At 45.1% G+C, this 144179-nt stretch overlaps 8 protein-coding genes and 2 long non-coding RNA genes across 12 annotated transcripts; 5 read left to right on the forward strand and 5 right to left on the reverse strand.

Moving 5' to 3' along the window:
- The first annotated feature begins 2229 nt into the window (after positions 1 to 2229).
- Positions 2230 to 4437, forward strand: LOC109766861 (uncharacterized). Its single transcript, XM_020325622.4, has one exon. The coding sequence runs from the start codon at positions 2599 to 2601 to the stop codon at positions 4129 to 4131; it is 1533 nt and encodes a 510-aa protein (XP_020181211.1). The 5' UTR covers positions 2230 to 2598; the 3' UTR covers positions 4132 to 4437.
- A 33995-nt stretch (positions 4438 to 38432) lies between these two features.
- LOC109766863 (uncharacterized) lies at positions 38433 to 42399 on the forward strand. The gene is made up of 14 exons (XM_020325625.4): positions 38433 to 38619; positions 39219 to 39352; positions 39446 to 39563; positions 39665 to 39808; positions 39925 to 40029; positions 40560 to 40643; positions 40835 to 40950; positions 41033 to 41134; positions 41216 to 41329; positions 41431 to 41487; positions 41577 to 41643; positions 41719 to 41772; positions 41902 to 41976; positions 42083 to 42399. The coding sequence occupies exons 2-14, from the start codon at positions 39324 to 39326 to the stop codon at positions 42233 to 42235; spliced, it is 1218 nt and encodes a 405-aa protein (XP_020181214.1). The 5' UTR covers positions 38433 to 38619; positions 39219 to 39323; the 3' UTR covers positions 42236 to 42399.
- A 228-nt stretch (positions 42400 to 42627) lies between these two features.
- On the reverse strand, positions 42628 to 44747 carry LOC109766864 (protein DEHYDRATION-INDUCED 19 homolog 5). 2 transcript variants are annotated; one of them, XM_020325628.4, is made up of 5 exons: positions 44441 to 44747; positions 43714 to 43823; positions 43272 to 43349; positions 42925 to 43163; positions 42628 to 42843 (listed from the first exon to the last, which is right to left on the reverse strand). In XM_020325628.4, exons 1-5 carry the CDS (start codon positions 44616 to 44618, stop codon positions 42762 to 42764), a joined length of 687 nt encoding a protein of 228 aa, XP_020181217.1. In that variant the 5' UTR covers positions 44619 to 44747; the 3' UTR covers positions 42628 to 42761. The 2 variants fall into 2 exon arrangements, with proteins under 2 accessions (XP_020181217.1, XP_020181216.1); XM_020325627.4 differs by having other exon boundaries at positions 43714 to 43826; positions 44441 to 44737.
- A 286-nt stretch (positions 44748 to 45033) lies between these two features.
- LOC141042574 (uncharacterized) lies at positions 45034 to 45636 on the reverse strand. Its single transcript, XR_012205807.1, has 3 exons — positions 45533 to 45636; positions 45304 to 45393; positions 45034 to 45162 (listed from the first exon to the last, which is right to left on the reverse strand). It is a non-coding gene; the product is annotated as an uncharacterized lncRNA (long non-coding RNA).
- A 236-nt stretch (positions 45637 to 45872) lies between these two features.
- On the reverse strand, positions 45873 to 48061 carry LOC109766862 (protein PIN-LIKES 2). The gene is made up of 2 exons (XM_020325624.4): positions 47862 to 48061; positions 45873 to 47683 (listed from the first exon to the last, which is right to left on the reverse strand). Exon 2 carries the CDS (start codon positions 47542 to 47544, stop codon positions 46198 to 46200), a length of 1347 nt encoding a protein of 448 aa, XP_020181213.1. The 5' UTR covers positions 47545 to 47683; positions 47862 to 48061; the 3' UTR covers positions 45873 to 46197.
- Positions 48062 to 55923: 7862 nt separating this feature from the next.
- LOC120962127 (uncharacterized) lies at positions 55924 to 59536 on the forward strand. Its single transcript, XR_012205806.1, has 3 exons — positions 55924 to 56395; positions 56950 to 59117; positions 59159 to 59536. It is a non-coding gene; the product is annotated as an uncharacterized lncRNA (long non-coding RNA).
- A 12875-nt stretch (positions 59537 to 72411) lies between these two features.
- Positions 72412 to 81965, forward strand: LOC109766866 (pentatricopeptide repeat-containing protein At3g48250, chloroplastic). Of its 2 annotated transcripts, none has more exons than XM_040386066.3 (2): positions 72412 to 74246; positions 75039 to 76261. In XM_040386066.3, exon 1 carries the CDS (start codon positions 72459 to 72461, stop codon positions 74223 to 74225), a length of 1767 nt encoding a protein of 588 aa, XP_040242000.2. In that variant the 5' UTR covers positions 72412 to 72458; the 3' UTR covers positions 74226 to 74246; positions 75039 to 76261. The 2 variants fall into 2 exon arrangements, with proteins under 2 accessions (XP_040242000.2, XP_020181218.3); XM_020325629.4 differs by lacking the exon at positions 75039 to 76261 and adding an exon at positions 81636 to 81965 and having other exon boundaries at positions 72413 to 74246.
- Positions 81966 to 86862: 4897 nt separating this feature from the next.
- On the forward strand, positions 86863 to 90055 carry LOC109766867 (DEAD-box ATP-dependent RNA helicase 58, chloroplastic). The gene is made up of 10 exons (XM_073511385.1): positions 86863 to 87161; positions 87265 to 87358; positions 87454 to 87567; positions 87663 to 87762; positions 87994 to 88094; positions 88222 to 88380; positions 88536 to 88604; positions 88908 to 88997; positions 89400 to 89540; positions 89633 to 90055. The coding sequence occupies exons 1-10, from the start codon at positions 86965 to 86967 to the stop codon at positions 89915 to 89917; spliced, it is 1350 nt and encodes a 449-aa protein (XP_073367486.1). The 5' UTR covers positions 86863 to 86964; the 3' UTR covers positions 89918 to 90055.
- A 31-nt stretch (positions 90056 to 90086) lies between these two features.
- On the reverse strand, positions 90087 to 93614 carry LOC109766868 (transcription initiation factor IIA subunit 2). Its single transcript, XM_020325632.2, has 4 exons — positions 93447 to 93614; positions 93001 to 93154; positions 92805 to 92855; positions 90087 to 90526 (listed from the first exon to the last, which is right to left on the reverse strand). The coding sequence occupies exons 2-4, from the start codon at positions 93130 to 93132 to the stop codon at positions 90350 to 90352; spliced, it is 360 nt and encodes a 119-aa protein (XP_020181221.1). The 5' UTR covers positions 93133 to 93154; positions 93447 to 93614; the 3' UTR covers positions 90087 to 90349.
- Positions 93615 to 137843: 44229 nt separating this feature from the next.
- On the reverse strand, positions 137844 to 138772 carry LOC109766876 (pathogenesis-related protein 1-like). Its single transcript, XM_040386067.2, has one exon. The coding sequence runs from the start codon at positions 138705 to 138707 to the stop codon at positions 138210 to 138212; it is 498 nt and encodes a 165-aa protein (XP_040242001.1). The 5' UTR covers positions 138708 to 138772; the 3' UTR covers positions 137844 to 138209.
- Positions 138773 to 144179: the final 5407 nt, after the last annotated feature.

The following is a 144179-nucleotide window of genomic DNA, read 5'->3' on the forward strand; positions in this document are numbered from 1 at the left end:
TTGCTGCTCCCATCGTGGTGAGCTTCTCTCCGGTCCTCTTGGCCTCGTGGTGGTGTTCGTAGCGAGGCGGCGTGGGTGGCGGCGCTACTGCGTTGGCGCATGGTGATGGGCTACGGTTTTGGCGGGTCGGTTCCGTTCGGTTGGGCGGTTGGGGTTGGAATGCGGGAGAACCCCCTGCCGGCTTTGGCCCCGACGCGGTGACACCTGCGGGTGCCACCATTCCTCCCTGGAGGGTGTCGGTGGTATCCACCCCCCACCTCCCTCCGCATGCCCGGGGAAACCTGAGGACTCGTCCGGGCAGCAGCGTCGTCGGCGTCGCATCCCTTCTTGGAGGTGCTGCTTGGTACGCGGCGGATCGGAGCGTCGGTTGGTGGTGTTTTGTTTCCGGTGGGCGCCGCGGTGGCGGGTCATCCGCGCTTTGCCAAGCTGCCGTGGTTGGCATTTGTTTCTTCTTCTTTTTCTTTTGGTGTGTTGTGATGCTCGCCACAGCGTTATCTGTACTCGGTGTTGGTTGCTTTGGAATACAAAGCGGGGGAAACCCTTTTTCGGTAAAGGAATTGAATAAAAATTATTACAACTCCCTCCGATCCATATTACTTATCGCTCAAATGTGCTCCCACCGTTGCTAAACGTAAGTATTTGTAGAGATTCCACTACAATCTATATACGGATGTATATAGATATATTTTAGAGTGTATGTTCACTCATTTTACTTCGTATGCACTAGTCCATAGTGAAATCTCTTGAAAGACTTGTATTTAGGAATGGAGGAAGTATGTATCTGGACATGTTCCAGTGTTAGGTACATCTGTTTAAGCGACCAGTGATATGAACTGGAGGCAACTCTAGCAGACCCCGCATCCGGCGCAAACCCGCATAATTCCGGCGATTATACGGGCTCGGACCATTTTTCTGGCCAGACCAGAGCCCGCATCGGTGTCCGACCCGTAAAATTTTTTGCCGCAGCCCGCAAACGCAACCCCCGAGCCACTATAACTGCGGGTTTGCGGGGCAGATGCGGGTCGAAACCCTATCCTCCCGCCGCCGCGTTCCCCTCCAATTCCCCACCGCGCCGCTTGATTTCTCGCCGCCGGCGAGCCTTGAACCACCATGGCCGACTCGGGGGATGAGGTGGAGCGCCGCCGCCGCGCCAGATCTGACGCCGCGCGCAAGGGGGGCGGGCGTCGGTGGCTCAACCACGGTGCCCGGCCGCCGCCGGCATTCAACCGGCGCGAGCTCGACGAGTTCGAGCTCGAGCGCGCCCGTCGCCGCCGCGCCTCCTTCGGCAACTGGTCCACGGGAAGCTCATCCGGCCACTGGTCCGCGGGGAGCTCATCCGCGGGCGCATTGAGCTCGCGGCTCATTCCGGTGAAGAGGGAGCCGGAGGAGGCCGTGCCCGATGCGCCGCCGCGCCGAGGCGTCATCGGACCCGAGGACTACCTCCCACCGGGGCAGGAGGAGCTCCTCGAGCGCGTCGTCCTCGAGCGGTCGGCGAGGGAGCAGGAGGAGATGGAAGAGCGCATCCGGCGCGAGCTCGAGTACGAGCGGCTCTTCCTCGATTCGGGCCTCACGGCATCGCAGGCGCAGGCATCGAAGGAGGCCGACCTGCGCGTGATGAAGGAGGAGCAGGCGAAGCTCTTCGTCGACCTCAGCTCCGACTCCTCGGACTCCGACTGATCGCCGCCGGTGGGCAGCTACCGCAGGAGCTCCGGTGAGCTCAATTTTGTTGCAGTGATGCGGTAGCGTAGGCCCTGTCTAGCATATCTAACCTCTATGTATGTATGTGGCGTGTATGAACTTATTTATGCGAAGAAGAACCATGTATGCTCGCGAGCTCCGGCGAGCTGTTGTTTAAATTTCTCGCGTGAAACAACTTTTTTTAAATTTTAGGGGTCCGTACGCGGTTTCTAGTCTGCCGCCGCAATTTTCGGCCTGCATAATTGCCCCCGTGCGACCTGCAAACACATTTTACGGGTTGGCAAAATGCGGGGTCCGCTAGAGTTGCTCTAAGATAGATAGAGCATTGACATATGATGATCTCACTCTCCTTCCAGCACATGCAAGCCCCTGTGTTGCCATGAAGATGCCGTCACACTGGCCGTGCATCCTCCATAGACAGATGCCAGCTTCGTCGTCCCCACTTGTACCCTCTGGTTTTAGCTGATTCTACATCTATCTATCCCTTTGGCGTAGTAATGGCGGCATGTGCGCCAACAGTCGAGTTAACGGCGTGCCCATGATGGCCGGCATCGCAACGTCCGATCGGTCGGCCGGCTCGCGCATTCAATTGCTAATCTACTTATCCATCTCTTCTGTAGCCGCCGCTAGTTAAATTGATTGATTGAGATTGATTTGGTTGCCTCTGCGGCTCTACTCTACGCGTGATGCATGGATCCTATCCGTACGCGAATGTCGAGCTGTTCATTGATCGATCTGTTGCGTGTTGAGTAATTGTTCATTGATGGAATGGTGGATCGTCCATGGATCGCTCGCTCGCTTGTCGACTCATGGCTATATACACACGCTCGCCATGGCTGCTGCTCCCTCACTTCACTTGTAGTTGTTGCAGAAGCTCAGCGGGTAGATAGATAGGTGGAGATGGGCGCCATGGAAGGAGGAGGTGGAGGGAGGCTGCTGCTCCGCGTTCTCATCGTCTGCGCTGGGGCGCTGATGATGGCGGTCGCTGAGGCGGACGCTGGCGGCGGGGACTCGTCGGTCGTCGTCGTCGTCGGCATGGCCCAGTGCGCCGGCTGCGGGAGGAAGAGCTTGCGCGCCGAGGCGGCGTTCAAGGGCCTCATGGTCGCCATCACGTGCAAGAAGGGCAACGACAGCGGCGGCGGTGAATACGAGAGCAAGGCCGTCGCGAACCTCGACGGCACGGGCGCCTTCGCCGTGCCCCTCCCGGCCGACGCCGGCCTCGGCGTGCGCGGCGCTTCCGATTCCGAGTGCTTCGCGCAGCTCCAGAGCGCGGCGAGCGGCGAGCCGTGCCCCGGGCAGGAGCCGTCGAGGATCGAGCCGCTGCTGGCCGAGGGCGAGGGCACCTTCGTCGCCGTCGCCGGCAAGGCGACGCGAGGTCGGACTTCGGCCGCGGCGCCCGAGTGCGCGGCGGCCAACATCTGCTTCCCGTGCCACGGGTTCGGCAGGAAGCCCTTGTTCGCGCACCGGCGCATGAAGCCCATGCCGGTGTACGCTCCGCCCGTGTACGGGACGCCGGTGCCGGCGTGCCTGTGCACCCCTACCCCGGCCCCCGGGTGCCAATGCCCTTCTGCCGTGCCGGTTTACGGGACGCCCGTGCCTGAATACTTCCCGCCTCCAGCCCCGGAGTGCGGAACGCCGGATTGCCCTCCGGAGTCGCCGGAGTACGGGACGCCCACGCCGGTGTACGCTCCGCCAGTGTACGGGACGCCCACGCCGGTGTACGCCCCGCCCGTGTACGGGACGCCCACGCCGGTGTACGCCCCGCCCGTGTACGGGACGCCCACGCCGGTGTATGCTCCGCCCACGGCGCCAGTGTACGGGACGCCCACGCCGGTGTATGCTCCGCCCGTGTACGGGACGCCGACGCCGGTATACGCTCCGCCCACGGCGCCTGTGTACGGGACGCCGACGCCGGACTGCCCTCCCGATCAGGCGCCGGAGTACGGGACGCCGTCGCCGGTGTACGCTCCCCCCACGGCGCCCGTGTACGGGACTCCGGCGCCGAGATGCATGTGCACCCCTACTCCGGAGCCGGGATGCCAATGTCCTTCCCCGACGCCGGTGTACGGAACTCCATCGCCGAGCTGCCTGTGCACCCCGACCCCGGAGCCCGGATGCCAGTGCCCAACTCCAACCCCCACGCCGGTCTACGTGGCGCCGCCGACGCCGGAGCTCCCTCCTCCCACGCCGGTGTACGCTCCACCGACGGCGCCCGTGTACGGTACTCCATCGCCGAGATGCTTGTGCACGCCGACCCCGGCACCGGGGTGCGAGTGCCCTGCTCCCACCCCCACGCCGGTCTACGGGACGCCAACACCAACGCCTGCTGCTCCGGCGTACCCACGGCCGGCGCCGGAATACGGAGCGCCGCCGGCGCCAGAGTGCCCGCCAGAGTACGGCACGCCCATCTACACTCCCCCGGGCCACCACTAGCTCCATCAATGCATGGTAGCTCTCTGACATTACTAGTATGGTACATTCTGAGGGGAATAAAAGGTTGTGAGACTGATTAATGGCGGCCAGCTTTGATGACGATGGAGCATGCTCGTGTGTGTTGTACGTACTACTACTTTGCAAATTGTTTGCATTTGGCAATGGCACAGGAAGGTGTATGTTTGATGATGTGACGTTCTCCCTAGGAAGAACTCACTCGTCACTAGATCATGATGATGACACGTGTTGCCGCGCCCCGAAGATTTGTCTTCAAGATACTACTAGTATAAATTATTGGGTTTTAAATTTTGGAGGAAACATGGAAATTCCAAACCTCGTTGAAATCTGTGAAATTTCAAGAATTCTTTCAGATTTCGATCTATCGAAAATTGCTTACTGCAAATGGATTTTGATTCAATGCATGTGCGTTAAACTTATTTCGAATCCGGCTTCAAGTTTCCGGGTACAAATTTTTTGATATCCATCAAAATAATTAACCTAATTTCATCTGATATTTTGAACAACATATTTGAAAATTTCAAGGTCATACAATAAGAAAAAAAACCTTTTGTAAGTAATAATTCATATTTTCATTATCTTTTAATCACCCCTTAAACAAATACCTCGCCCCAGGAAAAAACGTATTACCAAGAAATTTCACGACTCGTCAGCACTCCACATAAGCTTAAATGTTTGGCTCGACCGTGTTGACCACTTACATGATCTAGTGGGATCAAAGGAATCACCCAGCTTGTTGGTCGAGTTGGGCCAACTTGTCCTAGTTGCTGGACATACAAGTGGAAACTTTGCCCATTGAACTCTATGGTGCCTTCGAACCGACTATGTCGGTGCCTTTGGGTCCTTGAAAATCTTGAACATCAAGTAAGCATAACTCAGTATACCTCTAAATTTCGTAAGTTGTGGACGGTCCAAAAGAATGTTGTAGGCCATCTTAAAGTTTACCACCTCGAAGGTGCAACACTCCTTACATGATTGCTCTCCCGCTGAAGACCACAGGGAGTGTGATCTAGCCCATGGGCTTGTGAGCCACTGTCTGTCCTGAAAAACACCATCAAAATCGGCTTGATCTAGGAGTATGGGACCTGCACCAGCTCTAGTGTCTTTGTAGTAAGTACATTGAATGATCTTCTCTCATCAATAAGGATAAAATTAACTCAATTTAAAAAAAAAGATATGATAAACTCGAGTATTGTTGATTTTAGGGGACGGCAAGAAATGGTAGTGTCCTTTCGATTTGTAAGCCCATGTGTTCATCATCCGTTGTTTTATTTGTATACGATTAAACCACATAGGACCCCACCCCCCCTACAAATCGCTTTCCACTACAATTTGTAGTAACTTCATTCGTTAAAAGCTCTTTGAAAGAACCATTTGCTTTGCTTTTCATGTGGCACGATGAAACAAGGACATAATTTACATACAACTGAAATGATACAAAAAGGCCCCTCATTGGTTTAAACTGATGAACAAAGGGTAGACACATTTCTACCATGTAAATCCCAGAAGAGAAGGAATACAAAGTAAGCAATGCCATGGCACCAGCAATACAAAGTGCACGTGTTAGTCGGGATTTGCTCTAAAACAATCCTAGCAATCGATGATATGTGCAACCCTCAATGTTCAACTCCAAGAATCGATTGTTGTAGCTACACCTTCACGATATCTCCTTCAATAACCGTGTAAGTAATTCCCCATGTGAAATGAGTGCCGTGTTATTTAGTTGCATAAGACTGAGTTTATGTTTGTGTCTATGAGCTTGTGCGTCGCAAAAAAGAAGAAAGATCAATGTCCAAATCTAGTAACTTATTGCTTGATATCTCCTCTAATAGCCGTTACGCGGTTATTTAATTGCATATCCCCGACATTATCAAACATATATATGCCACTAATTTAGTGCATATCTTTGTCTTTGATTTTTTTTCATTATTTTTTTGACAATGATTTTAACCTTAATCAATTTTTTTCATTATAAAACAATGAGAAACATGCATCACACATGTACATGGACGAGGTACTATAAATTACGCACAAGCAAATCGTCAGTCGTCGACGCTTGCTCCGACGCTCCTAGGGCACTTCAGATATAAAACCATAGCGTCCGATCAAATACACATGTTAGTAGGATGTGATCGAATGTTTCCTTCTCCTGGATGTGGAGTGGACAGGCCGGTTGGTATGGTAGCCCTCTACGCGCAAGCCTATCCGATGTCTAAGCGATTCCGCATTGCCAGCCACGACCTTTGCCCCCCCCCCCCCCTTCTGACGAATTTGGCCGTGTAGGCTGATTGCACCGAGAATGATCCTGTCGGCTCCCAGGATCACTTCATGGAGTCAATGGCTTCCTCGTCGAGCTCGGCACCCCTCAACGTTCAACTCTAATAATCGATTGTTGTAGCTACAACCTTTACACCTTCACGGCATCTCCTCTAATAAATAACCGTTTATGTAATTCCCCATACGAAACAAGTGTAGTGTCATTTACTTGTGTAAGATTGAGTTTATGTCTGTGTTTATGAGTGTGTGCGGCTGTGCTGTGTTTCACAAAAGAAAAAAAAAGGAGAAAATAATAATTATAATGTCCAAATCCAGTAATTTATTGCTCGATAGCTCCTCTAATAACCGTTACGTGATTATTTAATTCCATCTGTCAGACATCAATAAGCATATATATATGCCACTAGTTTAGTGCATATCTCTGTCACTGTTTTTTTTCTTAAAAAATAATGAGAAACATGCATTGCACGTGTACATGGACGAGGTATAAATTAGGCGCAAGCAAAACGGCAGAACCCTAATTGAATTGCTTGGCGTTTAGCAGGCAGCAGGAGTTAGTAAGTTCTTGTTTGGTAACAACAAAAAACAAACAATTAAACCACATAGGACCCCCTCCCCCCCCCCCCCCCACTCACCCCCCAACACACACACACAAAATCTCTTCCCACTACAATCCATAGTAACTTCATTCGTTAAAATCTCTTTGAAAGAACCATTTGCTTTTCTTTTCTCGTGAGACAGTCAAACAAGGAAGCGAAAATCACATACATGTCAAATGATACAAAAAGGCCTCTCGCTGGTTTAAACTAATGAACACAAAAATAATAGACACAATTCTGCCTTATAAAACCCGGAAGAGAAGGAATACAAAGAAAGCAATGGCACGACACCAGCAATACCAAATGCACGTGTTAGTCGGGACCTGCTCTAAAACAATCCTAGCAATCGATGATATGTGCAACCCTCAATGTTCAACTCTAAGAATCGATTATGCACGTGTTAGTCGGGACCTGCTCTAAAACAATCCTAGCAATCGATGATATGTGCAACCCTCAATGTTCAACTCTAAGAATCGATTGTTGTAGCTACACCTTCACGATATCCCCCGTAGTAAATACGTGTATGTAATTCCCCGTGTGAAACAAGTGGTGTCATTTAATTTAGTTGCGTAAGATTGAGTTTATGTTTGCGTTTATGAGTGTGTGCGTCTGTGTTGTGTTTCCCAAAAAGAAAAAAGAAAAAGCAATGTCCAAATCCGGTAATTTATTGCTCCATATCTCCTCTAAAAGTCGTTACGGGGTTATTTAATTGCATGTCTCTGACATCAATAAGCATATATATATGCCACTAATTTAGTGCATATCTTTGTCACTATTTTTTTCTTAAAAAACAAATGAAGAAACATGCATCACACGTGTGGCATATATCCTTTTTTCACGTGGCATGATGAAACAAGGAAAAAATTACATACAACTGAAATGATACAAAAAGGCCCCTCATTGGTTTAAATTGATGAACAAAGGATACACAAATTCTACCATGCCAAAACCGGAAGAGAAGGAATACAAACTAAGCAATGCCATGACGCCACCAATAAAAAGTGCACGTGTTAGTCAGGATTTGCTCTAAAACAATCTTAGCAATCGGTGATATGTGCAACCCTCAATGTTCAACTCTAAGAATTGATTGTTGTAGCTACACCTTCACGATATCCTCCGTAGTAAATACCGTGTATGTAATTCCCCGTGTGAAACGAGTGGTGTCATTTAATTTAGTTGCGTAAGATTGAGTTTATGTCTGCTGATACGTCTCCATCGTATCTACTTTTCTAAACACTTTTGCCCTTGTTTTGGACTCTAACTTGCATGATTTGAATGGAACTAACCCGGACTGACGCTGTTTTCAGCAGAATTGCCATGGTGTTATTTTTGTGTAGAAATAAAAGTTCTTGGAATGACCTGAAACTTCACGGAGAATATTTTTGGAATTAATAAAAAATATTGGCGAAAGAATCAACACCAGGGGGCCCACACCCTGTCCACGAGGGTGCAGGGCGCGCCCCCTATCTCGTGGGCCCCCTGAAGCTCCACCGACCTCAACTCCAACTCTATATATTCACGTTCGGGGAGAAAAGAATCAGAGAGAAGGATTCATCGCGTTTTACGATACGGAGCCGCCGCCAAGCCCTAATCTCTCTCGGGAGGGCTGATCTTGAGTCCGTTCGGGGCTCCGGAGAGGGGAATCCGTCGCCATCGTCATCATCAACCTTCCTCCATCACCAATTTCATGATGCTCACCGCCGTGCGTGAGTAATTCCATCGTAGGCTTGCTGGACGGTGATGGGTTGGATGAGATTTACCATGTAATCGAGTTAGTTTTGTTAGGGTTTGATCCCTAGTATCGATTATGTTCTAAGATTGATGTTGCTATGACTTTGCTATGCTTAATGCTTGTCACTAGGGCCCGAGTGCCATGATTTTAGATCTGAACTATTATGTTTTCTTGAATATATGTGAGTTCTTGATCCTATCTTGCAAGTCAATAGTCACCTACTATGTGTTATGATCCAGCAACCCCGAAGTGACAATAATCGGGACCACTCCCGGTGATGACCGTAGTTTGAGGAGTTCATGTATTCACTAAGTGTTAATGCTTTGGTCCGTTACTCTATTAAAAGGAGGCCTTAATATCCCTTAGTTTCCAATAGGACCCCGCTGCCACGAGTGTTGGAAATATGCCCTAGAGGCAATAATAAAGCGTTTGGGTTTACACAGACTTATGGAGAAGCTTGTGTTTACAAGAAAGTGAGTGGGAGCTCTGTAGCATTTCTCTTATTATATGTGGATGACATACTATTGATGGGAAATGATATAGAATTCTTGGAAAGTATAAAGGCCTACTTGAATAAGTGTTTTTCAATGAAGGACCTTGGAGAAGCTGCTTATATATTAGGCATCAAGATCTATAGAGATAGATCAAGACGCCTCATTGGTCTTTCATAGAGTACGTACCTTGACAAGATATTGAAGAAGTTCAATATGGATCAGTCCAAGAAGGGGTTCTTGCCTGTATTGCAAGGTGTGCAATTGAGCACGGCTCAATGCCCGACCACGGCAGAAGATAGAGAAAAGATGAGTGTCATCCCCTATGCCTCGGCCACAGGGTCTATTATGTATGCCATGCTGTGTACCAGACCTGATGTAAACCTTGCCGTAAGTTTCGTAGGAAGGTACCAAAGTAATCCCGGCATGGAACACTGGACAGCGGTCAAGAATATCCTGAAGTACCTGAAAAGGACTAAGGATATGTTTATCGTATATGGAGGTGACGAAGAGCTCGTCGTAAAGGGTTACGTCGACGCTAGCTTCGACACAGATCTGGATGACTCTAAGTCACAAACCGGATACATGTATATTTTGAATGGAGGGGCAGTAAGCTGGTGCAGTTGCAAGCAAAGCGTCGTGGCGGGATCTACATGTGAAGCGGAGTACATGGCGGCCTCAGAGGCAGCACAAGAAGCAATCTGGATGAAGGAGTTCATTACCCACCTAGGGGTGATTCCCAATGCGTCGGGCCCGATGACTCTCTTCTATGACAACACTGGAGCTATTGCCCTTGCCAAGGAGCCCAGGATTCATAGGAAGACCAGGCATATCAAGCGTCGCTTCAACTCCATTCGTGAAAGTGTTCAAAATGGAGACATAGATATTTGTAAAGTACATACGGACCTGAATGTAGCAGATCCGTTGACTAAACCTCTCCCTAGAGCAAAACATGATCAACACCAGAACTCTATGGGTGTTCGATTCATCACAATGTAACTAGATTATTGACTCTAGTGCAAGTGGGAGACTGTTGGAAATATGCCCTAGAGGCAATAATAAAATGGTTATTATTATATTTCCTTGTTCATGATAATTGTCTATTGTTCATGCTATAATTGTGTTATCCGGAAATCGTAATACATGTGTGAATACATAGACCACAACATGTCCCTAGTAAGCCTCTAGTTGACTAGCTCGTTGATCAACAGATAGTCATGGTTTCCTGACTATGGGCATTGGATGTCATTGATAACGGGATCACACCATTAGGAGAATGATGTGATGGACAAGACCCAATCCTAAGCATAGCACAAAGATCGTGTAGTTCGTTTGCTAGAGCTTTTCCAATGTCAAGTATCATTTCCTTAGACCATGAGATCGTGTAACTCCCGGATGCCGTAGGAGTGCTTTGGGTGTGCCAAACGTCACAACGTAACTGGGTGACTATAAAGGTACACTACAGGTATCTCTGAAAGTGTCTGTTGGGTTGACACGGATCGAGACTGGGATTTGTCACTCCGTATGACGGAGAGGTATCTCTGGGCCCACTCGGTAATGCATCATCATAATGAGCTCAAAGTGACCAAGTAGTTGGTCACGGGATCATGCATTACGGTACGAGTAAAGTGACTTGCCGGTAACGAGATTGAACGTGGTATTGGGATACCCACGATCGAATCTCGGGCAAGTAACGTACCGATTTGACAAAGGGAATTGTATACGGGATTGATTGAATCCTCGACATCGTGGTTCATCCGATGAGATCATCATGGAACATGTGGGAGCCAACATGGGTATCCAGATCCCGCTGTTGGTTATTGACCGGAGAGTCGTCTCGGTCATGTCTGCATGTCTCCCGAACCTGTAGGGTCTACACACTTAAGGTTCGGAGTACCGATTTGACAAAGGGAATGGTCCGGAGGTGAAGAATTATATATAGGAAGTCCAGTTTCGGCCACCGGGAAAGTTTCGGGGGTTATCGGTATTGTACCGGGACCACCGGAAGGGTCCCGGGGGTCCACCGGGTGGGGCCACCTATCCCGGAGGGCCCCATGGGCTGAAGTGGGGAGGGGAACCAGCCACTGGTGGGCTGGTGCGCCCCCCTTGGGCCTCCCCTGCGCCCGGGGTTGGAAACCCTGGGGGTGGGGGGGCGCCCCACTTGGCTTGGGGGGCAAGCCACCCCCTTGGCCGCCGCCCCCCCTCAGATGGGATCTCCAGGGGGGCGGCGCCCCCCCAGGACCCCTATATATAGTGGGGGGAAGGGAGGGCGGCAGTACCCTAGCCCCTGGCGCCTCCCTCTCCGTACCGTGACACCTCTCCCTCCCGCTTGCGCTTGGCGAAGCCCTGCCGGGATCCCCGCTACTTCCACCACCACACCGTCGTGCTGCTGGATCTCCATCAACCTCTCCTTCCCCCTTGCTGGATCAAGAAGGAGGAGACGTCACTGCTCCATACGTGTGTTGAACGCGGAGGTGCCGTCCGTTCGGCGCTCGGTCATCGGTGATTTGGATCACGACGAGTACGACTCCATCAACCCCGTTCACTTGAACGCTTCCGCTCGCGATCTATCAGGGTATGTAGATGCACTCCTTCCTTCTCGTTGCTAGTAAACTCCATAGATGGATCTTGGTGATGCGTAGAAAAATTTAAAATTCTGCTACGATCCCCAACAGTGGCATCATGAGCCAGGCCTATGCGTAGTTTCTATGCACGAGTAGAACACAAAGCAGTTGTGGGCGTAGATGTTGTCAATTTTTCTTGCCACTACTAGTCTTATCTTGTTTCGGCGGTATTGTGGGATGAAGCGGCCCGGACCGACCTTACACGTACGCTTACGTGAGACAGGTTCCACCGACTGACATGCACTAGTTGCATAAGGTGGCTAGCGGGTGTCTGTCTCTCCCACTTTAGTCGGAACGGATTCGATGAAAAGGGTCCTTATGAAGGGTAAATAGAAATTGGCATATCACGTTGTGGTTTTACGTAGGTAAGAAACGTTCTTGCTAGAAACCTATAGAAGCCACGTAAAAACTTGCAACAACAATTAGAGGACGTCTAACTTGTTTTTGCAGCATGTGCCTTGTGATGTGATATGGCCAGAAGATGTGATGAATGATATATGTGATGTATGAGATTGATCATGTTCTTGTAATAGGAATCACGACTTGCATGTCGATGAGTATGACAACCGGCAGGAGCCATAGGAGTTGTCTTTCTTTTTTTATGACCTGCGTGTCATTGAATAACGCCATGTAAATTACTTTACTTTATTGCTAAACACGTTAGCCATAGAAGTAGAAGTAATCGTTGGCGTGACAACTTCATGAAGACACGATGATGGAGATCATGGTGTCATGCCGGTGACGAAGATGATCATGGCGCCCCGAAGATGGAGATCAAAGGAGCAAAATGATATTGGCCATATCATGTCACTATTTGATTGCATGTGATGTTTATCATGTTTTACATCTTATTTGCTTAGTACGACGGTAGTAAGTAAGATGATCCCTTATAATAATTTCAAGAAAGTGTTCCCCCTAACTGTGCACCGTTGCGAAGGTTCGTTGTTTCGAAGCACCACGTGATGATCGGGTGTGATAGATTCTAATGTTCGCATACAACGGGTGTTGACGAGCCTAGCATGTACAGACATGGCCTCGGAACACACGCAATACACTTAGGTTGACTTGACGAGCCTAGCATGTACAGACATGGCCTCGGAACACACGCAATACACTTAGGTTGACTTGACGAGCCTAGCATGTACAGACATGGCCTCGGAACACGGAAGACCGAAAGGTCGAGCATGAGTCGTATAGAAGATACGATCAACATGAAGATGTTCACCGATCTTGACTAGTCCGTCTCACGTGATGATCGGACACGGCCTAGTTGACTCGGATCATGTTTCACTTAGATGACTAGAGGGATGTCTATCTGAGTGGGAGTTCATTGAATAATTTGATTAGATGAACTTAATTATCATGAACTTAGTCTAAAATCTTTACAATATGTCTTGTAGATCAAATGGCCCATGTTGCCCTCAACTTCAACGCGTTCCTAGAGAAAACCAAGCTGAAAGATGATGGCAGCAACTATACGGACTGGGTCCGGAACCTGAGGATCATCCTCATAGCTGCCAAGAAAGATTATGTCCTAGAAGCACCGCTAGGTGAAGCACCCATCCCAGAGAACCAAGACGTTATGAACGCTTGGCAATCACGTGCTGATGATTACTCCCTCGTTCAGTGCGGCATGCTTTACAGCTTAGAACCGGCGCTCCAAAAGCGTTTTGAGAAACATGGAGCATATGAGATGTTCGAAGAGCTGAAAATGGTTTTCCAAGCTCATGCCCGGGTCGAGAGATATGAAGTCTCCGACAAGTTCTTCAGTTGTAAAATGGACGAAAATAGTTCTGTCAGTGAGCACATACTCAAAATGTCTGGGTTACATAACCGCTTGTCTCAGCTGGGAGTTAATCTCCCGGATGACGCGGTCATTGACAGAATCCTTCAGTCGCTTCCACCAAGCTACAAGAGCTTTGTGATGAACTTCAATATGCAGGGGATGGAAAAGACCATTCCTGAGGTATATTCAATGCTGAAATCAGCGGAGGTGGAGATCAAAAAGGAACATCAAGTGTTGATGGTGAATAAAACCACTAAGTTCAAGAAAGGCGAGGGTAAGAAGAACTTCAAGAAGGACGGCAAGGGAGTTGCCGCGCCCGGTAAGCCAGTTGCCGGGAAGAAGTCAAAGAATGGACCCCAAGCCTGAGACTGAGTGCTTTTATTACAAGGGAAGTGGTCACTGAAGCGGAACTGCCCCAAATACTTAGCGGACAAGAAGGCCGGCAACACCAAAGGTATATGTGATATACATGTAATGATGTGTACCTTACCAGTACTCGTAGTAGCTCCTGGGTATTTGATACCGGTGCGGTTGCTCATATTTGTAACTCAAAACAGGAGCTGCGGAATAAGCGGAGATTGGCGAAGGACGAGGTGACGATGCGCGTCGGGAATGGTTCCAAGGTCGATGTGATCGCCGTCGGCACGCTGCCTCTACATTTACCTACGGGATTAGTTTTAAACCTCAATAATTGTTATTTAGTGCCAGCTTTGAGCATGAACATTGTATCAGGATCTCGTTTAATTCGAGATGGCTACTCATTTAAATCCGAGAATAATGGTTGTTCTATTTATATGAGAGATATGTTTTATGGTCATGCCCCGCTGGTCAATGGTTTATTCTTAATGAATCTCGAACGTGATGTTACACATATTCATAGTGTGAATACCAAAAGATGTAAAGTTGATAACGATAGTCCCACATACTTGTGGCACTGCCGCCTTGGTCACATTGGTGTCAAACGCATGAAGAAGCTCCATGCAGATGGACTTTTGGAGTCTCTTGATTACGAATCATTTGACACGTGCGAACCATGCCTCATGGGTAAGATGACCAAGACTCCGTTCTCTGGAACAATGGAGCGAGCAACCAACTTATTGGAAATCATACATACTGATGTGTGCGGTCCAATGAGTGTTGAGGCTCGCGGTGGCTATCGTTATGTTCTCACTCTCACTGATGACTTAAGTAGATATGGGTATGTCTACCTAATGAAACACAAGTCTGAAACCTTTGAAAAGTTCAAGGAATTTCAGAGTGAGGTTGAGAATCAACGTGACAGGAAAATAAAGTTCTTACGATCAGATCGTGGGGGAGAATATTTAAGTCACGAATTTGGTACGCACTTAAGGAAATGTGGAATCGTTTCACAACTCACGCCGCCTGGAACACCTCAGCGAAATGGTGTGTCCGAACGTCGTAATCGCACTCTATTGGATATGGTGCGATCTATGATGTCTCTTACCGATCTACCGCTCTCATTTTGGGGCTATGCTTTAGAGACTGCCGCATTCACTTTAAATAGGGCTCCGTCGAAATCCGTTGAGACGACACCGTAAGAATTATGGTTTGGGAAGAAACCTAAGCTGTCGTTTCTAAAAGTTTGGGGATGCAATGCTTATGTCAAGAAACTTCAACCTGAAAAGCTCGAACCCAAGTCGGAAAAATGTGTCTTCATAGGATACCCTAAGGAAACCATTGGTATACCTTCTACCTCAGATCCGAAGGCAAAATCTTTGTTGCCAAGAACGGGTCCTTTCTGGAGAAAGAGTTTCTCTCAAAAGAAGTGAGTGGGAGGAAGTGGAACTTGATGAGGTGATAGTCACCCCTTCCGAACCGGAAAGTAGCGCAGCGCGGGAAGATGTTCCTGTGGTGCCTACACCGACTGGGGAGGAAGTTAATGATGATGATCATGAAGCTTCGGATCAAGTTACTGATGAACTTTGTAGGTCCACGAGGACACCTTCCGCACCAGAGTGGTACGGCAACCCTGTCCTGGAAATCATGTTGTTAGACAACGGTGAACCTTCGAACTATGAAGAAGCGATGGCGGGCCCGGATTCCAACAAATGGCTTGAAGCCATGCAATCCGAGATAGGATCCATGTATGAAAATGAAGTATGGACTTTGACTGACTTGCCCGATGATCGGCGAGCCATAGAAAATAAATGGATCTTTAAGAAGAAGACAGACGCGGATGGTAACGTGACCATCTATAAGGCTCGACTTGTCGCTAAGGGTTATCGACAAGTTCAAGGGGTTGACTACGATGAGACTTTCTCACCCGTAGCGAAGCTGAAGTCCGTCCGAATCATGCTGGCAATTGCCGCATTCTATGATTATGAGATATGGCAAATGGACGTCAAAACGGCATTCCTTAACGGCTTTCTTAAGGAAGAATTGTATATGATGCAGCCGGAAGGTTTTGTCGATCCTAAGAATGCTAACAAGGTATGCAAGCTCCAGCGCTCCATCTATGGGCTGGTGCAAGCATGTCGGAGTTGGAACATTCGATTTGATGAGATGATCAAAGCGTTTGGGTTTACACAAACTTATGGAGAAGCATGTGTTTACAAGAAAGTGAGTGGGAGCTCTGTAGCATTTCTCTTATTATATGTGGATGACATACTATTGATGGGAAATGATATAGAATTCCTGGAAAGTATAAAGGCCTACTTGAATAAGTGTTTTTTCAATGAAAGACCTTGGAGAAGCTGCTTATATATTAGGCATCAAGATCTATAGAGATAGATCAAGACGCCTCATTGGTCTTTCACAGAGTACGTACCTTGACAAGATATTGAAGAAGTTCAATATGGATCAGTCCAAGAAGGGGTTCTTGCCTGTATTGCAAGGTGTGCAATTGAGCACGGCTCAATGCCCGACCACGGCAGAAGATAGAGAAAAGATGAGTGTCATCCCCTATGCCTCGGCCATAGGGTCTATTATGTATGCCATGCTGTGTACTAGACCTGATGTAAACCTTGCCGTAAGTTCGGTAGGAAGGTACCAAAGTAATCCCGACATGGAACATTGGACAGCGGTCAAGAATATCTTGAAGTACCTGAAAAGGACTAAGGATATGTTTCTTGTATATGGAGGTGACGAAGAGCTCGTCGTAAAGGGTTACGTCGACGCTAGCTTCGACACAGATCTGGATGACTCTAAGTCACAAACCGGATACGTGTATATTTTGAATGGAGGGGCAGTAAGCTGGTGCAGTTGCAAGCAAAGCGTCGTGGCGGGATCTACATGTGAAGCGGAGTACATGGCGGCCTCAGAGGCAGCACAAGAAGCAATCTGGATGAAGGAGTTTATTACCCACCTAGGGGTGATCCGATGACTCTCTTCGATGACAACATTGGAGCTATTGCCCTTGCCAAGGAGCCCAGGTTTCACAGGAAGACCAGGCATATCAAGCGTCGCTTCAACTCCATTCGTGAAAGTGTTCAAAATGGAGACATAGATATTTGTAAAGTACATACGGACCTGAATGTAGCAGATCCGTTGACTAAACCTCTCCCTAGAGCAAAACATGATCAACACCAGAACTCTATGGGTGTTCGATTCATCACAATGTAACTAGATTATTGACTCTAGTGCAAGTGGGAGACTGTTGGAAATATGCCCTAGAGGCAATAATAAAATGGTTATTATTATATTTCCTTTGATCGTGTAGTCATGGTTTCCTGACTATGGGCATTGGATGTCATTGATAACGGGATCACATCATTAGGAGAATAATGTGATGGACAAGACCCAATCCTAAGCATAGCACAAAGATCGTGTAGTTCGTTTGCTAGAGCTTTTCCAATGTCAAGTATCATTTCCTTAGACCATGAGATCGTGTAACTCCCGGATGCCGTAGGAGTGCTTTGGGTGTGCCAGACGTCACAACGTAACTGGGTGACTATAAAGGTACACTACAGGTATCTCTGAAAGTGTCTGTTGGGTTGACACGGATCGAGATTGGGATTTGTCACTCCGTATGACGGAGAGGTATCTCTGGGCCCACTCGGTAATGCATCATCATAATGAGCTCAAAGTGACCAAGTAGTTGGTCACGGGATCATGCATTACGGTACGAGTAAAGTGACTTGCCGGTAACGAGATTGAACGAGGTATTGGGATACCGACGATTGAATCTCGGGCAAGTAACGTACCAATTTGACAAAGGGAATTGTATACGGGATTGATTGAATCCTCGACATCGTGGTTCATCCGATGAGATCATCGTGGAACATGTGGGAGCCAACATGGGTATCCAGATCCCGCTGTTGGTTATTGACCGGAGAGTCGTCTCGGTCATGTCTGCATGTCTCCCGAACCCGTAGGGTGTACACACTTAAGGTTCGGTGACGCTAGGGTTGTAGAGATATTAGTATGCGGAAACCCGAAAGTTGTTCGGAGTCCCGGATGAGATCCCAGACGTCACGAGGAGTTCCGGAATGGTCCAGAGGTGAAGAATTATATATAGGAAGTCCAGTTTCGGCCACCGGGAAAGTTTCAGGGGTTATCGGTATTGTACCGGGACCACCGGAAGGGTCCCGGGGGTCCACCGGGTGGGGCCATCTGTCTCGGAGGGCCCCATGGGCTGAAGTGGGGAGGGGAACCAGCCACTGGTGGGCTGGTGCGCCCCCATTGGGCCTCCCCTGCGCCTGGGGTTGGAAACCCTGGGGGTGGGGGGGGCCCACTTGGCTTGGGGGGCAAGCACTAGTAGAAAAGGGGGCTTTTGTCCCGGTTGGTAAGGGCCTTTAGTCCCGGTTCTTACACGAACCGGGACTAAAGGCCGTCCACGTGGACACAGACTGGAGCTCCACCTTTAGTCCCGGTTGGTGTTATCAACCGGGACTAAAGGAAATTTTATGATATTTTTTTTGAAATTTTTTTTGCGAATTTTTTTTATTTTTTTTATTTTCAAATTTCTGAATTATTTTAACCTCTAATCTCTAATCACCACCCCTCATCACTGCTCAATTTATCCTCTAATCTCTAATCACCCCTCATCATTCCAAATCATCTAACTTCCCGGACGGTCACCCATCCTCTCACTACTCCAGCCTGAGCACGCTTAACTTCCGGGTTCTATTCTCCCTCGTTTCCAAGTTTGCACATGTTGTTTTCCTGACAATAGTAAGATGTCAATCCTATTAACCCTCAGGAATTTAGCTTGAGCATGAAGTGACACATTTCACTGTTTGAGTTTGAAACTATTGTTTTAAAAAACAATAATTATTTAGTAACACTAATATTTCTGGAATAATTAGTTTGACCATTGTTTGACCACAGTTTGACCAGATTTGACCATAGTTTGACCAGATTTGACCAAAATTCAAAAAACTGAAATAATTATTTAGTAACACTAATATTCTAGAATAATTAGTTTGACCATTATTTGACCACAATTTGAAATTTTTTGAATTTTTTTGCCTCTCCAGATCTTAAAAGCCCCGTATCTTTTTTCTGTTAGGTTTTTGAGGATTTTGAAAATGTTTAACGAGGATCCCATTAACTTTTCGAGTAACTTTTCGAGTAGATGATTTTTCATATAAAAAACTTTTTCATCCGAGTTCGTATGCAAAAGTTATGCCCATTTTAAGAAATTCCAGAGAGATTTTGCAAATAAAGTCGAAATTCATATTTGTTAATTTTACCAACAACTAGACCACATATCACATGGGAAACTTATTTTATTTTATTTTTTTGACACTTCCATCATTTTCTTTTGTTTTTTCTGAAACTGAAAAGGCGGTCCAGGGGGGGTAGAGTTTGAAAGTGGGACCTTTAGTACCGGTTCGTGCCATGAACCGGTACTAATGCCTCAAAGCCCATTAGTACCGGTTGGTGGCACCAACCGGGACTAAAGGTCTAACCTTTAGTCCTGGTTGGTGCCACCAACCGGGACTAATGGGCATCGCACCCTTTAGTCCCGGTTCGTGGCACCAACCGGGACTAAAGTGCCCAAGTGAATCGGGACTAATGCCTTAGCCGCACGAACCGGGATGAATGCTCACATTAGTCCCGGTTCGTGACTGAACCGGGACTAATGTGAAAACTGCCCTGTGACCAAAGCCCTGTTTTCTACTAGTGAAGCCACCCCCTTGGCCGCCGCCCCCCCCCCCCTCAGATGGGATCTCCAGGGGGCCGGCGCCCCCCCAGGACCCCTATATATAGTGGGGGAGGGAGGGCAGCAGTACCCTAGCCCATGGCGCCTCCCTCTCCCTCCCGTGACACCTCTCCCTCCCGCTTGCGCTTGGCGAAGCCCTGCCGGGATCCCCGCTACTTCCACCACCACGCCGTCGTGCTGCTGGATCTCCGTCAACCTCTCCTTCCCCCTTGCTGGATCAAGAAGGAGGAGACGTCGCTGCTCCATACGTGTGTTGAACGCGGAGGTGCCCTGCGTTCGGCGCTCGGTCATCGGTGATTTGGATCACGACGAGTACGACTCCATCAACCCCGTTCACTTGAACGCTTCTGCTCGCGATCTACAAGGGTATGTAGATGCACTCCTTCCTTCTCGTTGCTAGTAAACTCCATAGATGGATCTTGGTGATGCGTAGAAAATTTTAAAATTCTGCTACGATCCCCAACAACGAGAGGGTAGGACAAAAGATGTCATGCAAGTTCTTTTCCATAAGCACGTATGACTATATTCGGAATACATGCCTACATTACATTGATGAACTGGAGCTAGTTCTGTGTCACCCTATGTTATAACTGTTGCATGAGGAATCGCATCCGACATAATTCTCCATCACTGATCCAATGCCTACGAGCTTTTCACATATTGATCTTTGCTTAGTTACTTTACCGTTGCCACTGTTACAATTACTACAAAAATACTACTGTTACTTTTGCCACTATTACCGTTACTTCCATACTACTTTGCTACTAAATACTTTGCTACAGATATTAAGTTTTCCAGGTGTGGTTGAATTGACAACTCAACTGGTAATTGATAGGTCTCCAACGTATCTATAATTTTTGATTGTTCCATGCTATTATATATTCTGTTTTGGATGTTTATTGGGCTTTATTATACACTTTTATATTATTTTTAGGACTAACCTACTAACCCAAGGCCCAGTGCAAATTGCTGTTTTTTTTGCCTATTTCAGTGTTTCGCAGAAAAGGAATATCAAACAGAATCCAAACGGAATGAAACCTTGGGGAACGTGATTTTTGGAACAAACGTGATCCAGAGGACTTGGAGTGGACGTCAAGAAACAACCGAGGAGGCCACGAGGCAGGGAGGCGCGCCCCCACCCTCGTGGGCCCCTCGTGGCTCCACCGACCTACTTCTTCCTCCTATAGATACCTACGTACCCCGAAACCATCCGAGAGCACCACGAAACCCTATTTCCACCGCTACAACCTTCTGTACCCATGAGATCCGATCTTGGGGCCTTTTCCGGCGTTCCGTCGCAGGGGGCATCGATCACGGAGGGCTTCTACATCAACACCATAGCCTCTCCGATGATGTGTGAGTAGTTTACCACAGACCTTCGGGTCCATAGTTATTAGCTAGATGGCTTCTTCTCTCTCTTTGGATCTCAATACAAAGTTCTCCTCGATCTTCTTGGAGATCTATTCGATGTAACTCTTTTTGCGGTGTGTTTGTCGAGATCTGATGAATTGTGGGTTTATGATCAAGATTATCTATGAACAATATTTGAATCTTCTCTAAATTCTTTTATGTATGATTGGTTATCTTTGCAAGTCTCTTCGAATTATCAGTTTGGTTTGGCCTACTAGATTGATCTTTCTTGCAATGGGAGAAGTGCTTAGCTTTGGGTTCAATCTTGCGTTGCTCGATCCCAGTGACAGAAAGGGAAACGACACGTATTGTATTGTTGCCATCGAGGGTAAAAAGAAGGGGTTTATATCATATTGCTTGAGTTTATCCCTCTACATCATGTCATCTTGCCTAATGCGTTACTCTGTTCTTATGAACTTAATACTCTAGATGCATGCTGGATAGCGGTCGATGTGTGGAGTAATAGTAGTAGATGCAGGCAGGAGTCGGTCTACTTGTTGCGGACGTGATGCCTATATACATGATCATGCCTAGCTGCTCAATTCTATCAATTGCTCGACAGTAATTTGTTCACCGACCGTAATACTTATGCTATCTTGAGAGAAGCCACTAGTGAAACCTATGGCCCCGGGGTCTATTTTCCGTCATATTAATCTCCCGTCAACTAGCTATTTCTAGCGTCGTTTATTTTGCAATCTTTAATTTTTAATCTTTATCATAAAAATACCAAAAATATTATCATCTCTATCAGATCTCACTTTTGCAAGTGGCCGTGAAGGGATTGACAACCCCTTTATCGCGTTGGTTGCAAGGTTCTTATTTGTTTGTGTAGGTACGAGGGACTTGCGTGTGGCCTCCTACTGGATTGATACCTTGGTTCTCAAAAACTGAGGGAAATACTTACGCTACTTTGCTGCATGACCCTTTCCTCTTCAAGGGAAAACCAACGCATGCTCAAGAGGTAGAAAGAAGGATTTCTGGCTCCGTTGCCGGGGAGTCTACGCACAAGTCAAGACATACCAAGTACCCATCACAAACTCTTGTCCCTCGCATTACATTATTTGCGATTTGCCTCTCGTTATCCTCTCCCCCACTTCACCCTTGCCGTTTTATTCGCCCTCTTTTCCGTTCGCCTCTTTTTCGCTTGCTTCGTCGTTATGGCTAGTCCTTTATCTACTCCTTTGTCACCCGATTTTGAAGTCATCCACTTCAAACAAAGACAAGGAGAAAACTTAAAAGATGCTTGGTATAGGATGATAGAATCCTATCGTGGTTGCACTATAGAGGGAGACTTCAAGATTTTACTTCGCAATTTTTATATTGGGCTAACCATATCCCATAGACAACTCCTTGATTTTGCCGCCAAAGGGAATTTTATTGATATTGATCCTAGTGTTGCTTATGAAATTATAGAGGGGATAGTAGGAGTACTTCCCCCACAAAAGGGACCACCTCCTACTCAATAGGGAACCCAAATCTTAGAGAAATTATGCCAATTGCAAAAGTCTATTGAGCCTCTTAAAAATGTTGGAGGGAACCTTCACCGCATGAATACGTTGATTACACTTTGCAATAAGCGGTTGGATGCTTTAGATCTAAAAGTCTCCGAGTATGAAGGGAAATGTAAGGAACCTCCCGGATCCGAGCATAACTCCACTAAAAAGATAAATACCAAAGATGGCAACACCTAGATCTATCCTTGCCTTTATGCCTAGCTAGGGGCGTTAAACGATATCGCTTGTTGGGAGGCAGCCCAATGTTATTTTTGTTTCTTGCTTTTTGGTTCTGTTTAGGAATAAATCTTTCATCTAGCCTCTGGTTAGATGTGTTTTTGTGTTTTAATTAGTGTTTGTGCCAAGTAGAACCTTTGGGAAGACTTGGGTGAAGTCTTTTTATCTTGCTGTAAAAAACAGAAACTTTAGCGCTCACGAGATTAGCTACAACTTTTTGCTGGAGAGTGCTATTTAGTTGATTCTTTTTGCAGATGATTAATAGATAAATTCCTCAAGTCCAGAAATTTATTTTAGAATTTTTGGAGTTCCAGAAGTTTGCGTTAGATACAGATTACTACAGACTGTTCTTTTTTTTACAGATTCTATTTTTCGTGTGTTGTTTGCTTATTTCGATGAATCTATGGCTAGTAATGGAGTTTATGAACCATAGAGAAGTTGGAATACAGTAGGTTTAACACCAATATAAATAAAGAATGAGTTTATTACAGTACCTTAAAGTGGTGTTTTGTTTTCTTTCGCTAACGGAGCTCACGAGATTTTCTGTTAAGTTTTGTGTTGTGAAGTTTTCAAGTTTTGGGTAAAGATTTGATGGATTATGGAACAAGGAGTGGCAAGAGCCTAAGCTTGGGATGCCCAAGTCACCCCAAGGTAAAATCTAAGGACAACCAAAAATCCTAAGCTTGGGGATGCCCCGGAAGGCATCCCCTCTTTTGTCTTCGTCCATCGGTAATTTTACTTGGAGCTATATTTTTATTCACCACATGATATGTGTTTTGCTTGGAGCGTCTTGTATGATTTGAGTCTTTGATTTTTAGTTTACCACAATCATCCTTTCTGTACACACCTTTTTAGAGAGACACACATGAATCGGAATTCATTAGAATACTCTATGTGCTTCACTTATATCTTTTGAGTTAGACAATTTTGCTCTAGTGCTTCGCTTATATCTTTTTAGAGCACGGCGGTGGTTTTATTTTATGGAAATAATTGATCTCTCATGCTTCACTTATATTATTTTGAGAGTCCTTTAGAACAGCATGGTAATTTGCTTTGGTTATAAAATTAGTCCTAATATGATAGGCATCCAAGATAAAAACTTTAAAGTGCATTGAATACTAAGAGAAGTTTGATACTTGATAGTTGTTTTGAGATATAAAGGTGGTAATATTAGAGGTGTGCTAGTTGAGTAATTGTGAAATTGAGAAATACTTGTGTTGAAGTTTGCAAGTCCCGTAGCATGCACGTATGGTAAACGTTGTGTGACAAATTTGAAGCATGAGGTGTTCTTTGATTGCTTTCCTTATGAGTGGCGGTCGGGGACGAGCGATGGTCTTTTCCTACCAATCTATCCCCCTAGGAGCATGCGCGTAGTGCTTGGTTTTGATGACTTGTAGATTTTTGCAATAAGTATGTGAGTTCCTTATGACTAATGTTGAGTCCATGGATTATACGCACTCTCACCCTTCCATCATTGCTAGCCTCTTCGGTACCGTGCATTGCCCTTTCTCACCTCGAGAGTTGGTGCAAACTTCGCTGGTGCATCCAAACCCGTGATATGATACGCTCTATCACATATAAGCCTCCTTATTTCTTCCTCAAAACAGCCACCATACCTACCTATTATGGCATTTCCATAGCCATTCCGAGATATATTGCCATGCAACTTTCCACCATTCCGTTTATTATGACACACATCATCATTGTCATATTGCCTTGCATGATCATGTAGTTGACATCGTATTTGTGGCAAAGCCACCATGCTTAATTTTTCATACATGTCACTCTTGATTCATTGCATATCCCGGTACACCGCCGGAGGCATTCACATAGAGTCATACTTTGTTCTAAGTATCGAGTTGTAATTCTTGAGTTGTAAGTAAATAAAAGTGTGATGATCATCATTAGAGCATTGTCCCATGTGAGGAAAGGATGATGGAGACTATGATTCCCCCATAAGTCGGGATGAGACTCCGGACGAAAGAAAAAAAAAGAGGCAAAAAAAAGAGAAGGCCCAAATAAAAAAAGGGAAAAAATGAGAGAAAAAGAGAGAAGGGACAATGTTACTATCCTTTTTCCACACTTGTGCTTCAAAGTAGCACCATGATCTTCATGGTAGAGAGTCTCTTATTTTGTCACTTTCATATACTAGTGGGAATTTTTCATTATAGACCTTGGCTTGTATATTCCAATGATGGGCTTCCTCAAATTCCCTAGGTCTTCGTGAGCAAGCAAGTTGGATGCACACCCACTTAGTTTCTTTTGTTGAGCTTTCATATATTTATAGCTCTAGTGCATCCGTTGCATGGCAATCCCTACTCCTTCCATTGACATCAATCGGTGGGCATCTCCATAGCCCGTTGATTAGCCGCGTCAATGTGAGACTTTCTCCTTTTTTGTCTTCTCACACAACCTCAATCATTATATTCTATTCCACCCATAGTGCTATGTCCATGGCTCACACTCATATATTGCGTAAAAGTTGAAAGAGTTTGAAAAGGCTAAGTATGAAACAATTGCTTGGCTTGTCATCGGGATTGTGCATGATGAGAGCATTTTGTGTGACGAAAATGAAGCATGGCCAAACTATATGATTTTGTAGGGATAAGCTTTCTTTGGCTATGTTATTTTGATAAAACATAACTTCTTGGTTAGCATGCTTGAAGTATTATTATTTTTATTCAACATTAAACTTTTATCTTGAATCTTTCGGATCTGAACATTCATGCCACAATAAAGAAAATTATGTTGAAGAATATGCTAGAAAGCATTCCACATCATTCTGTTTTTATCATTTACCTACTCGAGGACGAGCAGGAATTAAGCTTGGGGATGCTTGATACGTCTCTAACGTATCTATAAGTTTTGATTGTTCCATGCTATTATGTATTCTGTTTCAGATGTTTAATGGGCTTTATTATACACTTTTATATTATTTTTGGGACTAACCTACTAACCCAAGGCCCAGTGCAAATTGCTGTTTTTTTGCCTATTTCAGTGTTTCACAGAAAAAGAATATCAAACGGAATCCAAACGGAATGAAACCTTCGGGAACGTGATTTTTTGAACAAACGTGATCCAGAGGACTTGGAGTGGACGTCAAGAAACAACCGAGGAGGCCACGAGGCAGGGAGGCGCGCCCCCACCCTCGTGGGCCCCTCGTGGCTCCACCGACCTACTTCTTCCTCCTATATATACCTACGTACCCCGAAACCATCCGAGAGCACCACGAAACCCTATTTCCACTGCCGCAACCTTTTGTACCCGTGAGATCCCATCTTGGGGCCTTTTCCGGCGCTCCGCCGGAGGGGGCATCGATCACGGGGGCTTCTACAAACACCATAGCCTCTCCGATGATGTGTGAGTAGTTCACCACAGACCTTCGGGTCCATAGTTATTAGCAAGATGGCTTCTTCTCTCTCTTTGGATCTCAATACAAAGTTCTCCTCTATCTTCTTGGAGATCTACTCTATGTAACTCTTTTTGCGGTGTGTTTGTCGAGATCCGATGAATTGTGGGTTTATGATCAAGATTATCTATGAACAATATTTGAATCTTCTCTGAATTCTTTTATGTATGATTGGTTATCTTTGCAAGTCTCTTCGAATTATCAGTTTGGTTTGGCCTACTAGATTGATCTTTCTTGCAATGGGAGAAGTGCTTAGCTTTGGGTTCAATCTTGCATTGCTCGATCCCAGTGACAGAAAGGGAAACGACACGTATTGTATTGTTGCCATCGAGGATAAAAAGATGGGGTTTATATCATATTGCTTGAGTTTATCCCTCTACATCATGTCATCTTGCCTAATGCGTTACTCTGTTCTTATTAACTTAATACTCTAGATGCATAATGGATAGCGGTCGATGTGTGGAGTAATAGTAGTAGATGCAGGCAGGAGTCGGTCTACTTGTTGCGGACGTGATGCCTATATACATGATCATGCCTAGCTGCTCAATTCTATCAATTGCTCGACAGTAATTTGTTCACCGACCGTAATACTTATGCTATCTTGAGAGAAGCCACTAGTGAAACCTATGGCCCCCAGGTCTATTTTCCATCATATTAATCTCCCGTCAACTAGCTATTTCTGGCGCCGTTTATTTTGCAATCTTTACTTTTAATATTTATCATAAAAATACCAAAAATATTATCATCTCTATCAGATCTCACTTTTGCAAGTGGCCGTGAAGGGATTGACAACCCCTTTATCGCGTTGGTTGCAAGGTTCTTATTTGTTTGTGTAGGTACGAGGGACTTGCGTGTGGCCTCCTACTGGATTGATACCTTGGTTCTGAAAAACTGAGGAAAATACTTACGCTACTTTGCTGCATCACCATTTCCTCTTCAAGGGAAAACCAACGCATGCTCAAGAGGTAGCACTAATACTTGAGAATATTCTTTGGCTCCCCTTGTGTCGAACCAATAAATTTGAGTTGAATACTCTACCCTCGAAAACTGTTGCAATCCCCTATACTTGTGGGTTATCAAGACTACTTTCTGGCGCCGTTGCCGCGGAGCACAGCTCTATTCTTTGAGTCACTTGGGATTTATATCTTTTGATCACTATGAGGAACTTGAAAGACGAAAGAACTAAGATTTTTCCCTCAACTACGAGGGGAGGTAAGGAACTGCCATCTAGCTCTGCACTTGATTCACCTTCTATTATGAGTAAATTTGCGACACCTACACCTGCTATTGATTCCGATAGATCACATGTTATTGATGATGCCACTTCTGCTTTGCATGATACTTATGACGAGACTACTTCTATGCTTGATATTACTGTGCCATTAGGTGAATTTCTTGATGAACAATTTGCTAGGGCTAGAGAGAATGAAATTATTGAGACTGATAATATTGATGAAAGTGATGATGAAGATTCTCCCCCTAGATATGAATTGCCTGTTGTGCCTGAGGGTTATGTTATGGATGAATAAACTGTTAGAGATTTTCTTGCTTGCAATGATAGATATGATCTTAAGAAATTATTAGCTAAGGTGAAAGAAAAATCTGTGAATGCTACCCTGCTTTTGCTACTTCACCTATCTGTATTTCTGATAAGGATTATGATTTCTCTGTCGATCCTGAGTTAATTACTTTGGTTGAATCTAATCCTTTTTATGGCTATGAATCTAAAACTGTTGTGGCACATCTTACTAAATTAAATGATATAGCCACCCTGTTCACTAATGAGGAAAAATTCGTTACTACTATATCCCTAAGTTATTTCCGTTCTCATTAAAGGGTGATGCTAAAACATGGTTTAATTCCCTTACTCCTGGTTGTGTGTGTAGTCCCCAGGATATGATTTATTACTTCTCTGCTAAATATTCCTCCACTCATAAAAAACAAGCTGCCTTAAGGGAAATATATAATTTTGTGCAAATTGAAGAAGAGAGTCTCCCAAAAGCTTGGGGGAGGCTTCTCCGATTACTTAATGCTTTGCCTAATCATCCTCTCAAGAAAAATGAAATACTTGATATCTTTTATAATGGACTAACCGATGCTTCCAGAGACCACCTGGATAGTTGTGCTGGTTGTGTTTTTAGGGAAAAAGAACTGTTGATCAAGCTGAATTGCTATTGAATAATATGTTGAGTAATGATAATAATTGGACACTTCCTGAACCAACTCCTAAGCCAACTCCGAAGAAAAGGGGTATTCTATTTCTCAGTCCTGAAGATATGCAAGAGGCAAAGAAATCTATGAAAGAAAAGGGTATTAAAGCTGAAGATGTTAAGAATTTACCACCTATTGAAGAAATACATGGTCTTCATAACCCGACACAGGTAGTAAAGGTAAATTCTCTCTATAGATTTGATGAAGGTGATATTCCTTGTTATAAGTCTGCTAGCCAATGCTTGGATGAGTTTGATAATTTTATTGTTAAACAAGAAAACTTCAATGCTTATGTTGGTAGACATTTGAAACGAAGTGCTTATATGATTGAACACTTGAGTGATTATATGTCTAGCGTTAAAAGTGAACTTAAACTTATTAGTAAACATGCTTCTATGGTTAGCACTCAAGTAGAACAAGTGCTTAAAGCTCAAAATGATTTGCTCAATGAATTAAATAATAAGAAAAATGATAATGCCGTTAGAGTTATGACTAGAGGAGGTAAAATGACTCAGGAACCTTTGTATCCCGAGGGCCACCCTAAGAGAATTGAGCAAGATTCTCAGATAATTAATGTTGATGCACATAACCCTTCTAAGAAGAAGAAAAAGAAAAATGATAGGACTTTGCATACTTCTAGTGAACCTGTTGTTGACACACCTGAGAATCCTAATGATATTTCTATTTCTGATGCTGAAACACAATCTGGTAATGAACATGAACCTAATGATAATGTTAATGATGATGTTCATGTTGATGCTCAACCTAGCAATAACAATGGTGTAGAGACTGAACCTACTGTTGATCTTGATAACCCACAATCAAAGAATCAACATTATGATAAGAGAGACTTCGTTGCTAGGAAGCACAGTAAAGAAAGAGAACCATGGGTTCAGAAACCCATGCCTTTTCCTCCTAAACCATCCAAGAAAAAGGATGATGAGGATTTTGAGCGCTTTGCTGAAATGATTAGACCTATCTTTTTTGCGTATGCGTTTGACTGATAGGCATAAAATGAATCCTTATGCTAAGTATATGAAAGATATTGTTACAAATAAAAGAAAGATACCAAAAGCTGAAATTTCCACCATGCTTGCTAATTACACTTTTAAGGGTGGAATACCAAAGAAACTTGGAGATCCAGGAGTACCAACTATACCATGCTCCATTAAAAGAAACTATGTTAAAACTACTTTATGTGATCTTGGAGCCGGTTTTAGTGTCATGCCTCTCTCTTTATATCGTAGTCTTGATTTGAATAAGTTGACACCTACTGAAATATCTTTGCAAATGACCAATAAATCAACTGCTATACATGTCGGTATTTGTGAGGATGGGCCTGTTGTGGTTGCAAACGTTACTATTTTAACGAACTTTGTTATTCTTGATATTCCCGAGGACGATAGTATGTCGATTATCCTTGGTAGACCCTTTTTGAATACTGCAGGGGCTGTTATTGATTGCACAAAGGCAATGTCACTTTTCATGTTAATGGTAATGAGCATACGGTACACTTTCCGAGGAAACAACCTCAAGTCCACAGTATAAATTCTATTGGAAAAATTCCAACAATTACTATTGGAGGTTTTGAATTTCCTCTTCCTACTGTCAAGAAGAAATATGATATTCTTATTATTGGGGATGTGCATATCCCCGTTGAGGTAACTTAGTGTTATTCGAAAATTCTCCGGTTTCATGCGATTCAGAATGAGTTTGTTAACAAGACTTGATCAACCTTGTTAGTGGATTCCTTTTGATGAGCATGAGATGGATGAAGTTAGAAAGCACAACTCTTTGTGCCCTCCTTTTACTTTCTGTTATTTAGAATAAATAAAGCAAAAATAGTATCTTCTGTCTGTTTTCTGAATTATCCATGCAATAAAAAAATACCCCGAAAATAAAAGTTCTCCAAATGTCCCGAAAATGAAATATGATTTTTTGTAGAATATTTAAGAATATCTGGCACCGAGAACACACCAGAGGGGCAACCACCTGACCACGAGGGTGCAGGGCGCGCCCTACCCCCTGGGCGCGCCCCCTGCCTCGTGGGTCCCACATGGCCCCCCTCCACTTATTCCTGCACCCACACACTTCGTCTTCCTCCAGAAAAAATCACCACACAGCTCAAACACGAGTTCTAGCTCATCTTGCTGCCATTTTCGATCTCCTTGCTCAAAGCTACATTCGCAAAACTGCTTTGGGGGATTGTTCTTCGGTATGTGACTCCTCCAATGGTCCAATTAGTTTTTGTTCTAGTGCTTTATTCATTGCAAATTTTTGCTGCTTAGGTGACCCTATTCTTGAGCTTGCATGTCAAATTTATATGGTCCTAAGTAGTTCTAATGCATGATATAGTCTCTAGGCACTTGTGGGAGTAGTTGCTATCAAATTTGTTGAGTTTGATTCACTTTTATTTTGAGTCACTAAAAATTTCAAAAAAAAATCCGAGGAAGAAATATGTTTAGGAAAATGTACCAAGGTGGTTCCTCAAAGAAGCAAGAACCCAAGCTCGCGATACGTGAGCCGGACTATGAACTACCAAGAGAAGCTGAAGTGCGGCCTTGTGAATGGCCGTCAGAAGATTTTATGGTCCAAGCAGGCATTAAGGAGGAATTTGACGCGTATGTGCGTAATGCTGAACTTGAGGGCTTCGTGTCAGATAAGTGCCCCCAATATTACTACCTAACTGATTCCTTTGTGAGAAGGTTTAAGTTTACATCTTCACGCAATTCTCACACTGTCCTATTTGATCTTTATGATAAATCTTATACCATGGACTTAGAAGATTTTAATACTGCTTGTAAACTCCCGCAGTGAGGTAATGCTAGTGAACCTCGCAAATCTGAATATAAAGACTTTCTTGCTAGTATAACTGTGGGGGAATCTAGAGAAATCACGCAAGCTGCCATAGGGAGCATCCATTTCCCTGCCATACATTATTTTGCTCTCTTTATAGGTAGATGTATTAACGGTAAAGATGAAACTTGTCACATGTGCGTTCCAGACCTTAGTGTTCTCAAGAGTGCTGTATTAGGAGATAAACAATATAACTTAGGGGCTATCGTTGCACGAAGGTTGCATCATAACAGTATAAGTGGAGATTTGTTTGGTGGCATTTATGCAACCCGTGTAGCTAATTATCTTGAGATACCCATACATGAAAATGATATGGAATTGCCTCCTGCTTATTTAGATTATAATGCTATGGTTCGTCATCGGTTTGTTGAGAGGAATGAACAGTCCCTCCAGTACCGACTAATCTTTGACAGACGTCGCACTGTCCATATTGCTCTCCCTGCTCCTACTTTCTTTGACTTTCAGGCAAAAAGGAGATATGTTATAACTAGGGAGGAGGCGAACGAGTATGAGAGGAGGACGGAGGTAGCTCGCCTCCAAGCCGCAGCTCATCAGGCAGTAGCTGCTGCATCTCAGTACGACCCCAGTTACAACTTTGGATATCCACCAGGCCAGCCGTGGCCATAGACCAACTTAGGCCAAAAGCCTAAGCTTGGGGGAGTACGTATTTCTCACTGACGTTACATTCATGTTCACACACTCATTCTAGTTGTCGGTGCTCATACTTTTCATTGTACTATCCATGCTAGTTTATTTTCTTTTCTAAGCTTCTTCTTGTGTGTTTGAATAACCTTAAGAAAAAAAACAAAAAAAAACTAGTTGTAGCTTTTAGCAAGTTTATTTTCCATGCCTGTAGTAGTAGTAATTAAAAAGAAAACCCAAAAAGATTTCTCATTCTTCTTTTGTTTGTTGGGAGCTTTCCCGTGTAAATAGTTTTATTTCTTTTCTTTTCTTTAGGGGTCGAGAGGAGAAGACCATAATGAAAATGTTGAAGTGGCTCTTATATGCATTATTGTTGATTTAATCAAGAGCCCATGTTACCCTGTCTTCTCCCTTGTATTAAATGCTTGCAGATTCCAGCTTAGTCCAATGCACGTGCACTATTATTATTATCCACACCGTTCGGTCGTGCAAGTGAAAGGCAATAATGACGATATATGATGGACTGATTGAGATGAGAGAAGCTGGTATGAACTCGACCTATCTTGTTTTTGTAAATATGATTAGTTCATCGTTCCTGATTCAGCCTATTATGAATGAAACATGTTTGCAATGACAATTAGAGATTATAGTTGCTCATGCCATGCTTAATTAGCTAGGAGTTTATAATGGTTTACCTTGCGTGCCAACATGCTATTAAAATGGTTGTGATGTGGTATGATAGGGTGGTATCCTCCTTTGAACGATTCGAGTGGCTTGACTTGGCACATGTTCACGCATGTAGTTGAAACAAAATCAACATAGCCTATTTATGTTCATGGTGGATTATATCCTACTCATGCTTGCACTCAGTGTTGATTAATTTTAATGCATGTTCATGACTGTTGTCGCTCTCTAGTTGGTCGCTTCCCAGTCTCTTTCTAGCCTTCACTTGTACTAAGCGGGAATATTGCTTGTGCATCCACTTCCATAAACCCCAAAGTTATTCCATATGAGTCCACCATACCTTCCTATATGCGGTACCTACCTGCCATCCCAAGTAAATTTGTATGTGCCAAACTCTAAACCTTCAAATGAAATTCTGTTTTGTATGCTCGAATAGCTCATGTATCAACTAGGGATGTTTGTATCTTCCATGCTAGGTGGGTTATTCTCAAGAGGAGTGGACTCCGCTCCTCACTCACGAGAAAATGGATGGTAACCGGGATGCCCAGTCCCATGCTCAAACCAAATCTAAATAATTGCAAACAAAACTCCCCCGGGATTGTTGTTAGTTGGAGGCACCCGTTGTTTCGGGCTAGCCATGGATTGATGCTTGTTGGTGGTGGGGAGTATAAACTTTACCATTCTGCTTGGGAACCACCTATAATGTGTGTATCATGGAAGATATCGAGATCTCTCGGTTGTTATGTTGACAATGAAAGTATGCCGCTCAAAATATTATTTATCTCTATTTCAAAACTTGAGCTCTGGCACCTCTACAAATCCCTCCTTCCCTCTGCGAAGGGCCTATTTATTTACTTTTATGTTGAGTCATCACCCTCTTATTAAAAAGCACCAGCTGGAGAGCACCGCTGTCATTTGTATGCATTACTATTAGTTTACATTGAGTATGACTGTGACTGGATCTCTTTTACCATGAATTACAATGTTTAGTCAGTCCTTGATCTTCAAGGGTGCTCTGCATCTATGTTTTGTGGTCTCAGAAAGGGCTAGCGAGATACCATCTTGTTATATCATATTATGATTGCTTTGAGACAGTGTTGTCATCCGAGATTTATTATTATTGCTCGCTAGTTGATTATGCAATTGATATGAGTAAATATGAGACCTAAGCATTATTGTGAATATGGTTAGTTCATAATCTTTGCTGAAAACTTGAATGTTGGCTTTACATATTTACAACAACAAGAGCAAACAGAGTTTGTAAAAGTTTTTCTTTATCACTTTCAGTTTATCAACTGAATTTCTTGAGGACAAGCAAAGGTTTAAGCTTGGGGGAGTTAATACGTCTCCATCGTATCTACTTTTCCAAACACTTTTGCCCTTGTTTTGGACTCTAACTTGCATGATTTGAATGGAACTAACCCGGACTGACGCAGTTTTCAGCAGAATTGCCATGGTGTTATTTTTGTGCAGAAATAAAAGTTCTCGGAATGACATGAAATTCACGGAGAATATTTTTGGAATTAATAAAAAATACTGGCGAAAGAATCAACACCAGGGGGCCCACACCCTGTCCACGAGGGTGGAGGGCGCGCCCACCCCCCTGGGGCGTGCCCCCTGTCTCGTGGGCCCCCTGAGGCTCCACCGACCTCAACTCCAACTCTATATATTCACGTTCAGGAAGAAAAAAAATCAGAGAGAAGGATTCATCGCGTTTTACGATACGGAGCCGCCGCCAAGCCCTAATCTCTCTCGGGAGGGCTGATCTGGAGTCCGTTCGGGGCTCCGGAGAGGGGAATCCGTCGCCATCGTCATCATGAACCTTCCTCCATCACCAATTTCATGATGCTCACCGCCATGCGTGAGTAATTCCATCGTAGTCTTGCTAGACGGTGATGGGTTGGATGAGATTTACCATGTAATCGAGTTAGTTTTGTTAGGGTTTGATCCCTAGCATCCATTATGTTCTAAGATTATGTTGCTATGATTTTGATATGCTTAATTCTTGTCACTACGGCCCGAGTGCCATGATTTTAGATCTGAACCTATTATGTTTTCATGAATATATGTGAGTTCTTGATCCTATATTGCAAGTCAATAGTCACCTACTATGTGTTATGATCCGGCAACCCCGAAGTGACAATAATCGGGACCACTCCCGGTGATGACCGTAGTTTGAGGAGTTCATGTATTCTAAGTGTTAATGCTTTGGTTCGATACTCTATTAAAAGGAGGCATTAATATCCCTTAGTTTTCAATAGGACCCCGCTGCCACGGGAGGGTAGGACAAAAGATGTCATGCAAGTTCTTTTCCATAAGCACGTATGACTATATTCGGAATACATGCCTACATTACATTGATGAACTGGAGCTAATTCCGTGTCACCCTATGTTGTAAATGTTGCATGAGGAATCGCATCCGACATAATTCTCCATCACTGATCCAATGCCTACGAGCTTTTCACATATTGATCTTTGCTTAGTTACTTTACCGTTGCCACTGTTACAATTACTACAAAAATACTACTGTTACTTTTGCCACTGTTACTGTAATTTCATACTACTTTGCTACTAAATACTTTGCTGCAGATATTAAGTTTTCCAGGTGTGGTTGAATTGACAATTCAACTGCTACTACTTGAGAATATTCTTTGCCCCCCCTTGTGTCGAATCAATAAATTTGGGTTGAATACTCTACCCTCGAAAACTGTTGCGATCCCTTATACTTGTGGGTTATCATCTGCGTGTATGAGCGTGTGCGGCTGTGCTGTGTTTTGCAAAAGAAAAAAAAAATGTCCAAATCCGGTAATTTATTGCTCCATATCTCCTCTAAAAGCCATTACGGGATTATTTAATTGCATGTCTCTGACATCAATAAGCATATATATATATGCCACTAATTTAGTGCATATCTTTGTCACTATTTTTTTCTTAAAAAACAAATGAAGAAACATGTATCACACGTGTGGCATATATCCTTTTTTCACGTGGCACGATGAAACAAGGAAAAAATTACATACAACTGAAATGATACAAAAAGGCCCCTCGTTGGTTGAATTGGTGAACAAAGGATACACACATTTCTACCATGCCAAAACCGGAAGAGAAGGAATACAAAGTAAGCAATGACATGACGCCACCAATACAAAGTGCACGTGTTAGTCAGGATTTGCTCTAAAACAATCTTAGCAATCGATGATATGTGCAACCCTCAATGTTCAACTCTAAGAATCGATTGTTGTAGCTACACCTTCACCATATCCCCCGTAGTAAATACCGTGTATGTAATTCCCTGTGTGAAGCGAGTGGTGTCATTTAATTTAGTTGCGTAGGGTTGAGTTTATATCTATGTTTATGAGCGTGTGCGGCTGTGCTGTGTTTCGCAAAAAGAAAAAAAAACAATGTCCAAATCCAGTAATTTATTGCTCCATATCTCCTCTAAAAGCCGTTACGGGATTATTTAATTGCATGTCTCTGACATCAATAAGCATATATATATATGCCACTAATTTAGTGCATATCTTTGTCACTATTTTTTTTCTTAAAAACCAAATGAAGAAACATGTATCACACGTGTGGCATATATCCTTTTTTCACGTGGCACGATGAAACAAGGAAAAAATTACATACAACTGAAATGATACAAAAAGGCCCCTCATTGGTTGAATTGGTGAACAAAGGATACACACATTTCTACCATGCCAAAACCGGAAGAGAAGGAATACAAAGTAAGCAATGCCATGACGCCATCAATACAAAGTGCACGTGTTAGTCGGGATTTGCTCTAAAACAATCTTAGCAATCGATGATATGTGCAACCCTCAATGTTCAACTCTAAGAATCAATTGTTGTAGCTACACCTTCACGATATCTCCTTAAATAACCGTGTAAGTAATTCCCCGTGTGAAATGAGTGTCATGTCATTTAGGTTGCATAAGATTGAGTTTATGTTTGTGTCTAATAATGAGCTTGTGCGTCGCAAGAAGAAGAAAAACCAATGTCCGAATCCAGTAATTTATTGCTTGATATCTCCTCTAATAACCGTTACGCTGTTATTTAATTGCATATCTCTAACATTATCAAACACATATATGCCACTAATTTAGTGCGTATCTCTGTCTCTTCGTTTTTTCTCTTAAAAAATAACGAGAAACATGCATTGCACATGTACATGGACCGCAGAACAAAATGGCGGAACCCTAATTGAATTGTTGGGCGTTTAGCAGGTACCAGGAGTTAGTAAGTTCTTGTATAGTTGTATGACCCCCCCCCCCCCCCCCCCCCCCCGCCCCTACAAATCACTTCCCACTACAATCCATAGTAACTTCATCCGTTAAAACCTCTTTGAAAGAACCATTTGCTTTGCTTTTCTCGTGGCACAATGAAACAAGGAAAAGAACATCACATACATGCCAAAATGATACAAAAAGGCTCCTCACTGGTCTAAACTGATGAAGAAAGAAAGAATGCACGCAATTCTGCCGTATAAAACCGGGAAGAGAAGGAATACCAAGTAAGCAATGCCACGACAGTAGCAATACCAAGTGCACGTGTGTTAGTCGTATGCTCTAAAACAATCCTAACAATCGATGATATGTGCAACCTTGAATGTCCAACTCTAAGAATCGATCGTTGTAGCTACACCTTCACGATATTCCCCGTAATAAATACCGTGTATGTAATTCCCCGTGTGGAATGAGTGCAGTCTCATTGAGTTGCGTAAGATTGAGTTTATGTCTACGTTTATGAGCGTCTGCGGCTGCGCTGTGTTTTGCAAAAAGAAAACATAAGCAATGCCCAAATCCGGCAATTTGTTGCTTCTGTTACGGAATTATTTAATCAATAATCCTACACCTGCGTAAACAACTACGTGATGATAATACATGTCTCATTCATATCATAAAGAACAAAGTACAAGTTACGTAAGGACCGACAGGACAAAACTGAAAAGATAGTAGAACATCTCTGAGCTTGACACCAACGCCCGTCACCTGCCTCCGGCACCACCACAGCAACCACCGAAGAAAAGAATGACGGATCACCTCCTCACTCGAGCTCGACGCGGCTCCATCGCTGATATACAGCTTTGCGGACCTTCAAGGTGGCTCACCAAAAGTGAAGCCATTGCCGTTGAACGAATCAGGCCGAGGCAACACCCCGGACACGCCATCGAACTGCAGATCTGGCACCTCACCACGACTAAGACGCCGAAGGAGGAAACCATACCTGGCATCCACGAACCACGAACCCAGCACACGTTCCGTCTTCCAGATGTCCTCGATGCAGACCACAATCTGCATCCGCTCCTGGACTACCTCCCAAGCTCCACGCCGACGCTGGAGCAAACGTCGTCGCAACGACGGAGCCCGAGGACATCAATAAACATGTATATGTGCCACTAATGTAGTGCAAATCCTTCTCTCTATTTTTTTCTTCTTATTAAAAAATACACTAACGAGAAGCATGCGTCGCACGTGTACTCACATGGAGGAGGTAGGCATAAATTACGCGCAAGCAGAACGGCGGAACCCTAATTGATGAATTGCCGGGCGTTTAGCAGGCAGCAGGAGCCGGTAAAATTTTGTTTGTTTGGTAACAGCAAAAAACCGGCAGGTCTGGCCCACCCGGCAGCCACCCACCAGGGCGAGCGAATCCCACGCACCAGAAGATTTGGCCGGCCAGCCAGCCTCCCACCCCCTCCTCCCCTCCTTCTTCAATCCCAATCTCTGACCGCCCTCGCCGTCGCCATCCCCTCTCCGCCCCCTCCACGCGCGCGCGCCGCGGCACCGCCCCCCGCCCCCGCCGCACGCGCGCGCGGCCGCGCCCGACCCCCGCCCGCAGCCGGATTCCGCCGCCGCCGGACGCCGCCGGACGCGCGCGGCGCCGCAACAGGTACGCCGATCCTCGCACGGGGCTGCTTCGATTCACTCGATCAGCTTCCCCTTTCCGATTTCATTATTATCGCCAGAGCCCTAGTGCTGGATAGATAGATTGGTTCTTCATGCCATCCCATCCAAAGGCCGGGGCTTTCCCCTACGTTTTGTTCCGTTTGTCGGTTGACTAGGCAGGAGCAGAACGAATTGATTCGCGTGACTAATCCTAGCAGCAGCAGCACTACTCCTAGGTTGAAAGTTCAGTTCGGAGTTGGAACGTCTTTAATCAATCCGGCACTTCATTTTCCCACATGGGCACGGCCATGGCCATGTGAAATCTCCAAGCTTTACCAGCACGCTCATGTTGTTCACACAGTGATCCTGGCTGCCCAACCAGCAGGTGCTGCATCAAAATTAGGAAACGAACCAGTAACCGGCTAGCCGCCGCATCAAAATTAGGCAGGCGTGTGTAATCGGCAGCGACTACTACCGCATCGGAGTTAGGGAAGCGTGTACCATTGGCAGCGAGTAATGACTGGTAGTAAATACTCTAGCGTGGATATGTTGTTTCATAACTACAGCCGCCTGATTCTCATGCTAACACCGACTGTCTTTCAGGTCTGCCTTCCGGGTTGGCGCCATCATTATGTTCTTGCCGAGCAATGTGTAGCAGTTGCCGCTCGCAAGACTCGATCCCCCGTTCCCGCGCTGGTGTGCTAGGTGATGGCAAAACTCCCGATAGTTGGTCGCAGGTTCACATGCTTTTTTCCTTTCCCCTCTCGGTTATCTGTTTTTAATTATGCTGCCCTGTTCCTTGACCTACCCTTAACTTGGTGCCCCTGCAGTGTGCAGCATAGTAGTAGGAAACCCAACGAGAGCATGAGGCTTGTCGTCGTGACCATCATCGGGGTGGTCTTTGGTTTCTTCATCGGGATCTCCTTCCCAACAGTCAGCATAACAAAGGTATACATTCACATGCCTCTATTATCAACGTAGTGCTGCAGTAACTGCATGGATGCAAACCGCATCTCAAGAAAGTTGACTCTTTCGAACATGCTTTGCAGCTTCACTTCCCTTCTAGCATTGTTTCCTACATAGAGGACAAGAACTCTGGACTCACAGCTCAGGCTATACTTAACCATGCCTGGATTTCTGCTAGAAACGCAAGGGGCAATGCTTCTGAATCTAGTTCAAACACTACCATGAAGGTAAGTTGCCTTTGTTCTTCTACTCCAACTCTGTTTCTACATCTTTTATTAAAAGTATATGTACAATTCACATCCTAACTTTTTGATCTAACCTTGATTTTTCTTGACAATCATAGATATATGTACCAACAAACCCCAGGGGCGCAGAGATGCTAGCACCTGGCATCATTGCATCAGAGTCTGATTTCAATGCTCACAGACTATGGGGAGACCCGGCTGAGGTAGCTATTCTTTTCTGTATATCCACCTTTCAGCTCATGGGGTGCCTTTCCTTCTTTCTTTTCCACCTTATATGCTGTATTCCGCCTCAAAGAGAATAATGTGTTTCTTTCTTTCTCCACTAGATGTACTATAATATTCCACCTCAAAAAGCTGACTATGATGTTTTCTGCCTATCACATTGTTCTGAAATAATCAGCATATGCTTGCTCTTGTCATCTGATAAATTGTTATGTGTGTCTATTGTTGTCACATAATTTCGAAGTGATTGTTCTTGCACAATTGACGCACACTGTTGTGCACTGGCGTTTTTTTGTGCTCCTGTGAATTCCATATATTATGTTCTGACATGTGGTATGTCCTGCATTTCTTTGCTGATTTTAGACCCGGAATTTGCATTTTTAGCTTTCATGTTTCATAAAGTTTATAAATGTAAATCTTAATCTCTGCACTCCGGCATTTATGGTGCATCGAAGTTAACCTCAGTGTTCGAGTTAACCCTCACAAAATTTGCTTGACTTTGAATTCGCAGGACCTACCCTTCAAGCCAAAGTACCTTGTTACTTTCACTGTTGGAATTGCACAGAAGGATAACATAAATAGAGCAGTCCAGAAGGTATTTTTTTTACATTTATAATATATCAATTATCTGAGTGTCCCAGGTTTTTCTTTTACTTTCACTGTTTCTTTTCTAGTACAGGGCATTGTTTTGTCATGTTATCGTTACTTATTATATATTAATTTAAAAATACCATGATATTGTAACTTGGTTATCTGCCTAATTGTTTGAGCTCTTGGTTCTTGCAGTTTTCTGATGACTTTGCTATCCTGTTATTTCACTATGATGGCCATGTGACTGAATGGGAGGAATTTGAGTGGTCAAAACGAGCGATTCATATTAGTGTTCTGAAACAAGCGAAATGGTACGCCCTGATGCTTTTGTATTTTCTTAAATTTGTAATCTCAACAGCGAATCTAGAAGTTGACTAATATCTTGACCTCTAGGTGGTATGCTAAAAGATTCTTGCATCCTGATATCGTGGCACCTTATGAGTACATATTTATCTGGGATGAAGACCTTGGAGTTGATCATTTCAATGGAGAGGAGTAAGCTTTCAGTCTTCACTTAGCATAACTCGTTGTTCTGTTGGAGAGTTAGGTGACTTGCTAACATGATTTACATTGTAGGTATATCAAACTTGTCAAGAAATATCAGCTGGAAATCTCACAACCTGGTTTGGAGCCAGATAAGGGATTGACATGGCAGATGACCAAAAGAAGAGGGGATCGCGAGGTTCACAAGTAAGTTGAAGAACTCTTGTCTGCCCTTCTGAGATGCACAAATTTGTTTTTTTCTTACCTTTCATCTCATACCTGCCCCGTTGGTGATTTGGTTTTAACAGGGATACTGAGGAGAGGCCAGGCTGGTGCACGGATCCTCATCTTCCACCATGTGCTGCGTATGTATTTCGCCTTCCGCAGCTGACTTGTGTTACTTGGTCGCTGATATACATGGAAAAGGGCCTAACTGGGTATGTTTGATGTGCAGTTTTGTTGAAATTATGGCTCCGGTTTTCTCCAGAGATGCATGGAGATGTGTATGGCATATGATTCAGGTATAGCATATTTCCACCATCTAATTTCCTCTTACATTTGCACCTCATGTGGTTAACATCCCCTTGTTGTTGCAGAATGACTTGGTTCATGGATGGGGTCTGGATTTTGCTCTGAGGAAATGTGTGGAGGTATGAACCACACGCCCTTGTCGAAACATTGATATATTTCTGACTACTTCCATTGTTAACACTATAATCATTTAAATAGCTCTCGACCATCTTATCTCTGTCTCCAATTAACGTATTTACTCTTTACAGCCTGCTCACGAGAAAATCGGTGTCGTCGACTCCCAGTGGATCGTACACCAAGTGGTTCCTTCTCTTGGGAACCAGGTAAGAAGAGTCATAAAAGCATATCTTTTGAGCACCAGGCCCCATCATAGAACAGCAAAACCTGGCACTTACTACCAAACTCATTCCTGCTTTCAAAAACTCGCAGGGACAGGCGGAGAACGGGAAGGCGCCGTGGGAAGGGGTGCGGGAGCGCTGCCGAAAAGAGTGGGGGATCTTCCAGACGAGGATCGCGGAGGCCGACAAGGCGTATTACGAGATGATGGGCGTCACCCCTCCCAACGTAACATTTGTCCACTAGGCTGTCGTCGTATACCTCGCCGCTGTTAATCCTCCCTCCCCCTTTTTTTGTCATCTCTAGAGCCCTTATTGTAGTGAGCTTAGGTGAATGGTGATGATATTGATGATACGTGTAGAGCATACACAGATATCATACCATATCAGGTTAATTTTGTTACCTCCCTTTTTGCTCTGTGTGCGTCTCCCTTTTTTGCTGTGTATATGCTTCTCCCATTTTACTCCGGTTCTTTTACTATTCGTTTCCTTGAATTGAAGTTTGAACTGAAATTATTTGACGTCGCAAGCAAATGAAAATCAGTTCGGGAAAAATCTCAATGGAACACTGATTGATGTTCATGTTAATCCTCTCAGTATGTACACCAAAGAAGCACATTAATTTGATGAAAAAGTAAATTAACTGCAAAGTATGCAAATGATGTATTGATAGATGGATAGCCAAGGTTATATAGTACATCTGGACCATAAAGCACAGGCTTAGAACTGCTCAAGAAACCCTAGACAGCAACACAATTAGAGCTTATAGTTAACTAAAGAATGGTTGATGTGACGATCTCCCTGAGGAACTCGATCCTCTGCAGCCTCTCCTCCAGCTCCAGCTGGCTAACAGGCCTGAAAACAAAAGGCACCACCATTGCTCAGCTTAGCCATTGTAAATCTCTGAAACAAACAGGCGACCATCATCTTCCTCACCTCTGGACACCTGCTGCCGGATGACCGCTGCTCGGGCGGTGGCGCTGGCTTGCTCCGTCGCGCGATCCCGGCTCGGTTTCGGTTTGGTCTCCGCTGCCGCAGATGAACTGGGAGAGCAGGGGGTCAGGCTCAGGGTCCTGGCATGGCCTGCTGCTCATCATGTAGGGGTTCACTTCATATGCAGGTGGCGATGCCGCTGCTGGCCATGGTGAGCTGCTGGGCCTCGAAGGCTTCCTCCTCTGCAATGATCAGATGATGGTGATGATGATGAGTTTTTCGTGCCGGGATGGGACAGATTCCCACGTAGGAGGGATGTATAGATATAGATATAGATATAGATATAGTACCTTGAGAAGATGGGAGTGTTGGAATCTGAAATGCGCGGACATGTCCTTCCCCAGATTCTCGGCGCATATCGGGCAAACCTGAAGACCATCAAGTAAACCCCATTAGTGATTCAACATTATAGAGAGAAAATCGTGATATCAAACTGTTATCACAGAACCAATGAAGCCATCTGACACTTTGTTTAAGAGAGGGACAAACAAAATCACTCTGTTTTCTTGTTATCAGGAGCTATATAAACATTTGGGATTCTCCAGATTGCTCACACCCTTATTCACAAAAAGATCTCAATATTGTAAATGCATTTCCAGCAGCAACAGTTTATTAACTCAGGGCCATGTTTTCATCAAAATTGATACGCAATCGAAGTTACTTTGCATAGCAGTAATTCCAGCAAACACTTGGGGATAGAAGGCACAAGGGAAAGGGAGATATTTCTCTTACAGCATTTCTGGTGTCGAAGCAGTGTTCCTCCTGCAGATGGCTGCAGATGAAGGGCATTTCGACCTCGATGTAGCAGAAAGGGCAAGGGAAGTACTCCCACAGTTCACCATCTTCTGAGTAACATCAACAAAACAAAAATCAGCTCATGTGCTGCTGTAAGCAAATCCAATCCAACATGATCTAATCGGATCCTTCTGTCTTGATTTTTGTTAAAAGGTGCAGTCAACTTTCTCAATCTCGCGACGTGGAAACTTTTCCATGAGCTAGAATGAATAAAGCACCCAACTTTAGATCATTCTCTTGTATGCCAAGAAAGCGAGAAGCAAGAAAGAAATGCTATTTTATCCTTGTTACATCTGATCAAGACATGACCAAAAGCAAGGCTCCAAGTTAATTCTTTTGCAAGCAACCACAAAAACAGAAGTAACAGAAAACAAAATCTGAAAAATGGTCAGGAAAGGTTCAACAGCAACTATAGCTGCACACCTGATAAACAGGAAAGAAAAATGTAAGAACCTGTCACAGAGCAACAAGAACCGGCGAGAACAAGTTTCTTCTCAAGAGAAAGCATGAATGAATGGACCCAATAAACCATGAAGAAACCACGGATCAGATCAGAAACCAAACGGCAACACGTCGCCTCATAACGAAACAGCGCGCGGGTGTTCTCAGAGTGAAATGAAACCAAACAACAGTTAGTAGGAGCAGAGAGCAAGGAACAACATACCTGGCGGAGGAGGAGGTGGGGCATAATAGGGCTGGTGCCTGCCTGGGGGGAGGAAGCCATAGCTGTAGGAGGCCTCTGCATCCACCTCCATGGCGGCACTGCACCGCTGCTCCTCCTCTTTACTCTTCTCCTCGGCGGGAAGAGGAGGAGGCGGGTCACTGTAACTGACACAGCACATCCAAGCAAGTGATCACAGAGGAATTGGAGGTTGGAGGTGGATCACAACTCCTCGGCCGCGGATGTCGGTTTATATACGGCTCTCGAGGGCTCTGCCTTCTCTGTCCACATAATTAATTTTTCTGTGTTGTTGGTGACTCAAAAGTAGGAGCAGGGGAAAAGAAGGCAAAAGGAGGATGCATAAAGAGACAACATGGATTTCCAGGCCCGTGTGCCGTGCGAGGAATTGTTTTCGCCGATGAAAATGGGAAATAGGAGTTTCAGAGTATGTAGTTCTGTTGCTGTATGAGTTGAGGAAAAACCCTGTTTCCTAGAAGTCCTAAGCATATCACTGCCTTGGCATCTGAAGGGGTACCTTGAACTTAAATAAATTTGCTGTTGCATTGCTCAATACCCAAGTTATTGCATGAATTGCACTTGCACTTGTCTCCCACATGGCCAAAGCGCGACACGTCGCTTCGCGCGGAAATTAACTTCTCCACCGAAGTAGCAAGATACCACCCGTGGAAGCTCTCAAATCGCACGATCTCGCCCTTCTGGAAAGCCTGGTCACCATTCTCCAAGATCGTCGACGATAGGTTAGCGAGTAAACAAGGAAAGCAAATGAGTTGTTTTTGCTACTCCACTCTCTGCATCCATGGGAAGAATACTGGCAATGCTGGTGCACACAGTGCCTTGGGACTCACCTTTCCAGTCAGCAATCCAACCTGAAAGCAATGTGTGGATTGTATTTCAACGGCATGTCTGGATCTGAGGATAAAGTGGCCAGCCCAGACCTGTAGAAAGAAAATCAAAAGTGGCCACTCAATTCAGTTGATGACAGTGATGCATATGTTAGTGCCCATGCCTTTTTGTTCTTCCTCTTGCAAGTAGAAACTGGAAAGTTGCATGGAGTTGCTGCACACCTTTATTTACCTCAAGAAAAATTAAAGTTTTGCCCTATGTGTGGTTCTTTATTGGATCACTTTTCACCATTCTGGCATGTCTGATTGTCTTTGCTCTGTTCTCCAGATCTCTCCAGGAACTACCTATCAGCAATTTTTGTTTCATTCATATAATTTCTACAATGGACATAATTTAAGGTCATTACTTCGACTTCAATTTGATAAACAAAACTGAATCTTTCACCCTCTCTCAAGAAAGTATACAAAATAGTTTATCTGCTTTCTGGACATTGCCACCATGATCACATTGAGTGATTAAAAGAAATTTAGATGCTACTCAAATGTATCACAATGCTGTTGACCACCAGACATTTCACTTCATAATCAGACAACCAATGTATTGACAACTTGTGCTGCTCTACAAACTGGCAATGGCAGCCAATAGGTGCAATATTGCAATAAGATCAAAAACATGTACACCAGCAATAATATATCGACAATAATTAACGACAAAAAAGTATCTCCTGTTCTCGAATAATACAATGTAACAGAAATTACAAACCACTAGCAAATTATGAATACACTTCTTAACAAGAAGGAGGCATGGCTGAGAATCCATTCAAGCACTCCTTTTCTTGGGAATCACCTCCCATGATGACTGCTATAACCCGGTTTTGCGAGGCCGGCAATCATCTTTCAGATGTACGACAACAGCTTGAAATATACGACCAGGTAGATGGAAAGAGAGAACACCGCACAGATGTGCTGCCAAAAGAGGAGCGCGGATGCTTCCTTAACGCTGTAACCCCTCAGGCTCGCGATTGCTCCAAGCAGGATGGCACTGGGGGTGGAGTATTGCAGTGAGAGCACAAACCGGTACATGTGGTCGTTCTCGACGAGCAGATGCAACCTGTCTGCTAGCATCACGATGCCGATGCCGATGCAGGGGAGTATCAGGAGCCTTGCGACGGTTATACCGACGATAGTCCGCATACCCAGTGCGTTGTCATTTGGGCCTTCTGCGAGCATGCCTCCAAGAATCAACATCACCGAGGGAACCACGGCAGCAGCCAGGATCTCCAGACTGTCGGTGAAGAACGAGAGCGGCGCATCAGCCCCAAACACGAAGGCCTTGAGCACGGGGACCATGCCGATGATGATGGCGAGCAAGGAGGCGATGGTCGGCGGCTGAAGGACATGCTGAATCGGAGTCTTCTCGGCGACAACCCTCATCCTCCTGACCACTTTGGGCTCCGCCAAGCACCGGAGCGACTTCGGGCTGCTAGGCCCGGCGCCGGAGACCCCCCCCTCCTCGGAGAAATCGATGTCGGGGAAGGTGTTCTGCGAGGAGCCCGAGATGCTGGCGAAGATCCTGGCGATGAATGGCGTCTTGGAGTGCTCCGTCTCCTTGTCGGCCATCCCGGGCCACTCGGCCTCCTGGAGCAGGGGGCGGCTGAAGTTGCTGAGCTGCGGCTCCTCCTCGATCTCGTTGCCCTCGCCGACGATCTCGTAGTACTGCATGGGGGGCTCCATCATGTGGTAGACGAGGGTGTATACGAGGAGGACGGCGACCCACTGCGCGAAGGAGACGTAGGCGATGCCCTCGCGGTGGCAGCCGGGGCCGAAGGGGTGGTCGGCGGTGTGGCAGACGGAGCCGATGATGGCGATGGGGAGGTTGCCCGTGTTGCCGAAGCCCGTCATGATGACGGTGAAGCGGAAGAACTGCGGCGGCGGGCGGCAGACGAGGGCGACGGCGTAGCCGAGCGCGCAGCCGACGGCGGTGGCGATGAGGACGTTGACGGGGATGAACCACCAGTGGAGCACGTTGTGGAGCGTGACCGACTGGCCGAGGTGCACGAAGATGAGGCAGGGCAGGAAGAGCGCGAAGACGAGCTTGCTGAGCAGCTTGAAGGTGGCCTTGGGCACCACCTGCGCCCGCGGGTGCGCGAGGAGGAGCCCGATCACCGTCAGGCACAGCAGCTTCAGCAGCGGCGTCACCGCCGACACCCAGTCGCCGCCCTGCACCGCCACCTGCGGGTCCATCGCCGCCGTCCGCCGCCGCCGCTAATTAAAGCCGGAGCCTTTTCTGGCTGACTGACGGATAATCTAGATTATCGCTCCGCCGGCCGATCCCCTTTTCGCCCGTCCGGACAATCGGCTCCGACAAAAAGATTGAACCAATCTGCACGCCGAGAAATCAATTAAAATACGAGGATTCACTGAGCGAACGGGGGGACGGATTGGATTCAGATTTAGATTCACGAGGATGCACGAAACAATCGAGCAGGAAGATGAGCTGCAAAATCAAATCTTGAGCCTACGGATCCAAGAACAGCTACGAAATCAAGCGCCGGGATTACCAGTGGCTGGTTGTCTCGCCGCCGAGAGGAGTCCAGTCGCCGCCGCGTTACTCCGGCCTGGATCGATCTCTCTCGGGGTTTCGTCTGGGGCTCTGGTGATGTGATGGGGCCAGACGGGATCGGGCAGGATTGGTGGATGCGGCGGCTGTTCTTGGCCACGTGGGATTTCTGATAAACTTGGCCGAGGTGGGGCCCGGATGTCATTATCCTAGATGGCGATGCGATCTCGTGATTAATTGGGTTTTCTAAATTGTACTGCTGGTACTAAAAAATTGTTTTTAAAATTGCTGTTTTGTACTGGTATGTAATGAGGCACGTGAATGAATGGATCTCATGAGAAGAGGGCAGCAGCATCGTCATCATGTGCAATGCCATCACACCACTGATTTCCTTGCCATTGAAATATCTAGGAATCATTGTTCATTGGATTCCATGGCAGAAAGCAAAAACAAACCAAAAAATAATTAAATCTAGCGCTGCGCTGAAATCAGTCGGGTTGCTAGCCGTTGGATCAACCGCAATTGTCGACTTCATGTCTTCCCACTTTCCCTTTCCCGAGTTGTGGACCACCAATATCCACGATCCCTGGCCCGTGCACCACCCTGGCACCGTGATATGCCGTCGCAACGGCCACGCCTTCGGTGATGCTCCCAAAAGTACCGGCAACCTCTGCAACAGAGACGATGTTGCAACCCCAGGTGAAGTCACGCCATTAGCGCGCCCAACCATTGCAACACGCCGAGCACGACATCAATGGCGCTGCGGACGAGCACTCTGCAACAATGGTGATGTTGTGATGCCCCTTGTCGCAACAACGATGATGTTGTGGCCCATGAGCTCACAACATCACCGATGTTGCAAGCGCATCAGAGCGGCGTCTCACAGCACGGGCGTTGTTGCGGGTGGTCGACATTGCCCCCCCTCCTATTTGCAGCAATGGCTACTGCAACTGAAAGATCGTTGATGTCGCCTAGAGGGGGGGTGAATAGGCGCTTTAAAATAATTACGGTCGAGGCTTGAACAAATGCGGAATAAACCTAACGGTTAATTTGACAAGCACAAAACCTAAAACAACTAGGCTCACCTATGTGCACCAACAACTTATGCTAAGCAAGGTAAACAACTAAGTGATAGCAAGATATATGACAAGAAACAATATGGCTATCACAAAGTAAAGTGCATAAGTAAAGGGCTCGGGTAAGAGATAACCGAGGCAAGCGGAGACGACGATGTATCCCGAAGTTCACACCCTAGCGGATGCTAATCTCCGTTTGGAGCGGTGTGGAGGCACAATGCTCCCCAAGAAGCCACTAGGGCCACCGTAATCTCCTCACACCCTCGCACAATGCAAGATGCCGTGATTCCACTAAGGGACCCTTGAGGGCGGTCACCGAACCCGTACAAATGGCAACCCTTGGGGGCGGTCACCGAACCCGTACACTTTGGCAACCCTTGGGGGCGGTCACCGAAACCCGTCAAATTGCTCGGGGCGATCTCCACAACCTAATTGGAGACCCCGACGCTTGCCTGGAGCTTTACACCACAATGATTGAGCTCCGAACACCACCAACCGTCTAGGGCGCCCAAGCACCCAAGAGGAACAAGCTCAAGGGTACCAAGCACCCAAGAGTAATAAGCTTCTCAACTTGTAACTTCCACGTATCACCGTGGAGAACTCAAACCGATGCACAAATGCAATGGCAAGGGCACACGGAGTGCCCAAGTCCTTCTCTCAAATCCCACCGAAGCAACTAATGCTAGGGAGGCAAAAGAGAGGAAGAACAAGAAGGAGAACACTAAGAACTCCAAGATCTAGATCCAATGGGTTCCCCTCACATAGAGAAGAAACTGATTGGTGGAAATGTGGATCTAGATCTCCTCTCTCTTTTCCCTCAAAAACTAGCAAGAATCCATGAAGGGATTGAGAGTTAGCAAGCTCGAAGAAGGTCAACAATGGGGGAAGAACACGAGCTAAAAGGATAAGGTTCAATGGGGAAGAAGACCCCCTTATATAGTGGGGGGAACAATCCAACCGTTACCCCCAAAACAGCCCCGCAGAGGGCGGTACTACCGCATAAGGCAGCGGTACTACCGCTGAGAACAGCGGTACTACCGCTTCCCCGGGCGGTACTACCGTGGAGTTAGGAGGGCAGGAGAGATACGGACTCGAGCGGTACTGCCGCGGTGGTAGGGCGGTACTACCGCTCATGAGCGGCACTGCCGCTCTACTGTCGCTGCGAAGTACCGCACAATCCGACACGAAAAATGACCCCTCGAGTCGACGCGGTAGGGGCCTGGTACCGCAGCGGTACTACTGCTGAGGACCCACCGGCGGTACTACCGCTGCGGAGCGGTACTGCCGCCTGTGACTCCTAAGCGGTACTACCGCTGGGTACCGCGGTACTACCGCTGGCGCCATCCTAAAGCCACTTCCACGAAAACAAGTATACTCCACGGGAAACCAAAACTGCCATAACTTCTGCATATGAGCTCCGAATTGAGCAAACTCAAGCTTGTTGGAAACAAGACGACGAGTAGCATCAAAACAGCGACTGGTCATAGTAAGAAGAGGCAGAGGAAGTATGCCTAACAAATGGAGGAGTGAAACCTCCAACAGAGAAGAACGGACATAACCTCCAACATCGAAAACATCATAGAAGATGCAAGTGAACTCCGTTTTCGATGAACTCGAGCTTGTCAACAAGATGACCAAAAGCTCCAAAACTCACAAAGAGAAGAACCAAACAAGAACCAATAAAGATGATGCAAGGATGCAATGGTTTGAGCTCTCTATGAACGATACGATCAAGCTACTCATTGAGAGCCCCCCTTGATAGTACGGCAATCGACCTATAACCCGGTCTCCCAACTACCATCACGAGACCGGTAAAATAGAAAACCTATCAAGAGCAAACCTTTGCCTTGCACATGGTCCACTTGAGCTAGATGATGACGATCTTGACTCCCTCAAGATGGACCGCCTTTCTTGATTGCGTTGGCTCGGTGAAGACTAGTTGATTGCTCCCCCATACTCCACTATGGGTGAGCCACCCTTCCGCACATCTTCACAAGTCCATTGTCACCACAATGGCTTCAAGCATTTGATCTCTTCGTGGTGCTTTACTTGAACTTGCCCGCTTCACTTGAACTCGCACACCGCAACCTAACCCCACAAAGAACTCTCACGAAGACCATGGGTTAGTACACAAAGCGTAATTGACAATGCTTACCATACCATGGGATCGCTTGATCCCTCGGTACATCTTGTGCGCTTTGTGTGTTGATCAACTTGATTCACTCTTGACTTAGTCTTGATCAACCTTGACTCTTTCCAACTCTCTTCATTTGGATGATGTCTTGAAGGTAAACATGAATGATCACACAATCTTTTTCTTCAAGACATGCTTGCAATAAGCTCAACTCTCACATGACCAATCTTTGGATAATTCCTTAATAACACCTTGGTCACCACATAAACTCCTTGAAACCAACACATGGACTTCAAGAAATGCCTATGGACAAATCCTTCAAATATAACTCAAGGCAACCATTAGTCCATAGAGATTGTCATCAATTACCAAAACCAAACATGGGGCACCGCATGTTCTTTCAACAACAATGGGTAGAGATGGAGCGGCGGGTGATGCCTTGCCCCTATGGTTTGGAACACGCTAGTTGTTGCAGCGGGGGAGGCATCATGAGGTGGTTGGTGTTGCCCCCTCTCGATTGTAGCAACAGTGGACAGGTGGTCGATGTCGGGGAGACCTTTCTCGGCGTCACGGAGGCGGGAGGAGGGAGAGAAGTAGATACACAACCCTATTATAGTGCACGGCCTCTCGCTTAGTTGATCTTCTCCCAGACTTTGTGGAGCCATTGACAACACTTTACGGTCTGAATGTAGATCACACCAGTCGAACTTCGTAGGGTGAGGGCCAGCTTTTTTGGATCACCACGACTCAAAATACAATTTGGTAGGAAGATTAAATAACTAAAAAAACTTAATCGCGTAGGGATATAGAATAGTGAATAGGGGAATATAAGTTTGTTGGTTGCAACAACATAAATAACTTTATACACAACTAGATTGCTCGTCCGTATGTCAAAATTATCAAAGGTACAAAGCAATTTTTCCTAGAGAGCTAACCATCCGAAAGGGTCAATTCCTATGTACTATACAAGTGTAAAAAGTAATACATTCAAATGTTTTTTGGTGGGTTCATCACGGAAGTCGAAAGAGGGTCTAAGATTTTCTAAAAGAGATCATACAACTCTCACAAATTCCTTCCCACACATTTTTTATTTTTTACTAGGTATTTCCTGTGCGTTGCTACGTGGTATAAATGTTTAACTTTCCATATCCATAATTTACCTGCCCGTATTATATGATTGTGTAAATAAATGTTTACCAAATTATTCCTGTGATTTTATTTTGTAATAACATTTTGACTTGCCAAAGAAATCAGTTTTCAAGAAATGATCATCAGGAAATATATGAAATGTTGGACGAAGCACTCCATCTAGCAAGAAAAGGAACACTATTCTTTTTAGTAAGTATATAAGTATAAATATATTTCCATTTTTATCTTTGATAAAATCAAGTAAAAATTAGTCTCTCTTTCAAAAAAAGTAAAGTACTCACTCCGACCCGAATTAATGGATGCAACCTATACAACGTCCAATGTATTAATTCCAAATTTCTGAACTTATTTCCCCTGACCATCCAAAGGTTTCTTTTTTATTCCAATCGCCAAAAAAATTAGTCATATATACATGTGGTCATGTTCTACTCTCTCTGCATCCAAGGAGCAATTAGAACCTTACATCCATGTACACATCATGATTCCCATGGCTTGTGTGCCTCCAAACACCTGCAGACAACCACACGAAACTGACAACATATTCTAATAAATAAAAATCAGTTCATGACAGTGATGTGCATTGACATCTGCTAGTGACCTACTTGTTTCTCCTTTCTCTTGCAAGCAAAAATCAAGTTGCATGGAGTTGCTGGATACCTTTATCCTAACAAACAAATATTTGACCAAACTTTATGTCATTCTTGTTCCACAGACCATCCTCCTACATGGCTTCTATGACTGTATTAGCACTGCATGTACTTCAGACTGATTTCAGTACACTATGCTTTCCACCAGGATTAGCTCCAGCCATGCACTAACCAACATACTAATTTGGCCACGGGTCATCATGAAGCTCAATGCACACGAAGCAAAACCCACAGCAGGCTTTGTTTATAGTGTCTAATAATGCAAACCAAAAACTGTCTCATGCGACAGAGAAAGCAAAGCATGCATGGATTCATAGTTAGTTTAGTTTAAAGGCAAATTCGTCTCTCTGATCCAATCAAGAGCCAGGCCTTGTTCTCGCCCACAAAAAAGTTTCTCCAGTCACCCGTGACAGGGAGAGCATGGATGTGGATGGATTTGGTTACAAGAAATGACCACTCAACCTACCTACGTACCTAATTAGCCGACCATGCCAAGGCTATTGGCTATTGCTATTGCTGTCTCATTAGATTTTCATCATCACATCTTGGCTGTCTTAAGCAACGTCCTGACCTAACAACACTGTTCCCTCTTACCTATACAAGGCACTCTCCTAGGCTAGGATGCTGGTTCCTACTTTATTAACTTCTGACCAAAATAATGCATCTCCTGGCAGGTTGGTTAACCTTGATTTGGGTGATGTGAAGGCCACATAATAATAATAATGGAAGCTATTGCTTGTAAAATCCCTCTATCTATATATATTTGTCAGAGGTCTGGTTAACCACTCATGTTTTATTTACTAAAATTGCATCAGAACTTCCTCAAAAAATAGTACTTTTTGATATAGTTGATGCCATCATTCCTTCCCTGATGAATGTGAGTAAGCTCATGTGCATTAAAGAAATGCTTTTCTTCTTCATATATCTTAGGTAGATATAATCCCTTTTTTTATCCACAACACAAGAAGGAAAGAAATTCAAACTTCAAAGTTAGCAGCAAGAGAAAGTGCCTCTTTTTTCCTTGAGAATTTGGAAGATAGTTGAGTGTGCTGGAGGGGAGTCAGCTTAGCCTTTTCTATTTTCTTGACAACATGCAGGATTCAACTTGGATCCATCATCCATGTCACTTTCTGGTTGTTGCATGTACTGTCCATGCTATAGTAATCCAACATATGCAATGTATGTAGCCTCTAGGTTTAGCTTTGTTTGTTAGCGATGAAAAAGACTCCACCATGTAAAGTAAGACAATCGATGCGCGCGCATGCGGTTTTAGTTATGCTTAGCAAGATCTTTAGGCTAGTTAGGGATGCTCCAGGTTGCTTTTCTTATTGATTAATTAACCACACATGATGTTGTTCTTGACTTGTAGCCTCTCAATATATATGTACCTATATATGTTTGGCAGAGGTCTGCTAAATCACTCCTGTTTTGTTAGTGAAGTTGCATCAGAACTCCCTAAAGAAATACTGTTACCTTTTGATATCCAGCAGACTGGTTGCTGTGATCATTAATTCCTTCTTCACTGATGAAAGTGAGTAAAGCTCATGTGCATCAAGGAAATGCTTCTCTACTCCATGGATCTTAAGTGCGAAGATCTGATCTTCTATTCCACGGCAGAAGAAGAATTTAAGTTTCAAAGTTACTAATGAGAGAATTTACCTCTCCTTTTCTTCAGAAACTAGTAAGCGTGCACGTACAATGCACATATAATCATAGAAAGAAATTTCCTCAGTTATCCTAGTCAGGAAACAATTATTTTAAATCTTAATTTGTACTCCCTCCGTCCCAAAATTCTTGTCTTAGATTTGTCTAAATACGGGTGTATCAAGTCACACTTTAGTATTAGATACATCCGTATCTATACAAATTTAAGACAAATATTTTGGGACGGAGGGAATATGAAATTATGCTTTTGCAGATATAGTTTTGAAATGGACTAAACAAGAACATGTTACATACAATAGTATGTTAGTCAATTTTGTCCCAGAGATTGACACTTAAGTAACACACATAGACAACATCTTGGTCATCAACTCTGGATCCATATACAACAAAATGTGAAAGTAAGTTAGACTTTGAGCATATTTCATCTATTATCATAGCTCCGTCCTTTACGGAAACGACAAACCATGTGTATTTAACTTCCATATATTTAACCATTATTTATCCTTATATCTTAAGTCTAATCATATTGATGCTATGCACCTTCAGTGTAAACCACTAAATCAGAAACCGTAGAAGCATTAATAAATGGGGCACACAATTAACCTCACAAAGATGCATCACCATGTATCACAATCTAAAGATACAACTTGTGCTACCATGACTTTGTGTAACCACACCTATCTTTTGATACAAAGTAAGTGTGCACGTGCAACACACGTATTATATCTATAATTAAAACATTTTAAATCTTAATCTTGATCCAAGACGAACAACAGACATAGCCCAAGAATATCCTAAGTTTTCAAGTCTTTATTTCTTATATCATCATCATTGAATTCAAGTCGAGTAAAATGACGACTATTTTTTTCTAAAACGTCTCATGTGAACGTAAAGTCAAGTAGTAATAAGAATTTTTTTGAAATACCGACACGCCACAAAATAATAAGTATCATAATATGAAGCAAAATGTACCTGTTCCGGATTGTCGGACACAATATTTCTCGTGAAGTACTCCATGAAATTTAACATCCAGAGACCACAAGATGACCTACATGATTACAATTTTTTGATATGTTCAATAACAAACATCAATAAAGATCTCAATAGTTGTATAAAACTATCAAAATGGTTATGACTGGACATTTTTCTAAATCCTTGTGACATATAAAAACATAGCACCCACATAGTCAACTCGGACACACCCAATATGTTTTTTGGTCAACATCCGATGCTAATATAAACCAAATGACGGAAGGGCTATTGATAAACAAAATGACTTGGCATCTCAGAAAAACTGACTTGGCATCTCAGAAAAACTGACTTGGACAACGTCTATATTTTTTTTAGAGGAACGCCTATGCTTATTAGTACTTGACCAAAAAGGCTTCGATCTAAAAAGAAAAAAGAAAGAAAAAGAATAGACACGCAGACGCTTATCCCTTCACTCTCTCACCACCACTCCCCATTCCATGGTGGCCTCCGCCTGTTCTCCTCGCTGCCTGCTCTCCTCCGCATGTCGCGCCGTCGCACGGCACCTCCTCTCTGCTGCTACGATGTCGGCCGGCGCCTCCTCCTCCACCCCTCTGCCTCGCCCTGCCGCCTCCTCTCCGCACGAGAGCCTCGCCTCACCAGCAAACCCGCCGGTCTTCCCTAGATAAACTCTGTCGCTGCCATCCCCATGTCCCAGCGCAGATCTAGACGGGAGCTAGAGGGGCATGCTGGACACGATGCGGGAGCGGACATATCATAGCGGACCAAGATCGAGTGCGTCTACGTGCCTGCCGTCATCGTTGGCCCTCGTGCTTGGCTCCCACACTCGCTCTGGGTAGGCGCTCGCAGCTCGCCTACTGCTCGGCTGCTCCAGGTACTTGACGGAGGGCCAGTTCTTTTGGGCGATTCTACCAGAATCGGCCCCCTCCCCAGCTTCTCCCAGAATCACCACTCCATATGTTTTTTACAATCCTAGCTAATTAGCCCTTAACTAAATAGGATTGTAAAAAAAATATGGAATGGCGATTCTGGGAGAAGCTGGGGAGGAGGGGGGCGATTCTGGAAGAATCGCCGAAAAAAACTGGCCCGGACTCAGGTAGTCGCAATTGGATGTCAGCTTCTTAATCAGTACTCATAGTTTTTGTGGTTTACCATGCAAGTGTTGGGTGCCATTCTCAATGACCTTCTGATGAGGCATGCTGAATAATTATGTGGTTTAGCAATTAACAAAATCATTTGACAATTGAAGTGGAAATGAAATTCTAGTATTATCTTACTAAATTGTGAGATTCAGGATCTGGTTGATATTTTGAGAGTTTTTACCATTTAGGTTTGTGGTAACGCACATCAGGAATGCACACTTTATTTATTTTTAAGTGTGTACCTATCATTTGTTGTGTTTTAACATATCTTGCCACTACTATGTAGTTAAGGCACAACGTGAGGCTGCAGCAGAAGCTTGAGGAATGCAGGGGCTAATGATAGTACTCATCAACCAAAATTACCGGCGTTGTCAACCATGCTTTGAACTTTTGGAGATCAAGCTGTACGGTTGTACCATGAAGATTTTTAGTAACTACCTCAACTCTCATGAGATGATTAGCTTAGAAAATCGAGATATTTTCTCATTAATTTCAGCTGTTCTGATGAGGCACATAGTTTTGTGCTTGGGGTGCTAAAAAAGAATAGGATGTTTTCTTTTTTATACATCTCGTTCCTTATCCTTGCGTCAGAACAAAAAGGAGATAAGAATACTTGGTCTTTACATGGAAAGGATGCTCCTATGGTTATTGTGATCTCAAATTTTGCATAATTTCTTCTAATGTTTTATTTACTCTTTTACTAGCTTCCCTGTCTTTGCTTTTTTATTGTGGCGTTTATTTGCCCACCCTGGCATGCTCTGTTACCCAAGCTGCAGTTTAAGGATTCAAGTGGCGATTGCAACCCAAAACATTGCGAAGAATCTGCTGCCAGAGGCTTCATTATGCACACCTTTTCTTTTTACAAAATGGAGTCTAATCTGCTGTCATCACAGCAACAGGTATGCCTACATCACCAATGTTTGTACAGTGACATTTATTCACACACAAATGAAGATATTCTAAGGTTAGAATGAACATCACCTTCAGCACCTGGTGTGTATCGTAGTTGGGTGACAGAAGATTGCGCAGTGGGCCTCTCGGCAGTGTGAAAATCCGGTAGAAGAAATCACCTGATCATATATTTGATTATACTTCTGATTTCTCAATCATATATAAAGAACAGAATATAATGGACAAACCAGGTGATATTGCCGCGGGTGTCCTAGATGGGGTGTGTTCTGCATTATGAATAGTAGATGTAGCTTTCTTATGAGCCATGTTTAGTGCATACCTCTCCCTTTCCCTTTGTCTCTTCAACTCTTTAGGACCTACCATTTGGCCTGCGTGGACGAAATCTTTACCTTGGCTCGAGTTGGTGAATATTTAAGTTACTTACCTGAGTTGGTGATGTTGAATAGGTCCTGAAATGGGGTCCCTAAGTCATCACGCCGAGTCGTAATTATTGACATTTTCCTTGTTACAAAATGAGCTCCGGTTTGATTTGAAGGAATTTGGATCATGAAATGTAGCCTGATCAAACATCATCACATCAACATTTATGCCTATACCACCAATGTCAGTACAGTAATAGTTTTTCACACACAAATGGAGTCCAAATTCGTTAGGCCGAGAGGATGCCATATGCAACTGTCTCAATCAGGATCTTAGTGTTCCCAATCATGGTTGTTGTACATGAAAGATTTACTTGATCCATAAACAGGATGGTTGCAGGAGAAAAATAAGTATAATGATTTGGTGTTTTCAATGCTTCGAGCTGAAAAACAGTTCAGTTACTTGAATTGCTGATGTTGGTTAGGTCATGAAATGGAGTCCCTAAGTCGGTACACCGAGAGGATGCCATATGTAACTGTCACAATCAGGATCTTAGTGTTCCCAATCATGGTTGTTGTACTTGAAAGATTCAGTTATGAGCCATAAACAGGATGGTTGTAGGAGAAAAAGAAGTACAATGATTTGGTGCTTTCAATGCTTTGAGCTGAAAACCAGCTCAGATTATATGCTTCCAGCGGTGAAACTGCTTGTCACATTAGTCTTTTTCATTGTATTTTAGCGCTTCCGGTGATTCCTTCTCTGTCATCATTGTACTTCCCGTCGGCCTTCTTAGTATCAGAAATGCTGGAGAAGAGCTACGCGGCGGGCACGAAGTCCTTCCCGGCGAACAGGTATCCGTCGGGGACTCGAACGTCCGCCATACGACCACGTCGTCAGCGCGGAACAACACAAAGTTGTCGTCATCGCTCATGGCGCCCGCGACTCAGGCAGATCTGATTGGGCGACCAGGTGGTTTCCATTGGCCGTGGAAATCATACCTGGCTGATCTGATGGGGCTGTCTGCTGCTTCAAAACTCAGGCAAATTGCTGCATAATAATCTTGTTGTAGCCTGACCAATCTGTGAATATTTGATTGTAGGTGAAGGAGGAGCGGCCACCCACTCGACGGTGCGGTGCAGGGTGGCAAGGGTGCCCGGCAGGGAGGCGTCGACACGGTGCAGGGCCGCGAGGGAACCGTCCAGGGAGGCGACGATGCGATGCAGGGATCGAGGCCGCCGTGCAAGGACGTGACGGGGCTGCTGAGCTTCGTCTGGGGCGGTGGCGAGGAAAGGCAAGGAGAGGGACGAGGGAGACGATTAGGTTTAGTTTCCTTTTTTTTGAATTTATTAGATGGTTAGATTAGCGTGATTTGAGGGGCTGCGGAGGTGGGATGGAGAGTTTCATATTTTCATCTGGTGGAGTATGGTCAGTCTATGTAAACTGCTAAGCGCACACCACATGTCGAATAAATTAATGGTGGCTGTTAGATTGGGTCGTGTGGGCTTCATCCTGTGGTGGTGATGTGTCTGTGTACATTTTGCGGGGTGTACGTAAGAAAGTTCTTGTTCGATTGTTTAATGGTTGTGGAGATTGGGAAAGAATTAAAGTGTGCTGGAGAGGAGTCAGCTCAGCCTTTTCTTTTTCTTTTATCTTGACAGCATGTAGGATTCAGCTCAGCCGATGTCTCCACTGGATCCATGTCACCTTCTGGTTGCTGTCCGTCTATAGGTTTAGCTTTGTTTGTTAGCGATGAAAAGAGTCCACCGCGTAAAGTAAGACGATGCACATACGGTTTTAGTTATGTTTAGCGAGATCCTCAGGCTAATTAGAGATGCTTCAGGTTGCTTTTCCTAATTAATTAACCACACATGATGTTGTTGTTGACCTGTACCTCTCTATATATCTCTAGTTATCTGTCTGTCAAAATGCCTTTTGATTTCCTTTGTTGACAATTGGTTGGCGAACGGGACCCATTGCCTGTGTACGTATGATGCTGACAATCCATTTTGTTTTGGGAATGTTATTGTCCTACAATCTACCTATATTTTGTTTCTTTCTTGTAGAGGTACAAGAATCTCGTAGTAAATGTACTCGTTCCATTTGCGCATGAAGGACATATTAGATTTTGGTTGGCTAAGAATTACTCCATTAATATGTGCCTTATATGATAAAATATCATGATTATCAGTAAGCACTAAGCACGTTTGAAAACAAATCAGGGATGAAGAATCCACGGAGCAAAAGCTACATATTAATCAAGTAACCCATGGCCAAAGTCTCGCGTTAATTGTACCTAATATGCCTGGCAGTATGAGTAGAAACATAGGGAGCAGCAAATCTTCCCTTCATCAAAGCATCTCCAGGTCATCTATGATACCAACTCGCACAGTACATAGCAAGCACATACTCTCCTTGTACTACTAGCTGGTTGTCTGGAATCAAGGATAAAGATTGGGGAATCTAGAGATATGGCAATATGGTCTGCAAGTAGGTTGACAACTGAGAGACAGAGACCTTTACTTGTTGTACTCAACGTGTCCAGGCCGCTCTAGGCTCCAATTGACGTGAGGACGAGATGAGGGCACGTAGTATGTGTGCAGCAATGAACGGATATATACAGAACTTTTGCTCCATCATTAGTCTGTGTCTGAAATACACCTCTTCAAACCGTTCAGCGATCCTCACCTCCACCTCACCTCGTACATACAAACTAGTGTAAAAATAACCACTTCGGTTGGTCAAACAGTACATTTTTTACAACGTAATTTCTGCAACGACGATGTGTAGTTACTTGTCGTGACCCAGGTTAGGGATACTTGGTACTCTATGAAGAAGTATTTTGGCCCTACATGTTTCTAGGTTGATAGAAATACCTATGTGTATATCTAATTATTTTAGCTTTTACCGAACACTACGAACTAAACTTTCACAAAGGTTGCAGGATTTGGGAAGTACAAGTTTAGGCTAACCAAGATACACTTCTAGGTGACAGATATTTCTCAAAATTGCAGGCAAATTATTAAAATTAGCAAACACATTAAAAAAATCCCGACTTCCATGTGCTTCTCCTTGGGAGAATCTAGGTCCTTATGCCAACGCAACGGTTTTCTCCTACTTCTATATGCCGCCGTGGGTCTAACCTTGATGCTGCTTGTCCCGCTTCGTCGTTGTTCGAGATGTCTTGCCACTAAAAGATTAGAGGGGACTCACGGAGCCACTAAACAGACCCCAAAAAAAAGATTAACGCCCAATAGTTAAATGTTACTCCCTTCGTCCCATAATGTAAGACGTTTTTTGACACTAGTGCGTCTTACATTATGGGACGGAGGGAGTACAAGTTGAGGAAGAACACCAAAGTTCGTCACTCCCATAAAACGGTAAGTAGTTATCCAGCATACATTGCAAAATAAAACAAAACAAGGAGTATGCATATATAACGGAATGTTTAACTTTATTTGGTAAGCCCAGAAACGAAGATCATGGGCCAATCAATCTCCAGGGGCATGGAATCCCAGTGGCACATGGAGCGCCTGGAAGGCCAATCCACTATCTTCTCCATCATCCCAGTTTCGAGATCGGCAGTGTAAATTTGTCGATAGTTGTCGGTGATGATCAATGCGCCGCACTTCTCTCTCAATCCAATTAGGTCTCTTGTTCCATTCTCATTTTCGAGTTGTTTTAGCATGATTGTTCGGGCACACACCCATTCTGAAGGGCTGCTCATGTTTCCTTGGTCCTCGCGTTGCTCCCAGATCTCTAGTTGGGGACCTTCCTTTTGAATCCATAGCAGTGATAACACCCCATTGGTGCCTAAAGTAAGGCATGAAGGACTAGTGGGTTGGTAGTTGAGTTTAAAAGGGAGCTTCGTCAAGGAGATATGGCCGGTCTTAGCATCCAGATTAATGACTTGAAGGCACCCTTCTCCATAATTATGAAATAACCAGTGCGCCCAGCCATTGCGCACAATGGCATCGCTGAACGACCCATAGTCGTATGACTGCACATCACCGTCGAAGCAATTGGTACGTTGGTCCCAACATGATTTGTCGGAAGAGAAGGTATGAAGATTGTACTTCAAGTCATCATTGCTATAGCCGATGATGACCACTTTGAAGAAAGACAAAGGGTTGCTCGGCGGCACCGTGGGTCGTTGCCGCTCATCTTTGGAACAACAATCTACACCGGTCAGAATGGCATAGCCATTACAGTCATAGTGGTAGAAGTTTGGGCTAACTTTTAGAGGAGGGAGCATGAGACACGTGGCGGCGTGCAGGTCGCAGACACCCAGTTGAAAGATGGTCTTGTCTGGATAGCCGGTGGTGCCGTGTGCTTCAAGACGCACGACAACAAGGCCGTGGCGCGAGATGAGCGGCGACGCGCCGTCGAAGAGGCCTGCATGGGCAGGGGTCACAAAGGAGCCCAAGGAGCGGCGGCAAGCGCCCAGAGCGGATCGCCGTGCTGGGATGAAGCACGGCTCCGGGCCCGGCAAAGACCCCGCGTCCAGTTCCTGATCATGTCGGTTTCCTTGAGCGAAGAAGCCAACGAAAGACGACGGGGAGTACTCCGGCCAGCGGCGCCGGAGGAAGGAGCGATCGGTGACGAGATGGCGCCACCTCTTGCACACCGTGGCTGAGCGGAAGAGAGAAGCTTCGTCGTTGATGCGGACGAGGATCTCGAGAAGGAGGTCATCCGGGAGCGAGACCGCCATAGCCGCCGGCTCTACTTTCAAGATTGGATTTGGATACGAGGGTGTTAATTAGGCCACAGAACGTACGTACTTATGGTAGACCAAATCTAAAATATATACCACGTATGTACGATCCGTTTTTTACAGGTTGCCGACTTGGTCTCCACGTGGCTAGCTAGTGGGTTCGGATCAGCATAGTCTCCGTATTATGTTGGAACTTGGAACTCAAGAACAGATGCAACGTTAGGAAAGAACGGCTCCAAAAAAGCCAAGAACATCGGCCAGCATTAGGAAAGCAAGCTTTCCGTCTCGTGTCGAGTACTTGTATCCACGCTGTAGATCGGTTCTCCAAACTCTATGTCATACATCATATCAGTTAACTCATCGTCCGCCATTTCTTACAACAAATAATATGTATCGTCACATGTGCAAACATTATCAATGCTGACATATACAACACCTAGCGCACGATCCCGGATGTTAAATAAACTACCCCAACCGGAGAGCGCCCCAACCGAGGGCATTCAGATCGTGCACACAACCGACGCCAACGACCTCTGACCGCCCATGGATCCTCCCCCCTCTCCACACCGGTCATCGGCGTTAAGGTACGTCAACCCTAGTAAGGAAGATGCCCAGGGATCTAGTACGTGATCACTTTGGATCGCGAGAAGCAGCGCTACCCGTGATAACATGCGCCGCCAGATTCCTAGCCCACGGCACCAGTCGTGATTACTTTGGATAGCCGGATACCTAGGTAAGCCGCCACATCAAATAACGGAGCCGTCGTGCACACAACCGACGGCAACCGACGCTAGGTTAACCCTAGAAAGAAGAAACCCACTTTAGCCCGCGTGATCACTGTGTATATCACGACGAGCAGCACTACCAGAACAAGATCTGCGATGGCCTGGACCGCCGGAAAGCTAGGTTACCCGCCCCGCTAGGTTAACCACTACGACGAAAGCAGTGGGAGTTCGTTTGATGCTGCCGCGAGCGAGACAAACGTGGGGAAACGGGATGAGGTACCTGCGAGCGCTGGAGGTTGAACACGGTGCCGCGCGCGCTCTCGGACGAGATCGCCGGCGATGATATCGCCGCCGCCGATATTCCTACAGAACCTCAACAGAATGATGGAGGAGCTGCGTGAATGATGGAGCTCGTGATTGATTGAGCTGCATGATTGATGGATCGGCCGTCGGCAGGTCGTACCTGGTCATGGGGTCGTGTCATCCTTTTTTTCCCGGGATGTCACCGTATACATATGTATGGGTCATACGGGTTATACGGGGCTTGGATATGGGCAGCGGTGAGCCGGAGAAAAAATAGATGGCGGGGGTCAAGAATACCCCTAGAAAATTGAGTTAGGGGGTTGCACCGGAGCAAGGCTCGTTGGAAACATATATTAGGTTAATGAAGATCAAGTGTACCTAGATGCTAGACGCATAGTTTAGTGTCATACAATTTAGGCACATGTTTAAGGATCAATAAAAATAATTTAGTGTCATACAATTTAAAGATCAAATGTAGGAGTACCTAGCTGCATAGACACATGTTTTCAGGATCAATAAAATACTCTTAATGGAAAAGATAATTTAATGTCATACAATTTTGCCACGTGCATATTCAGCCACATTGTCTGGTTTACATACACACGTTTTTTTTCAAAAAGGGGATCTCCCCGGCCTCTGCATCAGAGTGATGCATACGGCCATCTTATTAATCAAATAAAAGGTTCCAACAAGGTTTCAAAGTCTCCGACTGAAAAGTAATAAAAAGACAGCTCACACAGAGCTAAAGAGGCTGGACACACAGACTAGCCAAGATAAGACGCCACAACCGGCTGGCTAAAGACAGATAGGTAAACTAATTGCCTATCCTATTACATGACCGCCATCCAAACCGGTTGAAGATATCCCGAGCTACCATCTCCCAGCGGATAGATCCAGTAACCAAATGCTCCCTGGCCTCCATCGGAGTGAGTAGCGACCATGAACGGATCACGGCCGTGGCTCGGAAAATAACCTGCAAAAAGTGAACACGTGATGTTCTGTTAAAAACCAAATCATTTCTGCAAGTCCAGATAGTCCACAACAAAGCGCAAACTCCAACACGAAGATGTCTCGCTAATTCAGGCTCAATCCCAGTGAGCCATGTCCCAAATAACGTAGTGACAGAATTCGGTGGAGTAATATTAAAAGCAATGTGAACCGTCCGCCAAAGTACTCTGGCAAACGGGCAATCAAAAAAGAGATGTTTGATCGTCTCGTCCCGATCACAGAAGCTACACCTCGTAGGTCCTGTCCAATTACGCTTAATCAAGTTATCCTTGGTTAAAATAACCTGTTTATGGACAAACCACATAAACACTTTTATTTTCAAAGGAACTTTGACAGCCCAAACATGCTTGGAGGTAGGAATGGAGCTCGAATTAATTACATCAATATACATTGATTTAACCGTGAATACTCCAGACCTAGTCAGTTTCCAGCGTAATTCATCGGGTTGTTGAGAAAGATGGACATCCATTAGTCTCCGAACTAGACGGAGCCAATCTTCCCAACGATTGCCCACTAACGACCGTCTGAACTGAATATTAAGGGGGATGGATTGAAACACCGTAGCAACGAACACCTCACGTCGTTGAACAATACGATATAAAGACGGATATTGAATGGCCAAGGGTGTCTCGCCGAGCCAAGTATCCTCCCAGAAGCGTGTACTAGCGCCGTTGCCAATAACGACCTTTGTCCTATTAAACAGAGATTGTTTGACTTTCATCAGGCCTTTACAGAAAGGCGAGTTAGTTGGCCTGACTGTGACCTGGGACAAGGACTTTGTCTGGAGGTACTTGCTGCGAAGGATTTGGGCCCACATGGCATCAGTCTCAAAAGAAAGCTTCCACAGCCACTTGCTAAGAAGGCATCTGTTCTTGACTTCAAGATTCTCAATACCGAGACCCCCTTGGTCTTTCGGTCTACAGATGATATCCCATTTTGCAAGTCTGTATTTTCTTTTTAGATCATCACCCTGCCAAAAGAAGCGCGATCGATAAAAGTCCAGTCTTTTCCTAACACCAACTGGGACTTGAAAGAACGATAAGAGAAACATAGGCATACTCGTGAGCACCGAATTAATCAGAATTAATCGGCCTCCATATGACATGAGCTTGCCCTTCCAGCAACTCAGTTTCTTCTCGAACTGGTCTTCGATGCACTTCCATTCTCTGTTGGTCAGCTTTCTATGGTGGATTGGAATACCTAGGTAAGAGAAAGGTAAATCCCCCAAGTCGCACCCAAACAATTGCCGGTAAGCCTCCTGTTCGTCTTTGGCTCTACCAAAGCAGAACAGCTCGCTCTTATGAAAGTTAATCTTTAACCCGGTCAATTGTTCGAAAAGGCATAACACCAACTTCATATTTCTCGCCTTGGCCAGGTCATGCTCCATAAAGATGATTGTATCATCAGCGTACTGAAGGATGGATACACCTCCATCAACCAGATGAGGTACCAAGCCACCCACTTGACCAGTCTCCTTAGCCCTTCCTATCAAGATGGCTAACATATCAACCACAATGTTAAACAAGATAGGGGACATCGGATCTCCTTGTCTTAGGCCTTTATGTGTCTGGAAGTAATGACCAATATCGTCATTCACTTTAATTCCCACACTCCCTTTTTGCGTAAATGATTCAACCTGGCGTCGCCAGGCTTCATCAAAACCTTTCATACGCAATGCCTGTTGGAGAAATGGCCATTTAACCTTATCGTACGCTTTCTCGAAATCCACCTTAAAAATGACACCATCTAACTTCTTGGAATGGATTTCATGGAGCGTTTCATGAAGGACGACCACCCCTTCAAGGATATTTCTGTCCGGCATGAAAGCAGTTTGGGAGTGCTGCACCACAGAATGCGCAATCTGTGTGAGCCTATTAGTCCCAACCTTGGTGAAAATTTTAAAACTAACATTGAGAAGGCAGATCCGCCTGAACTGCTCAATTCTCACAGCATCCGTCTTCTTCGGGAGCAGTGTGATAGTTCCAAAATTCAAGTGAAATAATTGAAGCTGTCCAGAGAACAGATCATGAAACATAGGTAGCAGATCCCCCTTAATAATATGCCAGCACTTCTTGTAGAACTCCACCGGAAATCCATCCGGTCCGGGAGCCTTATTATTTTTCAACTGTGCTATAGCATCAAACACCTCCTTCTCCGAAAATGGGGCAACCAGAATATCATTATCAGCAGCCGAAAGTTGAGGCACATCCTCAGTTTTGGACTCATCGAGAGATACACAATTATCCTCCGGAGGTCCAAACAACTGCCTATAATACTCGGTTATATATGTTTTTAGGTTATCCTGTCCTAAAATAGTGCCCTCATCTTGTTCAAGTTGGAATATTCTCTTCTTTCTGTGCTTACCATTAGCAATCAGATGAAAGAATTGAGTATTCGCGTCCCCTTGGACCACTTTGCGAACCTTAGCCCGCAAAGCCCACTTCAATTCTTCTTCGCGGAGAAGTTCTTTCAACCTCTTCTCTGCGTCAATTTTAACCTGGACCTCAGCAGGCATCAAAATCGTGGATTCAGCCTAAACGTCCAGATTCTGTATAAGAGAGAGGAGCATGTCCTTCTCAACCTTATATACCCCACTAAGGTGCTTAGCCCAACCCCGTAAGAAGCTTCTCAAACTCCTAATCTTATTTTGCCAACGCTCGACCGCGGTTCTACCGCCTACACCCTTCGCCCATTCCCTAGCGATCAGGTCTAGGAACCCTTCGCGTTCGAACCAGGCCATCTCAAAAGAAAAGGTGTTTTTGTTTCCCACGTGGTTCGGCTCCCCTGAGTCAACGAACAGGGGTGTGTGATCGGAAAAACCCCGTGAAAGAGCTTGAACCGTCACAAGCGGGAACTTCTGTTCCCACTCCACACTCGCAAGAACGCGATCAAGCTTTTCGTAAGTCGGGTTGGGCAAAGAGTTAGCCCAGGTAAACTTTCTACCAGAAAGCTCTATCTCCCTCAGATCCAAGCTTTCAATAATAGTATTGAACATGAACGACCACCTGCCGTCAAAGTTATCATTATTCTTCTCCTCTCTCCTCCTAATGATGTTGAAATCACCCCCAACTAAGATTGGAAGCTGCTCGGACCCACAAATCCGAACAAGATCGGCCAAAAATTCCGGTTTAAGCTCGGGCTGTGCGGCCCCATAAACCGCCACCAACGCCCAGTTGAAACCATCAACCTTAGACCTGACTCGAAACTTAACCGCGAAGTCGCCCATCACTACACTCCGGACTTCAAGCGAATCGCATCTCACACCCAGCAAGATACCACCCGATCTTCCTCGCGGAGGGAGGCAATGCCAATCAAAATCAACACCACCCGCAAGAGAGGAAAGGAACTGGGGCGCAAAGTTGTCTCTACCAGTTTCCGATAGAGCAATAAAATCTAAACGATGCTCCAGAGATGCCTCAGCAAGAAACCTTCTTTTAGCCAAGTCTTTCAGACCTCTGCTATTCCAAAAGATTCCTTTCATCACTCATCATGAAATTTTTTAGTAGTCCGAATCCTAGCACTCCGACGAACTGCAGAATCGGGGTAAATTTTCCGTTTCCACTTACGCTTGGGTTTACTTGGTCCTGACTCCCGATCCTCATAACCGGGTTCAGCGGGACAAAAAACTGCATTCTCTATGGGCATATCATCGTCCTCAGACTCATGATTGGATGGTGCTAGATCCACACACATATTATCGAGCACTCTAACCCCTAATGCATCAATCTCATTGTCATTCATGGGTTGCCCCACTGTTGTTCGATTCAGGGTAACGCATCCTGCTCTATTGTTGGATTCTTCATCCAAGAACGGTAGTGTCATCTAGCAGTGTGCAACCCGCTCACAGGTACCCACGATATCCTCCCAATTTTAGAGTGCAGCTGGTCCTTCAGCTACGGCAACGGCAGGAGCGGATATATTGTAACAAGTGCAGACTGTGACTGCAACAACAAAAACCGGCCTGTGTCCTGTGTCATACTTAAATGTGCTAATCGTTGACATGAACTACACACTTCTCATGTTCACGTATGAGATATGAGGCAATCTTTAATTGTTTTCTAACATGAATAGAGCAAACTCCATGATAACTGATTTAGTATACGTATATATAGCTAATTAAGATCTTGGTAAAAAAAATATGTTCACTTATAGCTAGTTAATTTTTTTTAAAAGCTTTAATTATATCTCATTGAGATCTTGGGAAAAATCGACCGTACACTAGCTAGCTGAGTGAACTAAAAAAAGGTTTGTGGTCAAGCTTCCCGGTCCCTACACTTAGTTAGCTGAAACTGCTGGTTTGATCTGACGGCTAAACATGCCAGTTAGATCTAATACTCTAACAGAAAAAAAGGGGATGAATAACATTAAGTGAAGGGGCCCACGCACCAACGTATGTGAGCCTTGATCGAACTAGCGCACCCTGATCTGGGGCGCCCAAAAACCAACTCGACAGCCATCATGGCGCATGGCCAGATATCTCCCTCTCCCAAGATAATTCCAAAATCGTCCCAGCACAATGCAAACCCTATTTGAAGAATTAAGCATCAAATTGCCAGAGTTTCCAACGGAGAGAGGACGGGACCCTAGCGGTTGGGTGGGCCGGCCTGATTTTAGCTAGCGTACACACGGGTTTTGCCAACCTTCCAGAACATTAATTCTGTTTTTTTTTACTGTTTTGCGAACCATTTGGAAGGTTCATGTGCGGACTTTACTCATTTTCATTTTTTCTTTTCTTTTTCCACCTGTTTCTTTTGCCATTTTTCTTTGATTTCGTTCTTATTTTATTTTTTATTTTACAAATACTCCCTATGTAAACTAATATAAGACGTTTTAGGCACCACAGAGGGAGTAGTTTCTTTTTCTAAAACACTCAGAAATTTAAAAAATTATTTGGAATTTTAATTTTTTTTGGCATTCAGGAAATCTTCCAGTTTTTTCGTAAAATGATTGTGTTTCAAATTTAATTGAAAATTTAAAAAATTATCACATTTTTCAAATTTGGTTCACAAATTCAAAAACACCGTGTTTACAAAAAATGTTCATGCTCTTGAAAAAATGATTAAAAAACAGAATTTCAAAAAATGTTAGCATTTCCAAATTTAGTTTGTGATTTTCAGAATATGTTCGGAAAATTAAAAAATGTTCATAATTACAAAATTTGTTCATGTTAAAAAAAGTTTGGAAAATTCAAAAGATGTTCATAATTTTTAATAATTGTTCTAAGACTTTTCTTAAAAATTTCATTACACAAACTCTGCATGTAAGTTATAGTACCTCGATTTGGTTTGCTACATGTATTAGTTCGTTCTAGTGCATGGTTCTCGAACTAACTGCAAACATCCACCCGCTCGCTTCACTACATGCGCCAATGGTCGGCCCAGTGGAGGGCCACATGTGTGTTATGCCGCTAATATGCTGCAAAGAGCGGCAGATGTGAGATCCCCACACACATCGGGGCGTCCTAATCAGCACCCTATTTGATCCACATGTTAAGCACATTCTGGGATGTCCCATTTTTCAATCCTTTTGTGTTGCCGTTCCGCTATGATTTAATATTTGTTTTATGTGTACACCACGTGCTTGCTATGTACTGTGAATCTCCAGGTCATCTATGATACCAACTTGCACAGTACATGATGAAATACTAGGTCAAGTGATCCCTCGATTATCGGCACCCTTAGTCTCAATCTTATTTCCCCATATGCATCAAAGCCTCCTTTTTTTGTTGGGGGGGGGGGGGGGGGGGGGGGGGGCGTCATGACCTCCTTGACATTTCCTAAATTTCTTATTATCTCCGTGACAATCTCTTTGTGGAAGTCCCAATATTTTTATTATGAAAATATTGCAGGAGATATTTGTGCTCACACGGGGACTGAGGGCTCCTTTGATCAAATGAACTACATAGGATTTTCGGAGGATCTGGATCCTTAGGATTTTTTTCCTATGGTGGTCTTCTATTTACATGATTGGAATCCTTAGGAATTTTTTCATTGGATTCATTTGTACTACAGTTTGGAGGGAAAATTCCATCCACTCAAACCTTTTCATAGAATTCCTTTATTTTCATGTGCTATCAAACACTCTTCCATCCAAATTCATGTAGTTTTGTAATCATGTAGGATACAAGAGGACATGATACTCTGTTTCTGCATTTTGCCTATTCCTTTTTGAGAATCCTGTGAATCAAAGAGACCTTGAGTTTCTCGGAGTTTAGGATTCTTGTTCTCTGTATTTTTTGAGGGATTTTCTCTCTATATATAAAATCCTCCGTGTACTCGAATAGAAGGCCCAATCGGGCATGTCTATGTCTCGCTTGGCGTGAGACAGAGGTAGATTGTCGCAGAAATGGGCTTGTCTTTTTCTTTTGAGTGGAAGGAATGGGCTTGTCTTTTCTAGTTAGTTTGTTCTGCTCGCCCCCTCCCTCATTTTTATTTATGTATTCTAAATACACACACACACACACACACACACACACACACACACACACACACATATATATATTTCATAAATCACTTTAGTTAAAATTTAAAAATATTCACCATGCATTTAAATTGCCCATGTAGTGTAGAAAAGTTTGCACTTTGAAATATGTTCATACCATACAATAAAGATGTTCCTGACATTTAAACCAGTATTTACTCGCCTTGAGCGATCCTGCGAACAACACAACAAGTGGTTTTCCTGTGTGTGCAGGTAGCGTTGTTCTTTTTATTTTGCACACTGGTTTCTTTAAGATCGGTGTGCTCTGCATCGGTTTTCCTTTTTCTGTTCGGTTATTTTTTGATTTTTGATTTCTGGCTTTTCCTTTTTTTCGGTTTCTTTTCTTCTTCTTTTTCTTCCATTTTTCGTTTTTTCCTTCTCTGCAGTTCTTTACCAGTTTTCTTTGTTTTTCAATACACGTTGTACATTTTTCATATATAAGCATAACAATTTTTTTTTGCGAATAAGCATAACAATTTTTGATACACATTGAACATTTGTGACATACATAATCATCATTTTTTCAGATACATGTCTGGGACAATTTTTTGCATACATCTTAAACAATTTTTGGAATGAAACCAATTTTTTTTTGCATTGTATAAGCAATGTTTTTTAAAATGTTACGAAGATTTGTTTAAACATTTGAACATTTTTCAAATGTCACGCACATTTTTTTGAATGACACAACACAAAACTTTCTTTAATTACAGGGAATATTGTGTTACACCATATAATTTCTTTATAAATAATATTACAAACATTTTCGAAATCATGATCATTTTTAAATGCCACATATATTTTTTGGAATTAGGTGAACTGGTTTTTACATTGTGCGAGTATTAAAATTTTGAAAAAAAAACTTATGAACATGTTTTAAAACAGGTGAACATTTTTTAAATGCCATGTACCTTTTTTGAATGGTAAAAACATTTTAGAGTCGAGGAATTTTTCTTAAAACTGCATGAAAGTTTTTGAAATATGTGATGAACACCTTGAAAAAATTATTAAATTTGAAAATGCATTATTTAGTTTTTTAAAATAAAAAAAGTAAAAAAGCATGGTGCATGACGAGTGCACATGGCTACTGGGCGGCCTACTACAGGCAAACCCGGACAATCGAGAGAGGGAACAGGGCTGGGCCGAAACCGAATGCACGAACGAATAAAGCCCGTTCAAGAGAGAGCGGGCTTAAGCCCACCTTCTTCCCCATTTCATCACCTAGCCCTCTCTCCGTCCGGCCCTCTCCCTCTCCTCTCCTCCTCTCCCCATCGCAAACCCCTAAACCCCCAAAAAATGGCGGCGCCGCCGGCCCACCTCCGCCGCCTCCTCCTGCCGCACCTCCGCCGCAACCGCCTCTTCTCCGCCCTGACCGACACCCCCTCGCCCCCGCCGACCGCCCCGACCTCAGACGCCATCCTCTACTCGCTCCGCGGCCTCTCCAAGGACCCGCCGCAGGCGCTGTCCCTCTTCCGGCGCGCGGCGGCCGCGGGCCACCCGCTCGGCCCCGCGGCCTACAACCTCATGCTCCGCACGCTCGCCTCCACCCCGGCCGCCGCGCGGGCCCACTTCTGGCCCTTCCTCCGCGACATGGACGCCGCCGGCCACTCCGTCGACCAGGGCACCTACCTCGCCGCCCTCGCCTCCTTCAAGCGCGCCAGCCTCGCCACCGACTACGCCACCCTCTCCGCGCGCCTCGCCAAGTCCCGCGACGACCACGCCGCTCAGGCCGCCGCCGGCGGCACCCCCGTCACCTCCCTCGCCGACGCCGTCCGCGGGCTCGACCTCGACCAGCCGGGGGTTGACGAGGCGCTCGAGGAGAAGCTGGAGGGCGTCGCCGAGCAGCTGCTGCCGCTCACGGAGGCGGCCGTGGCCGGGGTGCTGCGGGAGGCGAGGGACGTCCCGGCCAAGGCGCTCGCTTTCTTCCGGTGGGCTGGCAGGCAGAACGGGTACGAGCACGGGTCCATCGCCTACAACGCGATGGCGAGGGTGCTCGGCCGGGAGGACTCGCTGCGGGAGTTCTGGGAGCTGATCCAGGAGATGAAGGCCGGCGAGCTGCACATCGACATCGACACCTACATGAAGCTGTCCCGGCAGTTCCAGAAGCGCCACATGATGACCGAGGCCGTGGAGCTCTACGAGCTCATGATGGACGGCCCCTACAAGCCCGCGCAGCAGGACGGGCCGCTGCTCCTCCGGCGCATCGCCATGGGGCCGGAGCCCGACCTCGAGCTGGTGTACCGCGTCGTGAGGAAGTTCGAGGCCGTCTATGAGTTCAAGACCAAGAATGTGTTTGACGGGATCCACAGGGCGCTCACCAGCAATGGCAGGTTCGACGAGGCTGCGGAGATCGTGGAGAGGATGAGAGCCGCTGGCCACCAGCCGGACAACATCACATATAGCCAGCTGGTCTTTGGGCTGTGCAAGGCCGCCAAGTGCGATGAAGCTCGCCAGGTGCTCGATGAAATGGAGGCTGAGGGTTGCACGCCGGACCTGAAGACCTGGACCATGTTGATCCAAGGGCACTGTGCCGCCGGGGAGGTGGACAAGGCTCTGCAGTACTTGACAGAGATGATCGAGAAGGACTTGGAAGCAGACGCCGATTTGCTGGATGTGATGGTGAAAGGTCTGTGCAAACAGGAAAAGATTGACGCGGCTTACACTTTGTTTGTTGAGATGGTGGACACTGCCAAGTTGAACCCTTGGCAAGGAACTTACAAGCATATCATTGCCGAGTTGCTGAGGGTGAAGAAACTCGAGGAGGCACTGGGCCTTCTTAAATCAATGAAAGCCCGCAAGTTTCCACCTTTTGCAGACCCCTTCCCTTCAAACATCGCTGAATACGGGACGCTTGAGGATGCCAGGGACTTTCTGAAGGCCTTGAAAGGATCATCTAATAACTATCCGCAGCCCCCTGTCTATGTGCAGATGTTCAAGGCATTCTTTGCAGAGGGGAGATACTCAGAAGCTCAGGATTTACTCTATAAATGCCCCATCCATATCCGCAGGCATCATGACATCACCGAGCTGTTTGAACCAAAAAAAGTTCAGGCTACTGCTTGACTGAAGAACAATAAATTGTTGGTGAGATTATGGTGAACTCCTGCTTTTTGCATACTAGCTAGCTGCTGTTTAGTAATCCTGGTCATGAGTTGTTACATGGTAATAACTGTAGTGCGAGTATTTCGTTGAGTTGTCTTTTCTGTCCTTTCTCCTCTCTTCCTTTTTCCATCTTTGCAAATGTTCCATTTGAAATACAACCTAAGTTTCACCCTCTACCTTATTTTTGTGTTGATCACAACTTTTTGAACTACAACACACATATCTAGAGCTTAGAATTATGATCTATGTTCCTGTACTGATCAGTGCTGATATGATGAGCAGGTCAGGACTCTATTGGTTTAGTTAGAACTCACAGCTAGTATGAGCCTTTGTTTACTGCAGCATGCTTGTCAAATTTATTTATCAGCATGTACCTTTTTTCTAAGCTCTTATATTATGGGACGGAGGGAGTATGTTATAAGCTGCTATAGTCTAGTGCTAAGTCAAATTACTAATGAACTTTGTTGAATTTTTAGGTAAAACATTGTTATTGGTATCTTAATGTTCAAATTATAGGGCAAGTTTGTAAATGGTTGACCACCATGGGAGTCCATAATTTGTCCCTCGTAAATTCATGGTTAATAGAAGACTAATAAGCTACATAATGCTTATCCCTTCACATCGTATCTCAATAGAAACAAGTCGAACAGAATCTTTGTAATGACCATACTTTCATTTCATATACATAGGTGAATAATAATACATCCTATTCACATCACTCTTATTCATGTTACAAATAAGAACACCGTAATAACACAACGTCGGGATATCCAGGGCACCTCCAAGCAGCACCTCTTATTTGAACTTTCACACTGGACAAAGCATGAGCAGATAATACCATGACTAAGGAACTCTGGTTCTCTTAAGAAGATGGATACATGGTTGTGCTCTTCTGGGGTGCCTTATCCACCTCCAGTACTTTTCTGCCCTTTGTCCTCTCTTCCTTTTTCCCAGTACTTTCTGTGTCTTTGCAAATGCCATTCCATTTGAAATACAAACTAAGTTTCATGCTGTACCTTCTTCTTTTCGTGTTGATCACAACCTTTTGAGCTACAGCACCACATATCTAGAGCTTAGAATTATGATATATGATCCTATAATGATCAGTGTTGATATGATGAGCAGGTCAGGACTCTATTGGTTTAGTCAGAACTCACAGCTAGTATGAGGGTTTTTACTGTGGCATGCCTGTCAAATTTATTTATCAGCATGCACCCTTTTTCTGTGTTATAGGCTCATATAGTCAGAACTTCGTTGAAGTTTTAGGTAAGACATTTTTATTGGTATCTTAATGTTCGGATTATAGGGGAAATTAGTAAACAATTGGCCATCGTGGGAGTCCATAATTTATCCCTCCTAAATTGATGGTTAATAGAAAGACCAAATATGCCACAGAAAGCTTATTCTCTCACATCATATTTCAAATAGAAACAAGTCGAACAGAATCACTGTAATAACCACGCTTTCATATATAAGAATATCACACAGCGGTGAATAACAGTACATCTATTCACATCGCTCTTATTCATGTTACAAATAAGAACACCAATACACCATAGTAACACAACCTCGGGATATCCAGGGCACTTCCAAGCAGCACCTCTTATTTGAACTTTCATACTGGAGAAAGCATGAGCAGATAATACCATGACTAAGGAACTCTGGTTCTCTTAAGAAGATGGATACATGGTCGTGCTCTTCTGGAGTGCCCAAGACATGTGCTTACGCTTGATGAAGTCCGAAGCCACCGAATCCACATCTGTATTCACATCATCTTTCTTGATAGGATTGGCATGGTTGTCCTGAAACCTGACTTGTTTTTTGGGCGCTTGGACATGGTTCGCCCCTACTGCTGCTTCTTTCTTCATAACACTGGCATGGTTGTCCTGAAAGTTGGCATGGGGATGGTGGGCTTGGAAGTAGAGCATACGAGTGTGCGACATTGCTCTATGGCTCCTTGCTTGGGGGTACGAGGAAATGCTGGAAGGGTAGGAACTGGTTTATTGCTGTGATGTGCTCTTGTCCTCTTTTATAGGCCCATAAGGATGCTTATTCATAGACGGCAAGTGGGCATCATATTCTCCACTGCTGACAATGTTGAGATATTTTTCGTGTTCTCTTTCTTGTTAGCTTTCTTCATTCAAATTTGTTAGGCGTTGAATGACTCCATGTTTATCTTGTAAAGTAATTTTGCTTGCTAGGGCTTCTCGCTTAGCGTGGACCTAAGTTAAGTTCCTTCTGCAGTTCTTTTTTCATAGGACGCAGTTGAGTTGTTTTTCCACTTCCGCTCATAAAGATAAGTAATATCTTCTTTCATATGCTGGCATGAACCAGTTAAGGAGATTATATATTTTACACTTTTTGTTAACCGTGAATAACAAGGCAAGTCCCAAGCATATGATCCAGCTCTTTTACTGGGCTTAACATGTTCTCTGATTGAGTGATAGTTATACTGCAGTGATTTGTGATATGTTCAGTTCACTCGGGGTCATCCCCAGTGATGACCATGTCATCAACATAGAGAAGAAGAAGAGTCCGACCACGAGGAGAAAGGTGAATAAACAAGGCTGGATCATGAGCACTTGCTGAAAAACCAGCAGTAGTAACCACAGAGGCAAAACGCTCAAACCAGGCACGAGGGGCTTGCTTAAGGCCATAGAGAGAGCGACGAAGACGACATACCATGCCATCAGGAACAGAATACCCAGGGGGTGGCTGGCTGCATGTACACCTCCTCACGCAGCTCACCATTAAGAAAGGCATTCTTAACATCAAGCTGAGATATAGACCAGTGGCGTGCAGAGGCAACAGCAAGAAGTGTACGAATAGTGGTCATATGGGCCACAGGAGCAAAAGTCTCGTCATAATCACGACCATACTCCTGCTGAAAACCACGAGCCACGACACGAGCTTTGTGACGCTCAAGAGAACCATCGGAGCGAGTCTTAACCTTGTAGACCCACTTACAAGTGATGGGACGGACTCCGGGAGGAAGAGAAACAAGATCCCAGGTACCAGTGCGTTCAAGAGCAGCAATCTCCTCTGCCATCGCAAACTGCCATTCAGGATGAACAACAGCCTGACGGTAAGAAGTCGGCTCAAGAACAGCAGCACCAGCGGTGGGAAATCCAAAGCGATCAACAGGCGGACGAGGACGAGAACGCAAGCCATAAGTAGGCTGAGAGGAAGAGGACGACTCATCCAAGGAAGCATCCACAGGTCGTGAACGACGAGTGTAATGCTGAGGAAAAGATGGAACAATAGAAGGAGGAATCGCCAAGGTAGAATCGGGGGGTGGCGACGAAGAAGTCACCGGAGATGAAGGTGTAGAATCCGGTGACATGCTAGGTGAGGAGACCGGGGAAGATGGTGGCTGCAAATCGACGAGGGGTGGAGCAGTAGAGGGAGTGGAACGAATAGGCACAGTCGCGACGGGGGTGATAGGTGAGTCAGGAAAAGTGAGGAAAGAGATATCCTCCATGGAAAATATCAAGGAAGATGGGCGTGGAAAGAAAGGACGAGACTCATCAAAAGTCACGTCTCGAGAGATACGCATCCGACGACCGATAGAATCCCAACAACGATAGCCCTTATGTTCATCACTGTAGCCTAAGAAGACACACTCAACAGACTGAGCGGTCAGTTTGGTGCGTTCGCGAGGAGCAAGAAGAACATAGCAAACACAACCAAACAAGCGAAGCATCGAATAATCGGGAGAACGATCAAAAAGACGCTCAAAAGGAACACCACCCTGCAAAGCAGCGGACGGCTGAAGGTTGATGAGGTAGGCGGAAGTGGAGATAGCCTCGGCCCAAAAATGAGGCGGAAGAGAGGCAGCGATCATCATCGCACGAGCCGTCTCAAGAAGGTGACGATGCTTGCGCTCAGACACGCCATTCTGAGCATGAGCACCAGGACAAGAGAACTGGGCAAGAGTACCCTGCTCAGCAAGAACACCACGCAACATCTTAGATATATACTCGCCAGCAGAGTCAGCACGAAAAACACGAATGGGTGAAGAGAACTGAGTATGAACCATGGCAGCAAAACGCTTATAAATAGACAATACCTCACTACGAGAAGTCATGAAATAAAGCCATGTGTAACGAGAAAAATCATCGATGAAAATAATATAGTATTTATGACCACCTTTCGAAGCGAAAGGAGCCGGACCCCATACATCAGAATGGACTAAATCAAAAGGACGTTGAGACACTGACTCACTATGTGAATATGGTAACTGAATCTGCTTGCCAAGACGACAACCCTGACACTCTAAAGAGACATCTCCTGAGACAGACCCCAGAAGACCTCGACGAACTAAAGACGATAACCGAGAACCACACAGATGACCAAGTCGATGATGCCACTGCTTGAAGGAACCAGTAACAGAGGCGACAACAACGGAGGGACTGGCGATGGTGGTGGCAGCGGAAGGAACATGAAGCCAGTCCAACTCCCAAAGACCCTGAGAATCACGGTGGCGAGGGCCAGCCCCAACCAGAGTGTGCGTGCGACGATCCTGGACAGAACAAGAGTCAACATCAAGGATGACACGACAACCAGAATCAGTAAGTTGACCGGCAGAAAACAGATTCATGGTAAGTCGAGGAACATGAGCAACATCAGGAACAGAATAAGAAGGAGTGGAAAGATGGCCTCTACTAGCAACAGAAAGTGGAGTACCATCAGCAGTGAAGACATGAACAGGAGAATCCAGCGAGCGAAGAGAAGACAAAGCGGAAGAATGAGAAGACATATGAAAAGAAGCTCCAGAGTCCAGAACCCATGGGGATGTACCTGACTGTATAGAGGGCGGGTGCTCAGTGCGGGAAGCATCAGTCACAGAACCAGCAGTACCCGTCGAGGAAGAACCTGAAGCCGCGAGCAGACGCTTAAGTCTCAGAATATCCTGCTCAGTCAAAGCAATGGCTGAAGCTGTCGAGGGAGATGACGAAGTCCCTGAGGAGGAGGATCGCGCCTTGCGCAGGTGTTTCCGCTTTGTGTAGCACTGGGACTCAATATGACCATCATTGTTGCAGTAGTCACAATGTGAACGGGGGCGACCTGAGCCTCCAGAAGGAGTGGGCAAGAGCGGCGGAGCACTCGAGCGAGAATGGGGCGGTGCAGCAGGTGGAGTGGAAGAAGCCCGAGTAGCGAGCACAGAGGGAACCTCCAGCAAACCAGCACCACGTAAGCGAGTCTCCTCAGCACGAATCTCTGAAAGCGCCTCCATGAGGGAAATACGGCCACGAGCAAACAACTGAGCACGCCGGGGCTCAAACGCCTTACGGAGCCGAGACAGGAACTCGTAGACGCGATGAAACTCCAAGTTGGCCTGGACAGCCTGACAGCAGGGGCAAGTACGACAACCAGCACTGCGGAGAGAATCAAGCTGGCGCCAGATAGCAGAACTCTGTGCATAAAAGTCATCAACAGTAGAGTCACCCTGCTGAAGAGCATGCTCCTGACGAACCACAGAAAGGTATAAGGCATCACCAGAGGGCTCATAGCGCTGACGAAGACAGGTCCACATCTGAAAGACAGTAGGAAGACCCAGAAACTCAGAAGCAAACTGAGGCAGAACACTAGCAGTGAGAACAGCTGCAGCACGAGCATCATCATCAAGCCACTGGGTGTAAACAGACAAAGCACCATGATAAGTCTGAAGAGCCTCCTCATAAGCCAAAACCCTCTCATCATAAGCACGATCAGCAGTCTCATCAGCAAGCTTAGCCGCATCCTTGGCGGCCTGAGTAGCGTCCGTAGGAAGAACCAGTGGAGTCGGCGGAGTAGGGGCCACCGGAGGGACCGGACGTGGCGGACAGCAGACCTCGCCAGAAAGAACACCCCAGAGACGAATGCCACACATGTGAATGCGCATGAAGCCAGCGAACTCGGTGTAGTTGGTACCATCGAAGATCACCGGACAACGAGGGACAGCAACATAGCCCGATGCAGCAGACATTTTTTTTTAGCAAAGATCCGAAATCAGCAGAAAGCCGGACGAAGACGGCGGCTGGAAGCGGGATCTGGCACAGGAATCACGGCGGCGAAATCCGGCGGCACAGCCTGGACACACAGCGCCGAGCGAGAGGAGAGGGAGCGGCGACGGCACGATCGGGAGGAGAGGGAGCGGCCCAGCCCAGCCTGGCGATCACAGCGCCGATCGGGAGGAAAGGCCCAGCCCAGCCTGGCGATCACAGCGCCGATCGGGAGGAAAGGCAGCAGCCCAGCCCAGCCTGGCGATTCACGGGGTTCAATCGAGAGCCTGGCGATCCGATCGAGAGGCGAGGCAGCGAAGACGGGGACGTCGAGCGGGGGGAGCCTTCGAGCGGGCGGGAGGGAGCGACGGCGGCTTCCCTTCGAGCGGGAGGGAGACGGGCCGGACGCGATCGAGACGGATCAATAGCACGAGTTGCAGCGTGCAAAAAAAAAATTGACCTAGCTCTAATACCATGTTAGGAATAAGCAACTTGTATTCCCATGAGGCCATAGGCCGATGTATATACATGTACAGGTGTGGAACATATGCAGGAAACCCCTTATACAACGGGATAAATACAAAGGGGTACATGACTTATATTATAACTCTAACAGTAGAAAAAATAAGGATGCTTATTCTCCACTTTTGACAATTTTGAGTGAATCTTTCATGTTTTCTTGTTAGCTTTCTTCATTCAAATTTGTTAGGCGTTGAATAACTCCATCCTTATCTTGCAAAGTGAGTAGTTTAGCTTGCAAAGGTTCTAGCTTAGCATGGACCTAAGTTTAGTTCCTTCTGCAGTTTCTTCTTCTTCTCTCTCTCTCTCTCTCTCTCTCTCTCTCTCTCTCTCTCTCTCTCTCTCTCTCTCTCTCTCTCTCTCTCTTTTAATAAGATGCTTCGTGCAGCGAATTGTAATAGATAATTATACATATCCAGTCATGGATCCATCAAACAACTAAAAAAGTAGTTTTTTTCTTCTTCTAAAGGGGCCATATGAGAATTGACAATAAGCTGCTTCAAAGGTATGTTCTCTTTTTTGTATTAGAGGTGCACAGGAATTCAGAACTATGCTCTGGTGCTGTGATGTATAGATGGTGTGACTCTTTCCTTTGCATATGATTCTCAACCTATCATCTTTCTGTTTCTGAAAGGGCGTGTATCGGAATGGCTATACGTGTACGACGCTTTCCTGCGGGGAAAAGCCATCACCATTGATTGCTCCTTAACTTTGCATATGATTCTCAACCTATCATCTTTCCATTTCCCGAAAAGAACTGGATGCCTTTTCTGTTTCTTCGGTCCACATTTCATGTTCCTGAATAATGATAATAATATCCTGCAACCACAATGAAAGGGACCTAACCGCTGCCTCCATTTGCCTGCAGAGACGGACTTCCTGCGCGATCGGATGAAAACTATGTGGAAGACGCTGCCTGGAAGGCATATCCGATGTGGTGGTTTCTGACGGAGTTTGGCATGATAGGGATTGGCAATAGAAAGAAGTCATATGTTGATAGGTAGATAGATATGCTCCCTGCCTGGGAAGATGCTTCGTGCATCCCACGCGCTAGGACTATTATCTGTGGAATGTTTATCACATGGGCATCTTGATAATTTTATATATCCTTTATTATACGGTTGGAAATGTAACAGTTTATATTCTGGAAAGCGAGAGCACTTGGTTGCTGTCAAATTTTTACAACGCCTTTGCTGCAGTTGAGAACTTGCAGGCCTTCTGCTGGTAGTGTTATCTATCATCTTTCTAGAATCTCAGCGAACATCAGTTCGTTTCTTTTGGTTATATATGTTTTGCCATCAGTTTTATTGGGTCAATCAATTATTTCGTGGTCATTTGATTTCTACGGAAGTTTGTGCCCTATGATTGGATATTGGAACAAAATGTGGCATGTGATTGGATATTGATACAAGATGTTGATAGATGCTCATTGCTTGCTTGCTTGCCTGTCTGTCTGTTGCACTTGCACCCAAAGATGCTCTTCATTTGGCCTAATCATAAAACTGCATTTGTAGGACAGATATTATTTTTTATTTGATCTTGATTTTGCAGATGTAGTTTTGCTATTTTTGAATATATTTGGAATCACCACCCTCATCTGAATCTTCGGCAGGGGCTGCGGGTCAGCCCTGCCCAAACCAATGAGTGTCTTATCATGGAACTGCCGAAGGCTTGGGAACCCTTGGACAGTTCGAGAGCTTCGCAAAGTTGTGAAGCAAGAAGGTCCCGCCCTTCTGTTTGTCATGGAAACAAAAATTAAGGGCAAGCGTGTGGAGGATCTAAAATTCAGCTTAGGTTTTTCTGGTTGTTTTGCTGTCGATAGCGACGGGCTTAGTGGAGGTATCGGTCTTTTCTGGTCAAGAGACACTGATGTTTCGGCACAAAATTATAGTCGATCACATATCGATGCAAAAGTCAAGAAAGATAATAAAAGTTGGTGTTTTACGGGTTTTTACGGAGAACCTCGTGTGGAAAACAGACATCATAGTTGGCGGTTCTTGCGTACGTTATTTGCTGTACACCATGAAGCATGGATTTGCATGGGCGATTTCAATGAGACTCTTCATGGAGACGAGCATTTTGGAGCCAATGCTAGACCGGAGAGCCAAATGCGTGCGTTCCGGGAAGCAGCGGCGGATTGTGCACTCCAGGATGTGGGGTGGCGTGGGGTCCCTTTTACATGGGACAACAAGCAGCAAGGGGAGATGAACGTGAAGGCAAGATTAGACCGAGCAATGGTCAACTCCAGCTTCCTTGCTCTGTTTGAGTACACAAGCGTTAAGCACATAAGTAGTGTTGAATCGGACCACTTCTTTGTGCTGGCGGAGTTGAGAACAAATATGGAGACCGGCTGGACACGGGGCCGTCGTTCTTTTCGCTATGAAAATGTATGGCAGTGCCATGCTGACTACGATGAGAAGGTGCGAACGATGTGGCGAACGGGAGCCGGGCAGGGCGGTCTCCAAGGCATCATGGACGCCCTTGCTGAGGTTCAGACTCAGCTGGGTGCTTGGGGTAACCGTGAGTTTGGCAACATGCAGAAAAAGGTGCGCCGACTCCAAGTCCGTCTTGACAGATTGCGAAGCGTTTCGATGGGTCGTGGCCCGACGGAGGAGGAAAATAATGTTGCCAAACAGCTGCGAGAAGCATTGCGCCAGGAGGAAATTTGGCTAAAGCAGCGATCTCGTGTGTCTTGGTTACGCGAAGGAGACCGGAATACGGGATACTTCCAAGCCCAGGCAGCACAACGTAAGCGTACCAACCGAATTACCTCACTGGAAAGGGCGGATGGCCAGCAGTGCACCGATCCAGTGGAGGTTAAAACAGAAATAATAGATTTCTACAAGGCACTTTACCAGTCTCAGGGTTATGCGCCTATGGAGGAACTGCTGCAATGCGTCCAACCACGAGTGTCGGAGGCCATGAATCACAGTCTTGAGAAGGAATTTTCGGCATCCGAGGTCAGGGACGCTCTTTTTGAAATGGCCCCGTCAAAGGCTCCAGGAGTCGACGGATTTACGGCCGGTTTTTACCAATGACATTGGGATGTCGTCGGGGAAGATGTAACAAAGGCAATTCTGGGATTTCTCAACGGTGGTGAGCTACCTCTTAGACTTAATGATACGGCTATCACTTTGATCCCGAAAGTCCGAAATCCGCAGAAAATTTCCCAATATAGGCCAATTTCTCTGTGCCCGGTTTTATATAAAATAGCAGTAAAGGTGTTGGCTAACAGGGTTCGGCTCATACTCGATGAGGTCATCGGAGAGGAGCAGAGCGCATTCGTACCGGGTCGATTGATCACGGATAACGTTTTGGTTGCTTATGAATGTGTTCATACCATCCGCCGAAGGAGGAGAGGAACGAATGTAAGTTGTGCGGTGAAACTGGACATGCTTAAAGCATATGACAGAGTGGAGTGGCACTATCTCGAAGCAATGATGGTCAAGCTGGGTTTTGGCGATCGTTTTACCAGCCTCATAATGAAATGTGTCACATCAGTTCGGTTCACAATCAAGGTAAATGGTGAGCTCCTGCCCTTTTTTGACCCAACGAGGGGTCTCAGGCAGGGCTGCCCTATGTCCCCATACCTCTTTCTTATATGTGCACAGGGCCTTACTTCCCTTCTCAACAATCACGGGGCTGCATATATCGATCGAGGAGTTCGGGTGAGTGTTCATGCACCATGGGTAAATCACCCATTGTTCGCTGATGACAGTCTAATTTTTATGAGTGCAAATACCCAAAGTGCAGAAAGACTCAATGAAATTCTCCGGATCTACACCGAGTGCCCAGGCCAGGCTGTGAACCGGGAGAAGAGTTCAATTTTTTTAGTGCAAACTCAAGTCAGCCTATCCGAGAAGCCCTCAAGGCCTCTCTTGGAATCTCAGTGGAGGCATTCTCGGAATGATACTTGGGTTTACCGACTGCCATTGGGCGTATCACTAGCGGCACTTTCAGCCATATTGGTGATCGTGTGCGTAACAAGATTGGCAGCTGGTCAGAAAGGAATCTCGCATGTGCAGGGAGGGAAGTTCTACTCAAATCAATCGCTCAGGCGATACCGACCTACAGCATGAGTTGCTTTCAATTGACGAAGAAAGTTTGTAAGAGTGTTACATCCCCTATGGCCAAATATTTGTGGGGAAGCTCTCTTGACAAAAGATCGCTGCATTGGATATCATGGGATAAGTTGACAGTGCCAAAGGTCAAGGGGGGAATGGGCTTTCGGGATCCCGAAGTATTCAACCTGGCCATGTTAGGCAAACAAGGTTGGCGACTGCTAACAAATCCCAATTCGTTGTGTGCCCGGGTGCTCAAAGGAAGATACTACCCACACACGGATTTTCTCCATGCCACGGTACCGGCCCGAGCTTCGGCGACATGGAAAGCAATAGTGGCGGGACGGAAGGCATTGGAGGTTGGTCTAATCCACCGGGTTGGGGACGGCTCCACAATCTCTATCTGGACAGACCCGTGGATACCGAATACACTATCGCGGAAACCAATAGGTCGCCTTGGCGTTACACCATTGACTAGAGTTTCTGAGTTGATTCATGATTATACTGGTAATTGGGATGAGGAACTAATACACCAAAATTTTCTACATCCTGACACAGAGGCAATCTTGAATATTCCCCTCAATTCTGTGGGAGGGGAAGACATCTTGGCATGGGACTTGGAAAAGTCAGGAAACTACTTTGTAAAGTCAGCGTATCGATCTCTTATGACTCGCAACGAGCCTAGCTCCATAGAGGAAGGGACGATCATGGAATCTTTATCGGCAAACAGAGAGATGTGGACTGCACTTTGGAAAATCCATGTGCTACCGAAGGTTAGAGTGTTCTGGTGGCGAGTTCTCAGAGGCATCTTGCCGGACTCAGTGACCTTGCAGTACAGGCATATCAAAACCAGCGGCCGGTGTGACATTTGTATGGCCATGGATGAGAATCTGCTGCATGCGCTTGTTTCTTGCACTCATGCAAGGAAATTTTGGGCAGCAGCCAACGAACGCTTCGGCTTCCGGCTACCACAGCTGCACCACGATACTTGGGCTCGTGACATTCTGTTGGACAGCTTGTTCTCTGATGACACACGATGCAAAATCATCTCCATCATGCACTCTATTTGGACTTCAAGGAATAACTGGACTCATGGTCGAGACGGGTATGACCCGGCCACGGCGCTGAAACGGGTGCATGAAGCTCTCTCCATCATCGACATTCCGGGACGGCGGACCAGGACTGCAAGCCAGGGTTGGCGTCCTCCGGAGGCGGGATGGATCGCTATAAACACTGATGGATCAGTGTATGCAGATACGACTAGGGGAGGGGAGGGGGGGGGGGTGGCTCGCTCTCACCTCTCTTTCCTAGGAGCATGGTGTAAGCCTTTGCCGGGCGCTTCGGACCCTTTCATCGCCGAGCTACTGGCCTTTCGGGAGGGGGTCATCTTCGCCCAACTCCGAGGTTTCTCACATGTGATCATGGAGGTGGACTGCTCACAGTTGGTCGACCTCTGGAACTCGCGAGGTAACTCTAGATCGGTTGCTTCGCCCATCTTTAGAGAGTTAGCGGACTACATCGTTACTTTTACTTCTTTTTCGGTTCGACAAGTTGGTAGGGAACAAAATGTGCCGGCCCATCTTTGTGCTCAGCGTGCCTGTACACTTGATGGGACGGAATGCTGGCTAGAGAGCAGCCCGGATTTTATCCGACCCAGCCTACGGGCAGATTGTAACCGACTACTGTTATTTTGAATAAAGTCCGAACTTCGATGCAAAAAAAAGAATATATTTGGAAGCAACCATTGACTTTTATTTGGATTCCTAACAAATTTGCTTCTTAACAAAAACGACTAGCAAACTCTGTAAAAAAAAAACAAATGCATTCTGCAGGTAAAACAAAACAAAATGGTACACCCCATATTTTTCGCCAAGTTTTGCATGTGTTACATCATGATAATTTTTTTTGATTTTATTAAAAAACATCATAGTTTACAAAAAAAAATCATATTTTTTAAATTGGGCGAAGAAGACATAAATTTCGCATGCAACCTGGAATAGCCTTTTTTTTTCTATTTTCCGGGCCCAGCTCTACTTGCGGCCCGGCCCACTCTCCAGCTCAGTCTCATCCACTTCCCTCCCCCGCCACCAGCACCGCCTGCTCGCCGGCTCTCGGAATCCCCGCCGGCCAGCTCCCATGGCAGCGGCGGCGTCCACGGCGACGCTCTCCGGCTGCGCTCGTGCACCCCCAAGCACCTTAATTTCCAGCCCCAGCTCTACCCGCCTGGCCCCATTCGCGTCACGCTCCCGGCCCCGCCGGCTTCGCGCCGCCGCCGCCGCCGCCACCCTCCGCGAGGTCTGCTCCGGCCGCGTCCCCGACCACGTCCTCCAGAGGTAACCGGCCCGCTGAAACCCCACCCCATCCCACAGCTCCCATTCCTCCTCCCCCTTGCTGCATTCGGTACAAATTTCTCACTGAAAGTTCAGTATTTTGCAGGGCTGAGGACGTCGGGTACATCTCACCCACCGAGGTGCAGGAGCAGTCCCTGCCGGTGCTCCTCTCCGGCCAGGACTGCATCCTCCACGCCCAGGTGCGCGCCGGCCGCCGCCCCGTCGATTTCTTTGTACACCTCTACTGCAGAATGACAGTGTGATTATCAATTTACAACTGTGGGGTTGGGTGTAGACAGGTTCAGGGAAGACGCTGGCGTACCTCCTGGCGGTCTTCTCGGCGATAGACGTTGGCCGGTCCTCGGTGCAGGCGCTGGTCATCGTGCCGACGCGGGAGCTCGGCATCCAGGTGAGGTTGTTGTAGCTGATGTTTTGCTCTGCCGCGCCGGCCTCGCGTGTGCCCGGTGGGAGGTCTGACTGGCCTGTTGCTGTTTGTATGTAAAGGTCACCAAAGTCGCCAGGCTTCTCGCGGCCAAGACTTGCAACGTCATGGCTTTGCTTGACGGCGGGATGCTCACGAGACAAAAGAGCTGGTTAAAGGCAAGTGATCAATCGTCCCTTGGTGGATTTCTGTGTCTATGCCGATGCGTGCCTAGTTGCAGGAACATTTTTGGATCTAGTCTCATGTCGATAGGGTTTAAGATCCTTCCATGTTTATATGATTATATTTCATACAAACATTGGTCTGTTGTAGTGTTATACTATAATGTAGTCTGCATTTCTTTTATCTGTTGTGCTGTCTCCCTGCTAACAACGTCGGCCTGTTTTCAGGCAGAGCCCCCTGCAATAATTGTAGCAACTGTTGCAAGCTTGTGCCAGATGGTTGAGAAGCGCGCTTTCAGTCTTGGATCGATCAAAATATTAGTTATCGATGAGGTGGCCACTCCGTTCTTCAGCCCCAAACCAAATTACCTATGCAGTGTCTACATATCTTCTATGATGCCATGCTTATTCGTTTGGAAACAGATTAGCTAATGTAAAAAAAACTTCGTTGTTTTGTCAGGTTGATTTCATTTTTGGATCATCAAAGCAAGTGAACTCCCTTCGCAAGATACTAAATTCTTACACAGCAGCATCCAGCCGTCAGACCATCTTTGCTAGCGCATCGATACCTCAGCACAATCGCTTTGTGCATGACTGCGTACAACATAAATGGACTAAGGTTGATTCTAGCATTCATTCTCCGGTTGTGGACTATCGTGATTGTTTGTCTACACGCCTTGAATATGCATTCTAATTACTGCCTGAATGTCTGTGCCTTTTGAACTTCAGATGGATACAGATATTAGTTTTCACATGTGTGTCTCCTTTGTGCAGAGCGATGTGGTTCATGTTCATGTCAACCCTGTCCAGCCCATGCCTTCACACCTACATCACACATATGTGGTGAGCATATCTTCTAATGACCACTTTCATCTTAAAGTTTATTTCGTGCATATTACTCCGTCCGTTCCAAAATACTTGTCGTGGTTTTAGTTCAAAAGTACATTTGAATTTGCTCTTATTGGAAAATTTAGTCATTTTACATGGCATGGCAGACCTTCTCTTATTATCCGTGGATCTTCCCCTCCACAGCTAGTATATTCTGATCGACTAAGTGCACAAGCACAACCAATCTCCTTACTCCTGAAAGCTCGTTTTTGGCCTCATTCTGATTCTCTATCTTACGAGAACATAATCAATGTACAGATATGCAGCAAGAAGGAACGGTTGCATGTTTTGCTGTCCTTGCTTGAGAGGGATGCACCAAAGTCGGTGATTATATTTGTCGCTCAACAGGTAATGGAGTAAATTAATTCATTTCATGCCATGCCATGTCGATTGTAAAACAGCTCTTGTACCTTGGGATACCCTTTCACCTGTTTTCCGAGGTGCCAACCTATGAACTATCATAGAGAGATCCATCATAGTTTCAGTTTCCTCTGATATGGTAGTGACGTGGTTCTATGATCAGTGCCCTGTTCAAATCCATAGTGTTATTACTATGCCTTAAATTAGTTCCATTTGTAGAACTTCTATATTCATATAAGTGACAATTCTGGGTTATTTTATAATTGCTGTGTTGCCAAGTTCTTAGAACTCATGCTGATAGTAAATGAGTCTCGACTAAAATCATGGTAGATTAGTAGTGGTCTGAGAACAGTACTCTGTTTGATAACCGTTGCAACCTATTGTTTTTAGTCTGAGAAATCAAAAAGGGCTGGAAATCCTCCGTCGTCTACACTTGTTGTCGAGTTCCTGAGAGCAGAGTATAAAGGCACCCTGGAGGTGCTTGTACTAGAAGAAGATATGAACTTCAACGCTCGGGCTACCTCGTTTACTGTAAGTGCTCCCGTTCAATTCTTTGCCTAGACCCCTAGCATCTTGATTATGCTGATTGAAGACCCGTGCATCAATTTACCGTATGGCTGCAGGAAGTCAAGGGAAAAGGTTTCCTGCTAGTTTCGACGGACATAGCGAGCAGAGGGTTCGACCTTCCGCAGACCAGCCACATATACAACTTCGACCTTCCTAAGACGGCGACCGACTACCTCCACCGCGCTGGAAGAACCGGGAGAGAACCATTCTCCAAGTCGGAGTGCAGCGTGACGACCCTCATAACGGAGGAGGAACACTTCGTGCTACAGAGGTTCCAGAACGAGCTCAAGTTCCACTCCCAACAGCTGCCCTTGGAGTCCATGTTCACTTTCAACTTGTAAATAGTTCTTCCTCCATGTTTTATCTAGACTGGAGGTTTTTATTTATTTATGTAGTGCTCAAGGTGAAGATATGTGTATTAGAACGAACAGCCATGAATCTTAATAAGCTTTGTCAAATTCAACCACACTCAATTCGTAGTTCCACTCATCCACAAACATGCACAGCATATAGTTGAACAAAATCACACACATGTCAAATTATATTCGTAGTTTCACTCATCCATCCACAAGCAGTTAGTTATCGGCACGAAAGAGCGAGACTATCGTTCCATAAGCGATGCAAACGATAACAAATTCAGAACCATTATGTTCTGGCACAATGGAAGCTGGCTAGATGCTCGTGGGATCATTCCATAAGCGATTACCGATGACTGTTTAGTTTGGGGTGGCGCCTGGTCTGTCATGAAGAGGAGTATGGCTAAAGGTGCTGGACTACTGGCATTGCTGGCAAGTGATAGGTTCTACAGGCTCCTCAATCATTCTCATATCATAGGCCACGATCTTCACCATGGGGAGGACTGTTTCGATCTCCTCGTTCATGAATGTTGTGTTTCTCAGGTTGAGAGTCCAGATGCTGTCGCAGTACCTGTAGGTGCGCAGATTGCCGCCCTGTCAAGCCAAGAGGAAAACAATCATGCATGTGAATGAAATCAATGTATGGATGGAAACATGACTAGAGATTACAATATTGTGAAGACAGCACTCTGAATTTGATGGTAATACTAGCTAGTAGCTAGGCAGAACTATTTGAGTGAAGCTATTGCCATGTAGAAGTATTGCTTTCTGAAATAATTAAACAGCATCAGCTACATGCTTGCCAGAAATGAGTGTTGTTTCCAGAATTGTTTCTTGGTTTGAATACAGTATGTTCTAAAAAACTCAGCAAACAAATTCAAATACTACTTAGGAACGATTGGAAGAAACTATGGTATGCAAGTCAAGAAGAGTGAAATCATCCAGTAGGTCCAAATGTAAGTCAGGAACAAGACAGGAAATTAAAATCCACACACTTGCATGTTGCAGGCAGTTTACCCTTTCATAAACCAAGCAATTAACACGAGCACATAGTTACATACTATGTTTCAGACAAAAGCAAACAAATCTCCTGGAATGCGTTAACTTATCACAAAATTATGGTTTAACCAACTGCCATGTATAATTTGGCTATCAAGCACAGATCATTTTTGTTTAGGTTTCTTTTCCAGGAGAAGTATAAATCTGCTCCTAAACGAACAACGCCAGCCCTGTGGTGGGTTGGAAAATAACTGCGCCGAGCAATTTACTTCATAATTAAGCACGCAAGTCGACATGGCATCAAATCAAACACAAGCATAAAAGATCTGTAGCTGATCTGCATCATCAGTAGAGCTACACTGCAGCAGGGTATTTCAGCATTATTCCCTTGGTACATCACAGCAGAGAGATGGATGCTTAACACAAGAAAGAAAGTAGGGAATTCGGTTGGCGCCTTGAAGGGGAAAACAATCACAGCCAAGAGGAAAACAATCATGCATGTGAATGAAATCAATGTATGGAAGGAAACATGACTACAGATTGCAATGTTGTGAAGACAGTATTCTGAATTTGACGGAAATACTAGCCAGGCAGAACTATTTGAGTGAAGCTATTGCCATGTAGAAGTATTGCTTTCAGAAATAATTAAGCAGCATCACCTACATGCTTGCCAGGCCATGCAAAAAATGAGTGCTGTTTCCAGAATTATTTCTTGGTTTGAATACAGTATGTTCTCCAAAACTCAGCAAACAAATTCAGATACTACTTACTTGGAAACAATTGCAAAGAAACTATCTTATGTAAGTTAAGAGTGAAATCATCCAGTAGGTAGGTCCATATGTAAGTCAGGAATAAGACAGGAAATTAATCCACACAATTGCATGTTGCAGACAGTTTACCCTTCCATAAACCAAGCAATTAACATGAGCACATATATAGTTACATACTAGTATGTTTCAGACAAAAGCAAACAAATCTCCTGGAATGTATCACGAAATTGTGGTTTAACCAACCGCCATATGTAATTTGGGTATTATAAGCACAGATCATTTTTGTTGAGGTTTCTTTTTCAGGACAAGTATAAATCTGCTCCTAAACGAACAGCGCCGGCCCTGTGGCAGTGGCAGTGGCGGGTTGGAGAATAACTGCACCGAGCAATTTACTTGATAATGAAGCACGCGAGTCGACATGGCATCAATCAAACACAAGGCATGAAAGATGTGCGTCTGATCTGCATCATCAGGAAAACAGCTAGCTACACTGACAGAGGTAGCAACAGCAGCAAGGTATCTCATGCATCAATTATTCCATATGTAAGTCAGGAATAAGACAGGAAATTAATCCACACAATTGCAGGTTGCAGACAGTTTACCCTTCCATAAACTAAGCAATTAACATGAGCACATAGTTACATTTTCGGTTTCCCAGACAAAAGCAAATAAATCTCCTGGAATGCGTTAACTTATCACAAAATTATGGTTTAACCAACTGCCATATATAATTTGTCTATTAAGCACAGATCATTTTTTTTTCAGGTTTCTTTTCTAAGCATAGATCTGCTCCTAAACGAACAAACAAACGCCGGCCCTGTGGCGAGTAGGAAAATAACTGCGCCGAACAATTTACTTCATGATTAAGCACGCAAGTCGACATGGCATCAGATCAAACATAAGGCATAAAAGATCCGCATCTGATCTGCATCATCAGGACAGCTAGCTACTCTGACAGGTAGCAACAGAAGCAAGGTATCTCAGCATGCATTGCATTAATTATTCCCTTCAAACAAATCTGTATGTATGTGCATCACAATAAAATCCCACAGAGATGAATGTCTAGCACATATAAGAAAGAAAGTATGGCATTTGGTTGGTACCTTGAAGGTGGCCCTGCTCTCGACATGCTTGTCCAGCGCGTGACACATGGACTGAAACAACAACAACAACAACAATAAGACCAGGATCAAAACACCACCTAGCTAGATGCTTGCTTGTTGTTGATGGATGAGTTTCGGAGAGGAACCAGTGCAGTGATAGCGTGTGGAAGGGAAGGGAAGGGAAGGGAAGGGGGACCTTGTCGAACTGCATGACGACGGCCATGGCGAGCTCGGGGCTGAGCGCGCCGCTGGCCACCATCTCGTTCAGCGTCTCGATGAGGGCCACGCCGATGACCGACTGCCGGTACAGGTCGATCGCCTCCGCCATCCCTCCGCTGACCCCTAGACCCCTGCCGGTCAACAGTAAGCAGCAAGCGTCAATCAGACCCCATACGCAAGACGGGCGTGGCGCGCGGCCCCGATCACGCCGGCCGGAACCCAAGCCGTCATCGGCCACGGCGAGCGCACGCACGGATTCCGGCGAGAGTCCCAAACCCGCGCCGCAGCAAACGCACCCCAACCCCGGCAACCGCCGCTAGACAAACCCTAGACGCGCGGCGGCGCCGCCGAATCAGTCGCGCCGCGGCTGCCAGCAACCAAAAACCCCACCCGGAATGCAGCCGCGTGGAGAGAGGCTCTTACCTGGTCGATCGGCGGCGGGTGCGCCGGTCGGCGCTCCGGATCTGGAGCCGCAGGGCGGGCGGGCGCGCGAGGCCGGGGGCCGGGGGTGCGTTTGCTGCGGCGCGGGTTTGGGAGCGGAGGTGCTTGCTTGCTTGCTTGCTGCTGCGGCGGTTCTCCTGATTAATTCCCGTTTTGCCCTTGCAAGCCAGTGGGTGGATTCGTTCGACGCCAAGGCAGCCTTGTCATCAATGCCCTAAGTGGTTGTTTGGATAGAGGAGATTAGCAATGGGATTAGAGAAAATGAGTTTTAAGCTGATTTCTAGGAAAGTCGGTTTTATCTACGTTTTTATGAATAATCAGTTTATGAAAAACTATGTTTGGTTACAAAGGTAGATAGCCCCGCGACTCGTTAATCTTTGCTCGTCACTTTCCCCAAATTGGCCGCCATTGCTTATCCATCGGAGTATAGGCAGCCCTGTTTGGTTCGGCTGTGGATTTCTAAAAGCAGCTGTGAAAAATCTGCTGTGGAAAATTTGATGTGAAAAAGATGTAGGTCATTTGGCAAACCAGCTGATACAGCTTTTTCATATTTTGGCCCGCAGCGCAATCAGATTTTGGAAAGCACGTCCTGGGCTGCTTCCGCTTTTGGTTCAGATTTTGGCAGCGGATTCCTGGAATCGGATTCTGCTGGGTTCGCCCTTTGGTTCTGATTCTGCTGCGCGGCAGCGGAATCCGTCGATAAAAGCTGAACCAAACAGGGCCTATATGCAGCTGCTCCCCTCGAGTTTCTCCTCTGTTCTCTCCTATTCCTCCTTCGTCCTTAGTTCGCTGACATCGCTGCTCCATTCCTCTCGGCCTTAGACGAATCATAGCCTAGGCCTCGATTGCTGCTCCTCTCTCCTCCATCCAAGGCTTCACCAAGGGGGACGCCGCTGAAGTGCGGACGACGACAACGACTTCCACTCAACGGCTCGCTGTGCGCAGCGGCCGCTTCCCCTCGAGACTCTGGCGTTCGCGCTCGGTGGCGACCACTTGCTCTGGACGACACGGCGCGAACGGCGGCAGCGGCCGCTTCCTCGACGACTCAGGCGTTCGCGCATGACGCCGGGCGCTTCCCTTCAATGATGCCTGGTGCTAGGAGAAGACATGGAGGTAGTAGAGGGTCGGGTGTGCGGGGGAGGATCAAGCTGTCGGAGCCGGAGAAGAAGAGTGTGAAGGTGACATGGAGGAGATCACAACAGAGTGATCAGGGAGTGGCAAAGACTATGCGGAAACTAATCTCGGACATGCCGGGCTATGCTGCATGTATGGAGATCGCCCTGGGGAGGATCTGGTGCCCGTTGAGTACATTGGGGGTTAAGGAGATGGGGGAGAGGGGTAGATTCACGTTCTTGTTCCATCATGAGACAGGGAAGGTGAGGGAGTCCTGGACTAGGGGGTCCTCGGGCTGCTGGCCTATCTTTCATGGGCCGGACAGTTGGGCCGCACTATGGCTGCTGGAGGACCGGACTATGGGGCGACATTGTATCCAGACAGGAGACCTTTGGTGCCTTGGTGTGTACTCCAAGTCAAGATGGAAGATTCGACATACTTATTCCCTTGTTGTAACCGACTATGTGTAACCCTAGTACCCCTGGTGTCTATATGAACTAGAGGGTTTAGTCCGTAGAGGCTAGGATAACAATTGTCATCCTACTAGCTTAGGGTTTAGTTCCCCTGATCTCGTGGTAGATCAACTCTGTAAACATCCATATAGACAAGCAATATAATCGAGCAGGACATAGGGTTTTACCTCTTAGAGAGGGCCCGTACCTTGGTAAATATCATGTCCCTCGTCCTTTGTTCCCCATCGATCCAAGCACTGCTAGGGAAAACCCTAGTAGTAGCGTCTGTTTTATAGCTAGCAGTAGCGCTTGTGTCGTGGAATTGTCACGGCAGATGTCCTAGCAGAAGGACTTAGTCGTGGAGCCATCGCAACTAGGTTAGCTTAAAGGGGTTAAATGGGACAAAGGACACAGGGAGTTTATACTGGTTCGACCCCTTGCGGTGAAGGTAAAGGCCTACTCCAGTTTGAGATTGTATTGCTGGGGTTTCGATTACCAGGGAGCGAATACGCTTGACCTAGTTCTCGATCTCTTGTCTTGCCCTAAACCACCGCCGGGTCGTCCCTTTATATACACAGGTTGACGCCCGGCGGTTCACGGAGTCCTGGCCGGCTCATACACAACGTGTCCGGCTCGGTGACTAATTACACTTGCCTTACAATACAAGTCATACATAGATGGCGGTTCATCCTCCGGGACCCTAAGTCACCTCTGGGTCTTGGGCCGTCAACGGGCTCGTATGATTCGCCATCTTCATTGGTAAGCCGCCAGTGGTATGACCCGGCCCCTCCTGGGCGGTTCATACCCAATAGTTATATCCCCAACATTAGGCCCTAGGTTGATTTGAACTTGTTCACATCAATCTTCAATACCTGACTTGTCACAATCTTGTATCACTTGTCTGATAAACCTTGCTGTAACCTGCCATGACGTCAGCTCACATAATTTTCTTAAACTGCCATGACGTCATTTCGCATTAACATCGCACGTAGCCCAAATCATCTTAATTGATACTTATCTTAATGAGCCTCCCGAAAACCGAGGCGTCCATATAGCCATATGATGATCTTGGCTTCCTCGATTCCCGCGCATGCCTTGTATCCACCCCCTTATAAATAGAGACAGGGGTCTTTATCATTTTCACTCCTTCCTTCGTCTTCCTCTCGCATCTCTTCTGCCGCTCGAGCTCCGCCGCCGCGACCTTCGACCGCTGCACCGACCCAGGCCGCTGCATCGACCTGGTTGGATCAGAAACTCCAGCGCGCCACCGCTGCTCCTCATCGTGCGTAAGTGCACCTTTCCTTCCATCTCAGATCTGCGTTTAGGGTTTGGGTAGTTCATTGGCGTTCTTGCTGTTCTTCGCTGTTTTCTTCAACTCCAGTGGCTTTTAATCTGGATAAGCTACGAACCTTGTGCGGAAGTAGTTTTAGCACTTGCTTTTATCATTATAATAACATCTCTTCACAGAAGATCTCATCAGAGCACCCATACTTTCCCACTGCCGCCACTTTAGGCTAGATTTTTACTGCTTTTCTGAACTGCCATAGATCCAAAAATATAGCTTGAACTTGTGAAATCTGTTTGTCCACCACTTTAGCAAAATTTTCTTTTGACCAATCCGAAGCACCAACACTGTCATGGCGGCTTATGACATAAACCGTAACCCATTATATATCATTAGGCCCCGTTTAAGCCGCCATCATTTACCTTATAGTCAATAACTTCTATAATATCCTTCTGGTCTTAACAACTGCATACTTTGAACTATATCTCCATAACCATTAGCCTTGTACAGCGAATTAAACAATAATTTGTAAGTCGCCAGATATCTGTCGGTTTAATAACATTTTGAACCGCCTTGTGTAGGTTGTGCATCCAACCATGGCTAAGACCGTCACATCATGTGACTGGGTCCCATCCGTTGTTACTGAAGCAATGCTCTAGGAGTACATCAAAATTGGCTTCTTACCAGCAAAAAACATCATTCAGTGGCGTATTCTGAAACCAAACGAAGTCAGACCTCAACCACAGGATGGTGAAGTGATTGTCTTCACCGATCATATGAACCGGGGCTTCTCACCGCCCGGGTAAAAATTCTTTCGTGACGTTTTACACTTTTTTCAACTTCATCCTGAAGACATTGGACCCAATTTTGTGTCAAACATCTGCAATTTCCAAGTCTTCTATGAAGTATATCTTCAAGAGGAACCAAGTGTTGAACTCTTTAGAGAGTATTTTTACTTGAACCGCCAAAATGAATTCACTGATGGGCCCAGTCAGGAGCTCGGAGGGATCTCAATTCAACGACGCAGAGACGCCGTTTTTCCTTACGCCAAACTTCCAAGCCATCCCAAGGATTGGAATAAAACCTGGTTCTACTACAAGGATACGTCTCCTGCTGATGAGAACCCCATGCCCGGCTTTCGTGACCAACGGCTCAATCCGAAACATCCTCTCCCTGACCGGCTTACCACTGCTGAACGGGACAAACTTGCGCCTACCTTCTCAAAGGTTAGAGCGCTATTGGGCAATGGATTAAACGGGGTTGATCTAGTTCGATGCTGGGTAGCTTGGCAGATCATACCTTTAAGCCGCCGGTTCGGCTTAATGTGTACATACACTGGTGATACCAAAGACCCACTGCGCTACAGTTCCACACGCTTGACTGATAAAGCTATCAATGAGATGACCAAGACTCTTCTGAATGAAAGTTTGGAGAGCTGCAGCCAAGTGGGGCTAAATCCCTTCTGCACACTCAACAAGGCACCAGATGTAAGTCGTCCGGTTTATATACTTGACCTCATTGTTCATAGAACCTGGATATCCTCAATCTTTATTGTAATTTGTTGCAGGCTAAATCGGCCTTTTGGGATAAAAAGTATGATGAAAAAGCCGCCAAGAGGGCCAGGGCTAAGACCAAAGCCGTCAAGAAAAACAAGAAGAAATCCATTGCTTCTGATCTGCTTAATTTGGACGAAGATGATGATGAGTCGGAGGTAGACCTTGATTCTCTTGGCTCTTTTTTCATCCATCTTATTGACACTGATTGCTATCAGGATGACGCGGAGACCAGCCAGGCGGGTGATGACGAGGTAACTATTATTTCCTCCGACTCAGAGCCCTTGCCAAGGAAAAAAATTCGACGAGTGATCCGGAAAGTAAGGTTTTCTAACCCTTTAGCTCACTTGGATCCCAACTTTATTTTGAAAAAACAACAACACGAGAACCGGCGTAGAACCCGAACCAGTGGAGGTGGAGAACTTTCCTCCGGCTTGCCCAACATGCCAGCCCCACGCAAGCGTCGGAATGAGGTACTTCCAAAAATTTCCAACTCTTATTTATTCTCAGGCAGATTTTATTCATCAAATTCTTAGTCCTCGTGACTCAATTTTATCAGGAAACTCTCACTCTTCATCTGGCGATTCATCTCAGACTCTGCTTCCGGCTTTCAAGACTGCCCCTGGGTACCAACTTTACCTGAACTTTCCAGCATCCCTTAACTCCTACTAACTTTCTAAATCCTCTTGCAGTGGGAAAACAAAGCCTAGCAAAAAAGCTAAGGTAAACAAGCCAACAGAAGATCCCAGGACTCATGAACCGGAAAAACAAGCACCTATTTCTAAGGCCTCCGTTGAACAATCGGAAGAACCTGTCAATGACCCGCCACCAGAAAATCATGGTACCTCTGCTGATCATATAGTTGTTGACCCCTTGGGCACTGAACCACCGATCCTAGTCAAGCCCTCTGAACCAGACACTGAGGAGGTTCTGATTACTGGCACTGGTTTCCAAGAGCCGGGGAATCCTATTGCTCTAGCAAAGCATTCTGCCAAGGAAGAATTGGTTGAAAGGCACAAAGTCAAATTTGACATGGCCAACTATTCTCATCTGAGTATGAGTGAAATCCTCTCTGGCTATCTGAATCAAATACATAGCAGCCGTGATCTGGAGATTGATATGGTCAAGCAGATGCATCAGAAGCATGAGGTATCAATTCTTGCTTTTTCATAAGCTATATTCCATTAGCCCCCAAGTCTACTGAATGTGAAAGAATATAATATGCTGTAGACTTGTCAGATAGCCTGTAACTTATGCATCTGAATTAACACTTGTAGCCCACAAGGGCTGGCTTAAACTTATCAAGATAAGCTGGGCCTTCCAATAATCAATTTTGCACCTGTAGCCCAAGGACCGGCTTAAACTGTTAAGTTAAGCCGGGTCTTCAGTTAGAATGATCTATTTTGCAGCTGTAGCCCCCAAGGGCCGGTTAAATCCATATGATTAAACCAGGACTTATTATTGTCAGATAACAAATCTTGATTCACTCATGCAAACCGGTTTATCCTTGGGAAAAATATAAACCGGGGTCATCTGCCATTGTATCGTTTAAAGAAAACTGCGCATGCATTAGCCCCCAAGTGCCAAGTGCTATTGCTTGCAAAGGGCTTGGGACTTAGCAATATATAATGTGTTATAAAGAAACTTTCTGCACGCATTAGCCCACAAGTGCCAAGTTCTATTGCTTGCAAAGGACTTGGGACTTATCAATATATGCTGTTTTATAACTGTGCATACTTGTTTGAACCTGCTCTTTTCAGGAAGCATCCAGTCAATTTCAGTCTGAGCTGACTGACTTAAAAACCTGGCTTGAAGCACAAGAATCTGAAACCCGAAAGGCTGACTCCAAGTTCAAGTTTAGCTTGGATGAAAATGAAAAACTCAAAACTGAGTTTAATGCTGAGAAAGCTGCCTGGACTGAAGAGAAGGCTTCCCTGATCAAGAGGGCTGAACAGGCCGATGCCTCATTAAAAGAGGTCACCACAGAACTTAGTGGCTTGAAGCAGCATATCAATCAAATGACTTTTGCTATTTTTGGTAAGACATGTTATATCATAATAACTTTCCACCTTTCATGTTATAAACCGTCAGGTGACTTAATCATCATATGCCATGCAGGTCCTAGAAGCAGCAATCTTTGGAAGGAGATACTGATAAAGCTCAAGGCTGTTTATACATTAGTAGAACAACCATACACCGGAGCTCAGCGTACGATAGCCACCATCTCCCCAAGTAATCAAGCTCATCTCTTCTCAGCAACGTTTTAAGCCAAATTTCTGTTTTGCCTGCCCGTATTGAAGAAAACAAATGATCGGCTGCTAGAGCCGGTGCCATTACGGCTTTAAGCCGGGCAAAGGCATGGCAGTCAGAATTAGACCCGCCCGAGCTAGCCACTGGCTGCCCTAGTTTCAAAGAGGACGGGTCTGCTTTTGACAAGAAAGATTTTGCTGCGTGTGTGAAGGAGATGCGTCCCTTGGCGAGCCTGCTTGTTGAAGAAATAGATCTGACCAAATATCAGGCGGCTTATACCGCGGAGAACCAGAAATTGCCCACGCCGGCTTACAAAATTGCAGATCTTACCCCTCCAATCCGTAAGCACACTTTTGTCCCTGAAATCGATCCGTTTGAGCTGATCGATGATGAAGCTGAATTCCAAGCCTTGACTGGCATCAATTGGTCATCGCCTGACTTCCAGACGGTGGAGGGAGAAGAAGAACCGGCGCGGGATGACCCGGAAGCATCAAACCGCCAAGACCAGGAGAGCTGATCCGCAGGACGGTTCTCAATTTTCCTCATCAAATACTGCTTTTGAAAACACTTAATCATTTGGGCTCGAGGAGCCATGTAATAGGCTAGTTAAACTCTGATCTGCCATGCCATCATGCATTTTTTGTTTTGCATAACACTGCTGATCCGCTAATTGAAGATCTGCCACTTATGCTTATGATATCATCAATTATGCAGATCAGATTTATCATTTTTCCTGCAGATAAAACAGATCACAAGTGCCCTGGCGGTTTACCCCAGGGCGGGTCACAATACCCCATATAAAAAACCACTGGTGACTATAACAGTCCATAACCAGGGCCGGCTTAATCACAACCTTATATAATCATAACAAAATATCATACCTATGATATTTGTTCACACTACCGGCTCATCATAACTGTGCAGTAAGGGTTACAACACAAAGATTGAGAGCACAACGCCTTGTTCATTTGATTTATACCGCCAGCTAACAACGTCGCATGCAGCAAGGGGTAATATCCCGAAACTTAGAGTGCAATGCTCTAAGCACATAAAATCATCATACACTGGCGACTTAAAGTCCAAGACCAGGCCGGGTTAACAAACGCCGGATAGATTCATATATGAACCATAAGGCAACATAGCCCTCATCGGTTTTCAACCATGTATTAACATGTCACAAAAGATGAATCTCAAAAAATGTTCAAATCAAATGCAAAATCAAAAAACAAGGCTTTCACAGGCTGCCAAGCCTTCAAGTCAAGTGCTTTTCAAGGGCCGCACAGCCACTGAGTTAAACCTTCATTCAACCTTGTAAGTCGGGCCTCACATGACCAATCGCCGTTTTAACTTTGACAAGTTCAGGGTCCGTATAAGATTGACTGTCAAGAGTACGGCAAGTCATTCCAGGATTACCTGGGCCGAGTGGCAGACTTAAAGAGGCAGGATAACCCAGGTTTTTAGGTGAATACACCTGACTTCCAAGCCTACTACAAGGGTCATTAAAGCTCTTGTCTATTTAACAAAGAGCCCCCAAGTAATATTTCATTCCAAGCGTACAAGCCGGATCAATAGGGTAGTCATAGCTATGCTCAATGAGTAGGAACCCCCACGTATTTTGTAATCATGGCGTACAAGCCGGATCAAAAGGGTAATCATAGCTATGCTCAATGAGCAGGAAGCCCCCAAGTGATCATATGAGGTGACAATAAAGATTCATTATTCTCAGAAATGAAACGACAGAGGCCCTGCATTATCAGGGATGCCGGCTTTATTATATATACTCATTATAATATATACATTGTCAAAATATGTACATCATAAGAGCCAGTGGCTCAGGTGTAATAAGGTCAAAGATGAGCAATATTCCATGGCCGACGGGTCTCCTCCTCCGACGTGCGTGAGTCCTTGTGGTCTCGAACATTGATAAGGTAGTATGACCCGTTGTTCAGATTTTTGCTGACCACAAAGGGCCCTTCCCAAGGTGGGGATAGCTTGTGCATATCAGTTTGATCCTGGATAAGCCGGAGAACCAAATCGCCTTCTTGAAAGGTCCTGGTTTTAAACCGACGGCTACGATAACGGTGCAGATCCTGCTGGTAAATCGCCGAATGAGCCGCCGCAAGGTCACGCTCCTCATCCAACAGGTCAATAGCATCCTGACGTGCTTTTTCATTATCAGCTTCAACATAAGCCGCCACACGGGGCGAGTCGTGACGGATGTCACTAGGGAGAACCGCCTTTTCTCCGTAAACCATGAAGAAAGGCGTGTAACGCGTAGATCTGTTGGGGGTGGTATTGATGCTCCATAACACTAAGGGTAATTCCTCCACCCAACAACCTGGCGTCCTCTGCAAAGGGACCATAAGCCGGGGCTTGATGCCTTTTAAGATTTCCTGATTGGCTCTCTCAGCCTGGCCATTGGACTGGGGGTGAGCCACTGATGATACATCAAGTCGAATATGCTCTCGTTGACAAAACTCTTTCATAGCACCCTTGGACAGATTAGTGCCATTATAGTTATAATGCTGTGGGGAAAACCAAAACGGAAAATCACCTTTTTGATGAATTGAACCGCTGTTGCCGCGTCACACTTACTACTCTGCTTCAACCCACTTTGTGAATTTATCAACCGCCGCCAAAAGGTGGGTCTTTTTATCCTTGGACCTTTTGAAAGGCCCAACCATACCAAGCCCCCAGACTGCAAATGGCCAAGCAATTGGAATCATCCTCAATTCTTGAGCCGACACATGAGCTCGTCTTGAAAATTTCTGACAACCATCACATTTACTGACCAAATCCTCTGCATCAGCATGAGCCATCAGCCAATAAAATCCATGACGAAAAGCCTTGGCCATGAGAGACTTAGAGCCGGCATGATGACCACAATCTCCTTCATGAATCTTTCGTAGGATCTCACGACCTGCTTCAGGAGAAACACAATGTTGAAACGCCCCCGTAACACTGTGATGATGCAACTCTCCATTGACAACAGTCAGTGACTTAGACCGCCGGGTTACCTGCCTGGCCAAAGTTTCATCTTCAGGTAACTCGCCCCGGGTCATATACGCCAAATATGGAACTGTCCAATCAGGAATATCATGAAGAGCCGCCACCAGCTATGCCTCCGGGTCAGGAATAGCAAGATCTTCCTTTGTAGGCTGTTTGACTGAAGGATTATGCAGAATATCAAGGAAAATATTGGGTGGCACCAGCTTACGCTGGGATCTCAACTGGCTCAAAGCATCAGCCGTCTCGTTTTTCCTTCGATCAACTTGCTCCACTTGATAGCCCTTGAAGTGACAAGCAATAGCATCAACCTCTCGGCGATAAGCCGCCATGAGTGGGTCCTTAGAATCCCAAGTGCCAGAGACTTGCTGAGCTACCAAATCTGAGTCACCAAAACACCTTACCCGGCTTAAGTTCATCTCCTTAGCCATCCAAAGGCCATGGAGCAAGGCCTCATACTCAGCTGCATTGTTAGTACAAGGGAACATCAACCTTAAAACATAACAAAATTTATCACCTCGTGGGGAAGTCAAGATAACTCCAGCCCCCGAGCCTTCCAACTGCTTGGATCCATCAAAGTGAACAGTCCAATATGTGCTATCCGGCTTCTCCTCAGGCATCTGCAGCTCTGTCCAATCATTTATGAAGTACACAAGTGCTTGAGACTTGATAGCTGTGCAAGGCATATACTTCAAACCATGGGTCCAAGCTCAATGGCCCACTTGGCTACCCGACCCGTGGCTTCTCTGTTTTGAATAATATCCCCTAAAGGAGCAGAACTAACCACAGTGATGGGATGACCTAGAAAACATTGCTTGAGCTTTCGACTGGCCATAAACACCCCATATACAAGCTTCTGCCAATGCGGATACCTTTGTTTAGACTCAATGAGCACCTCACTGATATAGTAAACCGGCCGCTGAACCGGAGATTCCTTTCCTGACTCCTTCATTTCCAGCACAATCGCCACGCTGACAGCTCGGCTGTTGGCAGCCACATATAACAACAAAGGCTCTTTATCAGTGGGGGCAGCAAGAACCTGCGGTCAGCCAACTATTTCTTCAAGGACTCAAACGCCTGATCAGCAACATCACTCCAGACAAAGTGATCTGTCTTCTTCATCATCTGGTAAAGAGGGATAGCCTTTTCACCCAACCGGCTTATGAACCGGCTTAAGGCCGCAATACGACCCGCCAGACGCTGAACATCATTAATACACGTTGGTTTAGCCAGGGAGGTGATGGCCTTTATTTTCTCCGGGTTAGCTTCAATACCTCGTTCAGAAACCAGAAAGCCTAAGAGCTTGCCTGCTGGTACGCCAAAAACACACTTGGCCGGGTTAAGCATCATCTTGTAGACCCGAAGATTGTTAAAGGTCTCTTTCGAATCATCTATCAAGGTTTCCTTCTTCCTAGATTTCACCACAATATCATCCACATAAGCATGAACATTGCGCCCAATCTGATCATGAAGGCAATTTTGCACACACCGTTGGTAAGTCGCCTGGGCACTCTTGAGCCCAAAAGGCATAGACACATAACAGAAGGCTCCAAAGGGAGTGATGAAGGCTGTCTTCTCCTGGTCCTTAATTGCCATCTTGACATGATGATAACCAGAATAAGCATAAAAAAGCTCAAACGCTCACAACCCGCCGTAGCATCAATGATCTGATCAATATGGGGGAGAGCAAAGGGATCAGCCGAACATGCCTTGTTTAAGTCTGTGTAATCCACACACATGCGTGCTACCAATTGAGCACTGCGTTGGTTTTCTCTTGAAGAGGAAAGGGTGATGCAGCAAAGTAGCGTAAGTATTTCCCTCAGTGTTGAGAACCAAGGTATCAATCCAGTAGGAGGCTACATGCAAATCCCTCGTACCTGCACAAACAAATAAGAACCTTGCAACCAACGCGATAAAGGGGTTGTCAATCCCTTCACGACCACTTGCAAAAGTGAGATCTGATAGAGATAATAAGATAAATATTTTTGGTATTTTTGCTGTATAGATTGAAAAGTTAATATTGCAAAATAAACGGTGACAGAAATCGCTAGTTGTTGGGAGATTAATATGATGGAAAATAGACCCGGGGGCCATAGTTTTCACTAGTGGCTTCTCTCAAGATAGCATAAGTATTACGGTGGGTGAACAAATTACTGTCGAGCAATTGAGAATATCTAGGCATGATCATGTATATAGGCATCACGTCCACGACAAGTAGATCGAAACGATTCTGCATCTACTACTATTACTCCACACATCGATCGCTATCCAGCATGCATCTAGAGTATTAAGTTCATAAGAACAGAGTAACGCATTAGGCAAGATGGCATGATGTAGAGGGATAAACTCAAACAATATGATATAAACCCCATCTTTTTATCCTCGATGGCAAAAATACAATACGTGTCGGTTCCCTTTCTATCACTGGGATCGAACACCGCAAGATTGAACCCAAAGCTAAGCACTTCTCCCATTGCAAGAAAGATCAATCTTGTAGGCCAAACCAAACTGATAATTCGAAGAGACTTGCAAATATAACAAATCATACATAAAATAATTCAGATGAGATTCAAATATTGTTCATAGATAATCTTGATCATAAACCCACAATTCATCGGATCTCGACAAACACACCGCAAAAAGAATTACATCGAATATATCTCCAAGAAGATCGAGAAGAACTTTGTATTGAGATCCAAAGAGAGAGAAGAAGCCATCTTGCTAATAACTATGGACCCGAAGGTCTGAGGTAAACTACTCACACATCATCGAAGAGGCTATGGTGTTGATGTAGAAGCCCTCCGTGATCAATTCCCCCTCCGGCAGAGCGCCGGAAAAGGCCCCAAGATGGGATCTCACGGGTACAGAAGGTTGCGGCGGTGGAAATAGGGTTTCGTGGTGCTCTCGGATGTTCACGGGGTATATGAGTATATATAGGCAAAAGAAGTCGGTTGGGGGAGCCACGAGGGGCCCACGAGGGTGGGGGGCGCGCCTACCCCCCTGGGCGCGCCTCCCTACCTCGTGGCCGCCTTGTTGCTTCCTTGACGTCCACTCCAAGTCTCCTGGATTGCGTTTGTTCCAAAAATAACTCTCCCGAAGGTTTCATTCCGTTTGATATTCCTTTTCTGCGAAACACTGAAATAGACAAAAAAACAACAATTTGGACTGGGCCTCCGGTTAGTAGGTTAGTCCCAAAAATAATATAAAAGTGTATAATAAAGCCCATTAAACATCCAAAACAGATAATATAATAGCATGGAACAATCAAAAATTATAGATACGTTGGAGACGTATCAAGCATCCCCAAGCTTAATTCCTGCTCGTCCTCGAGTAGGTAAATGATAAAAACAGAAATTTTGATGTGGAATGCTACCTAGCATATTTTTCAATGTAATTTTCTTTATTGTGGCATGAATATTCAGATCCGAAAGATTCAAGATAAAAGTTTAATATTGACAAAATAATAATACTTCAAGCATACTAATTAAGCAATTATGTCTTCTCAAAATAACATTGCCAAAGAAATTTCATCCCTACAAAATCATATAGTTTGGCTATGTTCCATCTTCGTCACACAAAATATTCAAATCATGCACAACCCCGGTTTCAGCCAAGCAATTGTTTCATACTTTAGAATTTTCAAACTTTTTCAACTTTCATGCAATATGTGAGCGTGAGCCATGGACATAGCGCTATGGGTGGAATAGAATATGATGATGGGGATTGTGTGAGAAGACAAAAAAGGAGAAAGTCTCACATTGACGCGGCTAATCAACGGGCTAGGGAGATGCCCATCAATTGATGTCAATGCAAGGAGTAGGGATTGCCATGCAACGGATGCACTAGAGCTATAAATGTATGAAAGCTCAACAAAAGAAACTAAGTGGGTGTGCATCCAACTTTCTTGCTCACGAAGACCTGGGGCATTTGGGGAAGCCCATTGTTGGAATATACAAGCCAAGTTCTATAATGAAAAATTCCCACTAGTATATGAAAGTGACAAAACAAGAGACTCTCTACCATAAAGATCATGGTGCTACTTTGAAGCACAAGTGTGGAAAAAAAGAATAGTAGCATTGTCCCTTTTTATTTCTTTTTTTGGGCCTCTTTTTTTATTTGGCCTTTCTCTTTTTTTGGGACAATGCTCTATGAATGATGATCATCACACTTCTATTTATTTACAACTCAATGATTACAACTCGATACTAGAACAAAATATGACTCTATATGAATGCCTCCGGCGGTGTACTGGGATGAGCAATGAATCAAGAGTGACATGTATGATAAGTTATGCAAGGTGGCTTTGCCACAAATACGATGTCAACTACATGATCATGCAAGGGAATATGACAATGATGAAGCGTGTCATAATAAATGAAACGGTGGAAAGTTGCATGGCAATATATCTCGGAATGGCTATGGAAATGCAATAATAGGTAGGTATGCTGGCTGTTTTGAGGAAGATATAAGGGGGTTTATGTGTGATAGAGCGTATCATATCACGGGGTTTGGATGCACCGGCGAAGTTTGCACCAACTCTCAAGGTGAGAAAGGGCAATGCACGGTACCGAAGAGGCTAGCAATGATGGAAGGGTGAGAGTGCGTATAATCCATGGACTCAACATTAGTCATAAAGAACTCACATACTTATTGCAAAAATTTACAAGTCATCAAAACCAAGCACTACACGCATGCTCCTAGGGGAAGGGTTGGTAGGAGTTAACCATCGCGCGATCCCGACCTCCACACAAAGGATGACAATCAAAGAACACCTCATGTTTCAAATTTGTTACACAACGGTTACCATACGTGCATGCTACGGGACTTGCAAACTTCAACACAAGTATTTCTCAATTTCACAATTACTCAACTAGCACAACTTTAATATCACCATCTTCATATCTCAAAACAATCATCAAGTATCAAACTTCTCATAGTATTCAATGAACTTTATATGAAAGTTTTTATTATATCCATCTTGGATGCCTATCATATTAGGACTAATTTTAACCAAAGCAAATTACCATGCTGTTCTAAAGGACTCTCAAAATAATATAAGTGAAGCATGAGAGATCAATAATTTCTATAAAATAAAACCACCACCGTGCTCTAAAAAGATATAAGTGAAGCACTAGAGCAAAATTATCTAGCTCAAAAGATATAAGTGAAGCACATAGAGTATTCTAATAAATTCCGATTCATGTGTGTCTCTCCCAAAAGATGTGTACATCAAGGATGATTCTGGTGGACTAAAAATCAAAGACTCAAATCATACAAGACGTTCCAAGCAAAACACATATCATGTGGTGAATAAAAATATAGCATCAAGTAAATTTATCGATGGACGAAGACGAAAGAGGGGATGCCTTCCAGGGCATCCCCAAGCTTAGGCTTTTGGTTGTCCTTTAATTTTACCTTGGGGTGCCTTGGGCATCCCCAAGCTTAGGCTCTTGCCACTCCTTATTCCATAATCCATCAAATCTTTACCCAAAACTTGAAAACTTCACAACACAAAACTCAACAGAAAATCTCATGAGCTCCGTTAGTGAAATAAAACAAACCACCACTTTTAGGTACTGTAATGAACTCATTCTTTATTTATATTGGTGTTAAGCCTAATGTATTCAAACTTCTCTATGGTTCATACCCCCCGATACTAGCCATAGACTCATCGAAATAAGCAAACAACACACGAAAAACAGAATCTGTCAAAAACAGAACAGTCTGTAGTAGTCTGTATCAAACGCAAACGTCCTGTAACTCAAAAATTCTACCAAAATAGGAAGACCTAGATAATTTGATTATTGATCTACTGCAATTGGAATCAGTATTTTATCACGTTGTGGTGATTTTTAACAATTGTTTTCGTGAGCAGAAAGTTTCTGATTTTTTTCAGCAAGATCAAATAACTGTCATCCAAGAAGATCCTATAGGTTTCACTTGGCACAAACACTAATTAAAACACAAAACCACATCTAACCAGAGGCTAGATGAAACATTTATTACTAAACAGAAATAAAAATCAAGAAACAAAAATGAAATTGGGTTGCCTCCCAACAAGCGCTATCGTTTAACGCCCCTTAGCTAGGCATAAAAACAAGAATAGATCTAGGTATCATCATCTTTGGTATGCAATTCATAAGTGGCTCTCATAATAGATTCATAAGGTAATTTAATTTTCTTCCTAGGAAAGTGTTCCATGCCTTTCCTTAATGGAAATTGGAATCTAATATTCCCTTCCTTCATATCAATAATTGCACCAATCGTTCTAAGGAAAGGTCTACCAAGAATAGTAGGGCATGTAGGATTGCAATCTATATCAAGAACAATAAAATCTACGGGCACATAATTCCTATTTGCAACAATAAGAACATCATTAATCCTTCCCATATGTTTCTTAATGGTGGAATCCGCAAGGTGCAAGTTTAAAGAACAATCATCGAATTCACGGAAACCTAACACATCACACAAAGTTTTTGGAATCGTGGAAACACTAGCACCCAAATCACATAAAGCATAGCATTCATGATCTTTAATCTTAATTTTAATAGTAGGTTCCCACTCATCATAAATTTTTCTAGGAATAGAAACTTCTAATTCAAGCTTTTCTTCATAGGATTGCATTAAAGCATCAACGATATGTTTGGTAAAAGCTTTATTTTGACTATAAGCATGAGGAGAATTTAACACGGATTGCAACAAGGAAATACAATCTATTAAAGAACAATTGTCATAATTATATTCCTCGAAATCCAAAATAGTGGGTTCATTGCTATGTAAAGTTTTGACCTCTTCAATCCCACTTTTACCAATTTTTGCATCAAGATCTAAAAACTCCGAATTACTGGGAAGCCTTCTAATTAAAGTTGACTCATCTCAATCCCATCATTATCAAGATTCATATTGGAAAACAAATATTTAATAGGAGACACATCAATCACTTTTAGATCTTCATCCCTATTATCATGAAAACTAGAAGAACACGCTTTTACAAAGCAATCTTTCTTAGCACGCATCCTAGCGGTTCTTTCTTTGCATTCATCAATGGAAATTCTCATAGCTTTGAGAGACTCATTGATATCATGCTTAGGTGGAATAGATCTAAGTTTCAAAGAATCAACATCAAGAGAAATTCTATCCACGTTCCTAGCCAATTCATCAACCTTAAGCAATTTTTCTTCAAGCAAAGCATTGAAATTCTTTTGTGAATTCATAAAATCTTTAACACTAGTCTCAAAATAAGAGGGAAACTTATTAAAATTTCCATAAGAGTTGTTGTAGGAATTACCATAATTATTAGAGGAATTACTAGGGAACGGCCTAGGATTAAAGTTTCCTCTATACGCGTTGTTACCAAAATTGTTCCTACCAACAAAATTCACATCCATAGATTCATTATTATTCTCAATCAAAGTAGACAAAGGCATATCATTAGGATCAGAAGAAACACTCTTATTAGCAAACAATTTCATGAGTTCATCCATCTTCCCACTCAAAACATTAATCTCTTCTATCGCATGAACCTTTTTACTAGTAGATCTTTCTGTGTGCCGTTGATAATAATTAACCATAATATTATCTAGGAGTTTAGTAGCTTATCCTAAAGTGATTTCCATAAAAGTGCCTCCCGCAGCCGAATCTAAAGGATTTCTAGAAGCAAAATTCAATCCGGCATAAATTTTTTGTATAATCATCCATAAATTCAAACCATGTGTAGGGCAATTACGTATCATTAATTTCATTCTCTCCCAAGCTTGTGCAACATGTTCATGGTCAAGTTGCTTAAAATTCATAATATCGTTTCTAAGAGAGATGATCTTAGTGGGAGGAAAATACTTAGAGATAAAAGCATCTTTGCACTTATTCCATGAATCAATACTATTTTTAGGCAAACACGAAAACCAAGTTTTAGCACGATCTCTAAGTGAAAACAGAAATAGCTTCAATTTAACAATATCATTATCCACATCTTTCTTCTTTTGTATATCACACAAATCAACAAAGTTGTTTAGATGTGTAGCGGCATCTTCACTAGGAAGGCCAGAAAATTGATCTTTCATGACAAGATTCAGCAAAGCAGCATTAATTTCACAAGATTCAGCATCGGTAATAGGAGCGATCAGAGTGCTAAGGAAATCATTGTTGTTGGTATTGGAAAAGTCACACAATTTAGTATTGTCTTGAGCCAACGTGACAAACAAGCAATCCAACACACAAGCACACAAGAAGCAAGCGAAAAAGAGGCAAACGGAAAAGAGGGCGAATAAAACGGCAAGGGTGAAGTGGGGGAGAGTAAAACGAGAGGCAAATGGAAAATAATGTAATGCGAGGGATAAGAGTTTGTGATGGGTACATCACTACTAGGAAAAGGCTAATTAGTGGCGCACCTGTTTTGGCCATTAATGGCGCACTATAGGTGCGCCACTATCATCACGCCACTAGTAACAAGTACTAATGGCGCACCCCTGGTGCGCCATTAGTATACCAGACAATAGTGGCGCACCTCACAGTGCGCCATTAATATGTCAAACGGTGCGCCATTACTATGCCTCCCAGGGGGCCATATTTACCTTGTGCTCTGGGTTACTAATGGCGCACTTCTAGATAATGCGCCACTAGTGTGTTTATTGCAGTGCGCCACTAAAGTGCAGTATGGTGCGCCACTAGTATGAATATTAGGAATTATTTTTTTCTTTTCTGATATTTGCACATGTTACAAAATATATTACTGCACAGAATATAGACAGCACAACATATAAACAGCAGATTTATCGAATACAATAGAGGATTAGTCTCCGAATACAATTCATCATATTAGTCTCCGAATTCAAAATACCGAACAAAGTTAGAACATTACAAGTCTCGAGACCACGAGTAGCGAGTTTGTCTTCACATTACAAGTCGATATCGATCATCTAAAGTACCATCACATAGAAGAGAGCTGCGGTCACGATGAGCATCATCGCGATGAAACTGGTCTTCATCCGGTTCCTCCTCCGCTCCCTCCTCTCCCCCGCTAGATAGCGCGCGTATCTAGCTTCCGCCTCCGCCCTAGTGGTGTACCCTTTGTAACTGTTACCGCTGAAACGGTGAACCTGTCTCTGACACTCCTCCCAGTCGTCGTAGACTCCGGGAACCTTACCCTTGTACACGACATACGACGGCATCTCTATGCACTAGACAAACAAAACGTTAGTAGCAATTCACAGACAATACATAAGCAATATATAAGTATGCAACAAAAGGATCGGAAGAGAAAAGCAACACATTAATAGCACGATCATGGTCCTACTAATAAATAGCATCGATTACATATAAGTTGAACGACTGTCCAAACCAAAGAGACATACAAGTTCATTAAAGTTTAATTACAACATGAGCTAATCGATATTTCAGAACTACATAGCATCACTACTTTCGACTCGACTCAGGGACCGGAGCGTGGATGAAGCCGCCGTCTTTCGTGATGGTCATGAATGTGCGGTCGTTGTCAACCTGCATTTGTAGCGTTGTTTCTATTTCACTGTTGGACGATTGATATTTGAGGTAGAACTGCCCCGAGGTACGAAGGACATCTTGATGGATGATTTCCGCAAACTCCGATTGGATGCGAAAGAATTCTTGTCTGAGGTCCACGTCCTGGATTGCCGACAAGCATGCGGCCCAATCTTTGAGACTATTTGGTAGCAGAAGGTGATTATGGTCCCGTACGATCGCCCGCATGCCTCCTGAAGGTGCCTCCAGATTTGGCGTAGTCGGGGAGAACATCATCAAGAACTTTCTTGATATTTGTGTAGTCTTTCTTCGACTGACGGTCCGAGTCGAAATACGTGGCCATGGAATAGTTCGGGCTTAAGAGGATGAGTGTGCAATGTGTGTCACTGCACAAAACACGGAATGTTAGAAAAAAAAGAACGATCGAAATCTAAGAAATCATATGTTACGGGGCGGTGAGGGGATGACTTACTCAGGAAAGTAAGGCACGAGGAAGTTATCCTTATCTGGGTTCGCCAGAATGACGCCTTCGAGGTATGAACTCGCGACTTGCCGGTCCCCAGCGCTGCCCAAGATCTTGGCACACATGTAGAAGGGGTCGACTATCACGATGTCCGGGGTCTTGTCTCAATGATCCGCATCTCCATACTCAGCGAAAATAGCCGAACGAAGGTGTAGTGCAGCGGATGAAGGTTAAACATAGCGAAGATGTCATCAAACCGCAGGACGATCATACCCCCAATGGCGCTATCCACAAAGCCCTTGCCCTCTGGCACCTTGGCCACGAAAACCGGGTATGCCACATCATTCTCGGAGAGACGCCGCTTCTCCAAAGAAAGAACACTGTCATGCAGACTCCGCATAGCACCAGTTGCAGCATTGAGCAGATTAGTCGGTAGCATTGGCCTACCCGCCACATGCACCCTCCTCGAGATATCCTTAGGTGAAGGTGGCCCGTCCTGAGCACGGATCGTACTCGGTGCCGGCTGGCTCGCACCCTTGTTATTCTTTCTTTTCCGTCCCTTCTTCTTCTCCTGTAATGGGATCGAGTTCTGCTTAGAGACCGCCTTCTTGAGTGTGTTGGGTCTGTAATATTTCACACCTCGGCTATCTGAGGCTCGGTGAAGGCGGCAGCTAGAGGCGTCTCCTGAGAACTGAACGCCAGACGACGCCTGTTGCAATTGGGTTTCTCCGTGGTACCAGCTAGATCGCGATCGTCTTTTGCAGGGTTGGGTTCTTGAGAAGGAGGCCCCAAGAATTCGTCACCGTACCCATGTTCGTTGAAGTACTTATCGACGTCGGTAAATGTACCGTCATCGTCGTCGTCTGGATCCTGTGCCATATGCATGTCCGGATCCTGTGCCATATGCATGTCTGGCATGTCCGGTAGCGTTGCGGCGGTCTTGCCATGGCTTGGTGCCGGCACGACTGGCGGTGTTGTTTGTGGGGTGGTGTCCCCCGCCCCCAAACGAATCTGGCTCTTCGGCCAAAGCAGGGGCCAGCTTAAGCAGGCGCTGAGGGTCATCACATCATCTTTGTCGGCCCCAGGGGGTCAAAACGGAGGTAACAAGTCATCGCAGCCCCGCAGCACCCGAACCAGTTGAACCCTATACACGGTGGGTGGCATCGGATTACCGTGGAACACGCGGCTGCCCGGTTGAACGATTCTAGCCTTGGCGACATCGATCAACTCGCCGTCCACGAAGTGCAGGAGAGTGCATGGAACGTTGGCGGCGCCCTGCGAAAACATGTAGGGCGTCAGGGATGCCCGGTCAAAGGCAAGGAGATGAAGTCATCGGTCGAGAGGCTTAATTAGTTACCGTGATGGCGTCGAGCTCGGCTAATGTAGAGGCACCGCCAACGGCGGGCGTGCAAGTGACGGAGGGGCCGCTTGCTGCCGAGGTGCCGGCCGGCATATTCTTCCCACACCCGTGTGCATTAAGCTGCAATGCTGGCGCCGCCGCGGGAGACACCAATGCCGCCTCCGCCGGAGACACCAATGGCGCCGCCGGTGCGTTGTGCGAGTTGCTGCCCGTGAAGCTGGGAATCAGGGGCGGCCCCTGTTGGCCGCCCGCAATCCACGCCTGTAGCCCCTCAATCAAGGTAGGCACAATGGCGGTGATCGTCGCTCCCAGTTGGTCTCGCACTTGCTCTTTGACTATCTCCGGAATCCGCGCCACTTTTGCCTTGAGTTCTTGAACCTCGCGCTCCTGGCTTTTCGAGCTGGTCTTTCTCTCCTTTCGCCCAGCGGTATAGTATTCCGACCATTTCGTGGACAAGCCTTTGCCGGCCACAGGACCAGCTGACGACGGCTTACTGAGCTTATCCTTGTTTTTCATTATGTTCAACGCCCTATTTAAAGTGGTGTTCCAAGGGGAGCTCTTAGACGACCCCGCGCTACTGCTTTCAGTGTCCTGCGGAAGGAACATGAACCATGTAGAAATTTGGCTTCATTAATTAGAATGCAACCATATGGAGCTAATTACGTGGGGGTGTATTCCTTACCAGAACAAGCTCAAGCGCCTTGGTCTTCGGATCCGTGGTAAGCTCCTTTGTTACCGGGTCAATCTTGTACCGGGCCCTGACATAGTTCCTGGTCTGCTTGTCACGGTATTTATCGAAGAGGGGCGGTAGGCCTTGCTCGGCACGCTCCGCGTCCTCCTTATCCCATATAGGTTCCGCCACTCTGTTACCGTCGGGACCGAGTTTGTGGACCCCTAAGTTCAAGTCCTGCATATCTTTCCCCCACTGACTTGATTCCGCGGTTGCGTTGCTCTCGCACTTGATCTTGAACTCCAGGTAGTCAGCTTCGCTGATCGAAGGATTTGTCTCCTTGATCTTCTCATAACTATCACCTTTTTCAATCATTCTCTTCACTGCGGCTCTCCAAGTAGCCAGGGCCGTGCTCATCTTCGTGAGCGCGGCACTGTTCACTTCATTCCCTGAGAGGCGTGCGTTTGCGAAGTCACCGGGGAACTTGTATCGTTCATGCAACTTCGTGAAGAGGAGGTTGCGCAAATTCCCTCGGTCACGATGCCTTAGGTTCTCGGTGTTGATCGAGACGGTGCTCCGGAGAATGGACCCGAGCTGTCCCGCGTACCCCTTGACTAATTCTTTGGGCGCCGTTGGATGCCCACCGGAGGACACTTCGGTAAATTCCTCCTTGACGGTGCCGAGCACGTTCGGGCGCCGGTCCTTCCGTTGCCTCTTCGATTGGCTGCCATCTGTGCATGCGCTGCCATCATCAGTGGTGGCACCCTCGGCGACACCATCAGTGGTGTCATCCCCGACGCCACTAGGGGTTGTGTAGTCGGGATCGGTGTCTTCCGCGGCATCCTCATAGCGGTGAGGTTCTTCCTCCATCTCCTGGGACAGCTCCCAGAATGCCTTGCCGCCCGAACCGCCGGCCTCATCGTTGTGGGCCATGTTCGCCCTAAATAGGAAAAAAGTTTGGTCAAAAAGTTGGTTATTGTCAAGGAACAAGATCTCTAAGTTGACCAAATAACCTAATTCTCGAGGAATGTCGCCAAAAAGTTGGTTATTGTCAAGGAACAATTGAGAGATGTTTGTGATATTGCCTAGGTGTTTTGGGATGGAACCTGTTAGTGTGTTGTTGCTAAGGTCCAAGTCCCTTCCTAACCCCCTTCTTCTTGTCTCCTCTCACTATCTCTCTCACACACATGGCAAGCAAGGGTGTCTGAGTGTGAAAAAAATACTAAACTAATCCAAGGGCTGAATTGATCATCTGTTTCAGATTGCGGTTTTCTTTCTTGGGGCTTCGGTGTGTGGTACAAAACTGAATTTTGGAAATCTACAGAAATCGTTAGGAATTGTCTTAGTCAAGAAGTGCTAGGAAATGGCTTAAATGTATCAGGTCATACTCTAGTTTACTCCAGTTTAGGTTGCAGTAAAAATGCACCACTATGGAGTATCAGGTCCCTAGCAAAAATGCACTACAGAGCAAGCAATAATGCTACTCCAATTTTCACAGATTAAAGCAATACCGACTGCAAGCAATATTGCAAAATTACAGAGAACCAAAATTGCAAAATTCAGTACTCCATAACATTACTGAAACTTTACTGTGCTTGGAACTATACTGAAACTTTACTCCATATATATATGATCATTTTTGTTTGAAAAGTTTCATTTAATTTTGTGTGGAGTAGTTTTAATTAAATAAAGTTTTTAACTGCTTGAGATGAGAGAAATGAGAAGAAGAGAGAAGGGCTACTGCTTGCAAGCACAGCTGCTTCAAAGTCCTACAGTAAATGGTTTCAGTTAATTAACAAAAAATGCTTGCTGAGATAATTTTAATTAACACAAATGGTTTCAGTTAGTTTTAATGAACTGGAAAGGTTTAAGTTAATTAAAGCAAAAGGTTTCAGTTTATCTTGATTAACAGAAAAATGTTACTCCAAAATTACTCCATGCTTTAGTGAATTTAGTGAATCAAGTCTGAAGAAGCTTCAGAAGCTACATGAGATCACTACAAATCTCTACAGGATATCACTAGAAAAATCTGGAGAGAGAGAGATTGAGAGAGAGAGAGAGAGGAAACTAGAAGATACTCCTAATGCAAGCACTCCATTTACAGTACTCCTAATGCTTGTACTGCAGTAAAACTACTCCTAATGCTACAACAGTTAACAACAACTAAAATTACTGTAATGTCCAACAATTACAGTACACTGAATGTTATTGAAACTTCAGTTAAAAAAGGTCATGCTAAATACACATACATGTAGTTTATCGAGTGATGGACAAAAAAACAGTTGATCCTACTTAATTAAGTACTAAGATACCCCGACCCATGCATTAGTCGCAACTACCCCATATGTCCTATTTTTAGCAAAGTCATGCTAAAATTCACGGAAAATTTCAGCATGACCTTTGTTGAAAATAGGACATATGGAGTACCCGAATTTGCCAGAACGGAAGTTAATCGACACTCCGGCAAACTCAAGGGCCTCTCGGGGTACCTGCAAAATCATTATCCCACCCCGCCCCGCTGCAACCCCACAACACCCCACAATATCATCACGACACAATGGTATTAGACAAAACCCCCCAATATCATCACGACACGATGGTCGGAGACAAAACCCAGCAATATATCTTCTAGCCATGAAACCCTACCCTGATTCTCCTTTCTTCCTCTTTTTTCACTTAAACCTGCAAACATGTAGGGAAAGGAATTAATACAAGGCACAAAAATGGCATGCTATGTAGCCTTAATGCTACAGAACATATGAAATACATGCCAGCAATATATATGATATAAACTCCAATAATTTTTGAATAACAACCGTAGCTAAAAAAAGTAGCAAGCAAACAATTCATTTTACTAACTATTTAAGTGTTCTGGACTCCAACAACCACTTTGCAGACAAGCAGGAAAGTGGTTCTTCATGGATAGCTGAAAGTGGTTCTTCCTTGAGGGATGTGTGATCTATGATGGTGCTGTCTTTTGCTTAATTGGCTTTGCTTAATCCTATGAGGAGCACTAGATTGAAGCAATGGCTCAGAACATGTCAACTGCCTGTGCAGGCATAAAGCATGTTGTTGGGATGGAGGTGGTGGAATCCACTTGTTGTCTGGCTAAGAGGCAAATATATATGTTAAGATAGAGGATGTTGCAGATCTTCATGGCCACTTCATGCTGTCCTTTACCTAAAACATATATGTTAATAGGAAAATATATACCTACAATTTATAGTTTAATTCCCAAAAAACTTATATATATGTTTTTGGGGTTGAAAAAAATGCAAGACTTGTATAGTATATGTTCACAAATATGATAATTGGTATGATTTCAGAGATTGTGTACAGCTCATGAACTTGCTACAAGACAGAATGGATTTCCTAAAAGAATGGGACTCTTAACAGACTTAGTGGACATAAGTTTCATCAAACAGAATACTCCACTCAGTTAGTCTCGAAGGTTCCAGTATGCTGCTGCACCACCGATTAGTGCTGAAGTTGGCACTCTTTAAATTCAGAAAAGAAAAGGCACCACATAATATTGATGGATAGGGGAAAGCTTTGCAATTGCACCCACAAGTGTCAAGCACCAACTTAATAGCCACTCCTAATAAATCCTTCCCATGACAGTACGACGCTCATTCTCGGTTCGACACATAATATTATTCTCCCGCATTAGCTAAAATGGCTAAAACCGAATGCGATAATCCTAGTGTTCTCTTGTGGTGGTGGCCTCTGTGTAGTGTGTGAGTAGACAGGCTCCCAAGTGAAAACAAAAAGAAACTGATAAAAAAGATGAGTGTTGTGTTCCCGGGGGTGGAAGAACATGACAGGGCCAGCCGACGATTACTAACTCGATCAAAAAGTGATTATTGCCCATGGAAATGGCACCAAATCCCTCCGGATCGTTAACAAGGGAGGATGCAGACAGGGGACTTCAATCAATCGAGCATCAGCAGCACAGCGGCGTAACCAGATGGTCGGGTTGGAAGAGAGGCGAGGAGACCAACCTGCTGGCGCGGGAGTCGGGAGGAACGAACCAAGATGCGCGCAGGGAAAGCAACGAACCTCCTCCTCCTCGAAGCTGTTGCCCCTCAAGAGAAGAGAACCCTGCTGGCTCCTGCAACCACAGAGGCGAAGGAATCAACCACGCGTCCTCCCTCGATGGAGGCTAGTGGAGCGGGGCCAGGGGAGGGATCAAACCAACCTCCACATCGCAAGAACGACAACCCTCCGGCGGCTCACCGAGCCATGGAAGAAGGTTGGATGGATGGATGGGTCCTTGGATTTCGATGCCTCCTCCTCCTAGTGCTCCGGCGGCGACTCTAGCAGCGGAGCGGGCGCGGGGGTCGTCGGGTGCGGGGGGTCGTCGGCGGCGGTGGAGAGCAGGCGCGGGAGGCGAGGGGGATCTGGCGAGGGGGATAGCGAGATGGAGGGGGATCTGGCGCGGGGGCGAGGGGGATCTGGCGAGGGAGGGATAGAGGGGGGAAGGTTAGCAATGGCGCACCATCTAGGGGTGCGCCATAAACACAGTGATAGTAATGGCGCACCTTCCCCTGGTGCGCCATTACTAACTTTTTTATTATTATTTTTAGTTGCATCTATTATTTTTTTAGAAAATGACGATCAAATTTGAAAACATTATGAATGTGAAAAAATATCATCAAATTTGTTATTTGAAAATATTTGAAAAATATCATAAAAATTGGTATACCAATGGCGCACCTGGTGCGCCATTAGTAACTTTTTTTTTGATTTTTTATTGCATCTAATAATTTTTTAGAAAATGACGATCAAATTTGAAAACATTTATGAATGTGAAAAAATATCATCAAATTTGTTATTTGAAAATATTTATGAATATTGAAAAATATCATCAAATTTGTTATTTGAAAATATCATCAAATTTGTTATTTGAAAATATCATCAAATTTGTTTTTTTGGATTTTTAATTGCATTCATTTGTGAATTGGTAAAACATTTATGAATATGAAAAAATATCATCAAATTTGAAAAAATATTCATGAATTCAAAACGTGCCCATGAAATTTAAAAATATTCTTGAGTTCCAAAAATATTAACAAATTCAATACTTTTTGTGAGTTAGAAATTCAATACCAGAATAAACATAAATAAAAATTGGTATACCAGAATAAACATAAATACCAGAATAAACATAAATAAATATTCATGAGGACTAGAACAGAAGAAATATCATTTCAATATGTCGAAATACAACCGAGAAATGAAGACTACAATTTAAATACAATCGATCTTAGCTAGCTATCTTTTCACAATCTTCTTGCCCTTCTTTTTCGCAAATGGAGTTCTTCTGTTGAACAAACGTCCTTTAGGTAGGGTGGTCCTGCTTCTTCTTGTGGTGTATGGCACTTCATCGTCGTCGTCATGTTCCATCTTCGGGTCGCCGTACTTGTCGAAGTCTTGCTCATTGGCGACTCCATCCATTCCGATGATCTTCCTTTTGCCTCTCCTCACGACAACACGACAGGGCTTTGACGGGTCGGTAATGAAGAAGCATTGGTCCACTTGGGAAGCCAGTACCCATGGCTCATTTTTCGCGGTGACGTTTGCGCCCGCGGTCTTGGATTTTGCTTCGGGTATAACCATGGTGGTGAAATACCGGTCTTCTTTTAGGACGCTCTTGGCCCATCTGACACGGAACATCGGGACCTTCTCTCCAGCGTAGCTCAGCTCCCAGATCTCCTTGATCCTTCCGTAGTATCTGTCCTTGTTGTTACCGGTGTAGGATTCCATCTTTACCCCGGAGTTCTGATAACCATCGCTCTTCATGTCCTTGTCCTCGGTGTAGAATGTGTAGCCGTTGATATCGTACGCCTCATAGGTCATCAGGTTGTGCTCGGCGCCCTGTGACAAGGTGAATATGAGTGTTTCTTCCGCGGAAGAATCCTCATGTAAAGGGTACGACAGAAGATTCTCCTTGAACCAACGCGTGAAACATAAGTTGTGCTCTTTGATTATATCTCCGTCCGTCCTCTGTTGGCCTCGGTCATTGTACGTCTTCTCAATAAAGGTTTTGTGCTCTACCACCCAAGGATCGACCACGTTTATGTGTTGTTGCGCGACTAGGTTTGCTCTTTCAAAGTCGGCGAGTCGACCCTCGAAGTCGACATGCATTTCGCGGCGACCATCGCGGTGACCCCATCCAGCGAGCCTGCCGAGGTGCCTGTTGACGGGCAGACCAATGGGGTTCTCGATGCCTAGATAATTCGTGCAGTAGGATATGCACTCTTCGGTCAGAAAGCCCCTGGCTATGCTTCCCTCTAGACGTGACATGTTGCGAACGTATCCTTTGATGACACCATTCATCCTTTCGAATGGCATCATGCTGTGCAGGAACGTCGGCCCGAGTTGGATGATATCCTCCACGATATGGACCAGCAGATGCACCATAACATCGAAAAATGCGGGCGAGAAGTACATCTCAAGCTCGCATAGTATCACCACGATCTCTTCCTGTAGCCTTCTGAGTTGCCTCACGCCAACCGACTTCCGGTTGATGACGTTGAAAAAGTTGCATAGGCCAAATAGCGTTTCACGGACGTGCGCGTCCATGATCCCACGGATTGCAACTGGAAGTATCTGCGTCATCAGCACGTGACAGTCGTGAGACTTCACCCCGCTGAACTTCTGCTTCGCTGAGTCTAGGTATCTGCTTATCTTCCCCGCGTAACCGTAAGGAAGTTTTACTCCTACGAGGCAGGTGAAAAACTGCTCGATCTCCTCCTGACTTAGAGTGAAGCACGCGGGAGGGTAGTCATTTCCGATCTTCTTGGCCTTTTTGCCTTTGCGACGACTTTCCGTGTCCCGCTTCGCCTCATCATCATCATCATCATCATCATTAGCGTGAAGCTCCTCCCTGATGCCCATTGATTTCATGTCTGCCCTTGCTTTCGGCCCATCTTTGGTCCTCTCTGGCATGTTGAGCAGGGTACCAAGCAGACTCTCGCACACGTTCTTCATGATATGCATGACATCAAGGCCTGGCACACGGAGGATCTTCCAGTACGGCAAGTCCTAGAAAACAGACCTCGTTTTCCATACCTTCAGCAGCGGCTCTGGCGCCTTTCGCTTCTTTCCCGACTCTGGCGCCTTTTGCTTCTTTCCCGGCAGTGGGCAATCTTTCCAATTTTTCAACAGCTCGTCTATTTCCTCGCCGCTCCTCGTACGCGGGCGTCTTCGGGGTTCGGTTTCACCATCGAACAGATCCTTGCGTTTTCTCCATGAGTCATCTCGCGAAGACACCTTAGATGTCCCATGAACATGGTTTTCGAAGACCCGGGATATCTATCTAGCTGGCGATACGTTGTGTCATCCATGCACCTGACGCGTCCAGAAAATCCGTAGACCACCTGCCCCGCGACATATCCGTAACCGAGATAGTCGTGCACCGTCGTGAGCAGTGCGGCTCTCATAGGGAAATATTCTTTCTCTGCGGCGTCCCACGTATTGGCTGGCGTTTTCCACAGCGTGTCTAGCTCCTCTTTCAGCAGCCCCAGATACAGATTGATGTCGTTCCCTGGTTGTTTCAGCCCTTCAATTGGCATACTCATGTGAATGTACTTCCTCTTCATGCACAACCAGGGGGAAGGTTGTACATCCACACAAACACAGGCCAGGTGCTATGTGTGCTTCTCTGGCTGCCAACGGATTGACTCTATCGGTGCTCGCGCCCAGCACGATGTTCCTTGGATCGTCCCCAAATTCTGGGTGTTCGAAGTTCAACGCTTGCCACTGGCTCGCATCCTTAGGGTGACTCAACATCTTGTCTTTTTTATTTATCTCTGGATCATTTCCATCATCTTCTCGCTTCTTCTCCTCCCTATCCGCGTGCCAACGCAGGAGCTTTGCTAGCATAGGGTCCGCGAAATACCGCTGCAGACGAGGAGTGATCGGAAAGTACCACACCACTTTTCGAGGAGCTTTCTTCCTCTTCTTGTATCGAGTGACGCCGGACATATGGTAGACTCCGCGTGCTCGTCCCGATAAATGATGCAATTGTTCATGCACACATGGTATTTCACGTGCGGTAAATCCAGAGGACACATGATTTTCTTCGCCTCCTCGAAACTGGTCGGGCACTTGTTCCCCTTGGGAAGACGTTCGTGCCAGAATGACATGTTCTCGTCGAAGCATGCGTCGGTCATTTTGTGTTTTACCTTCATCTCCAGAGCCATGAGCGTTACTTTCAGGCGGGTATCCTCGGGCCTGCATCCTTCATACAATGGAGTAACCGCGTCTATCTCCAGTTGATCCAGCTTGGCTTTCTCTCGGGCGGCAGCTCTTGCGTTATCCGTCTGCTTGAGAAGCAGCTCTTGAATATGAGGCTCCTGCACCCAGCCCATTGATGGTCCATCGTCGTCTGCTCCGGCATCTTCATCTTCATGATCATGCCCTTCGTCTGCTCCGACATCTTCCTCATCATCATGTCCGGCATCTTCTACATGATGACTGTGTACTGCATCTACTTCGTGATCATGTCCTGGAGATTCTTCGTCTTCTCGCCCGCCCTCGCCGCGGTTGTCTTGCTGCCCTTCCTCATTTCTTGCCCGCCCCCCATGGACGACTTCATAATCATCTTCATCACCTTGCCACCGATAGCCATCCATGAAACCATGCAAGAGCAGGTGGTCCCGCACCTGTACGGAATCCGGGTCCATAAGGCTCTTCAGCTTGCATCTTCAACACGGACATCTTATCTCTGTCTCGTTCTTTTGAAGCATCTCGGCCTTCATGGAGCTCAAAAACCTATTCAAGATGCCTTCGGTCATCGTGCGGAGCATGGTCGCCTACGGGGTAGAGCAAAACGATATTTTAGAACCAAGAAAAAATTTGGCATGACTTTGCCTAAAAATAGGACCAAAAAGAATGCATAGTGCCAAATTCTCGCCGAAACAGAAATGAATCAACATTCCGGCAAAATATTGGCAACTATCGCATTTCAAATACCGGTACCTGCAAACACAAACATATGCAACACCACAAACATACGTAGATCTAGGCCATAAAAAGTGCATGTGCACGTTGTTGGGGGGGAGAAAAAAGTAGATCTACAACATAAAGAAGCTTTCCCCTTACTTACCTATCAAAAAAGGAAATTTAACCACTTAATTTGGGTGAATCTATGGTGCAAATGAGGTGAGGAGGAGGAGGAAGCCGAGACAAGCTTGGAGGAGGAGGTGGAGAGAATGAAGTGGGGAAAGTGAGTGTGGTAGGTGGTTGTCCAAAATATCTAGCTGCTCTCAGATTACCAATGGAGCACCACCTAATAATGCGCCATTAGTAACCCTGGTTACTAATGGCGCACCTGTTACGTGGTGCGCCATTACTAGTTTTGCAAAAAAAATAAATTGTTAGTAGTGGCACACTGTGGTTGTGGAACTAGTAATGGCGCACTATACCCTAGTGCGCCATTACTAGTTTTGAAAAAAAAGTAAAAAAAAATTGTTAGTAGTGGCGCACAGAGTGTGTGGTGCACCATTACTAGTTAAAACTAGTAATGACGCACTATGCCCTGGTGCGCCATTACTAGTTTTGGAAAAAAAATTGTTAGTTGTGGCGCACCGTGGGTGTGGTGCGCCATTAGTGATATGGACACTAATGGTGTACCTACACATGGTGCGCCACTGCTATATAGCAGTGGCGCACCACATATGTGGTGCGTCATTAATGTCCATATTAGCTATAGCCCTTTTCCTAGTAGTGCTTGGTATGTCTTGACTTGTGCGTAGACTCCCCGGCAACGGCGCCAGAAATCCTTCTTGCTACCTCTTGAGCACTGCGTTGGTTTTCCCTTGAAGAGGAAAGGGTGATGCAGCAAAGTAGTGTAAGTATTTCCCTTAGTTTTGAGAACCAAGGTATCAATCCAGTAGGAGGCTACACGCAAATTCCTCGTACGTGCACAAACAAATAAGAACCTTGCAACCAACACGATAAAGGGGTTGTCAATCCCTTCACGGCCACTTGCGAAAGTGAGATCTGATAGAGATAATAAGATAAATATTTTTCGTATTTTTGTTGTATAGATTGAAAAGTAAAGATTGCAAAATAAACGGTGACAGAAATCGCTAGTTGTTGGGAGATTACTATGATGGAAAATAGACCCGGGGGCCATAGGTTTCACTAGTGGCTTCTCTCGAGAGCATAAGTATTACGGTGGGTGAACAAATTACTGTTGAGCAATTGATAGAATTGAGCATAGTTATGAGAATATCTAGGTATGATCATGTATATAGGCATCACGTCCGAGACAAGTAGACCGACTCCTGCCTGCATCTACTACTATTACTCCACACATCGACCGCTATCCAGCATGCATCTAGGGTATTAAGTCCATAAGAACAGAGTAACGCTTTAAGCAAGATGACATGATGTAGAGGGATAAACTCATGCAATATGAAATAAACCCCATCTTGTTATCCTCGATGGCAACAATACAATACGTGCCTTGCTGCCCCTGCTGTCACTGGGAAAGGACACCGCAAGATTGAACCCAAAGCTAAGCACTTCTCCCATTGCAAGAAAGATCAATCTAGTAGGCCAAACCAAACTGATAATTCACAGAGACTTGCAAAGATAACCAATCATACATAAAAGAATTCAGAGAAGATTGAAATATTGTTCATAGATAAACTTGATCATAAACCCACAATTCATCGGTCTCAACAAACACACCGCAAAAGAAGATTACATCGAATAGATCTCCACGAGAGAGGGGGAGAACATTGTATTGAGATCCAAAGAGAGAGAAGAAGCCATCTAGCTAATAACTATGGACCCGAAGGTCTAAGGTAAACTACTCACACGTCATCGGAGAGGCTATGGTGTTGATGTAGAAGCCGTCCATGATCAATGCCCCCTCCGGCGGAGCGCCGGAAAAGGCCCCAAGATGGGATCTCACGGGTACAGAAGGTTGCTGCAGTGGAACTAGGTTTTTGGCTCCGTATCTGGTAGTTTGGGGGTACGTAGGTATATATAGGAGGAAGAAGTACGTCGGTGGAGCAACGTGGGCCCCACGAGGGTGGAGGGCGCGCCCCTACCTCGTGCCCTCCTGGTTGCTTTCTTGACGTAGGGTCCAAGTCCTTTGGATCACGTTTTTTTTTCCAAAAATCACGTTCCCGAAGGTTTCATTCCGTTTGGACTCTGTTTGATATTCTTTTTCAGCGAAACTCTGAAATAGGCAAAAAAACAGCAATTCTGGGCTGGGCCTCCGGTTAATAGGTTAGTCCCAAAAATAATATAAAAGTGTAAAATAAAGCCCATTAATGTCCAAAACAGAATATAATATAGCATGAAGCAATCAAAAATTATAGATACGTTGGAGACGTATCAAGCATCCCCAAGCTTAATTCCTGCTCATCCTCGAGTAGGTAAATGATAAAAACAGAATTTTTGATGCGGAATGCTACTTGGCATAATTTTCAATGTAATTCTCTTAATTGTGGTATGAATATTCAGATCCGAAAGATTCAAGACAAAAGTTTAATATTGACATAAAAATAATAATACTTCAAGCATACTAACTAAGCAATCATGTCTTCTCAAAATAACATGGCCAAGAAAGTTATCCCTACAAAATCAGATAGTCTGGCTATGCTCTATCTTCACCACACAAAGTATTTAAATCATGCACAACCCCGATGACAAGCCAAGCAATTGTTTCATACTTTTGGTTTTCTCAAACTTTTTCAATCTTCACGCAATACATGAGCGTGAGCCTTGGATATATCACTATATGTGGAATAGAATGGTGGTTGTGGAGAACACAAAAAGGGGGAAGATAGTCTCACATCAACTAGGTGTATCAACGGGCTATGGAGATGCCCATCAATAGATATCAATGTGAGTGAGTAGGGATTGCCATGCAACAGATGCACTAGAGCTATAAGTATATGAAAGCTCAACAAAAGAAACTAAGTGGGTGTGCATCCAACTCGCTTGCTCACGAAGACCTAGGGCATTTTGAGGAAGCCCATCATTGGAATATACAAGCCAAGTTCTATAATGAAAAATTCCCACTAGTATATGAAAGTGATATCATAGTAGACTCTCTATCATGAAGATCATGGTGCTACTTTGAAGCACAAGTGTGGTAAAAGGATAGTAACATTGTCCCTTCTCTCTTTTTCTCTCATTTTTTTATTTGGGCCTTTTTTCTCTCTCTCTCTTTTTTATGGCCTCTTTTTTTTTTCGTCCGGAGTCTCATCCCGACTTGTGGCCGCACCAGTCGCACTCCCCCGGGAGACTTTCGTCGTCCGACGATGACATTGCCTAGGTTCATAATTGAAAGATTAAACTTGCACAATTAAATGTATGTACTACAAAAACTAAATTAGATCATTATTATTCATCACGGGTTGACTATCAGTCTGTCGAGTCTTTTCTTGAAAACACTCAGCTCACGTGGTGTATATATTCGACCGTCGGTGATGGTCGCTCCTCCCTTCGTCCCCAAGTGCATTACACCAAAATGTCTAGCACACGGGAACGAAGGAGAAGCGACCCCCACGACAACAGTCGGGATTCTTCGTCCTCTCATATACGGTGGAGATTCTCCCTCATTGATTCCTCTCTGACATTTGCGACCGTCGATGATGGTCGTTACTCCTCCTTCCCCTAGTGCATAACAAAGGTCTAGCACAAGGAGAAGAAGGAGAAACGACCCCCACGACAACAGTCGGGATTCTTCGTCCTCTCTCATATATGGTGGACACACTCCCTCACTGAATTTTCGACCGTCGGTGATGGTCGTTATTCCTCCTTCCCCTAGTGCATAACAAAGGTCTAGCACAAGGAGCAGAACAAAAAACGACCCCCACGACAACAATCGGGATTCTTCTTCTCTCATATATGGTGCAGACTTTCTCCCACACTCATTTGTTGACTGTCATGTATGGAGCCTCGGCAGACTTAAAGTCAACCCGAAATGTCGTTTAATTATCTTTATAGAAAATCTAGGCCACTCGATATTTCCTACATATTCTAGCACAAGTCATGCCAAAATTCACGGAAAAATCCAGCATGACCTTTGCAAAAAAAGGACATATCGAGCGCCTGAAATTTGCCGGAACGGAAATTAATCAACACTCCAGCAAAACATAGGCCACTCAGAGGTGTTACCTGCAAACATGGCCGACCACTTCGGCAAGCACATATCCTATTTGAGCAACACAAGATATACATGGCCGGCTGGTCTCACCTCGAGGTCGGAGGGGGTCGGTGATGGGGAGGACGGCGGGGATGATGGAGGGTCTCCTTAATTTCTGCAAAAACAAAATATAAACAAAAACATTATTATCCTCATCTTAGGATTTAGTGAAACCCGACAAGTTATCAACTAATCAAATGCATACGCCTTGCATAGTGCTCTCCAATTTGAGCATTCAAAACAGGAGTAGTTATCCAATTTGAGCATTCAATAAGCAAAACAATAAAATAAATTAGTATTGAAATTAGCATGCATTCAATAAGCAAAACTAAATCATCTCTTGCGTCCGTACATCGTCGAATATTATCACTAATACATCTGGAATAGTATCATACATATAACATCACTAATACAGCTAAAACCCTAGCGAACGACGGGTATCGGCGCGGGCGGTGGACACCCAAAGAGAAGGAACCATCACAGGATCATAGCTCTAGTGAAATCCCTGAAGAACCTGCCAGGTATTGTCGAACCTGCCCTCCAACGCAACCATGTAGCGACGGACGTGCTCGTCCTCTTCACTGACACGGTGACGTACCACCTATGCGGGGTCCTCAAGCCTCCGCACCGTCACTATCCCACGCGACCGCCACCAAAGAAGGTTCGGGTCAACGACGGGCTGGCTCCTCACCAAGCTGCGCCCCTGGAAGGTAGCACCTCCCAGTACCAGCCCGGCGGAGCCCAGTCCCGGACATGGCCCCTCTGATCAAGCAGGCCTCCTCCGCCGAGTCGACGACGAGGATGCGGGATAGGCATCGTCGACGTCGATGCAGGAATAATTGCTTTAACTAAAAAAATAACAACAAATGTGACATGTTGAACATGGTTCGATCATAACTAGGGTTCGTACTACATTATTCTAAGATTAAACACCTAATTAAAAACCTACATTTTGAACATGGTTCGATCATAACTAGCTAGAGTTCATACTACATTATTCTAAAATTAAACACCTAAGATCATAACCTATTACATTATTCTAAGATTTAACCTAAAATTTTCAACTAGCTAGGGTTAAAAAATAACTAGGGAGGAGGAAGAAGGAGGAGTACCTCAGTGGAGGAGGGCCGGCGCGGGGGGGGGGGGGGGGGGGCGGCGGGGGAGCAGGGCCGGCGCGGGAGGGCGGCCGACGGGGGAGGAGGCCGGCGCGGCGGACGGCGCGCGGCAGAGGCGTGCGAGTGAGAGTGTGTGAGGGGGAGAGTGAGATCAAGCGCGGGCTGGATCGAGCGTGGATAAGGTGCCTATAGTAGTAGCGCTTGTCGGTGGAAAGCGCTACTGCTACGTACAATAGCAGTAGCGCTTTATACATACAAGCGCTACTAGTATGCATGGCTTGCCGGCAACGGTCTGGAAATTATAGTAGTAGTGTGTTTTATGAATACATCGCTACTGATAAGTGCATAGTAGCAGCGCTTTCCGAGGCCAAGCGCTACTGATAAGTAGTAGCAGCATTGCCTTCTAAAAAGCGCTACTACTAAGCTCCTGTGTATAGGCTTTTCCCTAGTAGTGAAGATCCACAGTTTGGGACCCCCTAGCTACCCGAGATCCACCGGTTTTGACACCGACATTGGTGCTTTCATTGAGAGTCCCGTTGTCGGATCACTAGAAGGATCGATGGGCCTCCTACTCACCGACGTTAGCGCCATCCACTCTGAGGACATCTCAGCCACTGTCCAGGCTTTTGCGTCTGGCAGTATCATACTGCATGCTGACCCACCCAGCCGTCTCGGCCAGGAGGGAAGTTTCACCCCCGATCTAGAAGATCAGGTTCGGGAGCCTAGAGTTCACCGCCGACTCCCGGGGAGATCTTATTCCAGCTAAGTTACCAGTTCCCTCCGGAAAACCCACTGATCACGATGTTTTGACTTCGGGGATGGGGACCGATGCTATCCGGATCCCAGCCTTAAAGCCTGACCCCGTCAGATTAGTCAGGGCAGTGCCGGCCAAACAACGCCCGGATCCGACCTCGAACGACCCCGGAGCGGCTAGGCTGCGGGTCAGCCCCAAACACTCGGGCATCGCAGACCCAACAGATCTTTTGTCATTAAATGATCTGTTTGATCGAATCCGAGCCATGGGAATCTCCAATGGCCAGCCTTCGGTCTACGACCAGATCGGGCTCAAGCCCGACAATAGGGTGATCTACGCCCCACCCGTCACACACCTCATCGCCACCATCGAAGAATTGGCCGAGGGTTCGCAATAACCAAAGCTGAAAACAAGCTGTGTCCGGATTCGCGACGACCCCGCCCGAGCTTTGAGCCTGGAGCCCGGTGATCGTCTCGAAGAGTCTGGGACAAAGTCCTGACCTAAGACGTGACTTTGAGTCCACGCCACGGCCCGCAAATAGTGTGGATTTCGAATTTGACATACCAAACACTTCGGGGATTTTGGACGCTGCCGCCAGAGTTCTGGACACACAACCGGGGCGATAAGAAATTTTCTCCCACCCACCCCCCACATTGAGTACTCCCCAGGCAACTCGGGAAATCCGGACGTCTGGAATTTGATGTACGTAAAATAGCAGCCCGGAGAAACAGTCCACCATTACTGGGCTAGATTCGTCTCGGTAAAAGACAGGATCGCAAATTACTATGACCAAGAAATAATAGCGACCTTTCGGTCTAATTGCCGAGATGAAGGGATTTTGAATGCCCTCACCCGTCGCCATCTGCAAAGCTTCACCGAATTATTGGACCTGGTACGCAAATATTGCGTCATCGCCTGGAAAGAACAACAAATGCGCGTGGAGTCAAACCATGCCGAGCAATCCAGTAAAGCTCAGGCAAAGCGCGTATACCCACGACGGTCGCCCGAACACGACCCCGCCGAAAAGAAGAATAGATCCCTCGCCGGACCCAGAACAGTCTTGGACAAGCTACTGGATAAACCATGCCCCATACACTCGGCCCTGCTAAACACAAATCCAACCCACAGGCTTCGAGCTTGTTGAGCATTGTTGGATTTCCGGGCCACTGTAAAAGATTTATGGGCCGGGACGACTATACGGGCTTTGGTGTGGCCCAAAAAATGGGGTAGACCAGTCGCTGGGTTTTACAGTTCGTGCGTTTTTAAGGAGTCTGAATATTCTGTTTTATCGTTCGGCCTTGTGGGTTCTGTTCTGCCGCAACCCGCGCCAGCCTTCAAACTGAAAAAACAAATTAGACAATTTGACCACACTTCCAGTAAATGGCTACAAATTCGAACAATCAAATATAGTTTGCGCGGAAATTAAACATAGTTTTCATCCATGACCCAAAAGAACCTCATGCAAAAGCCACCACCACCTCCATGACCATCATCATCATCATCACTCTCCACCACCCGTCGCCGCTTGCTTCCTTCTCTCCAAGATCTCCCTCCTTGCAATATCATGCCATTCTTTGGTGATGTCGTCCATGTCATTGCGGTTCATCGTGATGATCTTGTTCTCCTCTTGAAGAAGCTTAGCCAAGGCCTTGTTCTCCTCGGCAAGGGCTCTTCTCTCCTCAATGGCGGTCTTGCGCAACCCCTCTTCCTTGAGTAATTGCCACTTCTCTTGCTTCTCTTGCGCCTTCTTGTCGGCCAACTCCTTCTCTCCCTCCAATGTCTTGGCCACCATCAACTCATTTGATTGCACCATGGCATCTATGTCCGCAAGCTTGATGCCCCCGCTTCCCTCTTGATCTTGTCCTTGGCCTTCTTGTTTCTACCGGGCTTGTTGTTTCTTGGGCCATCTTCATCTTCATCATCATCATCCATCTTGGTGAGTGAACCTCTCTTCGGTGGGGATTCTTTGTCAATCAAATTTCACTTCTCGCTATTTTGAAGCAATTTCCAACAATGCTCTAGTGTAAATGACTTGTCATTGGAAGCTTCCATGTCCTTGTACCTTTCTTGCGCAATTTTGTCCTACAAAATGAAAACAATGTCAAAGTATGTCACATGAAACCATCCAGCGGCTAAAAATCATTTGCACTACTAGGGATGTGAAAACAAACTCACATAATCAGCTTCAACGGTACCACTTGGAGGTGCATTGCGGACTTGCTCCAAGCAACCACTCCAACGGCTACAAATCGGCTTGATCACATCCCCACAACCTTGGAGTGACCTATAGGTGCGTGGCATCCTCGAGGGATAGTTTGGCATCATTCGGAAGAACTGGTCCTTTATCCTTTGCCAATACCGCTTGCCAGTTTGTTCAGTGCCAGTGCACGCATCAAGACACACATATTCCCAAGCCTTGACCAAGACTTGATCTTCCAATTGCGTGTAGTTCTTCGATCTCACGCGCACTTTTTGTTGCGCTTGGTCGAACACCCCCTCCCCAATCCCCTCCACCTCATCTTCTTCCTCATCATGACTGTCCACACCACCTTCCATCTCATTGTAGCTGTAATCACCGATCGGGGCTTGATCAATGTCGACAGCGTTGTCATCGAACATGTGCACAAGCTCGGCAGTCGCATCATGCAACCGGCGCTACAATTTCGCTCCACAAGTCACGAACAATAGCAATGGCGAAATGCGAAAACAACTATAAGAAAATCAAAGTTCCATACCTTGCGCCCATTCCATTGAATACCTTGGGGGCGGTGACAGTAGCGTCATCGACGGGCGTCCTCGGGGAAGCTCTTACGGTGGCGATCGGAGGAGGTGGTGGTGCGGTGCTCGCGGTACCTTTTTTGGCCACCTTCTTGCGTTTCACCCCCGCCATCTTGCGCATCATCGATGGGGTGGGACGACATGGACCGGATTTGTAGCGGCGGCGGTGGAGGACGCCCATGCCTTCCCGGCGGCGGCTAAGGAAGCGCCGCTCTGGACGACGAAGTTGCCCTGGCGCTTGCGGGGTTGGGTGGTGGAGGCTTGAACAATGCTGGGCGCGTCACGACCGACGACAAGATCTGCTTGAGGGGTTGGCACGTCCATGACTTCCACGATGGAGGGCGATGGCTGGGAGGCGTCCATGGCAGCGCTACAGAGCTGGGAAGGTGGTCCGGAGCGGGCGGAGGAAGATCAATGGCGGCGGAAGGAAGGGAGAACGGGAACAGCCGCACGGAAATGTCCCTCCTGCCAAATCTCGCTAGCGATAGGGGTCACCCTCGGGTTGGCCTCCCGCCCCGTGTTTCTAAAGGTTTAGGGTGAGAGTTTGCTGCGCCCCGCAAAACTTTTTAAAGGCCACGATCCGATACGGTATCCGTTCGGGCCACTTTTTTCACGCAAAACTCTAAACTAGTAGCTATATATTTTGCAGTTCGACGCGATATAAGGGTTCTGCTAGAGATGCTCTAAGGGGTCCAACACGATTAATGTGGCCGCTGGGCCCATCCCTAGGGCGACAGTTAGGGTTTTTATCTGGCGATCCCGAGGCAACCATTGTTGCGTTCCTCTCTCATCGCCTAGGGTTTCCAATTCACCCCGCATCACATGTTCACAACCACACCATCTGCTGCCGATGGCGTCTAGCTGGGGTGGGGGGGATTGTCCCACTCAATAGTAGTCTAATCATCGTCATTTACCAATCCAGTTCTAATACACCGGTTGAATTTAGATCAGAGAGCGTGAGTGGTCTGGTGCTAGGAGTAGACATGAAGGGAGTAGAGGGTATGTTGGCGAGGACGAAGCTGTCGGAGGCGGAGAAGAAGAGTGCGAAGGTGGATGGAGGAGATCACAACAGAAGGATCAGGGAGTGGCCAGGACTACAGGGAAACTCGTATTGGATAGGCCGTGCTATGATGCGATGCGGGTATGGAGATCGTCCTGGGGAGGATCTGGTACCCGATAAGTTGATTGGAGGTTAACGAGATTGGGTGTGGGGGTGGATAGATTATTGTTCTTCTTCCATTAGTAGACAGGGAAGAGGAAGATGATAGAGAACGGCCCATGGAAATTCGTCATGACGCTGCTGGTCATGACGATAGAGAAAACGGCCCATGGACATGATGTAATTGCTATTGCAGTTGTGTTTCCTTAGATATGATGGATTATGACCAGATCATTCATTTTGCTATTGATGCTATTTCATATCACTGAATGTCTTTGTTTATAGTCTTACATGCTCTCCGATTTATATGTTTATGCTGGCCAAATTTATGTATTAAATCTCCAAGAGGGAGTATATGTTTGATAGTGGGTTCAATTTTCTTTCTTTGTGCCCGAGTGACAGAACAAATATAAGAGGGGTATTGTGTTGTTGCTACTCAGGGTAAAACAACGGTGCTTATGTCACTTGTATGTTTATTATTGCTTACATTATGTAGTGACCTTAAGGCAATACCGTGTTTGTCATGGACTTAATTCCTAGATTTGCATGCTGAATAGCGGTCTCAAACGAGAGTATTAGTTATAGATGCAGTTGGATAGCGGTGTATATATGTTTGACGTTATGTATCTATCTATCTATTATATATTAAAAATAATTTACGATACGTCGCCCATAAAATAAATAAATAGAAGTAACCGTACAGCAGCATGGCCTCAAATTGGATCTCTAGCCTATCTTAATGCTTTCTCAGGGCTTGAATTAATTTTCTTCAGCTTCCACATGATATGGTCCATGTGCTGTAATGCAATGTACGTGACTATCTGGAGTCTCTTATGTTTTCTATATATACAAGGCACGTACCCCAGTATCTTGCAATGTTTTATGTTTGGTTGTCAAAAAAAATACGAATGGTACACCATAGAGATATTAATAGACTAGGATCAGAAAACTGTTAATCGACCGCCCTGCTGCATATATGGTTGGCACATATGTACGGTTCCTAGGTGTCTGTTGCATCTGGTGCAAAGTATGAAGTGCATATCCTATATTGTGATCTATATAACAGGGTCTCAACAAGGTGAAATGGTCGGCAGATCATGAGAAACACAGCCGTAGAAAAAATGTAATTCCACAAAAACACAAAATCTCCCCAATAATAGATGAATTATAACTGATATATTTTTATAAATGGATCTAAATGTATTCAGCGATTGGTTTGTTGAATATTTCACAAAAAAAATGCCGCTGTTCAATATTTCTACCGGTGACTATATAGTATATGTCTAATGTTTGATTAATGTACATGGCATGTACTTGAATATGTGGATATGTTTGGCTGTAAAAAATATTTGGCGCGTAATAGGTTGATTAAGCTGGCCGAGAACTAGTAAAAAATTAAGCAGCCACTCGGATGCGTCCATAGCTAGCACGTATGTGGGGCTCCTTTTTTTTTGACTGGCGTATGTAGGGCTCTTGGAGAGCGGTGTTACTTGGTGAAAAGTATCAATTATATTTCAAATCTTGCGATCCACAAATAAACATCCGGGTATGAACTATGTCAAATTGGTCAAAAATTGATTACAGCAGGAAAAAAATTCTTTAAAACAGCATGGCCAATAATTGATGAATGAAAACCCATCCATGTTCATAAAGTGGATGTAAATGCATCCAACAGTGTGTGAGGTGCATATTTCTATCAAAATTTGCACCCGTTCTATATTTCTAAGATCATGATTTTATATATTATCGAATGACTACTATTTGTGTGATTGAATTTTTTTATTTCAAGTACATTCTGCAGTTGCGCATGAGGCCTTGGACAAAAATTCGCACAATTCACCGTGAATGCTAATAAAAATACTTTAGACCAAACAATTATGTTTTCACACATTTCCTAGCTACTTGCCACCCAAGGCTTATGCTTGAAATCTAATTGTTCAGTGCATTCAAAAGAAATATGTACATTTAGAATACCAAATGGATACCATTTGATACATCATGAGATATATTTTCACATAGTGTATGATTGATTTTGTAGATATAAATACTTATCTCTAGAAAATGGATAAAATTTTGTGAAGTTGGATATTAAAAATAATATAAAGGAACTACAATATGGTATGGACGGAGTAATAAAATCTCTTCACCGTGCTAAAAAAAAGTTATATGTGCCAATGTAGTGATCTTGCACAATAAAACAAATATATATGAGCAAGAGCATAGAACGGTTGGCTTGAAGAAGAGAGCGTTGTATAAGTGAGAGAGTGGAAGAAAACATTAAAAAATGATAGCTCCTCTCTATTTTGTGTTTAACCGTTAAATAATGTTACTAATAAAAAGTGAATTAATTTGTTAAATTGTCCGTGTGAAATATTTTGTAGTTAATTTTCATTAACTTTTAGTTAAAGCCTCTAGAATGTATACCTAGAAATTGTGTGTTTATGGGAGAAATAAATATCCATGTAACATTTAAAATAAAACACTTAAAACATTTGAGACACTACTGAACAAGACGCCCTCGCAAAGCACTATATTTGCAGAAGGATCATATTTGTGAATATGATCATGTTTGGTTCCAAATTTCTGTAGACATATCAAATAATGTGTTTCCATAAAATATATTTATGAAATTCTAGCCCGCACATCTATATATATATGAATATTGACATGCACGTTTTCTACGTCACAATTGCTTTATTCTGATTCTATCAATTGGCCAGCTGTAATTTGTTGACCCAACAGTATTATATTTTTCTCTTGAGATACCACCAGTGACACTATGGCCCCCGTCCCATCTTTTTACATTGTTTACAACCGTTCTTACTTTGTTTTCACCATTATTTGCTTGTCGGTCCATTTTTTCTTTTATTTTTATCCATACATTGCATTTAATTCTTGTAACAAGCAGAACGGGGAGTTTGGCCACCTTGTTGGATATTTGGGACAAGTTGGTTTTGTCTTTTGTGTGCAGGTACCGTTAACTTGGTCGAAGAGGGATGTTCCCACTGGCTAGATAAATCTTGTTCATAGCGGAGGGAAATACTTGTTGTTGTCTATATCATCCCTTCCATTTGGGGGTTCCCAACTGTAGTGAACTACACCATAACGGAGGGAAAAGTTTATTATTATTCAATATGCAATCCAAATTAATGCCCAAAAATCAGTGCACGTCACGTAAAATAATTCGGACATTGTCTATACCATGAGGATGAAGGTATTCTGGAAGCAACATGCCATGGATATGAGTTTTGATCTATGCATCATATACAATGGGTGGTACGTATGAAGAATATGGTGATGACGACACAAGGTTTGTTCTATGAGGAGCCTTCCGTCAAGGCATTCCGGAAGTAGTTATTATGAAATTTCAAGACATTAATTTTGAATTTTTTAAATAAAGAGCTCCAGTGAGCTAGGGCTCCAATAGGACTTTCCGACTCTTTCAACTACTATATTTGTGTACCTTTTCGTTCCTTTTTTCCTGAGCAACTAATCAAGAAATCCATCCACAATAAAGCCAAGATAGAATGGCAATAACAGGATCAAATACAAGTGTCGCACAAGTTACATCACAAATAGAAAAACAATCGAAGCTCGGAACGATACAAGAGTGAAATTGAGGAACGATACAAGAGTGAAATTGAACTACAACTTTTCTTAGTTTCGTTGAAGAATTTTCTTATTTCATTTTAAAAATACATTGCCGAAATCAGATTATTTAAAGTATAAGAAAAATGTAAGTTTTGATCTCTAGCAACACAAACATGTTGCTTGAACTTAAGATCTATCGTGATATTGTGTTTGTTCTTTTCTCGTTCCTACTACACTAGAGACCCATCGACAGCAAATTAAGCCCGGATACAACCGGAATAATAAGCTCAAATACAAACAAATACGAGCCCAATCACATGTTACGGGACAAATACAAAAACAATCAAAGCCCAGAACGATACAGGAGTGAAGGGAGGAGGGATTCTGGTCACACACACACATATCGGTGACATCAATCGACCGAGAATTAGTGCCCAGCCCTAGGAGTATCCCTTAATTATTTATTTAAGCAACATGGTGCTGCGTGCATGCATGCATAGCCGCATGCATACTTGGTACGTAGCCTAGTATGGAACTTGCCCGACCACGGGCGGCGGGCTGTAACTGCAGATGACAAACACGCCAGCGTTGCCGTCACAGAGGACAGCGCCGCAGCCGATGGTCTTCGTGTCCCTCCACACCAACTGCAGGTATCCCATGCACGACTCACCCGTAGGTGCGGAGCAGGTGTTGGTGGCGTGGTCGTAGTACTGCTTCCCGGACGCCCAATAAATCACTGCGTCCACCGCATTCCATTCGGCCCCAGCGGCCCGAAAGAGGTTCTCTCCGTATGGGCGCACCTCCGGAGAGAGTACTAGCTGGCAGTCGGCGCGGCGCTTCTCCGCGTACGACTGCGCGTACGCCGCCACTATGGGGTCCCACGTCACTGGCCCCACACCGACGGCGGCGCGCACTTCATTGTGGGCGTTCAGCATGTCATCGCCCCCGTTCTGGGCGGTGACGATCATGGCGGACGCGAGAGCTAAGAGCAGTGCCGCCGCTAGCTTTGGCGAGTACTCCATCGCTAATGATGCCTTAGGAAATGGAGGAAAGAGGTGCGTGTGTGTAATGATGGATGAGATTTGCTGTCACCGTGAGTTGTGTATTTATACTAGTGCACAAGCTAGCTCGATGGGTTGCTTCTCTAAACACCTAATCTTAGAGTCATTATTATTCTCCTTTCAATAGGGAAACAACAATATCCACTTGTACGTACTGGGCAAATTCCAATACATGTGCCTGGTCGAAAAATTCAAGCCACTCAGGAAGCAGAGACCTCATCAGTTCGAAAAAATAAATAAGCGGACACCTCATTGGTTTGAAAAAAGTAACCAACCTGTTGTGGCACTACGGATTATGAACTTCCCCAGCAGCTAATTTGGTCTGGCGGGTGGTAGGTATGGAAAAATGAATAGCCACTTGCCCGGTTGAAAACTTGAAGCCAATCAGTAAACGTAGACCTCACCAGTTTGTCAAAAATAAGCCAAGACCACACCGGGTCATAAAAAATAAGCGCATACCTCATTAATTTGAAAAAAGTAACCAGCATGCTATGTCGCCGTGAACGCCGCGTCAGGCCCTGCTGTAGTAAAAGCATCGATTCATGGATGCATACAAGAGCAAAGCAGTGCATGTTACACACGATACGCCACACAACGACATTCCGAGCAGATGTGGATTAGCTTCTCAAGAGGCAGCATGTGTAGCAGCAAATCGTGCCCTCTATTTGAAGCAGCAGTATGTACGAGATTGAATATACCTATCATGTATGCATGCAATTGAATTAATTAACGATTTCGCTCAAGTGGAAGAGACACCGGAGAAATAGAGTTGGGGTCGCCAAACATGTCCTAGCTTTAGTGATACTAGATGACTTGTTGCGCCAATTGACGAAAATGGCGGAGTTACTCCAGAAGAAATGTATGGTAATCTATTCCCAAGATTATAGACTTCAAAAATAAGAAAGTGGAGATCATCACAACGTACATTTTAGGTGGTGAATTATCAACATATTTATTCCAGGAAAGTATTGAAGCCAATCAGTAAGCGGGTGAGGTCGTACAACATAAGCGGAGACCTCACCAGGTCGTAAAAAATAAACGAAGACCTGATCGGTTTGAAAATGTAACCAACATGTTGTGTCACCGTGGATGTCGCGTGAGGCCCTGCTGAGAAAAAGCATCGATTCATGGATGCATACAAAAAGCAAAGAAGTGCCTATTACACACGATACGCCAGCCACACAATGACCTTCCGAGCATATGTGGATTATCTTCTCAAGAGGCAGCCTGTGTCGCAGCAGATCATGCCCTCTATTTGAAGCAGCAGTACATACTAGAATGACTATACCCATCATGTATGCATCCAATTGAATTAATTCATGATTTCTCTCAAGTGAAGAGACATGGGGGAAAGAGAGTTGGGGTCGCCAAACGTGAGGGGGGGGGGGGGGGGGGTGGGGGGGATCTTAGCTTTAATGATACGAAATGACCCGTTGCGCCAGTTGGCGCAAATGGAAGAGTTTCGTCGGCAGAAATGTATGGTAATCCATTCCCAAGATCATTGACTTCAAAAATAAATAAGCGAGATCATCGTAATATACGTTTTAGGTGGTGAAGTATTAGCATATTTATTCCAAGTAATAATTGAAGCCAACCGGTAAACGAAGACCTCACCAGGTCGTATAAAATAAGCGAAGACCTCACCGGATCGTTACCTATAGGCGGAGACCTCATCGGTTTGAGAAAAGTACCCAACATGTTGTGTCACCGTGGATGACGCGCCAGGCCCCGCTGTAGAAAAAGCACCGATTCGTGGATGCATACAAGAGCAAAGCAGTGCATGTTACACATGATACGCCAAACAACGACCTTCCGAGCAGATATGGATTAGCTTCTCAAGAGGCATCCTGTGTCGCAACATATCGTGTCCTCTTTTAGAAAAAACAGTACTTACTAAAATGATTATACCCATCATGTATGCATCCAACTGAATTAACTCACGATGTCGCTCAAGTGGAAGAGACAAGGTAGAAATAGAGTGGGGTTTACCAAGGATGATGGGGCGATCCCTCCTAGCTTTAGTGAGACTAGATGACCCGTTGCGCCAACTAGCGCAAACAGCAGAGTTACGCCAGAAGAAATGTATGGTAATATATTTCCAAGATCATTGATGTCAAAAATAAGAAAGATCGATCATGCAATATACGTTTTAGGTGGTGAATTATGGGCTTATTTAATCCAGGTAACAATTGTAGCCAATCAACAAGCGGAGATCTCACTGGGTCATGAAAATAAAATAAGCGGAGACCTCACCGGGTCGTAAAAAATAAGCGGGGACCTCATCGGTTTGAAAAAGGTAACCAACATGTTTTGTCATCGTGGATGTCTCGTCAGGCCTTGCTATAGAAAATGCATTGATTCATGGATGCATACGAAAGCAAAGCAATGCCTATTACACACGATACGCCACACGACGATCTTTCGAGCAGATGTGGATTAGCTTCGCAAGAGCAGCCTATGTCCTAGTAGATAGTGCGCTCTATTTGAGCTTCTCAAGAGCAGCCTGTGTCGTAGTAGATCGTGCCCTCTATTTGAAGCAGCAGTATGTACTAGAATGAATATACCCATCATTTATGTATCCAATTGAATTAATTTACGATTTCGCTCAAGTGGAAGAGACAGGGGAGAAAGAGAGTGGTGGTCGCCAAATATGATTGGTGATCCTATCTTTAGTAATACTAGGTGACCCGTTGCGCCAATTGGCGCAAATGATGGAGTTATGCCATAAGGAATGTATGGTAATCGATTCCCAAGATCATTGGCTTCAAAAATTAGAAAGCGAGATGATCATAATACATGTTTTAGGAGGTAAAATATCCACATATTTATTCGATGCAAAAAGTAATAAAAATATTCTGTCACATTACATGCCTTGAAGTTTGAACACATAGCCATTGTTTATCAATTTCTCTATAGAGGAAGAGGATCATAATAAAAACATATGTGATAATAAAATGAGAGACATAGGGAATGTGAAAGGATCAAAATAACATTGAGATACTAATATCACTAAATCCATGGTCGGCAACAGCAGCTGACATGGAATCTAGTACATGACTTAGACATGTGATATGTCTGTAAGATGCTTTGGCATGGCTCCCCGAGCAGCCAAAGTTTATAGTGTTAAAAGCATGCTCCCAAATCAGCATTAACTTGTACAAAATATAGGTATTGTCAGAACCAGCATGCTCCCGAATCAGCATTAACTTGTACGAAATATAGGTATTGTTACAACCAGCATGCTCCCGAATCAGCATTAACTTGTACAAAATATAGGTATTGTCACAACCAGCACCACAGGTCACAACATCACAGATTCCGAGTGTCAAAACACGGATACTCGATAAATAGGAATGTATATTGAGTCTTTTATAAAATGCTTAGAAAACAAGAAAGTACTTGGTGAAAGCCAGTGTATGCCGAGTATTCCTAAAACAGACTTGGCAAAGATCATATACTCGTCAATGAACCTAAAAAACACTCAGAAAACCTCCACACTCGCCAAAGACAATACCACTTGGATGTATTCAACTGAGAGACAACAGAAGAATCTTTGACACCAAAAGCAAGAAAAAAGATGTTGTATCGAAAGATGCATATGCGAAGCACACCTCAACGAGAAAGGGGCAAACTTCAGGACAAAGTACTATAATGACATTCTTCCCACTCGGCATAATCTCGTGGCTCGTTACTGTGCCGTCAACCCTGAAGAACTACCCCAGCTTAGCGTTTTCACATGGCTGGGTGGAAGATCAAGTGGTCTAAACCTCACGTCAATCCAACATGAAGATGGAAGAATATTATGTCGTATGTACTGAAGAACATGACAGATATAACGCCCTACATAAATTAAGTGCTCACCATATTTGTTTACACACATTCTTTCCCCGGTTTTTGTAACTCTTGTTCTTCTCGTTACCATAGATTCTAGCGTAAAACCTCGAAATGGAGAAGGCACCTTACCGACGAAGAATCTTAGGACCTTTTTAAGGAGGGTGGGGAAGTAGGTGGCGGTTGCATTAGCTAGTTCTCCAGAAAAGTACTTATCTGTCTGTCATGTCTCCTAGTGAAAGTCATTTCAAGTTGACCTTACATTGAACTAATACACAAAGCTTTTCCTTATTAAACTTGTAGGCAATAACTGACATGGAAGCGAGGCCCGAATTGAGGCAAGTTTCCAAAGGCTATAACTATTCCCTCAAGACATTTAATTCTTATGTTGTGAATGGATATTGCTTACATAAAGATTTCATGATGAATCATTCATAATCTTGGTTGTCATGGTTCTGCGTTGATTCTTTCCATCTGCCCGTCATCAAGATTCAACCCCAAGCCTCACTTGCGCTATTGTACATGATATTTGCTATATGTGTTATTTAACAAAAATCTATTCAAACAAACTCAATGTAAACATATAAGAAGACAATCTAGGGCTCGTTAAGGTTATGTCCCTAGCCTTATTTATACATGATTTTTACTAAATAAATATTTATGGATTCAACTATACGAATTGTAACATATGAAAAAAGCATGGGAAAGAGAAGCAAAAGAGATAAACCAGATGACTCCAAATATAGTTTTCCGAATTTATTCTTCTTCTTAGAATAAGAAAAATGAAATAAGAATAAATCATCTTGTGAGTAGAATAGGGATGAAAAGGAAACATACTGGAAGTTACTCTAGGGATGAAAGCACTTGAGTAAAATTGAAGAAGCTATAAAATTGAAGATGGTTCATTGTGATGTCGATAACAAGAAATTGTGGAAGCTCAAAATTCCTCTAAGAGTGAAGATTTTCCTCGCAGTTTTAAAGAGAGGGGTCATCTTGACTGGAGATAATCTGGCATGAGGTAATTGGCAAGGAAGCAAGACATGTGTCTTTTGCCTGACGGGTCGATTAAACACTTACTTTTTAGTATAAATTCGCTCGTGTAGTTTAGGCCATAGTTAAAGTAGTTTCAAATCTATACCCCCACACTGGGTACATAACATACTCGGCCATTGTTTGTGGGATATTGATAAACAATTCGATGCACATATTCTTGTGGGGCGGCTGCCTTATGCAGGACATTGTGGCTTACCAAGAATGTTGTACTTTTTAACAATAAATGTGTTTCATCTCCTATGCAGGTTATTCATGCATGTATGCAATGGCTCTGTACTTGGTCTATCCTGCAAAGGCTGGAAGACAGAGAGCTTTTCATGATGGTGTCGACATGGCTGGAGCATACAACTAGGAACGTTTTCTCCCTCCATGGATAGTCGCGTAATCTCCGGATAGGAACCGCTGCACCATAGATTGGAATTTTTTTGTCTTTACTATAAAACGATGTTTATTTCTACGTCTGTTGGACTTGTTGGATGTGTGCATCTTGCTATGCGGAGGCCGGGCATTATTTCGATGTGGTTGTATCACCTCGATATATCAATTCAA

The sequence above is a fragment of the Aegilops tauschii genome, chromosome 3 (assembly GCF_002575655.3).
Source record: "Aegilops tauschii subsp. strangulata cultivar AL8/78 chromosome 3, Aet v6.0, whole genome shotgun sequence".
Taxonomy (NCBI): Eukaryota; Viridiplantae; Streptophyta; class Magnoliopsida; order Poales; family Poaceae; genus Aegilops; species Aegilops tauschii.

Excerpts from the sequence above, each read along its gene's own strand:
- LOC109766861 (XM_020325622.4), top strand. The coding sequence starts at position 2,599 with ATGGGCGCCATGGAAGGAGGAGGTGGAGGGAGGCTGCTGCTCCGCGTT.
- LOC109766863 (XM_020325625.4), top strand. The coding sequence starts at position 39,324 with ATGGCAAAACTCCCGATAGTTGGTCGCAG. Across the intron at positions 41,135-41,215 it reads GATCATTTCAATGGAGAGGA|GTATATCAAACTTGTCAAGA; the intron begins GTAAGCTTTCAG and ends TTTACATTGTAG. Across the intron at positions 41,644-41,718 it reads GTGTATGGCATATGATTCAG|AATGACTTGGTTCATGGATG; the intron begins GTATAGCATATT and ends TTGTTGTTGCAG.
- LOC109766864 (XM_020325627.4), bottom strand. The coding sequence starts at position 44,618 with ATGTGCTGTGTCAGTTACAGTGACCCGCCTCCTCCTCTTCCCGCCGAG. Across the intron at positions 43,827-44,440 it reads CCCACCTCCTCCTCCGCCAG|AAGATGGTGAACTGTGGGAG; the intron begins GTATGTTGTTCC and ends GATGTTACTCAG. Across the intron at positions 43,350-43,713 it reads GCTTCGACACCAGAAATGCT|GTTTGCCCGATATGCGCCGA; the intron begins GTAAGAGAAATA and ends GATGGTCTTCAG.
- LOC109766862 (XM_020325624.4), bottom strand. The coding sequence starts at position 47,544 with ATGGACCCGCAGGTGGCGGTGCAGGGCGGCGACTGGGTGTCGGCGGTG.
- LOC109766866 (XM_040386066.3), top strand. The coding sequence starts at position 72,459 with ATGGCGGCGCCGCCGGCCCACCTCCGCCGCCTCCTCCTGCCGCACCTC.
- LOC109766867 (XM_073511385.1), top strand. The coding sequence starts at position 86,965 with ATGGCAGCGGCGGCGTCCACGGCGACGCTCTCCGGCTGCGCTCGTGCA. Across the intron at positions 87,359-87,453 it reads ACTGCATCCTCCACGCCCAG|ACAGGTTCAGGGAAGACGCT; the intron begins GTGCGCGCCGGC and ends GGTTGGGTGTAG. Across the intron at positions 87,568-87,662 it reads CGCGGGAGCTCGGCATCCAG|GTCACCAAAGTCGCCAGGCT; the intron begins GTGAGGTTGTTG and ends TTGTATGTAAAG.
- LOC109766868 (XM_020325632.2), bottom strand. The coding sequence starts at position 93,132 with ATGGCGGAGGCGATCGACCTGTACCGGCAGTCGGTCATCGGCGTGGCC. Across the intron at positions 92,856-93,000 it reads TCGTCATGCAGTTCGACAAG|TCCATGTGTCACGCGCTGGA; the intron begins GTCCCCCTTCCC and ends TTGTTGTTTCAG. Across the intron at positions 90,527-92,804 it reads AGAGCAGGGCCACCTTCAAG|GGCGGCAATCTGCGCACCTA; the intron begins GTACCAACCAAA and ends TTGGCTTGACAG.
- LOC109766876 (XM_040386067.2), bottom strand. The coding sequence starts at position 138,707 with ATGGAGTACTCGCCAAAGCTAGCGGCGGCACTGCTCTTAGCTCTCGCG.